This window comes from Vulpes lagopus, chromosome 19 (genome assembly GCF_018345385.1).
Source record: "Vulpes lagopus strain Blue_001 chromosome 19, ASM1834538v1, whole genome shotgun sequence".
NCBI lineage: Eukaryota > Metazoa > Chordata > Mammalia > Carnivora > Canidae > Vulpes > Vulpes lagopus.
The window spans coordinates 31639039-31783217 of NC_054842.1; the positions used below are offsets into that span (position 1 = coordinate 31639039).

At 39.8% G+C, this 144179-nt stretch overlaps 1 protein-coding gene across 2 annotated transcripts; it reads right to left on the minus strand.

The window, feature by feature from the left end:
* Positions 1-5804: 5804 nt before the first annotated feature.
* Positions 5805-92498, minus strand: RYK (receptor like tyrosine kinase). 2 transcript variants are annotated; one of them, XM_041734375.1, is made up of 15 exons: positions 92046-92498; positions 60911-61032; positions 48750-48849; positions 46489-46623; positions 44264-44317; positions 40695-40839; positions 36937-37037; positions 32969-33094; positions 31420-31506; positions 28228-28297; positions 22530-22662; positions 21155-21264; positions 20832-20991; positions 7192-7328; positions 5805-6243 (listed from the first exon to the last, which is right to left on the minus strand). In XM_041734375.1, the coding sequence occupies exons 1-15, from the start codon at positions 92281-92283 to the stop codon at positions 6132-6134; spliced, it is 1830 nt and encodes a 609-aa protein (XP_041590309.1). In that variant the 5' UTR covers positions 92284-92498; the 3' UTR covers positions 5805-6131. The 2 variants fall into 2 exon arrangements, with proteins under 2 accessions (XP_041590309.1, XP_041590308.1); XM_041734374.1 differs by having other exon boundaries at positions 32969-33103.
* Positions 92499-144179: the final 51681 nt, after the last annotated feature.

Here is a 144179-nt window from a genome sequence, read left to right on the forward strand (position 1 = left end):
TTGGAATGAAAAATGAAAAAAAAAAAGTGTGGATATAATAAAAATCATTAATATGTATCCTTTAAATGGGTGATATGTGAATTATACCTCAATAAAGCTGTTGAAAAAAAGCCCAATAAAATCTAATTTCCCACAATGCCTAACTGCTGCCCATGTGCTACAATTCTGGCCAGTAAGATGTTGGTGGAAATATACCATGGGAAAGTTAATAGTGTCATAAAAGAACTCAGCTAACTCATGCCTTTTTGCCTTTTATCCTTTTGCCCTCTTACTAGGTCTAGGCCTTGGGTTGGGGAGGGCGCTGAGAGCAAAAGCATGCTGAAGATGGCAGAGTGGCAAAAACGGAGAAGACCAGGTAATAGACGATATCCTAGAATCACTATACCAGCCTGGTTTACCTCTCTCTGGATTTGTTATGGGAAAGAAACAAATGTGTATTTGGTTAAGTGATTACAGTTAGATTTCTATCACTTCTAGCCAAATTCTATACCTCATGATGCATTCCTATCAGCCTGTGCTTATTCTTGAAACCAAGAAGACAAAAAGCAAAAAAGTAGACTCAGAAAGGTGCAAAAAAGTTGATTCCAAATGTAACATTCAGGCACCACGAAGTCAGCTTTAATCTCTCTCTCTCTTTTTTTTAAGGGTAAATGGTTATTTTATTTTCAAACTATACATGTTTTCCCCAATCTTGATATATCCCCATGGGAGTGCTTATCCCTCTCTAAAAATAAATCACTAAGGAGAAATGCTTTAGTTTTGAAATATGGGATAGACCAAGTATAAACAAATGGCATATTATTATTTGCTCAAAAAATAATTTCAAATATCATTCCCATTTCTTCTTCTTCTTTTTTTTTTTTTTTAGTAAGTATCTAACATCTATTCTTTGAAAGGTTAGGAGACATTTCTTATTAAGCCCTTAAAGAACAGTACTCAGAGAGCAAACAGAGGCCTGCAGATTCAGTTCATTTATATATAAAATATATATACATCCTTATGTAGGATGTTCGTGTGTTCTGAAGTTCAATGTTATCCTAAAATATTAAGCACAAAAATGGATGTAGGAACAAAAATTATTAGCTTAATAAGCAACTGTCTGTATTTTTCCTTTCTAGCTTCATATATTATATCACCTCCTTTTTATTATATGAAGTGATGAGCATGAAGGGCAGACCTGGAAAACATCCTACCACGAAAGTCAATGGATTGTTTCATTTGGGATAACTATTTTCATATAGAACTCCAAATAAAGTTGACCTTGTGGAAATGTGAAACAATATGCCATTGGGCTAATTATTCCTGTGACCAAAGAAAAAGCAGAAAAAATGAAGTGAAAGGTGGCCAAGGGATGGGGGGAATTCCTTTTAAGCCCCCAGTGGGGTGTGATATAGCCTTCCCTACCAGTCTCTTTATTTTATGCTATATTGGTTTGTATTACATAAAACTTAAACTCTTCAAAGTTGCATATAAATGCCAAAATACCACATTGATAACATAAGAGTAGTTTAAATAAGAGATAATGCTTTTAAATAATCAGCAGACTTTTTAAAAACTTAATTGCTTGCATGCAAAAAGATATTTTTACTCAATTCATTAAATATTCAGCCCTGCCACATGTCAAGCACTAATTAAGCAAATAAGAGATTTAGACATGAGTTACATACAAATCGCTATCCTCAAGGAATGCACAGCCAAGTGGTAAAAATAAGCTTACATCTTACCTTTGAGTACAAACCCAGGAACAAGGCTGAAAAGTAACTACAAAGCCTGGAGGAACAGGGTAAGGTGTCAGAGCAGTCTCCTGGGCGCCTGGGTGATCTGGAGTGGAGTGTGGCACTCTAAAAGCAGCACATGCAAAGTAAAGGACACATGAAATGGCACATTGCGTGCAGACAGGAAGCAGTGAGTTGGTGAAGAAGCAGGAGGTGAAATTGCAAAGAGTGGAGACTTCTAGACAGTTCAGAACTCTATCCCGAAGGCTTTGGGAAAATGCTAAAGAGGGTAAACAGGATAGTAGCTCTATGTTAGAAAAGCAGTACTCTGGCAGAGGCTGGGTGGGTGGGTGGGTTGGTTAAGGGCCAAAGCCTGTCCAGAAGTTATGGAGGCAATGGGGCAAAAGATTATGGTGGCAAGCAAGATGACCACCTTGGGTCTGAAGTCCTAAGGAAGTGAACTCAAAAGGGGCTGGTTTTCATATAATAGAAACATTTAAAATCTGTGTACTACCTCCCTGTCCCTTCACATTTTCCCCCCCAGTAAAAACATAGCCTTTACCATAACCAAAGGGACTGGGGCTAGAGTAGAGAGTCTTTTACACTTTGTAGACCAAATGACAAGAAAAAAGTGTCCTATACCCCCAAAGGGATTTCTTCCCTTTACCGGATCATTCCAATTAGCCTTGGAAATGTTTTGCGGTGCTATATCTTTGCCTGGAAAACAAACATGCTCTCCTTCCAGTCCCCCAACCCACAGCCCCAAATACTTCTTTGATCTGTAGTTAACTGCTCCATTTCCCTTCGTCACAGAACTATTCAATAGCACTGACTACAGCAGGGAAGGCCTCTTCTTTCCCACTTTGTATCATATTTCAGCTTGCTCCAATTCCTACTGCTTTTGTCAATAACCTCCATAATGCCAAATCCCATAGAGGCTTCTTTCTCAATTTTGAAATACTTACTTTCCTGGGCTTCCATGACACCTCTTTTCCCTGTTTTTGTTGTTGCTGTTTCCAACTACAGTGGCTTCTCAGTCCTTTTTTTGGTTATCTTTTCTTCCTTCACTAGAGAGTATAGGACTCAGTCCTAAAATGCCCTTCCATCTAAACTCTCTCCAGAGGTAAGTTTACCCAGTACCATGACTCTAAAGATAGTCTACATGTCACACTCCTACATTAATATGTTCAATGAGAACTCTTCCCTGAGGTGTAGACTCTCATCTCTCTACTTAGATAACCAACTGGCAACTCAAACATGGCCTATAACAGATTACTGATTCATTCCCTCTGCCAAAGCAAAATCCTGTTCCTTCTGAAGTTTTTTTCCATCTAAGTATATAGTTTGGCCATACATCCAGATGCTCAAGCCCCAAACCAACTAGTCATCCCTGATTATTCTCTTTCATTCTGGACCCAACCCTCCAACATCCATCTAGGTCCTGTCTGTCAAAATGTGCCTCCAATCTGCCCCTTCCAATCGCCCATACTGCCCAAATTAGGCCCAAACCACTGTCTTTCCAAAACTATCCAATAGTTTCTTAAAGAGTCTTATTATTTCCCCTTGCCTCCCTTCAATTGAATCTTTACAAAAGACCTGGCATAGTATTTCTTAAATGACAAGTCAGATCATGTCACCTCCTTACTTTAAAAAATCCCAAATGAAAAATTCCATTTTATTTAGAATAAAATATGCACCGTGGCTTACAAGGCCCTGCTGCTCTCTGTTCCTTTGTCTCTTAGACCTCATCTGGTACCCTCCCATCCCTAACTACATTCTAGCCACATCAGTCTCTGTCCTCTTCTTCCAGCAGCAGCAGCAGCAGCTGAAAAATGAGCAGGTACGGCCAAGTCTAGAGGGCAGCTCGTTCCACCTTTACAGTCTCTGCAATTATGTTCCTTCAACTTGGATTTTCTCATAGACAGCTTTTTGCCATTCATATCTCAGCTCAAATGCCACCTGCTCAGAGAAGCTGAGCTAAGTATTACACCTAAAGTTTTTCTCTATGATACTGCTTTTTGTTTTTCATAGCACTTATCAAAATCTTACTTATGTTCATTATATGTTTCTCCCAACCAGAATATAAAACTAGAAAGGGAGGAACCTCATTTGTCCTACTTCCTGCATATCTTGAAAGCCAGACATACAAGTGGGCACTCAATAAATATACATGTGTTGAATGAACAACCCAATCCTCCTTGTTTCTACAGATAAAATTTTCTTACAACGGGGTGTTATAAGGAAGGACAGACTGTAATAGAGCTCTAGGTCATTAGAGCCAGCTTATAATACCACATTAGTGCTTTGTTAATTTGCTTCTTTCCTATAAAAAGTATATTTTCTGCAAAATCTCTTCAGTAATATTCACACCCTACAGCAAAAACAATTGGAAGACCAGCCACAGAAATCTTAGAACTGCTCTTTTCATTGAAGTCAATGACTCCAAGTAGCTCAGCAAGAAAAATCTATTTAAAGATTTACGCTACCTACTAAAACAAATGCACATACATAAAACAAACAGCTTACAAACACAAAAAGATAAGGTTAAAGGCATCACACATCCCAGTAAACTGAGGGCACCTCTGAGAGCAACTGCTAATTAGGGGTTAGAAATCAGATGTCAGCACTTCTTCTTTTGAACTGATCTTGTACAAAGAACTGTGATTTCTAAACAAGGCAATAACCCAAACACAAAACAGAATGCACTGAATGTTGGAAGGGATGCTAGAACTAGAATTGAACCATTCTCTGTGTATAATACACATAAGAACTAGATAAATATTTGTTGACTGAATGCCTTCTTTAAGATTACAGGTCGTGAACAAAAACATTTGTAACTTACAAATTGTTCAAAGAGCTTTTAAAAAACTAGACATTCAAGGGGCTGAGATTTCATAAAACCAAAGAACCAGTGTTATTAATAAATGGTACTCAGAAAAAACATGCTTTTGGTCTGCTTTTGACAGAGCAAGTGCTGTGTGAGCAATTTTTCTAGATGTTCTGATTCATAAAACTTCTTTAAGAATGGCAAAAGCCTCCAACTGCTATGCATTCTTCCTAATATACCTATAAGGATGGGAGCAGAGGCAGGCACCTATGGGCCTAACTATTTAGAAGGCCCATTCAACTCTGCCTTAGGCCAACTACAACCAACCATAAATATATATATACCCCTCATTTAATGGCTCTGGAGAAAAGTTTCAATGTTTTAACACTTCCTTGTAACAACAATCCCAACTTCTTATTAGAACTTGGAGGTTGAGTAGAGTCAGCTATAACTGTGTTAGGGCTTAGGAGCCTGACTACATGGGTATTGACCTAGCAGGTACATGTTCAAAGACTTACCAAAACAACCAATCGTTTTTTATGAACAATATTTTCAAAACTATAAAAGAAATCCTTTAATTTTTCAAGTGTCTGAAGAAAGAACTTTATACTTAAGCCAACTTTAAGATAAGCACAAAATTTATCAGTTTACTTTTTTTTTTTTTTAACACTACCCAGAACAGCTCAAGTACCCACTCTGTGCATAGCACTATTCTAGGTGCAATAAAAGGGATTCTTAACCTTAGAAGCATGATTTCACTTTCTGAAATTGTATTATCTCCTTTCCCAGAGAGTAAAAATAAATTAGATCACCATTGTTTACAACTGACCTGCCACAAGCCTATTTCTGGCTTATGGAAATACTAATTCCTGTCAAGTTTAAGAGGTTTCAACGAACTCAGCTTCTACTTCCCCCAAAATAAGAAAGCAGAAATAACTTTCATTAAGAAAATAAAAAAGAAGCCGTTTCCTACCAAAGGACAGCCTCTGTTTCTAAGTTGTTTCCCCCCCCCAGCTTTTCTTTAAGTTTTCTTCCTCCAATACTGCCTTTTCCTACACGAGGCAAACCAGACATCTTTTTATGCTGTTTTCCTTTTCTTAAGAAAGAGAAATGTATCTTGAAGACAAACCAATCCCAAGACTAATGATAAAAAAAAAAAAAAAACACCACCACCAAAACTTTAAAGGTGAATCACCTACATTACCTTGATGAAGTAAAAAAATAAAAAAGCAGTTGGTACTAAGATAACTATTCCAAGTATCTGTGTTTAAAACAATTTTAAAAACTGTTTATTTATTTTGTAAGAATGTACCCCTAGTCCAAAGTAACTATGTTTTAAAAAATTTGGGGCCAAAAAATTTACAAAAACTTTTTCAGTTCAACCTAATAAAAATGATATCTAGAAAATATTCCACATTATTAAGTCTGTCTTTAAAAGCTCAGATTCTAAAGCATTCCTAAGGCACGGTCTTCTGGAAGACTTATGTGCTTCTGCTGGTGTTGCATGACGTACGAAGCATCCATGACTGGTTCCAAGTGAGCCCCGACAGGCACCGTACTCCTGATGCCATGGGACTGTGAGAGTAAAATCAGACATAGGCCCCCAGGGCTGCGTGGAACTCCGTGAGACACTGTACCAGCTGCTGGAACTTGGGCCTCTCCTCCGGATCTAAGGCCCAGCAACAAGCCATCACAGCAAATCTGCAGAGTGACAAAAATGGGAAATTGGGCTAATGATTATTCAGTACTCCTAATCTTCTGGTCAATTTGATGCCAGTTATGTCTCTCCCTAAAGGTAGGCGTGGGGACAATGACTTAAAAATCAATGAATATTACTATATGTTGGCAGTTCTGAAATGAAAGAAAAAAAAAACTAACGAGTTTTCTGGATTTTATGTGTGGATTTTAATTCTTCATGATGTCATATCAAAATACATCAGCAAATACAGAAATTTCACATAAATACCTAAAACACAGACAAAATAATAATCTATGTTTTTGGAGCAAAAGAACTTGGAGGAAGAGGATGACTAATCTAATCTGAGCTCTAAGCACCCTGGATCTACAGTAAAATTAGTGCAAAAGTTGCCACCACACCATGGTATAGAAACCTTCAGGGGATTTAGGAACCAAGACCACAGTCATCTGTGCACTCAATCACATGAATAGCCTCCTGCCCACCCTACTCCCTTTTTATGGGAAGATTAGCTATATGATAAAGACAGGAAACAGGAACTGTCTCAGCCTGCAACATTTCCTTAACCTATCAGTTGACACCAAATAGCAAGGAAAGATGACAATGAGAAAGGCTTTCTACAACTAAGGCTGTATAAATGAAAGTTGGATACTCACTCTACATAGAATAACTGACATAATATTCAATATTTTCTTACTATGTACATTACTGGTCTCTCAGATTAGACTAAGCACGACAAATATAAGAACTACAAGACGTTCTAATTTCAAATGTGTTAAAGAGTGAATGAGTCTGGCTGACTCTGTGGTTCTCCATGAGTCTAATTCAAGTCCAAAGAGTCATTACTCTCCAAAGGAAGTCTCTGTATGAATTTGGGCACTAGCTCTTCTTCTTTTATCCCTCTATCATAAAGGGGAATGAAACCCATGTCTTTTAAGCTCAGAGAAACTCACAGCTCATCAGGACAGTTGATTGGTTGGGCTATTCGGTAACCATCCTTCAGGTATGCAGCCATCTCAAAGGGATCAATGTCCACATAGGGCGTCTGGCCCAGAGTCATGAGCTCCCACAGTGTCACTCCGAAGGCCCACTGAGGAGAGAAGGAGAAACACAATGAAGGAACATTTAAAACAGTTGTCAGAGTGCTGCTTCCCATGACCAGGTATGAACCAAAAACAGCACTCAACCCTCAAGGAAAGCAAGTTATTATTTACAAAAAAAAAGTCTACCATAACTAGTTAGTTTCTCTTGCTGGAACAGAAAAGAACATCTTAATGAAGGCACTGTTTAAAATGAGTATCATTTTACATATTCTAAGGTAATTAGATCCCTTGGAAAGAACTGTTTTTACTATTGATTACAAGACCAACCATCCAAAACTGCTAATTATATCTAAGATTTTACTAATATGAAAAATCTGTTACATTAAATAACCATAGCTAGTTTGCAAAATTGAGAAGTGGAAAATGAATATAACTTTAGCCTAACTGGAGGGAAGAACATTCTGAGTAAGTTAAATATGTAAACTATGTAAAATATAAGATGTCATGGGTTTTTACTACATTCAAATAATTTATATTACCAGACGAAAATAAGCTGGAAAAATACCTTCCAACCTTGCTTGAGTAAAAGATCAGATTTATTTAAAATCAGCATGTGAACTATTGGTAAGAACAGAAATCATAAGTTGTGGCATGAATATTTATTCATGGTCCAACCAGGGCTCCCCATTTTGGCCCAGCTGTGCTTACACTCGCTCATAGGGATTGTGCAGAGGGCAGGCAACGTATCTACACAGAGTTACTGCCATGCAGCCAGAAAAGACTCCGAGCAGAGACTCCTGCTGATCTGCTGCCACTCATGAACCTGAAGTCAACACAGCTGAAGCTGGAAGAGGAGGAAGGTATCATGTTTACGAGTCCCTTCTGTTCTAGACATTTTGAATCCTTTATCTCCATTTAATTTTCACAACAATGGGAAGTAGGTATACATTGTAAAGTCTAGGATAGGTTTCTTAACTTCAGCACTATGTATATTGTGGGCTGCATAATTCTTTGTTGTGAAAGGCTATCCTGTACCTTGTGGGATGTTTAGCAATATCCCTGGCATCTACTAGATGCCCCAAGTGTGATAACTGAGAATATCTCCAGGTATTACCTAATGTCCCCTCATGGGGAGGACAAAACTGTCCCTTGAGAACCACTAAGCTAGACTAATCAAAGAAAATAAAGGACACAAATTACTGTTATCAGAAATTGAAAGAGGGAACATCATTACACCAAAAAATAGAGACTCAACTTTATGACAATAAATTCAGTAACTTAGATGAAAAGAACAAATTTCTCAAAAGACACAAATTACCAAAATAGACATAAGAATAAGTAGAAAACGTATGTAGCCCATATCTATTAAAGAAACTGAATTCAGGGTGCCTGGGTAGCTCAGTAAGCTGAGTGTCTGCCTTCGGCTCAGATCATGATCCCAGGGTCCTAGAATGGAGCCCTGCTCAGTGGGGAGCCTGCTTCTCCCTCTCCCCCTGCCCCTCCACTCATGATCTCTCTCAAATAATTTTTTTAAAAAAAGAAAGAATAGAAATTGAATTCGTAGTTAAAAATCTTTCCACGAAGAAAACTGCATCCTATTTCACTGAGTGAATTCCATCAAACTTGAAAGAAAAAAAAAACAGGACAAATTTTTATTAGTTTCCTAGGGCTTCCACAATGAAGCACCACAAACTAGGTGGCTTAAACAACAGTACGTATTATCCCACAATTCTGGAGTCTAGAAGTTTAAAATCAAGGTGTCACCAGGGCTTTGCGCCCTCTGAAACTCATGAGGAAGGATGCTTCCTCGCTTATCCCCCAGCTTTTGATGGTGGCCTTGGCTTGTAGAAGCAGCACTTCATTCTCTGCCTCTGTTTTCACGAACATTCTCCCCTCACATGTCTGTGTCTCTTCTTATAAGGATACTAGTCATACTGGATTAAGGTCCACCCTAATTGAGTATGATTTCATCCTAACATTATATCTGCAATAGCCTTATTTTCAAATAATGTCACATTCTAAGGTACTGGAAGTTAGGATTTCAACCTATTTTTTACAGAGGGCACAGTTCAACTTTCAACACAATCCTACACAAACTCTTTCAAAAAACAGGGCAAGAAAAATATCTCCCAACTCAATTTAAAGGCAGGATTCTCTTAAATACCAAAACCCAAAAGTTAAACCTTTGGAATTTAGTATCTTTTTCATTAACAGATCATTAGGGTGGAGCAATGCCCACCCCAGATGTCTCTGTTTTTGAAGGGGGTGGGGGGAGAAAAGGAAGAGAGGAACAGATGGGGACAGATGTATAGGTTTAAAATCTCCATAGAAGGGCACCCAGGCAGCAAAGTCAGTGAAGCATCTGAGTATTGCTTACAGCTCAGGTTGTGATCGCAGGGTCCTGGGATTGAGACCCACATCACGCTCTGCACTCAGTGCAGAGTCTGCTTGGGATTCTCTCCCTCTCCCTCTGCCCCTGAAAATGTGCTCACGTACTCTATGAGATAAATAATAAATCTTTTTTTTCAAATTTTTATTTATTTATGATAGTCACACACACAGAGAGAGAGAGAGGCAGAGACATAGGCAGAAGGAGAAGCAGGCTCCATGCACTGGGAGCCCGACGTGGGATTCGATCCCGGGTCTCCAGGATCATGCCCTGGGCCAAAGGCAGGCGCCAAACCACTGCACCACCCAGGGATCCCCGATAAATAATAAATCTTAAAAAAAAAAAAATCTCATGGAGACAGAGCCTACTAATTTTCCCTAAAACTACTGGTTTAAAAATGGAAAATGACTTCAAATTAATAAAAGTTAAAGGAAGGTACCTGCATACATCCAGGTATTTGTCTATCTTAAAAGCACACTCTAGGTAAACATTTAATAATGACAATGATTAGTAATGCTTAATTTAAAAAATCATGTCTAATTTCTTTATGGAAGACAGTTCACTACTCTGATGAAATAGAGTTGAAAGAAGTAATAAAACTGGCTGGGTGTTCCTACCCCTTCTTCATGAAATGAGATGGATCTGTTCTTATTCACTGATGGTGGCAGCAGCTATGGATAAGGAATAATCAGTCCAAACCAGATTTTGGAGGAAGAAACAAGGGGAATTAAAAAAAAGCGGGTACTGCCATATTGTACACAGTGACAAACCCCATTCACTGACAAGGGAGGTACACTCTGACAACTTCTGACTATAAGGGACTTTCACAGTAATGCTGCTGGTATCTGAGATATGGAAGGTACACAGGTATGAAAACAGTATAACGTATATAAGCTGACTTTAAAAAATTATTTTTTTCACACTGTTTTGTCCACATTATTAACACTAAGCATCCACCTAAGGTCTATTATATATTGCAACCCTAATAAACACACACACAAAAAAACAATAAACCCGAAGGGTACATTGCCGTTTCATTTCCTTAAAAGCCAACAAAAGTGATTAATTATATGTTGGCTCACTAACTCTTTAAAAAATATCAAGACCAAACAGCAAAAAGATGATTTGTGGAAAAACTGCTCTCCAAAGTCTTCCGATAACTAAGCCATTTAAAATTTAGACAGACTTATTCTATAATTTCCTTTTGTTTGACGTCGTTGGAAAAGGGGCAATAAGAAGGTCAAGCTGTTTTTTCCAGAGTTTTATGAAAGGCTACTGCTACATCCGTTTAAAGCACATTTAGAGAATAACAACATTCTTTTTTTTCATCTTAGTCCTCTTCTCTCAATTTGTGTTATTTTATAGCTTCTTAATATGTAGGATATGAAACTTTTTTTCACTAGCAACATATACTCATTGAGTTGTCAAAGTATATAAATAAAATTCTTTTTTTTACTCTTTAATGGAATATTAACTAATGCTGGGACTATTAGGAGATTTCCATTCTGCTACTTCAGGAACTTATAAGGCAAGGCTGACCTCGGTATACTATATACTCTGCTGAGAAAAGAATTTTGTCCTTTTCTAAAGGGTCTCATCTGACCACAATAAAAGCATCACAATGAAGTGTTTTATGACTGACTTTTCTGTTAATACTAGAAACCTAACATTTCCTTCTCACACATGGAAATGGATTCAGATGACCAAAGACCCATTAATTTAATCTGGGCCAAGTGCTTTCCCAGCTTGACTAATGAAAAGAATCATCTAAGGTGTGTTTTAAACAAATCTTTGTCTTAAGATCTAGCAAATTTAGAAATTAATCTTCTACGTGTTAGCAGCAGGTCAGATAACAAAGATAGCTTTTATTTTTTATTGCAATATAGCTGACATCCAATAAAATGCACATAATGTGCTTGATCTGGTAAGCTCATATATGTATATGTATACACTCCTGCAACCATCGCCAAATCAAGATAATGAACAAATTCATCACCTCTAGAATCCTTCCCTCCTGCCCCCCTCCTCATTGCCATCCCCAAGTAACCATTAATCTGCTTTCTGTCATGAGTTTGCATTTTCTAGAATTTTATATAAATGGAAACCATTCAAACAATATACGTTTTTGCCTAGCTTCTTTCACTTAGAATAATGATTCTGGCATTTATCTATGACATAGTATGTATTGACAGTTCATTCCGTTCATTGTTGAATAGTAGTCCATTATATGAATACAGTGGCTTGTTTATCCATTTACCTACTGATGAACATTTAGATTATTTCCAGGTTTAGTTACTGAAAACTGTTATAAACATCTGTGTACAAGTACTGGTAAGGATACATGCTTTCATTAAGTTAGAAGCAAAGTGATTGCATATGGTAGGTATATTCAGCTTCTGGGGGGTGAGAAGCAGAGGGGGAGGGAGGGAGAGAATCTTAAGCAGGCTCCATGCTGGGTCTCACAATCCTGAGATCATGACCCTGAGCCGAAATCAACAGTCAGAAGCTTACTGACTGGGCCACCTAGGTGCCTCAGATGTTTTACTTTTTAAGAAACTGCCAAACCATTTCCCAAAGTGAATGTACCATATGTTTAGATTCCCACCAGCAAGCAGCATAAGAAGGCTATGTTTCTCCATATCCTTGCTAACACTTCAGTCTTCAATTTTAGCCATACAAATGGGTGTGTAATGCTATCTCACTGTGGTTTTACTTTGCATTCTCATGACTAATGAATTTGACTTTCATATGCTTATTTGACATTTGTATATCTTCATTGGTGAAGCATATCTTCAAATATTTTGCCCATTTTTGTTACTAAGTTTTAAGAATTCTTTATATATTTTTCATGTATTTCCTTTATCAGATGTGTATGATTTGCAAATATTTTCTGAGTGTGACTTGTCTTTTCATTCTCTTGATACTGCATTTCAAAGAGCACAAGTTGAAATTTTTGATAGTTTGATTTATTCTTCCAGGGATTTTGATTTGGTCCCAAGGAATCTTTGCTTAACACAAAGTTCTAAAGGATTTTCACTACGTTCTCTTCTAAAATTGCTATAGTTTTAGATTTTACATTCAAATCTCTGATCTATTTTGAGTTAATTTTTGTATATATGGAGCTAGGTATGGATCAAAATTCATTTTTTTGTAGCTGCATATCCAACTGCTGTAGGACTGTTTAAAAGACAATCCTTTCTCCACCAAATTGCCTTTGCCCTTTTTTGCAAATTAACTGTCCATACATATGCGGATCAACTTTTAAGTATTCTGTTCTGTTTAACTTGTCTATCTTAATGCTAACATTACACTGTCTTGATTACTGTAACTTTAAATCAGACCTCCAGCTTTTTTTTTTCAAAGCTCTTTTGGCTATTCTAGGTCCTCTGCATTTCTTTATCTATTTTAGAATCAAACTGTCAATTTTTACCCTCAAAATTAAAAGCCTGCAAAAATTTTCTTTGGAAAAAAAAAATTTTCTTTGGGATCGTGTCAAATCTATAGATCAACTTGGAGATAACATCTTAATATTGAGATTTCTGATCAAGAAACAATGGGATAGCTCTCCATTTATACAGGTCCTTAATTTCTTTCAAATAATGTTTTATAGTTTTCATTGTGTAGATATTTCATATTTTTTTCAGATATTTCCCAAGAACTTCATATTTTTGGATCCTTTTATGTTTTTTATAAACTTAGGGGAAGAAAACAATATGGAGGTTCCTCAAAAAATTAAAAATAGATCTACATGAGATCTGGTAATTCCACTACCAGGTATACCCAAAAGAAATGAAAATAGGGGGAATCCCTGGGTGGCTCAGCAGTTTAGCGCCGCCTTTGGCCCAGGGTATGATCCTGGAGTCCTGGGATCGAGTCCCACATCCGGCTCCCTGCATGGAGCCTGCTTCTCTCTCTGCCTGTGTCTCTGCCTCTCTCTGTCTCTCATGAATAAATAAATAAAATATTTTTTTTTTTAAAGAAAGAAATGAAAATAGTATTTTGGAGAGATAAATGCGCCCCTATGTTGACTGCAGCATTTTTCACAACAGACAAGATATGGAAACAACCTAAATGCCCCTCTACTGATGAATGCATAACAAAGATGTGGCATATACACAACGGAGTTGTGTGGTTTGTGGGAAATGTTCAAGGGAGGGCAATAAGTAGATTGTCCTTTGAAGAACAGCTATGAAGTCATTATTTCCCCTTCATTTTTTAAAGATATTTTCACTGGATATAGAATTCTATGTTTACAGGAGTTTTTCTTACAGTTACTTTAAAAATGTTTAACTGTCCTCTCCCGTGCACTGCTTCCAATGAGAAATTTGTTGTCATCCTTTTTGTTTCCTTTGTATATTAACATTTTTTCTCAGCTGCTTCTAAGATTTTCTCTTTATCACTAGTTTTCAACAATTTGATTATAATGCACTGTGGTTTAGTTTCTTTTTGCTTCTTGGATTTGGGGTTTGTTCAGTTCTTAGATCTGTGGGTTTATAGTTTTCACCAAATGTGGAAACATCTGTCTTTCTTAGTTTTTCTATCCCTCCCCTTCATTCTGCAAACCCCAATCACACATATATTCAGCAATATGAAGTTGTTCCAATGAGAGATCCTTCTTCAAGAATTTCCTGTATCTTCTCTCTCCTTCAAGAGCTTTACTCCCATCTGGAAGAAAAGTATTCTTCCTCCCACGCCAAGACTACACCTTTATCTGGCCTCTTGAGCCCATTCACCTATCATCTCTTGGACATCATCTCCAAAAACCACACATCCAATCTCTTTCTCCCCATGTTTCCCTGGCCTAAAAAGCAAACCAAATGGATCCAATTAAAAAACAAAACAAAACCCCCCCAGAAAAGTAACAAAATTAAGCCTCACTTAATCCTGCCATCTCATCAAACTAAAATCATTTCACTCCTCTTCATAGCTGTTCTTCAAAGAACAATCTACTTATTGCCCTCCCTTTAACATTTCCCACAAAACCCACAATCACATCTATCCTTAATGATTTACTAAATCCACTAATTCAAATGCCCTGAATGATTTCCTCACCCTTTCTGACCACTGCAGGTATGTTTACAAATTAAAGTCTCTTTGAAACTATTTCTTTCCTTGGCTTCGATGACACAGCATTCAATTTGTTTTAATTCTTCGTTCATCATTCTTTTCTCACTAACTGAAACTACATATTCCCTACATTCTTCCCTGGGCTTTCTCCTCTGTATATATTCACTACCTCTGGGATCAAACCGTCCTGTTCATTCAATCCCCACTTTAATGAAGCTGATCTCCAATTTCTAACATCCTGCTTCTATGTTTTTCCAGAATTCCAGACCTGCATTCCATCCATTAATATCCTGAATTCAATATGCCTCATATCAAATCAATCCTATTTTCCCCAAACCAGATATTCTACCTATTGTCTTCAACTGTGTTATATCTTCACACTGACTTAAGATTTACTCCAACCAGAAGGACAAACATTATATGGTCTCATTCATTTGGGGAATATAAAATATAGTGAAAGGGAATAAAGGGGGAAGGAGAAAAAATGAGTGGGAAATATCAGAAAGGGAGACAGAACATGATAAGACTCCTAACTCTGGGAAAGGAACAAGGGGTGTAGAAAGGGAGGTGGGCGGGGGGTGGGGGTGACTGGGTGACGGGCACTGAGGGGAGCACTTGATGGGATGAGCACTGGGTGTTATTCTGTATGTTGGCAAATTGAACACCAAAAAAAAAAGAGAGAGAGAGATTTACTCCAACCCAGAACTAAAGAAACTACAGATCAAAGATTGCACTGAAGTTTTCAGAAACATGGGCACCAGGAAGAAAGGCAGAGTAGACATCTATGCAATATATCCAATAGGTAAGAGGGAAGCCTCAGTGCACAAAGGTCAATTAATAAATTTACTCATAAATAACAACTATAGTCAAAAAAGATGGAATCTCTGAAGTCAAGTCTGTGGGAATAAGACAAAGAGAAATAAATATGTGATTCAGCATGGAAATACAGAGGATAAGGGGTCAGTGTGAGCCATTCAGGATCCTTTTACACATTCAAGTACACAGCTCTGCAGGGATAAGATTAACATAGCTGGCTGTGAATGTTCTTAAAATAAATGACCCAAAAGGTATATATATGTACATCAATTTCAAGTCTGTAACTGTGGAACACCTGCTAAAGAAAAATAAGGAAAGCAGAGTTTCCATTGCCCATTCTAGGAAGAATAACTTATGCATAAAAATATAAGGCATCAGTGGTAGGTGCCATTAGTTAAGTACAAAATTCTCTGGGGTTCCAAAGAAGACCAAATCAAAGGGCAAAAAGTAACTTGTGTCTTTGGATCCAGGAGGAATTCCAGATTGGTTGAAATGCAAAATATAAAGGAAATGCACAATGGAAATTATAAAACTAAAACTAAGGAAGGTAAGGTAAGAAACAGAAGGCTCTGAAAACCAGAGGAAGGAGTATGGATCTTTCTTTATCAACTCCCTATAAATAAAAGTTCACTTTGAAAATTAACAACTCAGGAAACAACAGATGTTGGCAAGGATGTGGAGAAAAGAGAACCCTCTTTACACCACTGATAGGAATGCAAACTGGTGCAGTCACTCTGGAAAACAGTATGGAAGTTCCTCAAAAAATTAAAAATAGAGCTACCCTACAACCCAGCAATTGCACTATTAGGTATTTATCCAAAGGATACACACCTAGTGATTTGAAGGGGCACATGCACCCCAATGTTTACAGCAGCAATGTCCATAATAGCCAAAATATGGAAAGAGCCCAGATGTCCACTGACAGATGAATGGATTAAGATGTATACACACACACACACACACACACACACACACACACACACCCCAACCGAGGAATATTACTCAGCCATCAAAAAGAATGAAATCTTGCCATTTATAATATTGTGGATAGAACTAGAGGGTATTATGCTAAATGAAAGAAGTCAGTCAGAGAAAGACAGACCATATGATTTCACTCATATGTGGAATTTAAGAAACAAAACAGGTGAAAATAGGGGAAGTGAAGGAAGAATAAAATAAAATGAAAACAGAGAGTAAGACAATCATAAAAGACTCCTAACTATGGGAAACTGAGAGTCGCTGGAGGGGCTGGTGGGCAGGGAAATGGGGCAATTGGGTGATGAGCATTAAGGAGGGCACTTGATGTAATGAGTACTGGGCGTTGTAAGTAACTAATGGATCATTAAATTCTATCTCTGCAACTAATAACACAGTATATGTTAACTAAATTGAAGTAAAAAAAAAAGTTCAATTTGAAGATCAAAATATCATGGAGGAATATTCATAGCAGTGAAAGCTTAAGTTCACCTAACTAACATTGATTGATTTTCACAAGTTTTCAAAAGTGACATCACTGTGCACAAAGTACAGGCTTTACTGATATATATATATATATATTTTTTAACTATATATATATATCCCATCCTAAATATCCAATGTTCAAAGCTTTTATTACCCTATGAATTTTAAGTTTTCAGACATAGTTTCTAGGCTTTTTGAATAACCATAACTGAAATATACATCTTTAAGAAGGAGTGTATTACTTTAAGAAAGCTTTACTATTTAAAATTTAAGACCTCATTAATAAATGTATATTCATGACTTAAAGTCGACCTTTCAGCAGTTCTTCCAAGGTTAACTATTACCTAAAAATCTTAATACTCCTCAGATTTACCACTGTAGAAATATTTTTTATTCCAGCTAAACAAATGAACCCAGATATACAATGACTATACATAAAATGTACTGACTGCATCAGGTATAAAATTTAGTACATGTTGCTAACTCAACTTCAAAAGTCAACAATCTTTAGGCACAGAGTGTCATACATGATTGAAAACAGACCACTTCTAAAAAAAACAGAGACCACTTCTGCTATGTATCTGCCCTAGAATCTGTGATTAGAAAAGAGAAAAGAACAAATACTGGATACCTACCAGGCCATTACATGTATCTATCTATGACACTTTCCTCTATTACACTAGATGCTTCGACACTGCTCCATCAGAACACAGGCTATCTGAAGGTAATGTTAAATAGAATGATAAGTACAAGGAAGGAAAGGAAAAGGGATGTTCACGAGATCTCTTGAGGAAAACATCTATTCTTAGGGAGAGTAATACAGAAAATACATCAAGGGCAATACCTGATCACAAGACAGCAACTGGTCCAAATTTTTAAACAATTAAAATTTTTTTTTAATATTAGTAATATTAAACTTTAAATCTTTTTTTCCTAATGTCTGAATAATCCTTTCACCTCTCTGGCTTTTCTTTAATGTCTTTACAGTAATTCATCTAAATGCTAATTTTTATTTAGTTATTTTTTATTGAAGTATAGCTGACAATGGTACATTAGTTTCAGGTGTACAACACAGTGATTCATTATGCAAGTTTATACATTATGCTACGCTCCCAAGTGTTAGCTACAATCTGTCACCATACAATGCTATTTCTCTTAAAATGTGAATTTTATGTTTAATAATTAGTCTAAGATTTTGTTGATGTATAAAACATGCAACCATAGTGGAAACAAATAAATGCTGGAAACCTAAGCATTATTCTAAAATGAGTAATAAAGAAACAATATAAAATAGAAAGTTTTCCCACACTTTTACAACTAAGAAGCATTCTCTGAAAACTGGACCTTTCTCTTTGATACCACACAGTAGTTCAAACGACCACTCTTCATGGGCATATTATGAATGTGAGTTTCTCCTGCTCAAGTCTGCTCAGGGTGTGGCAATGACCTCCCATGGCACTGGGCAAACAAGCGTAGTAAGAAGCACTTTGCTGTAGATACAACAGCTGGATAATTTTATAGATTTCTTTCCTTCTTCTAGGTCATCTTTAATGTTCACAAAATAAATACTGTAAAGGCACAGGAACATATTTTAATTTACTTTACACCCTAAAAACTGTTCAAATATCTTAAAGAATCTCATTACCACAAGCCATACTGATAAGATTAGCATGGAAATCATTTCCTTGACTTGTTTTTCCCAAGAAAATGTTTTTAAACACAATGCAACACTGTAAAGACAAAAAAGCACTAAGAATGAAACTCTTAATTGTGCATTCCTGATTGCATTGAGTCTCTTAATAGGATACAGTCTCTTAACAGCAGAATTATGTTAGCTACTATAATTACCTAAATAATTGAAAGAAGATATAAATCAAGAAATCTATTTTCAAATAAAGGAAAAGAAAGTTACACAAAAAAAATCTATGGTGGTACCCTACATGTGATGAAAACAATAAAAACAATATCCAGAAATTCTTAAGAATGCCTAAGATGATGTCATATCTTAGAATAATAAAAGAGATTTATAACTAGTCAAAATCTAGTTGTGCATATTTCCGAAGTTCAACAGTTAAAAGCTGATATTAACATTATAAGAATTGACATACTGAAGTACTAAATCCTTCCAGTAAAAATTGTGAAAACACAAGCAAGAGATGCAATGTATTACTTTTAAGATGGAAAACATTAATGTATTTCCAAACAAATCACACAGAACTTTCAACCATAAAAAAAATACAAAAATGTTAACGATCTTTTAAAGAACAAAGAAAATACTCTCTCCAAGGCAATAATATCATTTGTTAGGTGCTATATTTACACCTGAAATTATTTTACATGTATAGAGACTGTGGTGAGAGTGGGATTACACTATTTATTTTGCATATGACTATGTATAAAGTTTCTCAGCCCCAAAATAGCATATTAACTGTAGCTTTTAAACCCCCAACTCCATCCATAAAGGAAAAGCAGGAACAGAGAATAATGATTATACATACATATTTTTAATACAAATATTAAAACACAATCTTAAACATTTATGTATTAATATAAGAACTCCAAAAAGCAGAGCTGCCTAGATGGCTCAGATGGTTAAGCATCTGCCTTCAGCTCAAGTCATGATCTCAGGGTCCTAGGATTGAGCCCCATGGCAGGCTCTCTTCTCAATGGGGAGTCAGCTTCTCCCTCTCACTCTCCTGTGCTCTCCCTCTTTCTCAAATAAATAAATAAAATCTTAGAGAAAAAAAACGATTTCAAAAAGTATTCAATCCCAGAAAACTGAAAAATGGATTTTTACATTAATATTTTTATAGTCATAGAAAATAGAACAGTGTTCCCATTCCTTTAATCTTAATTAGCCAAGGCAAAAGATATTTAAGGAAAAAATATATATATACACACATATATTTTAAAAGAAATGAATTACTAGGAATCTAAAGAAGAAAAATCTGAACATTTTATGAGTTAACCATGTTGAATGTAAATCAATGGGTACTCTCACCATCACATTCTAAGTACTGCCAGAAGAATTTGGGTCACAGACATTTTAAATGCTGGGGTTCCTGTGTGGCTCAGTTGATTAAGCATCTGCCTTTAGCTCAGACCATGATCTCAGGGTCCTGAGATCCAGGCCCACACTGGACTCCCTGTTCACTGGGGAACCTGCTTCTTCCTCTCCTCTCTGCTTGTCCTTTCTCTTGCTATCTCTGCCACGATCATCTCTCTTAGTAGATTTGAAAAACCATATAGTTCTACTTTAACTGATACTATGTTTTAAAGTTATGTGCTAAAACCAAAGTTAAACTCATTTGCACCCCATGAAAACAGCTTTGCTTAATGTAGGAGCTGGTAAAGAATCCCAGCTACAATTCAGAACTTCTAAATAAAGATCTGGCAACCCCTCAAAACTAGTACCATATCAATAATAGTACAACTGGTCCTTAATGATACTCAATATACAGCTGTGTGCTAACCTAAAATCAAACTCTGCTTTCTCTTTTTATATTACTTGAGAAAAATCAAAAACAAAAATGTAACCCTTCCCTCCCCTCAAAAAAGCTTATCCTGGATTATACAGGAGGGTCCTAAATGCAATCATATGTATCTTTACCAGTGACAAGCAGGAGTTTTAAGAGATAGACATAAACGAGGAGAAGGTGATGTGAACATGAAGCAGAGAGATGTAGCCAGGAGGGATGCAAACAGTCACCTTAAGCTGGCAAGGAAGTACACTTACTAGATTAAAACAAATAGAAAATTAGTTAAAACATAAAGCCTGTTCTCCATTCTACTGATACGCAGGAGTCCCAGCACTTACCACATCACTAGCGCTGGAGAACTCATTATTAACCAGACTTTCCAGAGCCATCCACCGAACTGGCCTGTTTTCGTTGTCCCCTAGACAATGATAGTCCATGGGGAACAAGTCTCTGGAGAGAGCATTATCTGTGATCTTAACTTGAAGTGTGTCATCAATGCTGAAAAGTAAAGACAGGAACATCAAATACAATCAGAGTATTTAAAACATTTGGATCACAGTTACTCTTAAATACAATACAATGCCCCCTGTAACTCCTGGAGACAACCCCAAATCCAGAGAAAACCAAACATGAATGACAATGACGAGCTCATAGCACCTACACACAGTTTCTAGCAGCCAGGTCTTTGTGGATAACTTCCCTTCTGGCCAGATAGCTCATTCCACAGGCAATCTGAATTGCCATGTGTACCAGGTCTTGTTGAGAAATTGCCTGTGGTTAAAAAAAAAAAAAAAAAAAAATGACATTGTTTGCAGTTAGCACAAAAATGATGATGGCAGCCAGCTGCTTATTTTATTCCACAATCCTACTCCATCCCAAAATACTTCTTTACACCTACACACAGAGTTTTAAAAAGCTACTTCTTCACCAAGAATACGTTCTCATAGCTCCCTATAATATTTGTATCTACTATAGTCTTACCATTCTGCAATGTAACTTACCATTTACTTTACCACCTCTCTCATCTCATATTGGGAATAGCTCCCCAACACCCAGGACATACAGCAGCTGCTCTGTAATTCAACTGTTCCATGAATGCCAAATTCTCAAGGTAATATTTAATTGCTTATTATTCGATAACCTGTTCTTTTCTTAAAAGCTAATAGTTTGGATTAGGAGATGATCTCTGGGGACCATTTTCAAGCTAATAGTCTACAGCTCTCACTACTGCTATACTCCTCTAGAGTCAGCATGCCAGTCTGTGGGCTGGGGAATGAAATTCTTCCTCAGGTGATGCTGATGGGCTACAGCCTCCAACAACTTGTTGGGAACCGTTACTTTAATCCTGTCAATTTACAAAGTGTCCTGATGTATTAAGTCAAATATTCAATACAGCTTTCAAAGCCACTTTCTCCTGGCAACTGTAGTTAGTACATTATTATAAACCCTAAAATAAACTAAATGTGGCTACAAGTTACAATAGGCAACAAAACATCAGCTGGGCTTTAAGACATCTACCATCATGTGCCTGGAATGTAACCAAATGCTCCACAGCTCTGTGCACAAGCAATAAAGAGAAGAAAACTCTTAGATGACTGACATCTTATAGCCAAGGACATTAAAAACAGATCCAATTATCCCCATAATTCAGACTTCTAGTCACCACCGGCTTTTGATACAATATGAACCAAATGACTCAGACAAGTGTGTTTCCACTCCTAGAAGGGAGATCTAGTATCAGTGCCTTCAAAGAGTTATCAGGAAAATGACTGAGATGGTGTTAGAGAGAGTCTGAGGTAAATAAACATATGATGGATAAAATGGAAAAATTTCAGCATCAGTAAAGTGCAACCTTCAAAACAGGTATCATAAATCATCTTCCTCTAAATCAACAGGTTATAAATACCTTCTGGCTCATTTTGAGTTCCTTTTTGCAGGGTTTTACACAGTTTATATATAAGAAGTTAACATCTACTTTCAAGGAAACTATCAGAAGTTCCTGGTAAATTATTGATAGTTGGGCAAATTTTTCTCACCTGAGGATTATTGGCCTCTACTAATTTGCACTGCCGTAAAAACAATTTAAGATTCCCCCAATTCATGTAAGGCAGTATCACCATGGGCTTTTCTCCTTCTTCTATACATACATGTGTAATAGGAAGAAGATTTCTAAAAAAAAAAAAAAGAAAGAAAGAAAGAAAGAAATCAGGAAGAAGATAAGTGAAATCTAAAATTTCAAGGGCTTATTTTATAACCTAAAACAAAACAATAAAATCTCAAACATACTTAAAAATGATTACCATTAAAAAAAAAAAATGATTACCATTAAAAATGTAATAAAATTATAAATGCCTTTTGAAACTAGACTTGAATATTTTTCACATATGCACTTTCCTGATAGAGAAGAGCTATAAACGCAAAGTTGTTTCCTATGGACTGGATTCTCTGAAGATACATTCTAGCCACACTAAATCTTTACTATTAAGAGTTAATCAGAGACATTTAAAAAATGACTTGACACATTCTGAGTGTATTATATCATCCCCTTTAGTCCATCAATACAAGGGGGGGAGGGTGGAAACCCATGCAGACTATGGACCAGAATATGATCATCAAGAAGGCCTCAAAGAGGCTACAACTGTCACAAAAGCAAGATGTCCTTAGCTGGTCATATGGGACTCAGAATCTGATTTCTAAATCCTAAATTTACCATTTATAGATAGTCTGTGCAACTCTCTCCTGGCCTTAGTCTCATACCTTTATGGCATCACACCAACCATAAAATTCGTTATGAATAAAGCCAAAGCATGTAGTAAACAGTTTTGTTTCTTTTGAAATTTCCACAGCACACATAAATACTTCCATCTTATCACTTAATGACACCTCTTTCTACTAGTATCTGGAAATAATTTAATTTTCTCCAAGGTTACGTACCTTTTTACATAATTATCTTATTTTTCCCCACTATGCTGAAAATTTCTAGAAGACAAAAACTAAGATGAATTCTTATTTTTACACCCAATGTTTTGCATTGTGTGCCAGAAAAAATAAGCATTTAATAAATATTTGATAACACAAGTAATATGGCCTTAAAAACATTCCTACTCTTTAATTTAGCAAATTCTGCCTCTAAGGATATTTAATAAGAAAATAATATTAAACATTAAGAAGTTACATGAACAAGGACAGTTAATACAATATTAATAGCAAAAAGTTGCAAACAACTTCAACGTGCAAATGTAAGCAAGGAGTACACTCAAATTACAGGATAGTATATAACAATTAAATGGTCACAAAGAGATGTTAAGAGAACAGGAGTAAATGTTTATCTTATAGGAAAGCAAGATACAAAATTTATGTATGTTTGCAGGATAATTCCAAACATGGAAAAAAATAGTAAAACTCCACAAAAATATGACAAGAATTATAAGTTGTTGTCTTTAAGTTGCAGGGCTTTAGACCATTTTTACCTTGCCTTTTCTGTATTTTCTAAATTGTCTCAACTAAGCATGTCTCTTTTAAAACCACACTCACACAATTCTGGCCCAACAATGCACAAGTGAAAGCTACGGGCTCCCTTCATGCTACACAGGAGTTACTAAAAGGGAAAGCACTGATCCTGAGAAGCTGGAAAATGAGGACTCAAGGTAACCCCCTCTAGTTAGCTTCTGTTTTCATTACAGTCTAACAGTGGCAGTGCTGATTAGTGCCACTTAGTGAGGAAACCCATGCAGAGAGAGGTTAGGTAATCTGCCAAGGACGAACAAAAAGTGCACAGAGAAAAAAATTCAAAGCTTCATCTGATTCCAGAAACCCTTGTGCTTTCCCCTGGACCACTGAATATGCTCTTCCAGGAGAGCAAAAAAGGAATACATGAAAAGTGACAAAGCCTCTTTGCATATCACGTCCCACGCACAATAAAATGATTAAAGCAGGTCTGCATTTTAGAGGCAACTGAGCACACCATGATTTTAGTAATGTGAAGTTACCCAATTTAACCCTCCCAAGATTACTCCTCTGCTCCTCTCCTCATGTCTGAAATCCACTGAGCAGAGTTAAAGGTATTTTGGTGCTGTTTGAGATCAAATCATTAAAAGCCATCTAGAAGAAGTAACAAGCTGCATGAACATATTTTAAAGTACAAGTGGCTGGTTTTCATTCTTCCCATTTCATAAAGAAAAAGTAGATAAAGAGGAAGATCTGAGACCTCGATGCAGAGTGGATGAGAGCAGAAACTGGTGCTGTGGACAAGAACAAGGCAGAGGAAGGGAGGTTTTGTGGCGATAAGGAACAAGAACTACATCCAGTTCCCTGTCTTGCCTAGTGTCCTTGCAGAGAGAGAGCTGGGAGGCACTCAGTGTTCAGAAAGTCACCATCAGGAAACTTGGGCCAGTGGAGAGCCAAACTACAAGGAGAAATAACTCAAGAGTCCTTTGTTACGAAGTACTTCTGATGTAATTTAAATAAAAATAAATTTTGTTTACACAGCTATTTTAATGTAGAGTAAAAATTATTCTCACAAATTCCAGTGGAAAAAGGATAAAAAGAATTTCAAAATAATTTAAAGTATTTCAACACTTTACAATTCTTACTCGTGGAATGTTAAAACATGAAGTAATAAACATGTTTCACATGTGGAATTACATACTACAACTAGTTCTAAAAAGTTAAATTCGGAAACGAGGTATTATTTCTAATTGACTGTATTACATTTGCTTGATCAGTTTTGTAACATGAACACTAAAGCTCATTAGTTCATTTTTATCCCTCAGGCCTAGCAGAGTTGCAAGTGCAAAACTGGCACTCGGGGTTTATTTTTTTTTTCGGGGTTTAGAATAAGAGAATGAACAAATAAATTTATAGACACAGCCATGACACCAGGGGTCAAAAAGTAAAGCATCATAGGCCCTAGTCCTCAGTCCTCTTAAAGATAAAACAAACTGTTACAATGAATGGAAAGAACAATAATGTACTTTTCTATAAATTGACAAGGTGTTCTGCTCATTAAAAACTAGGGGTCCTAGGGCACTTGGGTGGCTCAGTCGGTTAAGCATCCAACTCAAGATTTCAGCTCAGGTCTTAATCTCAAGGTTCCAAGTTCAAGCCCTGCACTGGGCTCCACACTGAGCATGCCACCTACTAAAAAAACCAACCAAACAAACAAAAAACAAACAAACAAACAAACAAACAAAACCAAAACCTAAGAGTCCTGGTATTACTGTATAGGCAGGAAGAATAATTAACTATGACCAAACTATATAATCTGCCTCTAGAAGACTTTCCCTGATCACTGAATGTTCAGTATCAACCCCATTCACCATGTGGAATTCCATCACCTAAGGGTGTTCTAGGGCTGCTAATTCATTCTGATATGATGCTGGAAAACCCTACAGCTGAAAGTCACATGAGAAATGCTACGAATACTTGCTCTGAACATTTTCCAGCCAAAGCATCTTTGGGCTACAGTACATAAAAAACTGCTTCTTGGGAAAATCCTGGCTTTGTCTACATTTGTCCCTCTCTCACTTCTGTGAAGTGGTGCAAACCTTTTACCAGGGTAAGAATACCAGGTAGGTACTGAAGTTCTAAGTTGACATCACATACTAATATTAAACACTTTTGGCTCTGCCCCATAGAGTCAGCATAAAAGAATTTCAAGCACTTCCAATATTGCCAAAGAGATTTCCAAATGACCATTACCTATTTCTTGTTTTGTTACTCAGAGGAAACAAAATGTGTCTTTATAGAAAATACCATCTTAGGGATGAGTTATCCACCCATTCTCCTCTGTAAGTTCTACATTTGGACTGAATCAGGCCAATGGAAGATAACATTTTTCAACCACTTGTCTTTAACCCTTCAACAGGACATCTTCAGTCTCTCAATACTATATGTTCAATTTTTTCAAAGGTCCTTGGGCTTTCTTATGCTCAGTGAAACCAGAAAATTTATCTGTTCATTATATTAATCAATGTCCCAGGTATAAGCTTAATGGCATCTGTCTCAGACTTTGACCCTAGAAAACCTTTTTTCCTCCCCCAAAGAACATTTACACTTCTTTCCTTCTAATACTGAGATTTAACTTCTAATTGTTATTTAAGCTTAATTGCCCAGAAGCTAAGAGATTTTTATGTTCAATCACAGCAAAAATATTTGTATCTTTGTTGCTGGCTTGTTTTCTCTTCCATCATCACAATGCCATAAACTCAGTCTGATTTTCATTAACATTTTATTGATCTTACTACTGCTGCTTTCTTTTTAGGTTCTCAAATTCTTTCAAATATGCACCAAAGTATACACAAAATTAAAAAATGAAACTCTGCACAGTCATCTTATATTTTGGCAGAACCCAAGTAACTGCTCAAAGTACACAGAAATTAAAATGCATGCAAAAGGCAGCATGCATCACTTTTCCATGTGCTTTTATCCCCAGAAGTTTATAAATATCTTCCAAAAAGGATGGGTCACTGTCCCATTTTTTTTTAAACATACACAACCAAATCTGTAATAAGCATATAAACAAAGCTGACTCTATATGCTGTTTAAAAAAAACAACAAAAGCCCTGCCAAAATACTGATACTGCTGTACACTGCAATACTATATTTAAGCCCTTTTTGTCTCAGAATGTAGAAGCTTTCATTATAGCTCTGTGAGGAGGACTGATAATCAAGCTTTTTTTAAAAAGCTCTTTATATGGAACTACAGTATTTTTTTAAAAACATAGCATGACTTAATGACAAGACAGTGGTTAAAGAAAATGCAGTACATCCATTCAATGAACTGCTATATAACTTTTTTATTTTTTATTTTTTTTTAAGATTTTATTTATTTATTCACGATAGACATAGAGAGAGAGAGAGAGAGACAGAGACACAGGCAGAGGGAGAAGCAGGCTCCATGCAGGGAGCCCGATGCGGGACTCGATCCGAGGACTCCAGGATCGCGCCCTGGGCCAAAGGCAGGCGCCAAACTGCTGAGCCACCCAGGGAACCCTATATATCTTTTTTAAATGAGAACATGAATTCATAGTGACTTATATGAAGAGTTAGCTACATTGTTTTGTTATACTGAAAAGCCCGTTAACCTTGTTAAAGATAATAATGCTGTTATGATTATTTATGCAAACATTCTCATTGTGGGGAGGGAGAATTGCATGCTGGAAATGAACTGAAAGTGCTGAGATGTCCAGTTTACTTTAAAATATTTCTACACTCATAAATAGCTATGTACCATCTGGATGGATAGTGGACATACATATATACACCAAACAGAAAGGGCAAAATGAAAAAAAAAAAAAAAAGAAAGGGCAAAATGTTAAAACTATCACTGAATTTAGGAAATGGGATTACTGGTGTTAATTATGCTTGTCTTTGGTACTCTATGTTAAAAAAAAAAAAATCTCATAGCAGATATTTTTTAGTATATACATATATGTATCTTACTATTCTATTTTTTAAAGGAAAATATGTACACAAAATATGTAAAAATTCTCTTGAAAGCTTAGCTATGTTTATCCAGATGTGGACTTACATACTCTGCTTTATTTTCTTCTTTATACTTCATTTTTAAATTTTGTGCACTGAGCATGCATTTCACTTTAATATTCTAAAAAAATAAGCTATTCCAAAAAGCTTTCAACTCAGAACATATCACACAACATTCTTATTATAAAAATGTAGCAAACAATGTTACCATGCTTAACACTTTAATGCTGGGTAGGTTTCTTCTCTCACCTGTGATGAAGACCTCGTAGCTTACAACTTTCTGTGAGCATCATTGTCACCTGAATTTCAGAAGCTTGATCTATACAAAGAAAAAGACTAATTTGTATGTCAACAGTAAAAACAGTAGAAATAATATTTTATAAAGGTTCTGATCAATGCTACAAGACGGAGAAAAAGATACGAGGATTGGCAGATCCAAGATCCGCATCCCAGGCCTACCTAGTAAAATACTGAACCAAGAGTAAAATCCAGGACACTGAAGTCAGGCACTATGAGTCTGTGTCACATTCACTCCTTAAAAGTAGAGCTGTTGAAGCTAAAAAATCACAAATTTCATTTAATTCTAAAACTAACTGGAATCACTCTCTTCCATGCTTGCTAGCAGGTCCACCTTTCTAGACAACTTCACTTAGTTTAAAACCTTTGAAGGAATGTAAAAAGAGTGGACAAAGAGCCAAGAACTTGAAACACTTTGTACTTTTTTGGAAAAGGTGCTTCACACCAATGTCTACTAGAATAAACTCTAGTTGTCTAAAAACTGCTCAAAAATTAGAATCATCTAGGAATGGCAGAATGTGTCCTTATTTCTCCTTCTGTAATCTAAATAAATTTAATTAATTATGGCCAAGGCGATTTGAGAACTGGAGGGTCTTTTACAGATTGCAAGCTAGTAATAGTTGGAAGTCCACACCTAGTTAGTAATTGTTTACTTTCTTGCCAACTGGTACCAAGACCAAAGTAAAAGTTAATTTTTTAGGGCATGTCATTTTATGTATAATTTTTTTCAAATTCTTAACTTTAAAGAGCATATTCTATTAAGCAGAGGACACTTGAACTGGATGATAATCTAAGAATACTATGGATTGGAGAAAAAAATAATTGTATCCATTTAGTAAGAAAAAAATCATTTTTCTGGATTGCTTTCCTAGTCTAGTCCAAGCCTTAATTTTAAATATTGAAAGTTTTAAGATGTATAAATTTGAAAAATATACTATAAAATGTTTACATTCCAAAAATTATAAGAAAAAAAGAAAAAATACTTATTTCTAAACTGCAATATATCAGCAGCTATAAAACAAGGCTTTAACACCAATAGTCTCAAATTAATTAATTTTATGGAATTCAATTTCACAATATTCAATGGGTGAAGTTCAGATTCCTAATTTCAATCTCTGTACATTTCTACTGGAATGTCCATTAAGTCTGCAAATTTATGAATTTTTTAAGAAGCCAAACTGCAATTTCTTGCTTATGTCTAAAAAGCAAAGGGCAATAATCTTCTAAACACGTACTTCTTGCATTTTAAGCTGCACTTCTGTGTGGCATGTAATTAAGTATATGGATTTGTGAAAGACCTTGGTCAGCTCTACATAGCTTCAAAAAAAAAAAAAATTCCAAAAGAATAAATCTCATAGATACTCAATTGTATGGAGTTGAGGCAAGGACTGCAGTTAGTGCACTTCCTCTTTATTTCTCATGCAAACCGTAACCATATCCTGGCTAAGGACTCACTGTGCTTTCTCTTGTTTCCGGCTAGCTCAGAAAGAACACTATAATTACAGTGGTAAGGCACAGAAACAACCAAGGGACTACAATTTCAAGTGTATCCGGAGGGGGAAATCTTATCTTGTGAAACAGTTCCAGTATCCGCATTGTGTTTTCTTATCACTATTATTTCCCCTTTTCCCCCCTTCCAACCTTAAATCAATCCAATTCTGTACAGAAAGCTCTTCTGCTAATTTAAGATTCATTCAGAACAAATTAGTAACAGCTGAGTTATAAACTGTCCATAGATTATGTATAAACCCCAGAAGAAATATTAAAATTACAGAGAAATATTTCCTTAAAAATGGGGGAAAATGTAACAAAAGTCAACAGTTATTAAACTAAGGGTTCAAATTTTACATTTTCAAAGACTAATATGTAAAATATCCTTCAAAACTAGTCAGAAAACCTAGTGGACCTAACTTAAATATTACTCTTTAAAAGTGCTTTCAGGCTAGAAGAGGTAGGTAAATAAAATACATACTGAACAGTATAGTAAGTTAAACCATTTGTTTAGAAAACATAAAAGTTGAGTGTGTATCTGTGTATGTATTTGCAGCATCCTTAAAGAACCAATTTGCTAAATTAAAAGAAATCAACTTCCACATTTTTTTGTTAGGTTAGTACAACTTTTTAGAAACCATAAACATAAATCCTTCATACTTTCCATGAATTCATTTAAGAAGATTTAGAAACCTAAGTTCTTATAAATTAACTTTAAAAAGTTCATAAAATTGTCACCTCCTACATGTTAAACTGAATTTAATTTTTCTCTCAATTTCTGCATCAAAATGCTAAATGTTTTTCCAAAATTAACATATCATCTCAGTCTATATCATACACTGTCAGACATTAAACACCCTATAAATTACCACATTTTTCTTTCTCTTAAAATGAATAAACAGATTTAACTAAGATTTAAGCTTTTATAAGTAAATATCAATTATAAAGTAAAAAATTAAACATCATATTTCTCCAAAAGAATATTATGTGAAAATAGGTATTCTGTTCATGATAACATAAACTAGTGCTACCCTTTAGCAAACAACTGAACAATATCTATCAAAATCTTAAACGTAAATACAATTGGGGCAGCAATGCCAACTTAGTCATACCTACAAAACTAAGCCAAGAAGTAGATATACACACATGGGTATTTTCTGCAGCATTATATATAATAGCAGAAAAAAGGCAGGGGGAGTGGGAGATAGGTAAGCAAGGCTATTCACCTTCTAACTTTCAGACTCATAGTACCTTATTTTTATTTTTTAAAATCCTTCATTAGACTGCAATATTGGGAGTGGGAAGGAGGGAAAGAGGGAAAGAGGAAAGGAGGAAAAACTAGTAACAATGTTTTTAAGAGGGAAAAAACAAAGAATTTTACCTAGGAAAAAATACAATATTAAATACAGCAACAATGAGGTCAAATGGATGTAATTAAACTACAAGCCTAGGCAATACCTAGCAAGTGTTTTAACATCTTAAATTATTAGACTTCTATTTTCTATACCTTACAAAAACAACTCAAATTTCCTCTTATTGAGTTAAATTAACATAGACTAACTTAAAGGTCTGGCAAAGACTGAGAATTTGAGACAGAATTTCACTGGCATGATTCACCTTAGGAAAGCATTCTAAAATGGAAAAAAATCCTACCTTTAACTGTTTTTACAAATGCTTGTTTTTCTTTATTTGGATCCTTTTCATCTACTAAAATCCCATGGAAAATACGTCCAAAAGTACCTAAAAGGAAAAATAATAATTAATGAGACCATTGTATGACAATCTTCCTAAAATTTTAAGTACAAAATTACCTGGCACAATGTAACTTAAACATAACAAGGGCATACGTGATGTCCTTACAACCTTACTCTAACCAATCTTTGTTTTTTAAATGACTATTATTAATACTTAGTAACTGTGGCACCTGGGTGGTTCAGTCAGTTAAACGTCGACCTTTAGCTCAGGTCATGATCCCAGGGTCCTGGGATTGAGCCATCCCTCACCCACCCAGCATCCCCTGCATTGGGCTCTCTGCTCAGCTCTCTGCCCCTCGCCCTCTGCCCCCACCCCATTTATGCTTCCCCTCTGCCAAATAAATAAAAACTTAAAAATAAAATAAATTTTTAAAAGAAAAATTATTTGTAACTAAGAAATACTTTAATGTGCTTTTAAAATGCCATATTTAAACTAAATATATGAAAATTCTTTCTGAATTATTCTAAATAAACTAATGATATAGCCAGGAACACTGGAACTCAGTAATGGGGTATCCATAGAAGCATTTATGAATTTCTAGGCTTAGCTTCAGAATAATAACAGAGAAAAATGGACTCCCCTCATATATTCAAAAACAGTCCAAAAAATGTGCTTCCTTTAATTACTATTTGTCACTGAGGGTGGTAGTTCAAGCCTCTCTCTTTGCTGTGATTGACCTATAAGCATCTCAACTAAGAGGTGAATTCAGAGTGACTCATATGCATTCAAAACATTCCAAACTGGCTTGTGGAAGGGGGAAAGAAAAAGGTAATTCTCTATTTAACAATTTGAGGGGCTCAATGAGGTACTTTATCATTAATCTCTATGCTCTTCTGTCAGCATCTCTTCAATTAATAACCTAAAACTCAAGAAAGAAAACAAGGACCAGCAACTGGGGAAGGGGAGGGTAATAACATCTATCAAACATCTGTGTGTTAGTTCACTTAATGTATATCATTTCATCTAATCTTCACAACCAGTTCAAGAACAGACATCATAGTCCAAATTTAGAGAAGAGGAAATTGGACATGGAAAACATTAAATGATTTCTCCAAGGTCACATAGATGATAAATTGTGAGACTAGGATTGGAAGTTGGGTGTAACAACAAAACCCATGTTTGCTCTGTCTGCTAGAGCCCCCATACTATCTGTCACAGCAAACGGTTTGCTAGGTAGTGATATCTTTAAACAAGAACAAAAATATATTTAAAGATAATAAAGGCTAATGCTTTAATATACTTGAAAATTAAGAATTATGCCAAAGCTATATTAAGGCAACTTAAAGATCAAAAGAAAGAGAAAATGAAAATCAGTTTTATAAAGGAAATAAATTGTGTACTTCTATCGATCCTTAGACACAAAGAGATAAAATTCTTAAAATTTGAAATAAAAAAAAATTTATAGTCTAAATTTTCCTTGAGAAACTGATTTGGAGATAATAAATACCTTCTTGGAGTACATCTTTTAAAGTTATCCTCTCCCTGGATATTGCTATATCCTTCACCTTAGCTTTGGCCTCCAAAAGAGTGACACTTCTCAGGTCGTTCTTCTCTATCCGCAAGGTAGGATAACCTGAGGAGCCAACAAAGCCAGACCAAGAAATATAAATACCTTTATTATGCCATCAGGGTCAACTAATTCAGTCAAAACCTCAGGACTCAAGTCACAGGAATAAATAAATGTAAGAATCATAAAAAGAAGGCATGCACATGAACTTAAAACGGCCACACTAAATTTTAAAGAAACACTTTCACCTACCCCAAAATCTTAAAATGAGTAATTAAAAGAAGAAACACTATGAAACAATGAATATTACCATGACCACCACTTCAGCTGCCTTTCAGCCAAATGAAATAAGCATTGATTGGGGATCCCTGGTTGGCTCAGCGGTTTAGCGCCTGCCTTTGGCCCAGGGTGCAATCCTGGAGTCCCGGGATTAAATCCCGCATCAGGTTCCCAGCATGGAGCCTGCTTCTCCATCTGCCTGTCTCTGTCTCTCTCTGTCTCTGTCTCTCTCTCTCTCTCTGTGTCTATCATGAATAAATAAATAAATCTTTAAAAAAAAAAAAAAGAAAAGAAATAAGCACTGACTCACAGGACTTAACTCAATCCCTTTTATGGACTGTTTTCTTCCAAAGAGTTTCTAGTATAGTCTACTAGGAAACACTTTTCAAATGAAAAGATGCTCTTAAAACTACCTTTTCTAACAAAACACCTGATCAACTTAATCAATCTCATATTTATACAGCCTAGTCGTATCACTGTGAGATACATTGGTTTTTCAGCTCCCATATTTCTCATTCTTGCCATGATGACAACAAAAACAAAAGAATCTAACCATAACTTAAACTTTTCATTCCAAGAAAAAAATGTTAGAATAAAAGGATTCAGTATCAGCAAGTAGAAATTGAATGGTACCTCTAAGATTTATGCACTTTGGTAAACATAAGGGAAGAAAACTCCCTAAAGAGTTAGCAGACCTAGATGATGGTCACCAACAGGCTGCTACAAAATCTAGATGATAGGCCTGGGAGCTTTGTGACCAACAGATTAGGCTGACAACACCTGATTCCACCGATCAGCAGTCTGAACAGGATACTTACAGGTGTGTGTCTGTATTTGTTTATGTTTAATCCTACCTGGAATTCTTGGAGTTTCTTGGATCTGTGGTCTGCTGTCTTTTGTTATTTTGGAAAATTCTTGGTCATTATGTCTTCAAACAGTTTTTTACTCCTTTCTTTGTCATTTTTTATTTGTACACAAATGGATTTCCATTTTATTTTTTTAAAATGTTTGTTTTTGCCATATAAAATAAATGAACGATCTATCTCAAGATAATGTCCATAAGAAATAAGCATATTTCTTATCGATAGTAACTAAAAATATTTTAATAAATAATTTCAACTGAGTCTTGAAAAGTATTTTGCTTTTAGCATAGAATAATCAAATCTACTTCTTCAAGGTTATAGTAACAATCAAAAATTGACTCTAATAAGCAAAGCTTGACATCTGCACACTAAAAGCAATGATGTGTTTCTTCTGAATAATCCAAACTATTTTCATAACTATCATCGTATCTTCTGAAGAACATATAATTCTTTCTTTCTTTGGCAGTGATGCTAACTACTATTATGATTTCTTTTAAATTTTTTAATCTTAAGCATTCCCTCTTCCTCCTTTTCTTTTTCTTGCCACTCTTATTTAAAAAACCAGCTCAGTTATCCTGGGGAATGTCTAACATCTGCTTCTTCCAGTATCATTTAACTTGTTCCTCTATCCTTGTATTTCGTGGGATGTCTGGATGGCTCAGTTGGTTAAGTGGCTGCCTTCAGCTGAAGTCATGATCTCAGGATCCTGGGCATGTGGCTCCCTGCTCAATGGGGAGTCTGCTTCTCCACCCCACCTCTGCTCATGCTCTCCCTCTCTCTCAAATAAATATCCCTGTAATTTCTTGCAAACTGCCAGTCAGTTCCACAGCCGTGATTAGGTCCAGGTTAACTCCTGGAGTGGGGAGGGGAGACAAAGTACTCCATGGGTGGTATATAACATGTCGGAGTACAAAATATCTAGTTGTCCTACTGTTAGTGATGCAAAGTTTCATTAGCGGAATCAGGCTGTGACAATCTGATCTCTCATGAGAAATGGGATCTCATGATCCCATTTCTCTTTGTTCACAGGATTTTAAACACTGATGATCTTTTCCTGAATCAAATATTTTAACGGAAGTTGCAAATATGATTTTCTTTAAAAAAAAAAAAAAAGATTTTATTTATTTGACAGAGAAAGAAAGCATAAGCAAGGGGAACAGGAGAGAGAGAAATAAGCTTTCCATTGAGCACAAGAGCCCAATGTGGGGCTCAATCTCAGGACCCTGGGATCATGATATGAGCCAAAGGCAGATGGCTTAACTGACTGAGCTCCCCAGGCGTCCCTGACTTTCTAATTCTATCCTTTCGCTCCTTTCACATTTACTAGGTAGGATTCTTCTGTAAGCAAGCATTTTCCCTCATCAACCAGCACTACACGGTTACACTGAAACTGCTGATATATGAAATACAGTTCATATAGTCAGTCATCAGAATGAGGTATTATTGGTGCCTTAGTTACCTCTCATAATGATCAACTTTTATCATTACAAACTTACAGATTTTTACATATTCAATGTTTCAATCCACTACAGTCATTCTTTTTGATGCTCAAATGATCCATCTCTACGTGGCCCAGGTTTATCTTGTCCATTCCTAACTTAGTCCTGAAATCGTCCATTTCCCTAAAGAATCCTAGTTCTTTTTAATGGGAAACAGTACTGAAAGACCACAAGAGGGCACTGGATGAAGGGCAGATAATCTTAGTTTACCTAAAAGTAAATGCCAGCCCAAGGAAGATAACTGCCTGTAAGAACCTAATTAATCAATAACACTACTGAATTGAGCCCTGATTTGTGGTCCACTGTTTATCCTGATGATTATGTTGTGTTTTATTTGTGTGAAGACTGATTCTTCATTATGTCTAACTTGTTTACTAAGAATGATTATTTTCCCCAACATCAACATGTTACAATATAAAAACTTTCACCAAAATCCTGTTCGAAAACAACAAAAAAAGGTTAAGCATCTCCCTTCAGCTCAGGTCATGATCCACGATCCTGGGATCAAGTTCTGCATCAGGTTCCCTGGTCAGCAGGGAGTCTGAGTCTGCTGCTCTCTCTCCCTTTGCCCCTGCCCCGACTCATTTCTCTGTGTCAAATAAATAAATAAAATCTTTAAAAGAAAATCAGATTCCATGTTCTCAATTCTAATGGCAGCTAGCTTCCTATCATAATCAAAAAACAACGTGCCTAGCTGGTTCAGTTAAGCATTGGACTTTTGATCTCAGGGTCTTGAGATCAGTCGGCTCTGCTATCAGCACAGAGCCTGCTTGTCCCTCTCCCATTCCTTCTGCCCCTCCCTTCCCCACCCCTCATGCTCTTTCTCTCAAATAAATAAAATCTTTAAACAACGACGTAAAGTCCATACCCCTTAAGATTATCAAACAATTTATTATTATTAAGATTATCAAACAATTTATTAAAATCTAAGTTTTCATACAGCTCAATGGCATATTCTAACTACTTGAAAATATTCCTTCTGAATTTCTCTAGAAGTGATTCAGTATCCCTTTTAATGTAATTAATCTATGGAAACCTCCCCCAAATTAATTCTAGCAATTAAACATAAATTGATTTTTACTACTCCAATTTTAGAATGTTCTAGAAATGCTCTAGAAAGCAGAAGTTGAAGATCAAGCCTAATCCTGTGCATGTACTACACAGGATGGTACACATGCCCCACAAATTACTAACAACACAGGTACCGCTGGCAAAGAGACCACAGACAACTTTATTATATCATCTTTAGAATTAAATTAACTCTTACTGGTGATAGGAGTTGCATTGTTGGGTGTGTCAGCTCTCAGATACTGAGTCGTCTGGGTAGATGGCTGAGACAGCCCTTGGGAACTACTGCTGGCACTGATGCTGCAAACAAGTTTTAAGAGAGAAATAACTGATAAGTCAGCTTCAGTGAGAAATTTCCTTTTTCTGTATCTTCAAAAATGCATGCAGCCATTATAACCAGCTTAAAATCTTGATGGCAGTCACAATAATGCATGGATGTCCATCACAAACATTCCATGTTGAAATTTTAATCCCATAACGTAGAGCTATTTTTCTCTTCTAGCTCCACAATATCAAGCAGGTTCATCTTATCAGTCATTCAGAAATGCAGGTATTAGTCCTCAGACACCACAGACAGCAGTCCTGAACCTCACACAAAGACATGTTAGGGATCTATGGGTCATCCCTTAGGAAAAGAACCCATCCCAATTAGATTGCTTTTTTAAAAAGGAGAATGACAGGCCTCTTTCACTAATGGTCCAAAATCAAATAGGCCAACATGCTCAAGAGCTATCGTATCTAGCTCTAGTTAATTGAATCACATACATTTTCCTTCTTCCTCAATCCTACCTTTTTAGAATTTATGGAACTTATCAGAATTCTCTAGTACTTGAAACATTCCATTACACCACATTCTTTAGATAATATGGGAGATCTGGAAGATGGTAGGCTCAAGTAATTGCTAACCCTTTACTCAAGATTACCACAAATTAATACCTCTTAAGTATGTAATTCTGTCTCTTCAGTGGGCAATAGCCTTATCCCAGGTTACACTTGGCCATATTTGAGTTTCACTACCTCAGCTCTTAAATTTTGTAGTAGTGGAGAAGTGAAGGATAGAAATTCAGCATGAAGAATGAAATCAGATGGCAGGAAGTCATACCAGACTGTCAGAATAGGCTTCTCATGCCTGTCTTAGCTATAGGATCACCAAAGTCCAACTCAAGGCTCCCAACTTTCTTAAAAAGGCAAAATCTTTGATCTGACCACAGCTCACAGAACTGTTCTAAACTTTCAAAACCCAGTGATTAAAAAATACATAGTGACAAAAGGCTGCTATTTGAGAATTGATCTATGTGAGGCTACACATGTAGTGGGTATGCAGCAGTCCAGTGAAGAGCTTAAACCTTGAAATCAAAACTGCCAACATCACCTTTTACTAGCTGTATGACCTTAGGCAAACTAATGCTTCTGTAGCCCTAAATTCCTCATGCTTAGAATGAGCCTAATTCTACCTCCTGACAAGGCTGCTAAAAGGTATATGTGAAAAATAATATAAGTAAAGCATTTAGAAGAATACACTGGCTTCAAACATACATTAATAAATTATCATTTACTTTTATTATTACTAATATTATGTATCCTCAATCCTTAAAATGATAAGGAACTAAAGAGCACCTGTTTTCAGAGTTCTAAGTACTACTCAATGATCAGACTAAAAATTAATGTTAAAAGTCCAGAGGAGGGAAGAGAAATATTACCTCCCCGCAAAAGGGGAAAATAAAGGACCTCAATTTACTTACCCATAAAATGGGACTAAGAAAATCTACCTCCCAGGATTTTTATGAGGCTCCAGTTATATAATAAATGTAAAACTACTCCTTAAAAATTACTTGCAACCAATAGACCCTGATAGTGAAATAAATGGCCAGACTCTAAACAGTTTACTGGTTGTTTCTCTCCAGTAACTGAACAGTAGATGGCACTCTTGTACCACCTCAGAATTCTTGAAGTGCCTACAAAGCTGCTGAGTACCTTTTCAAGAAGCCATAAAACTAATTAGAGAATTCAGAGACATTTTGGCTCTCTGATGGTCTTATCCACTAGGTTATACTCTGAAAACAAGCAATATTGTAAGTTGCTTTCATTCAGGCAATGTCTAGGAAACTTTGCCTGAAAATGGAAAGAACCAGAATCCCCAATGCATGAGTGGTAACTGATTATTTTAGCAGGCTGAGGTACATGTCCCATAGAATCTGACAGTTTTTGCACAACTCTGGCCTATGTGTCTTCACAGCCCTAGCACACATGTAAACATTCAAGGAAAATGTGTCTATCTAAACTTCTATATGCTATGCTCCTCAGTGACTCCTTTAACTGTACTGGTATCCTCTCAAAGTTCTATCTAAATGTTCCTGTTCCCTTACTTCCCACTCAGAAGCTTCTAAATGCCATTTCTTCCTCTATAAACCCCAATGCTAACTTCAACACCACCATATACACAAAACCTATTCTGAAACATGTCACCCATGTATTTCTCTTTTCATTCTTATATCCTTTCTCTTCCTTCTCTGCTCAGATAAAGCAAGTAAAACAGAGGGGCAGGTACTGAATCCAACCAAGTTCCCTGTCTCCTTGTATTTCTGTTTATGCCACAAATATGCCTATCCACTGTGCATATGACACTGTGTAGGCCTAGGGATTCAGCAATGAGTAAGACATTCGGCTTCCTAACTGGAAAAGGCTTACAGTCTAGTAGGAGACACAAGTACACAAAAAATTATTACAGGAGAATAAAGTACAATAACTGGTACCAAAGAGAGACAGAGAGGGAAAGAGGGAGAAGGAGAGGCAGAGGATAGGAGAGAGAGAGAGAAACAGAGAAGGAACAAATGGGCAGTTGGGAGGCTTAGAAAAGACTTCATGAAAGAAATGGCAATAGGGAGTTGAAAGCTGAAGAAGGAACATGTTTGGACTGGTGGAAAATACAGGGACCTCTGTGGGGAAAGCATGACTAAAGTCCTAAAGGACAAATTATGGGGCAAAAGTGTGGAACACATAATCATGTGACTGTAGCATAAGTAGGGGTACAGTAAGAAAGGTTCAACAAGTATGGGAGATACCTCTCCACATAATGGAGGGCTTTGAAAGCCAAATCATGAAGCTGGAATCTTTCAGTAACCAAGTGGGAATCACTGAGGAGGAAAATGAGAATTATGTACTCGGAAAGTAAACCTGTCATTCCATCTATACCTCTCACCCTATCTTGGCTATAAAGTCCTCCCTATCATCTCTGACCCATCTAGGCTGGGGCAAGCACCTTTTCTATTTTGACAGCATACTACACAAATCATAATTATCAAATTTATAAACTTTTATAATTATAGGTTAATGTCAATGATGAATACTTAAAGCTATAAAGTATATCATTAATTTTTTTATATTCCCAGCACTTAGTATATCTAACCCAGCATATTTCCAAGGCTACACATTAGAACCATCCACGAAACTTTAAGAAAAATGCTGATGCCCCAACACCACCCCAGACCAATTACATCAGAATCTCTGAAAGGTGGCACCCACGTTTTAAAAGCTTACCCATGATTATAATGTGCAACCAGGTTGAGAACCAATGGTTTAAATCACAGCAGGTTCTCAATAAATGTTTACTGGATGGACAGACAGATGAATGGATAATGATGGAGGAATGAATGAGGAGGAAGAAACAGGGCTATTTTAAAAAGGTACTAGGAGTCTGGAATAAAATCACTTTTTAAAGGGGATGGGAACAAAATGTGATCTACCAACTAAGAAACTGTAATTTCTGTTCAAAAAAAATTTTAAATAAAATCAGAAAAACACAATGACAGTAATCCCAAAGATAATCGTTTTTCTTTTGGCAAGACCTGATTATCCTTCCTTCTTCCCCTGTGCACCATATGCATGGGTGTGCATGGGCCCCCATGTAAATGCAAATAACCCTTTACTTTTTTCCCTTTCCCCAAATAGATATAATACCTGTCATCCAGTTCAATTCTTTTCATACTATGAAGGTGCAAAACAGCTAATATTATTGCTACAAGAAATATTACTGCACAGCAAACTCCCACGCTGATATAAAACACACGAGTAGAAGTGGTCGGAGCTGCATGTACAGGATCATCTGAAATAAAAATGAAAAGCACATTAAGCTTTTTAAACAAATACTATCAATTTCTGTATGACCCAATATAAACAATGGGTATCCTACTCTCTGTAAAAAAATACTTTCATCTCATGTACCCACTCTTTGATGAGTTACCAGTGGTATTGATATAAGTTCTCATAATTTTTAAAATATTGTTGGAGGGTTTCTTTTTGAAGATTTTATTCATTTATTTGAGAGAAAGCATGAGCAGGAGGAGGGGCAGAGGGAGAGGGAGAAGCAGACTCCCTGCTGAGCAAGGAGCCCAACATGGGGCTCAATCCCAGAACTCTAGGATCCTGATCTGAGTTGAAGGAAGACACTTAACTGAGCTAACCAGGCTCCCCTGAAGGAGCTTTTAAAAGGGGTTTTAAAGAAAACTTTTCATTAATGAGTACAAAAGTCACAAATCTTAGATGTATGTATAGCAGTGTTGTCCAACAAATCTCTGCAGTGACAGAAATGTTCTGTAGTATGTGGTCCAATAGAGTAGCCACTGGTCACTTGTGGTTATTAAGACCTTGAAATGTAGCTAATACTACTGAGGAACTGAAATTTTAATTTTATTTCATTTTAATTAATTTAAGTAGCCATAAGTGGCTAGTAGTTACCAAAATTGACAGCACAGATCTATATATCCTTCACATCTCTTCAACAGTGATGTCTAGAGGGGAAAGGTGAGACATCTTTTTGCCAATCACTGACTCACAGAAGGAATATACAACAGAGTGACCAACACATTTTTAAAAAGCAACAAACTTTTAGTCTTTTTCTCTTATGAGAGTAACAGATTATTTTGCTTATTTATTTTTAAAGGTAAGGGCAAGATAACAAAACCCCACTCATGAAATACTATTCAACTTTCTATTATTCAAAACAGAGAGGGAAAGAGAAAACAAACCTCGGCAATCAGGAAAGTGACTCAAAGGCAGGCAGGCAGGCAGACAGACACAGACACACACACACACACAAACTGAGGAAGATCTAGATGCACAGAGATAGAGATACATACGATCTGAGCAAGCACAGGCAAAGACAGAGAAATAGAAGCAGAACTGGTGTAACCAAGGCATCAAGTAAGTTTTAATGATGAGTACTCACATCATAATTCTACTGAATAAAACCTGAGGAATCTGGGTTTTATCCTACATAAGACAGGAAATCGTTATTAAGCAAAGGAATGATATACATGAGGAGACTTGAAAAACAAAACAAAACTGACTGCATGCTGTGTAAAGAATGCTTTGAGGATTGAGCAAGAACAGGAGCAGGGAACAAGTTAGAAAGTTACTATAGTAGTCCAAAAAAGAGACAGCAGGGATGTGGGCAAGAGTATAGCGGACTGGAGGCACAGTCAACAGACCTTGCTAATGAATGATATTCGGGTAAGAGGAAAAGAGGAATCAAAACTTTGTCTTAAAGAATTAGGTGGCGAATGGTACCTTTACAAAAACTGGGGGGAAAAGGCAGGTTGGGAAAAGAAAGAGAATCAACAGTTGTGTTGTATCTAAGAGTACCCAGTATACATCTACATGGAGGTATCAAGTTGACAGAAATACAAATGTGGACTTCTGAGGATAGGTTAAGGACAAAAGATAAAAGCTATTAGCTTTTAAAAACTTGAAAGATGGCTTTCTAAAATTTAAACTGATCAACAAACAGTGAATCAGAACAGATTAAATCAAAGAGACCAAACAGATTCCAGGGCAGCTAGACTTTACTACAGACTGAATGAAGGCCGGACTTTCCTCAAAGATGCCACAGGCTGTTCAATCCTGGAAGGGGCAGAAAAGGGAGGTCCCTCAGTTCATCTATGAACTATTCCTGCCAAGAGTTGGCCCTAAATCTAATCAAGTACAGAATCTAGGAGAAAGAAAAATACATTAATACCACAAAGATGCAGATATGAGAAATCTGATGGGATAAATGACTCGATTTCATCAACAAAAAAGTGATATAAAAGGGCGTGTGATCTCTGATTAATATAAAATATTTGTCAAAAAAATAGAGTGTGTGGGCTTTATCTGGATCCTAATACAGACGAGAAACTATAAAAAGATATTTTTGAGATAATCAGGTTAATATGAACAAGAACTAGCTATTAGTATTAAGGAATTACTGTTAATTTTCTTAAATGTAATATATCAAATACAAGTGAATAGGTCCTGGGTGACTGTGGGTTATTTCTTTAATTACCTTTAAAAAAAAAAAAGATTTTATTTATCCATTTTGACAGAGAATGAGCACAAGAAGAAGGGGGAGGAGCAAAAGGAAAGGGAAAGTAGGCTCCCTGCAGAGCTGGGAGCCCAGTGTGGGCCAAGATCCTAACCTGAGCCCAAGGCAGACAGTTAACAGACTGAACCACCCAGGCGCCCCTTAATTATCTTTTTAAAAAGAAATTCATACTGGAATATTTATGGATGAAAGGATGCCTGGATTGTGCTTAAAATACTCTACCCCTCCCCACCCACCTATCCATCCAAAAAAGGAGGAAGAAATCAATGGAACAACACTGGCAAAACGTTCATTATTACTGAAGTAGGGTAATGGTCATATGCAGTGTCATCAGTGCACTCTGTCATCTTTTGCATATTTGAAATTCTCCAGTCACAAATTTTAAGTTTACTTCTATGAAGAGAATCTAATATCCTTTTAAGATAGTGCTATTAAAAGTATCTCAAGAAGTATAAGACTTGGGATGCCTGGGTGGCTCAGCGGTTGAGCGTCTGCCTTTGGCTCAGGTCCTGATCCCGGGATCTGGGATTGAGTCCCACATCGGGCTTCCTGTATGGAGCCTGCTTCTCCCTCTGCCTATGTCTCTGCCTCTCTCTGTGTCTCTTATGAATAAAATAAAATATTTTTTTAAAAAAAGAAGTATAAGACTCAATGATGCATCCATATCAGAAAAGGAAAAAAGAAGTCTAAGTTACACCATTTAAACATAACCATTACCAAAAAATAAAAATTTACTTTTGAGTTTCTGCTCTGTAGGTTTAAATAAGTATCTTAAGTATCCTTACTTTTCAGCTGAATGAAATTAACCAGTCCAAGCAAAAAATCAGACTTTCTAAACTTCTGCTATAGAGATAAGGATCTTATACATGTTTTCATTTTCATACTTTAATTATAACCATTCAAAATGATGTGATATAAATTCTTGCTTATAGATCATGTTATAAAATATGTATGAGTTTTGCTTCACAAAAATTTCAATATTCTAATCATTTCACCTGACTCTATATATACCAATCTACAATACATCAGTGAAATAAATAGCAAGACCTCAGTTATCTTTTAACAAACTGGACACTACAAGACCTTCAAGTCTCATACAATAATGTACATTTGCAATCAGCCATTTTTCTTCCCTGGAGACTGAAAAAGGTAACACAGTAACACTTACAAATAGTTCTGCTAGTGTTTTTGTCCAAGGCTGAAGTTTTAACTTCTTCAAGTTCTGAATTAAAAAAAAAAAAAAAAAAAAAAAGACATTTTAGAAATTCTTCCTTTTCCATGTAAATCCTGAAATACCTTAATCACATTTTTCTGAGTTTTTCTCTAACATAGTTTTGTTTTTTATTAGAACACTGCCTGAACTAAGCAACAGGGTATTTGTTGCAAGATAATAAATACTATGTTGCTACTCTGATAATGATCACTATAATCACCAATCCCTAGTCTATGGGTGTTGCTTATAGATGTTCAATGAAAAAGGGTTTCTGTGGTCTAGAAGTTTGGAGAAAAGAAATATTTTAACCTCTGTGGAGACACATAATTCACATTAGCAGAGTATAAAGGCTCTAAGGAGTTCTTAAGTAACGAAAAATATCTAATCAAGCAGTCCCCACTCACACATAAAGGAATATTTTCTTGCCAGTAATACTGATTAATATTCGATATAGGACAGATGTTTTCTGTTGCAATTTTTTAAATGTAGTAGAGTAAAAAACACATTTTTTAGACAGACGCATTAGGATGACATATTAAAGTAAGAGTCATGAAAAAAAAAATAAAATAAAATAAAGTAAGAGTCATGAACTGGATGATTGGGGTGGCCAGAAGTATGACGACCAAATGGAAAGGGTGGCACTATATTAGGTCTAAAACAGAATCAAAATTACACCAGCTGTATTTTAGTGTTAATTTTCATGCACACATTATAGAAAACAGAGAAAGTATGGGATCATTCCGAATGTCAGCTGATCATTAAACTCAGCAGCTAACTAACAGGGGTGGGTTCCATCGATCACATCACATTTGGCCATCATCCTGCCTTTAGACATTAGACCATGGTACCACCATAGCCTCTTTTTAGGGATCAGGAACCAGGCTTTCGACACTCTTCACTGACTGGCTGTGCCAGCTTAGGTGGTCTCTCTGGGCCCACTCTCCTCATATCAATTCTATAATGACTAGGTTGAACTAGAGAGACTCTAAAGTCCACTCTGGCTCTAAAATTACATGAAAGTTAGGTACATAACTGAATATACTAGAACTGAAAAATATATCAAAACACTAGAGCTAAAAAGTGCTTGCTAACTTTCCATTTAAAAAATGTCCATTCTAATCCATTCTAATGCAATACAGTTTTTTTATTGGCATGTATCTGGACATCAGCCATTATAACTCACTTGCTGACCTCAGGTACTTTTATAATATTCAGCACTAACTTCAATTAGGAAATGTGTTAAGAGAGAGTTTAACAATGGAGCTAAGAGCACCAGTTTGCATCCAGCTGCACCACTTGGCTGTCTGACCTTGGCAAGTTGGTCAGATGCACTCAGCCTCAGCTTCCCTCTGAGAAAATGGAAGTAATGAGGGAACTGCTGCCTAGAGTCATTGTAAAGGTTACCTAAATTCAATGGGAGTAAAGTACCTGTCACATGGTATGCACTCAATAAGTTTAGAAGGTTATATTTTCCCTACCTTAGATAGTAACCAAAGTGACGGTGCAAATTCAGATCATTTTACCTTTGTGCAACTTAAAGTGAGTAAGTTGAACTAGATAACCTTTAAGGAGAACTCTAAAATTCTTTCATCTACAGCCTATGTGCTAGGAATTCTCATAGCCACTGTAATTTCTTGAGTAACTGATTATTCAAAACCAAAGCTAGTAACATCTATTAAGTACTCACACATGGTATTCTGAGATTTAGGTCTGATTCAATTAATCTAAAAGAAAATTTAAAAGAGTTTAAAAGAGTTTATTATGCCCTGTTTACAAATGAAAAAGCTGAGACTTAGGTTAAATGACTTGTCTCCATATCAGGCCCAGTCTATCTGGCCCCGGGCAATGCTTCTGTGCAACACCACCTCCATAAGGAAAACACAGTCAACACTAGGGGCCCTTATCAGAATCATGTGACCAGCCACTTGAGTACTATTTCACATCCCTAATGGAAAACACCCTAGCAATTCTGATAAAAGATTTTGAGACTGCAGAGCCTGAGGGAGATTCCTGACAACAGGCTACCTGGTGATTATCTTAGAATTTCATCTGTTAGTGCTTTCTTTTCTCACTTGCAACTATTATCAAGATTTGGTCACAAATCTGTAGAAAAATGACAAAACTTATTTTTGACCTTATCACATCTATATAAAACAAACTTTGGTAAATAAATTCCTTACTTTTGTAGCACATTTTCCTTCGCTTAAAGTTTAAGACTGTAAAGTTTTTTGAAGAATTTACTGTCAAGTTGAGCTGCATTAGTATCATAACCTCAGAATCTACTTTGCCAGTACAGGAAAGCTCGACCCGAAACACTGTTTAAAAAACAAAAAAGAAAAGATATTTTAATTTTCTAAAAATCAACATTCTAGTATTCTAGAATTCTTTGTTGCCTAAAACTAAAAATAATATTTACATAACACTAAACAAAAATTTTCAAAGAACTTACCTTCAAACTACACAGCTTTAGACATTAATATTTTTTCATCCATTATAGATATAAAAGTTAGCATTAAAGAACAAACCAAGACATAAAGGAAAAGATTATTGTCAACTTTTTAAAAAAGATTTTATTTATTTATTCATGAGAGACACAGAAAGAGAGAGGCAGAGATATAGGCAGAGGGAAAAGCAGGCTCCATGCAGGGAGCCCGATGTGGGACGCAATCCAGGATCACACCAAGCCAAAGGCAGACGCTCAACTGCTGAGCCACCCAGGGGTCCCTACTTTCAACTTTTGCTCATGATTTTTTTTTTTTTGCTCATGATTTTTAATAGATCACTTTGTCTCATAAGTCCTCTTATTATTATATACTAAAGCTACAGAAAAGGCAAACCCTGCTACCTTACCGGTCACATCAGCATAAGAACGATTACTTGATAAAAAGGAAAAACAATTCACTATACCAAAATGTAATTATGTATTGCTCTTAATTAAGAGATTAAATATAAAGCTGTAAAGTGATAAACCTGATAGATTAAGTAACTATGAATCTAAAAATATAAAAACCTTTCTAAACAGAAACTAGCTTTAAACAATTACTATAGCAACAAGAGAACAGACATGGGTGCACATCATTTTTTTTTTTCAATCTTTCAGTTTAAGATTCTTTTTTTTTTTTTACAAATTTAGAGTATCATTCTATCATCTGTATGAGCATATGAAAAATATGGGCATTTCTGAATTTCTTTATTGACTCATAAAAAAGAGGAAGCCCCCTATGCTTTCCTAAAGCTTAATGTATGTCACTAATAACAACGGTTAAGACTGCCAGAAAGAGTTCTACAATACTGCTATATTGTGAAAAGTACACAGCTTATGCTTTCAAGTTTTAAGAAGTTTGTTTTGCCTTTCTTAAAATCTCATATCTTCAGGAGCCTTTCCTAAAAGGCTGACTCAACAGGCGTTAAATTTGGGTAAAAATAACCCTTTAATCATTTAGTCAGACATGTATTACATGACTATCCTGTGCAGATAGATGCTGTGCTAGGCAACAAGGGCAGATAGCTAAAAAAGACAGCTCCAGCGCTGAGGGTAGCCACAGGCCAGCAAGGAGAGACAAGCACAAAGAATTACAAGATAACATAATTAGTTCAAAAACAGTCAAATTACAAGATCCTACAGGATAGGAAGCAGAAGAAAGAGTTAACAACTGGACAGACAGAAGGAAGCAAGAAAAGGACAGTGCAGATATTGAATCTCGAAGAATCTTTAGTACGAATTAGAGTTTATAAGCAGAAAAGAGGAAAAGGCAGTTCCATATACACAGACCAACACATGCAAAGGCAAGGATGTCAAAACTTCATGTAGTATGGTGCCACTGGAATGCTGGGGCAAATGCAGCAACAAGGCCAGACAGGCAGGCAGGGGCAGAGGATAAACATACAGCACACGGCTGGAGAGTCTACAATGTATGCAGTTGATGGGGGGTAGGAGGCCTAATGGGCCTGGTGTCATTTGGTCAGATATGAGTGTTCAGTGATGATCCAGGCCACGGTGTAGGAATTAGTCAGAGGAATGAGACCAGGCACAGAGACACACGTGGAGGCCAAGGCCAGCAATGCAGAAAAGGAGACAAGAAGTGAGTGCAGACTGTTCTGGAAGGGATGGAAGAGGGAATGGTTTAAAACAGTGTAAATAATCAGATTTTTAAAAGTACTTACACATCTTATGCCTATCAACTAAGATACACTACACATCAATTATTAAACTATTCTTTTTTGTGAACAAGGGGTAGTGGAAGGCGAGGTAGGCAGGGGGTTTGGGTGACTGGGTGATGGGCACTAAGGGGGGCGCCTGGTGGGATGAGCACTGGGTATTATGCTATATGTTGACAAATTGAACTCCAATAAAAAAATTTTTTTAAAAATAAAATAAACTATTCTTTTTTGGACATGGGGAACACAACTGAAAATAGAATGTTAATTCTTTCAGACTCACCTGATAAAGTGCGTGGAACTTCCCCCTGAGCAGAAATGTTGACCTGGGGCATGTCCATAGCCACAAAATTGTCTACTTGGAATCCCAGCTTATATTCAACCTGTAAAATATAGACATAAACAAACTGAATCTGTGATAACAGAAAGGACACAGTCTGACTTCACTGATTAGCTCATTAACTAGTAAATGCATGAGCCTTTCATATGTACAAATAATCTACCTATAACAAAATCCAAATTGCTAGAAACGGTCCTAGGAATTTCAACTGGATAAAAATTCAACTCAGTAAACCACTCTCTATTTCATGTCCGGAACAGTACCACCACTCTCCTGTAAAACCTGTATTCTAAGATTCAGAAATCTTGCTGAGAACTACACAGCCACTGACAGGCCCTGGAGAGATAGATATGAAGAGCCAAGTTGTTGACATGTGTAATTTACAGACCACTGACTAGTCACCAATGTCTTCTCTGATTGATAAATGCCAGGTATGAGGGCTTCCATGTGGCTAGTGGATGAAAATCTGATCTACAGATCCACTCACTCCATAAGCAGATTACAAAGCACAAATTTCTCATAGAATGACTCTAGCCCAGCTTTCATCATAAAGTTTATGTTTGGAAACCCATCTAATTTCTGAATCTACTTCTCAAGTAATTAAGAATCCAGAAAGAAAAAGAGGTGATTACAAAGATATCACTAGAACACCAATATTAACTATCAACAGCAATATTAACTATCAATACCTGGCCTACATAGGTGGCTTAACATAACCAACCAGCATCAATAAATACAGCCCTATCGTTAGACTGATGGTCATGGAAGAAATAGCTCAAACTGTAAAACAAAAGCTGATATTTGGAATAGTTGCCACCTTCAAGACCTTTAATGAAGCTTTATATTTCATATCACTCTTTGTATAGCCTGCTGGGGTCTTGATAAAAATGGTACTTCTCTCCCATCTAGTGGTCACAAGGGTGGTTTTGGTGAAGAGCCAGAATCGGAGGAAGCCAAGGGGGCAGTGGGATGGGAAAAGAGGGGTAGAAAAGAGGTTTAGGAAACCATTCTTTAAGAAACTTAACTAGGAAAAATGGAGCCAGGTTGGAGGGAGGATGAGACAGATTCTGAGGCTTTTCTTTCTTTCTTCAATGGGAGGTATTATAATGTGTTTGTATGCTAATGAAAAAAGCCAATGAAATGGGACGTAATAAAGATTAAAGTAAACAGGAAGAGAGTATCATCCTAGCTTATGAGAAAAGGGACTGTCTGGGGCAAAGGGTGTCTGTCTACCCATGGTAAGTATTCATGCCAATGAATTTAACTCCCCCTATGGATCTCTCTTCACACTTTCATACTCGAATGTCCCTGAACACTGTTAGGGGTATACAAATGTCATAGTATTACTTCACAGTTAGATACATATACAAACAACTGTTAAAGTCTGTATCTGGTAAGTGCTATGTTCATGACAAAGAAAATGTTTTTGCTGCTGCATATCACTGACTTAGTGGTACTTTTGGGCTTGTCAGTGATCACTTACCTTAGCATGCTGCAATACTGTCAATGCCACCAGGGGGTGCTAGAGCAGCCTGGCTAAGTGTGGGCCAAGGAGCAAGCAGCCATACTCATTGACTAAGAGAATACATTAGCTAGATTCCTATATCCATACTATCTTTGAACAGGACAATACACGAAGGGCAAGTGCACAAAAGAAATTAAGCAAGGGGACGTCTGAGTGGCTCAGCAGTTGGGCATCTGCCTCTGGCTCAGGGCGTGATCCTGGAATCCCGGGATCGAGTTCCGCATCAGGCTCCTGCAGGGTGCCTGCTTCTCCCGCTGCCTATGTCTCTGCCTCTCTCTCTGTGTCTCTCATGAATAAAGGAAAGGAAAGGAAAGGAAAGGAAAGGAAAGGAAAGGAAAGGAAAGGAAAGGAAAGGAAAGGAAAGGAAGGAAAGGAAAGGAAAGGAAAGGAAAGGAAAGGAAAGGAAAGGAAAGGAAAGGGAGAAAAGAGAGAAAAAAAGGAAAGGAAAGGGAGAAAAGAGAGAAAAGAGAAAAGAAAGAAAAGAAAGAAGGAAGGAAGGAAAGAAAAAGAAAGAGAGAGAGAAAGAGAGAAAGAGAGAAAGAGAAAGAAAGAAAGAAAGAAAGAAAGAAAGAAAGAAAGAAAGAAAGAAAGAAAGAACTGGAACCATGAGACTGTGATCCTTAGGTAAATTATTAACTTTTCTGAGTTTCAGTTTTTGAAAAATGAGGCTAACACAACACATTATAAGGATCAAATAGGATACTTAATACAACACATCTGTCAGTCTGGCACAGGGCCCCTGGTAAACACAGACCCCGGTGGCATCATTCCAGAATAACTACCCTACTGCCCCACTGCATTTCCCCATAAGCACCAGCTAACTACTGACCCTAGAGATTCTGACACAAGCTTCCTGTGCTGTGCTAAGGACATTGCTGCAGCCCTCTGTTCTGTTCCCCATCTTGGGACCCCCACTATTCTAAACAGCCTACTGCATACTTAGGCTTTTCACAACTGTCTTCCCCACCTTCTCCTGCAACCTGGCTTTCCTCAGAAGTCATCTCTTCCCCTGCCTATCAGTCAGTTCTTACAATACCTAACCCCCAGGGCCTAGGCAGCAGGGTCAGCATGCTTTTAGGATCATTAGGTCCTCCCTAGACATTCCTCCCTTGTGCAAAATCCCCTATACCCGAAGCTCACGATGGCTGTTTCTCATACCATCAACATCAACAACAGACAAAAACTTTGCAGAGGCCTTGGCCCTTGGCTCACTTTGTCTCATGCCATCTTCCTGGTAGCTTCAATATTAAGTATTCAGTATTGCTACATGATAAAGAATTAGGCCAAAACCAAAACAAATGCACAAATCCTACCCTATCAAAGATCCCATCACTAACTCTGATTCCTACAAAACCAGTTCTGTGACTTGGTTTCACTTTCCCAGAGCCTGTGCCCCAGAGATGACTATGTTACTGACAGTCATATTGGTACCCTCAATTGGTTCACTCCCCTCCATACCCTCAAGGGGCCATAACAGCACCCTAACCTCTCATTCTACTGCTGCTCAGCACTGCTGGAGGAAATCACATCCCTGGAGAGAAGGGTGCTTCTACACAAAGATGACCTCCAGGCTCAGGGTAGATAGGCCCTTAATGATGTCAGCAAGCCTTTCCTCACAGATTCCTCTCCCTCCCTAGTCTACTCATTCCAAATGTCACAGGACATCACCATCTGCTGCCCTCCCCACTTCCTCGCTCTTCAGACAATGTCCTCATCTTCTTCTGCTAGCACACAGGAACCCCATTTTGAAGTCATTGTTTTCAGATGTTAGAGCACTTAACCTCTGTACTACGGTCCCAAGGAAAGATATCCTCTTCTCCTAGTATACAAGGTTCTAGCCCATTTTCACCACCAATGGGATCTCTTATCATTCACTGGTCTCACTCTCCTATGCCTTCAATCTCTCCCATATGCCAAATTACCTACTAAACATATGTATATTATAAATCTTACAGCTCTCAAAACTTAACAGATTCAAAGACAAATGTATGTTTCCCCACACCTGTTGGCTCTTTTATTCTAGGTCTCAGTTATTGTAAGCAGACGCATAGCTAACCAGAGACCAGAATTTCTAGGAAAGCAGAGAATGGCAAATGGGGTCAAAAGCCTTAACTGCAATGCAGAAGGCAGGGGACAAGACGAGCACCCAAGTATCTCAGAGAGGCAAAGGGGGGGGGGGGGGAAATGAGCTTATAAATGGAGCTGGAGAGAGGCGGTGAAGGGGCTGGGTAGGAGGTTTGAGAAGGCTGACCCTTTGACTAGAAAATCAGCCTAGAGGAATAAGGAGTATGAAAGTACAGAAAGAAGCCTGCCCTTTGCTGGCTCCCTTTCTGAGGGACTATCTAAACATGCGAGATGTTCACAAGACATTCTCTTCTCTCTCTGAAATTCTTAGAATATTAATTTTTAAATTGTAGTTTTGGGGGTCAGAGAACAAACTGCCAATTGTCACAGTACAATTTTCTTTACTCTGCCATGTATCGATCTATGTGGAGTCTCACTTGCCCATGATCCTTTGAAAAAACAGATCTGTTCTAAAGCTAACATTCACAACCTAATGGAACAAAGGAAATCTGAACAGCAGTTGTTTATCAGAAAAGAGTAAGCCAAAATATTTCAGAAAAGAAGCTAGAGAAAATATAAATATTTGAATAAGCTAAAAAATAAACATTTTTGGTAATCTTCCCTTACTTGGAAACAAATGGCAATTCCAAATAGGCAGCTGATGAGTAAAGCCATTTCCTTCTGGAACACAGTACAGATTTAAAGTGAATACATTTTCCTACAGCCGTACAGTCTTTTAATTTCTCTGAATTTACCAAAAGTGCTGCCTTCTTCACGGAAATCCCACTCTGCAGGAGATACTGTAGGAACTCTGGACAAGTTCCCTGGAGACCCTCCTGACATGATGAAGAATTCCTGAAACCAGAGAACAGCTACAGAGTGGATGGGAGTTGGGGGAGTATTCTGCTACACTCTGGTATATTTTTGCCTTCCAGCTATCTAAAATATCTACTGACATTTAACAGATGCAGTGGCATGCTTTTCCCCCAGATATCAGAGAATGTTCTGGAATATAGAAGAAACTAATTCTTTGTTAAAACCACCCAGCAGTTTTTGCTTTTCTGACCATGTGGTCTTGTGAAAGAAAAGAAATACCAGAGTTCTCATCCCACCTGGAAATGCAATTAACCAATGGTATTTAACTACTACTCAACAGATGTCAAGAATAAGATACAGCTTCACTTCTGAGAAGATCACAGTCTATTTGGCAAGACAAAACAACCAAGTAAACACTGACAAACAGCACTATTAGCAAAAAGCTTTGATACGTGAAAACCAATGTTAAAATATGTACAGTGTGAATGGGCATATCAAGGAGAGCCTGGAGATCTCTGGAAGCAAACATTTTATTTACCTCCTGGCATACCTTAAAAAAGTAAGAACTGAGAATTTCTGATAAATAGTTAGAGCTTAGGAGCTGTGGCCTTCCTCCAGAAAGTTCATGACTGCATCCTAGAGCCAAAATGATCAGGTGAAGAATCCTGTGTCTTCTCAGGTAAAGAAGCCAGGTCTCTCTTGCCCCCTTGTGTGACTTTCCCATTTCAAGTCACCTCTACCACCTATGTCTTCTGCTTCTACTATTACCTTGAGCAAGTCCCTTCCCAAATCTGGATCTTATTTTTTTTTCCCCTCATAATAACTGATCAGTAAACCAAACTGCAACCATATAATGTATTTTTCAGTGATTTGAAAGAGAAAGCATTCAACTCTATAAACCCTTTACCAATATATATTCAGTGCTCTGCAAACTGCACAAAGTATGCAGTATATTACTTGTTAAAATACACACACACACACACACACACACATACACACACACAGAGAGAGATGCTTATCCATGTACAGACTAGCTTTAGAATGGGAGACAGGAATCAAGTAACAGTGGTTGCCATTGGAAGGGCAACTCAGTGTCTAGATTGATTGGGGATGGTACTAGGAAAGTATAGGGGACTTATTTTTCACTGTATATCCCTTATGCCTTTTGAGTGTTGTACCGTATGCATATGTTGAATGCTCAAAAGATTAATTTTTAAAATAAGCAAAATTCAATTACTCAACTGTGCTACAATTACCAAAGAGATTATAACCTAATACTGGAATTAGGGGTTGCAATGGTAGCCAAAGCCTGAAACTGGATTAACACAAACATATTCCTTAGTTTTTTATTGTAAAACCTTTTAAGATAGAAGATGATTACTTTCCCCTAATTCTAAATCCTATTACAGATGAACTTGTGAAATTAGTTTAGCTATGAATCCCATTCATTTCTGCCAATTTATAAGTTTATTCACGGTGAAATACCTGACAAATCCCACGTGGACAACTAGTGTCAAGTGTACCCAACTTGTGTTTCACACTTCTAGAAACAGGAAGTTCACCACATTCCAAATTTAAAGAGCTCTAACCACTCAGAAGATCCCTGTATGTTGAGCTGTGCCCTGTGGCTTCCACCTGTGCATCTCTTCTGTAGTCAGTAAAAGAGCACCTATAACTAAGTACCAGGTATCTGGTATAGTACACTGTGCTATATACCAGGCACAGGGAACACAAAGACGAAAAGGAGTTCCTTCCTTTGAAAGGCTTTGCATCTAAGAGGGAGATAGAAAGGAAGATCAACCATATGATATTCTTAAGAGTATGACAATGGTGATGAGGGAGAAAAGAGAAGGGTGCCACAGATACAGAAAGGAACACCTGGCACAGCCAAAAGAGAGGTGATACCAGGTTTGAGATTTATAAGATGAACAGGAGTCAATGGGGAAAGGGCATTTCTAGCACTGCAAATAGCAGCAATGTAACAGAGTCCAGGGCATTCAAAAAATTGTCAAACAAAACAAGACTAAACAACTAGCTGAAGAGAAAGTAGAAAAGAAAGGCAGAGACAAGATCATAAAGACTTCCTAAGAAATCAGAAATTTATTCTGGTAGCAACTGAGAGCCCTAGAGCAGTTTTTGGGAGCAGAGATTAAGCGGTGAGGTGGGGCAGCAGTGCAGCAAGGAGTTAGTCCCGAGGCAAGGAGACCAGTTATAAAACTATTTCCATATCTAGTTAAGAAAAAACTAAGGCTTAAACTACAGATGGCATATTATGTCCAGAGAGAGGTAGAAGATGAACTCAAAATATAATTATGAGAGACAATCAACTAGACTTGGCAAATGTAGGAGAAGTACAGGGGCCCTTCTAGGATTCTGGCCTAGATGTGTAATAGTGGTGATGCCCTCCAACAAGTCAGAGAACTTCTTTCTACCTCACCAGGAATATCATACTAGCAATGGTAGCTCAAATGTGCAATAATGATGGTATTTAAAACCTGCCACTGAAGTAATTCAGAAATTATTCATGAAGAATATGGAAGGACCTAGAGCAATAGCAGGGCTCCTCTTGACCCAACATGTGCCCAGGCCAGTGCTGCTTCCCATTCAAATGTATATATTTATCTGAACCCTTTACTCTCTACTCTCCTCCACTCCAATTTCCTCCTGTGACAGGCTCCTAAAATTCCTCAGATATCCATTATCAGCAATATCAGATCCCTGAAACTCACTCCAAATAAAAACATCCGATGTATGTATATTTTAAAAGGGAATGTATTTTTTTAATAAATTAATTTTTATTGGTGTTCAATTTACCAACATACAGAATAACACCCAGTGCTCATCCCGTCAAGTGTCCCCCTCAGTGCCCGTCACCCATTCCCCCCCACCCCCCGCCCTCCTCCCCTTCCACCACCCCTAGTTCATTTCCCAGAGTTAGGAGTCTTTATGTTCTGTCTCCCTTCCTGATATTTCCCACACATTTCTTCTCCCTTCCTTTATATTCCCTTTCACTATTATTTATATTCCCCAAATGAATGAGAACATACACTGTCCTCCGATTGACTTACTGCACTCAGCATAATACCCTCCAGTTCCATCTGCGTCGAAGCAAATGGTGGGTATTTGTCATTTCTAATGGCTGAGTAATATTCCATTGTATACATAAACCACATCTTCTTTATCCATTCATCTTTCGATGGACACCAAGGCTCCTTCCAGTTTGGCAATTGTGGACATTGCTGCTAGAAACATCAGGGTGCAGGTGTCCCGGCGTTTCATTGCATCTGAATCTTTGGGGTAAATCCCCAGCAGTGCAATTGCTGGGTCGTAGGGCAGGTCTATTTTTAACTCTTTGAGGAACCTCCACACAGTTTTCCAGAGTGGCTGCACCAGTTCACATTCCCACCAACAGTGTAAGAGGGTAAAGGGAATGTATTTTAAGAGAAGGTTTAATTCTGTTCAGTTCTAACTGCCACATGCCACACTGCCTTTTTATTCACAGATCCTACCCATATACATGCCCAAGAACCATTTTCATGATATATCATTATTTTTTCTGAGCCCAGACATAATCATACCTTATTCAAGGTCAGTAGAGTACTACAGAAGATTCTCTACTATTTCATTAGATTTTTCACTACCTCAAAATACATGTATTGTTTTTATATTTGTCAACATTAAAAGTAGGAAAAGTTACAAAAGATTATCAATTTTTTGGAGAACATAAGAAGCTTCTCTGCCTGAAAGATGTTCACAGAAACACTCAGAGTTGCAAGGGAACTTAAAATGAAAGACCAATTACTCCACAAATGCTTAAATTCCCATTCCCTCTACAACATGCCCACCAAATATTTAGCCAATGTAGATATGACCTCTTCCAATGAGAGGGAACATACGATTGATTCTCTTTGACAGCACTGGCTAAAAAGTGAGAACTAATTCTAAACATAGAGGCAAAAACTAGTAGTTGAAAGCATGATAAAGAATGGTATTTTGAAAATATAATTCACAAAATCTCCCCACAATTTCTTATTCATTAGAAAGAAGAATGCTTTACAGTGGAGAAACTTAGTGAACTGAGTGATCATAATGGGACAAGTTAACAGCATGTGCACTCTGAAGGACAGTATTTTTGGGTGTTACTAGGAAGGAGACGTTCCTGAGCTAATCATGAGGAAACCTCAGACAACTCAAATTGAGGAACATTCTACAAAAAAACTGACATTTTAAAAATGTCAAGGTCAAGACACACAAAGAAAGGCCAAAGAAATGTTCCAGATTAACAGAGGACTAAAGTTTCATCAACCAACTGCATGCATGATTCTAAATCAGATGAAAAAAAGAACTATAAAGATCATTATCAGGATAACTGATGAAATGTGAGTCCTGTACATTAGATAATAGTATTGTATAAATGTTAAGTTTCTTCATTTTGATGATTGTACTCTGATTATGTAAAGAATGCCCCCTTATTCTTAGAAAATATATATTGATGTATTTAAGGCTAAAGGGACAGGATGCTTGCAATTCACTTTCATATAGTTCAAGAAAAAAGTGTGCATGCATGAGGGTGGGGAGAAAGAATGAATGATAGAGCAAGCACAGGAAGAAAACTAATAACAACCAGTGAATCTGGACGAAGGATGTAGGAGAATTCTCTGTACTACTATAATTTTTCTTTACATTTGAAATTATATCAAAATTAAAAGTTACTCTGATCCCTAAGTAGTAAGGTCATATAATATTATGTAAGAATACTGAAAAATGTGTTAGCATAGTTTCCTTGAAGAGTTCAGGTCCTACTCACTGATACTGATGAACCTCAGATGAAAATGTCTCATATGAACCTTTTCTGAATTATTTCTACCATTTACTTTGGGAATAATGTTGCCATTATTCCTTACCAACCAAGTGAAGGTTGGTAAATGTTCTTTTACCTGTGGCCAATGTTCTTAAATGTTCTTAATTATTTCACATGAATTTTCTTTCTTGACCTCTGTTTTGCAGTTTTTACCCTAAAGAGATAATCCACCACTAAAAAAGCAGCCCCATATCTGGATACCCCAAGGTAACAATGTTGGATAGTCAAAGTGCTCCAGATGACAAGGCATATATGTTTTACCCAGAATCCAAGCTAAGTCAACTTTAATTGCACTACTGTAGCTCTATTTTAATGCCTGTTTGTATATGTGTATATAATGTTTCTCTAAATGTATGCTTCAGTATATATATATATATATATATATATATATACTGAAGCTATATATATATAGCTATAGTATATATACATTCTATATATATACATTCTACAGTATATATACATTCATATATATACATATATATGAAGCTATATATATATAGCTATAGTATATATACACTCTAAATGTATGTTTCAGTGTATATATATATATATATATATATATATATATATAGCTGATCCTTGAACAACATGGTTTTTGAACTGAACAAGACCACTTACATGAATTTTTTTATAGCGTAATACTGTACATACTGTATATACTATAATGGATTTTCTTTCTCTTCCTTATGATTTTTCTTTTCTCTAGCTTACTTTAGTGTAAGAATTACAGCATATAATATATATAACCCATAAAATATGCATTAATTGACCATTAGTGGGATACCTGGGTGGCTCAGGGGTTGGGCCTCTGCCTTCGGCTCAGGGGCATGATCCTGGAATCTGGATCGAGTCCCACATCGGGTTCCCTGCAGGGAGCCTGCTTCTACCTCTGCCTGTGTCTCTGCCTCTCTCTCTCTCTCTCTCTCTCTGTGTGTCTCATGAATAAATAAATCTTTAATAAAAAAAATTGACAATCAGTAATTATACTTTGAGGGAGTCAAAAGTTATAAATGGATTTTCAACTGCAGGGGGACATGCATGCCCCATAACCCTCACATTACTCAAGGGTCAACCGTAATAATATGAAAATATGTACAGTTACATAATCATTTTTACTCATCTGGTTAGCAAACAACTATACTTAAAATATTTTGTGTTAAGTAGTGAATTGAAGAAATAAGCACTCCTATTCACTTGGTTGGTAAGGAATGTTAGTTCATTGGCACCATCTTGGAAGAGGAAGGGAGAAATAATTTGGCAATGTCCAACCAAAATTTTAAACATTCACACTCTGACTCTGCCATTTCACAACTTGGCGATAACTTATGATTCAAAAATAATGCCACAAGTGCACAAAAACTTCTCAATGTACACACACCCAAGTACACATATGCACACATATATTTCTACATTTCTATATTCATCAATAACAAAGTTAAAAACAGCAACAAATATGAACTACCAATTGTTTTTGCTATTCCTGTACCATGGATCTTGCCTACCAGATGAAGTGAAGAAAACTATCTCTAACAATAAAAGGATGCATTGTTTGAAATAGTGAAATGCTATCAAAAATTCATGTGTCAATGAGGCACTTAAGAAATAATCATACATCCATACAGTATCATACTATATTGCCATTAAAGAGAATAAGTTAGATATATAAGTAGAGACATGGAAAGATGCCAGGAAACAGTAATAGGTAAGGGGAATAAATTCCCCTTTTTTGTTTAAAACATAAAAAAAAAAAAACTGAGTTTGAAGTATACCAAACTATAAACAATGATTATTTTGGGGTGTAGACCTAAACAAAGTCTCAACAGTTTTTAAAGTAAATCTATGAATACTTGAAGTTTCCTAATACTCATTACTGTTTTCTAAGTAGATAAAATGATCTAGGGGCAGCCCGGGTGGCTCAGCGGTTTTGTGCCGCCTTCACTCTGATCCTGGAGACCCGGGATCGAGTCCCACGTCGGGCTCCCTGCATGGAGCCTGCTTCTCCCTCTGCCCGTGTCTCTGCCTCTCTCTCTCTGTGTCTCTCATGAATAAATAAAGTTAAAAAAAAATCTATATTAAAGCCATCAAATTTAAATGACTTGCAACAAATATCAGGACAGACAACAATTTACAATACTTAAAAAAAACTCTAGAAGAGATTTTAGTATTAAAACTATTTTTATTTCCCAAATAAAATCCTCTTCAGTTTATATATAATGATAATAAAAGAAATTAAAGTTGACTGGAGGAGGTGGGCTCTACCCTCAGGCTCCCACTCTTTGTGAGAAAACTTACCATGTTCATGGAGTTCAGTCAGTCAGAGAAAGTGTGAAGAATTCATCAGTAAGTAGCCAGACAGAAGGCTCCTTACCGTTAAAGGAGCTTAGCCACAGCACACATGGGTGTTGTGTGTCTGATGTATCTCACTTTTACCATTTCTCCAGAAATGGCAAAACTATATCCATTACATCAAACATGCCCCAAACACCTATCTCACCAATTTTCCCATCCACCACTCCTATCAGTTCAGAGTAACAGCAGTCATTAGCAGATCCAACTGTTCCCTCTTCAAACCAGATCTGCAACCTTGCCTGAAAAGCCTTAAAGGATGTAAGTGTTCTGTCATTAGCTAGTCACATAAATAAATGATGGCTACCTTCATTTTAAAGGACTTGAGAAAGTCTAACAGAATAGGCTAAAGACTTAAAATATAAATCTGAAAAGACCCAGTACTGCTACAACCCGCCAGCCACAGACCCTTTTGTACAGAGGGCAGACCGTCCCTCAGGTAGAGGGCCTGAGTGGTTCTGTCTTGGCATCTTTGGTTAACCACTCTCTTACCTTAGACTTTGCATGCCAAGTGAAGTGCAGGAAATTTGTCTCACTGGGTACTAACAGGTTAAAGGATAGAGCGTAGTGACTAATAAGGTCATTTCTCACATAATAAAGTTCTGCATCAAGACCTAGGGGGAAAAAAAGAGAAAAAAAGAATTAAATATCTAAAATGCACTCAAAATCATTAACCACCAATATTTCAAATACAAATGGAGAGTGAAAATAGGATGTACGAAAGTACATCACAAATGTCTCTCACATATGCTATCTAATGAATCAGGTAGGACAGTGGGTTTCACCATCATCAATAAAGATGAAGAACTTGGGATTCTAAACAATTTAGTTATCCAGCTAAACACAGGTATGCTAGATCTAGAACTCTGGGAGCCACTCTGTCTTCTGAGGAGCAATGTGACTTCTCCTTTCAGATACAGTCCTTCTCAGAGTAATACCTATAAACAAGAGCCCCTTCTTCCCCCAAAACTGACATAGATTTAGAAAGAGAGGTTCAAAATAAAAGGGAGAAAGACATGTAGTTTCGTGAAAATATTAGTCTGACCCAAGGCCAGAGATGATCTCTCCTTTGCCTCATAGGCAAGTACATCCTGGCCACTCCGACAGCATTTACTATCATACACTCACACTAGTTGCCACATCAACACATGTTCTTTCCCCATATTCTCAGGACAATTCTCTGCTGATGCTCAGTAAACATATGTTAAACAAGTCAGTTCTGCAGATAAAGCAGAAATAACCAGACACCTAAGAAGTGCTAGAGAAGCAATTTCCAAATTTCATTCACTCCCATACCTTTTCTATTAAGGCCACATCCAACCTCCAAAACATACCATGTTCTTTAATTCTGTCATTCCCTTTCGTCCTACCTGTATTTGATATAAGAATCAAATGGAGGCTTTCTCCAGGATAATCCAAAAGAACTGAATGAATAAAAGTAGAATTACTTTCTTTCTTTCAACTGATTTGCTGGTATTTAAAGGTGTATCTAGGTGTCCCTCTAGTAATGCGTAACATATATATTCCACACATTGAAAGGAAAGGGTACAGGGATCCCTGGGTGGCGCAGCGGTTTGGCGCCTGCCTTTGGCCCAGGGCGCGATCCTGGAGACCCGGGATCGAATCCCACATCGGGCTCCCGGTGCATGGAGCCTGCTTCTCCCTCTGCCTGTGTCTCTGCCTCTCTCTCTCTCTCTTTGACTATCATAAATAAATAAAAATTAAAAAAAAAAAAAAGGAAAGGGTACAGGCTGAACCAATCAAAATACCAATCTCCTATTTACTGAGTCTATACCATGAGCCTGAAAACCTGCGGTATGCAGAGGTCAAGATGGAGATCTTACACCTCCTAAGATATAGAAACAAATAACTCTGTTACAGGCATTTCTCCCGTAAAATTAATTTTCTCATTTCTCAACTGAATCTAAAATCATTAATTCAGAAATGAGATTTGAGGCTTACCTAGGGGAAAGCTGCACTTTTTGGGTGGCACTGCTTTAGTATAGAGGTACCAAATGCAATGGGACAAACTCAGGGGTTTTCTACAAAAGACCCTCCCTGCTGGCAGGACAGGTAGCGCTGCAGACATGGGGAGGGAGGACTGGTGGTATTGGAGACAGGGGAAAAGGAAAACAAAATTAAGAAGGTGAGAGAAAGGGTGGGGTGGGGAATGCAACAAGAAAGCTGGGAACAAAGAAAACATCAGCAATCACAATAATTGTAAACTGCTTAAACGTGCTTATATAAAAAAAAAGTCACGTCTTACTCTAGTCGAGACTGATGCTGTTTACAAGAAGTACACCTGGAACAAAATTTTTAAAAAGGAAGAAAAACAAAGTAGATGAGCAATGTTGACATGAGATAAACTAGAACAAGGTAAAAAGATTTTATATTAAAGGCATTAGTAAAAAAAAAAAAAAACACAGAATGCTACAGTTGTGTAACTAACAAAAGAATCTCAAATATAGAAAGCAAAAAACAACAGGAAAAATCAATAATAAAGAGACAAATCCATAATCATAGTTGGAGACTAATATCATTTCAGAAAACATAAAAATCTAGAGTGGCTATTCTGTCCCCAGCTGGACTCCCAAAGCCTAACCTCTACTGCCCACCTTTTCCCACATTTTTAAGCTCTTCATTCCAGCTTCTAACTCAGGCAAAGAATGCCATGGGCACAGCATCCCATGATGGAAACCAAAACTACCCCTCAAGCAAAAATGACTGCCCAAAGGAAGCTCTGGCAGGCCCAAACCACCCAGACCAGGTTGAGCTTAACCCCAATTCACACCAGCAGAGATCGGTAGAGGTGGCCATGAAGGGACAGTTACTTTTACCTCATTATAATGCTAAAAATTCACCCCAGGATGGGCACGAGCCTCATTAACAAGACAGGCAACGTGTGTATACGCAGGTTTCCTTAAGGTGCAGGCACAATTTTAAGCTCACCTCCACAAGGTGATGACAAAGCTGCCCTTTCTGAATATTCATCCTAACCCAAAATAAAAGGAACCATTCACCCTTGCTTGGGGAGTCACTGCTTTAGAAGTTATTCCCCGTGATCTCCTTATTTGCTGCAAAAATAGTTTCCTTTCTTGACAACTCCACCTGGTGTAGTCTCTACCTCACCTGAGGTGCGAACTAATGTTACTTTTGTTATGATATTCTTTAAAAAATATAATTATGGGACAGGAAACAAGGGGGTTATCGAGGCTCTTTTAAGCAGCAGGTTTGAGCAATGGAAACTTAAGCAAGGAAAAGGGCCCACAGAGACCACTTAGCTCCAAGTACACAGGCTTATTAAGCGACCTACCTCAAAATAGACATAGGCCCTAACTGACCAATTACAAACAGGAACAGTACAGTTCCTCAGATTATCAAAAAGGGAAATTCTTTATGTCCCTACATTTCTTCCCTCTGCCCTCATCACAGTGGCCCTTCACCACTGCCTCCTGGCAGACAGTTTCAGTTCTGCTGTCATGACCCTCACTGTCCCCTTGCATGTATTCAATAAACTTCTATCTCTTCTGTCCTGCCTTGAATGAATTATCTCATCGCTCCTGCTGCCAACCACCACCCAATTGGGACGCCCCACAACTGGTAGCCCCTCCATATGATTAACACCCATATCCATCAGGGTATTAATCACGATGTTAATCATGAGTCAGACCATACACATTTTTTAAAAATGGATTCTAACTAGACATAATAAAGGCTACCTTCTCCATCAAATGTTATAATAAAGAAATTAACTATAAGTTAAGGATAAAGCCAAAAGATGATTATTTGAAAAGATAAATGAATATTAAATCCTTTGCAAGACTGATTAAGAAAAAGAGAAAATTACCAATATTAAGAATGAAGAGGAACTTTGCTACAAATCCTACAGATGTTAAAAACAACTTAGTATGAACAACTTTATGACAATAAATTCAATAACTTAGAAAAATCCTTGAAAAAACACAACTTACCAAAACTGACAAGAAGTTAAAAATCCAAATAATAAAAATCTCCCCCTAAAGCTCAGGTCCAAATGAATTCTATCAAACATTTAAGGAAGATATAATATCAACCTTGCATAAACTTTCAGAAAATAATCAAAGAAAACACTTCCTAACTCAGTTTATAAAGCCAGCATCACACTGATATTAAAACCAGACAGAAACATAAGAAAATTACAGACTGACATCCTTCATGAACATATACATAAAATTTTCTGTAAAATATTAGCAAACTGAAGCCAGCAATATACACAAAGGATAATTACATCATGATTAAGTGTATATGAGAAGTTAATTTTGAAAAATCACCAATTCAAAAAAATCATTAATTCATCACCTTAAAGGAATAAAAGATAAAAACCTGGATCATCTCAGTAGATGTGGAAAAAGCACTTGGTAAAATTAATGACAAAAACTGTCCACAAACTAGAAATGGACATAAACTTTCTCAGTCTGGTAAAGAGCATCTATAAAAAACCCCTCAGATGGGCACTAAGGAGGACATTTGATGGGATGAGCACTGGGTGTTATACTACATGTTGGCAAACTGAATTTAAATAAAACATTTTTTAAAAAAACCCTGCAGTTAGCATCATACTCAATGGTGAATTATCAAATTCTTATTTCTAAGATCAGAAACAGGGATCCCTGGGTGGCGCAGCGGTTTGGCGCCTGCCTTTGGCCCAGGGCGCAATCCTGGAGACCCGGGATCGAATCCCACGTCGGGCTCCCGGTGCATGGAGCCTGCTTCTCCCTCTGCCTATGTCTCTGTCTCTGTCTCTGTCTCTCTCTCTCTCTCTCTCTCTGTGACTATCATAAATAAATTAAAAAAAAAAAAAAAAGATCAGAAACAAGGCAAGGATGTCTACTTCCACCACTTCTATTCAACCTTGAATTAGAGGTCCTAACCAACGTATAAGGACAAGACAAAAAAGCATAAAAATTGGAGTGGATGAACTCAAACTCACAGCTGATAGGATTATTTGTGTAAAAAACACTATAAAATCTACTAAAATACTACTAAAACCAATTCATGACTTTAGCAAAGTCTCAGAATACAAGGCCAATATAAAAGAAAATGCACTGTATTTCTATATATTAGCAACTGGAAAATAAAATTTAAAAATCAAAACTGTAGCATCGAAACATATCAGTACCTAGAAATAAATCTAAAGATATAAGACCTCTACACAAAACTACCAAACATGGCTAAGAAAAAATTAAAGGTGACCTAAATGAGTGGAGAGAGATCATTCTTTTAAATAAGCCTCAACACTCTTAGGATGTCAAGTTTCTCAAACTGATCTACAGATTTAAAGTAATCCTAGGCAAAATCCCAAAAGAGTTTTCTGAAGAAACAAATTAATTCTAAAATGAAATTTAAATGCCAAAACTATCTTGAAAAAGAAAAAATAATGTTGGAAGACTCACATTACCTGATTTCACAACATAATTGAGAACTACAGTAATCAAGACAGTGTGGTACTGATAAAAAGACAGATGTATCAAGAGAGCAGAATCCAAAAACAAACCTGCAAAAATAGGGTCAATGGAATTTCAACAAAGGCACCAAGGCAATTCAATTAAAGTTATGCTAAGGCAACTGGATAAAAGTAAAGGGGAAAAGAATCTTCACCCTTATCTTACATATCACACAAAAACTGATTTGCAATAAATTATAAACCTACATGTAAAAGGCAACATTATAAAACTTCTAAAAGAATATGTAATGAATATCTTCACAATCTAGGATAAATAAAGATTTCTTAGACTGGTCACACAAAACATAAACCAAAAGACAAAAAAAAAAAAATAGATGAACTGGTCATCATCAAAATTAAAAACTGTTCCTAAAAGACACTGTTAAGTAAATGAAATTCAAGTCAAAAACCAGGAGAAAATATTCACAGCACATCTTTCTTTAAAAAAAGGACTTGTTTCTAGGATAAAGATCGCCTACAAACTAAAAATAAAGAGATAATCCAATTAAATAAGTTGGGCAAAAGATGTGAACACACATCTTATAAGAAAATACATGAAAATGGAAAATAAGCATATGAAAAGGGACTAAACATCCTTAGTCATCAGAGAAATAGAAATTAAAACAACAACAAGGTATCATTTCTACCTACAAGAACTATTAGAGGTTGGCAAACATGTTGGAGCACTTGCATCTCTTACACATTGCTGGGAGTGTAAAAATGTTACATTACTTTACAAAACTGGCAATTTTGTATATAAAGTTAACATATACATAGCCTATGACCCCATAGTTATACTCCTAGGTCATTACCCAAAAGAAATGAAAACATATGTCCACAAAAAAATCTGTATGTGAATGTTGATAATACTTTTATTCAGAAGAGCTGAAACTGGAAATAATACAAATGTCTATCATCAGATGAACGAACAACTAATTGTGGTATATTCATACAACAAAATACTCAGCAATAAAAAGAAACTGTTGAGACTTTGTAACAAAAGGGATGAATCTCACAGACTACACGAGCAAAAGAAGTTATGTATGAAAGATTACATACTATATAATTTCATTTACATAAAATCCTTGAGCAGGAAGACTATATGGTGATAGAATCAAACCATATAGTCTGGGAAAGAGGGTGGGAGAGATCGGTGAATTGACTGCAAAGAGGCACAGGAACTTTTTATTATTCCGATAATAAAAATGTTCTATATCTAACTGAGACAGTGTATACATAGGTATATGTGTTTTTCAAAATCCAATCAACTATACATTTAAAATTTGCAATATCAAAACAAAACAAAAAACAAAAAAAAGAAATAAATAAAATAAAAAATAAAAAAAATTTGCAATATCATTGTATATAAAGGTAACCTGAATTTTTTAAAAGAGGAAGAAAAAAGTCAATAGGTTTTACCTTTCTTTTCTAATCTCAAAAAGCTTGCAGACCATAGTATATAATCAGCACTAACATAGAAAGTTGTAGAAAAAAATAATCTTAAGTAATCAACATCTTCCGAATTTAAACTTAAAACATCTTTCAGGGAAATAAAGAACTCTGTTCCTAATAAATAACAGTTATGATGCTATTACTAGTAGTAATAATAATGTGTAAATATTTAAGTTTTCCAGACACAGTTCAAAATATCAAAAACGTCTAGGGGTTCTGTAAATTCAACTCCTTATAAAGCCAGATGAAAACGAGCTATAAACACAGAAAAGAAAAAACAAAAAAGCAAGTACATCCTCAAGCCATGCATGCAGTCCTTAATAATTTGTGATTTTAGTCCTACTAAAAATTCTCTGAGTTCTTACTTCTCAAAAGATGAGACTGAGGGATATGGCCAATTCCCTTTCCAACATCCTAGGGGCATCTGTACTTCCCAAATTGCTCAAGGTCTCTCCAGTTCTACCAATTCAAACTCTAGACAGAAACCAAGGTTCCTGACTAGAAAACATTCTCTTTGAAGACACGAGAGCAAATTCTCTACAATATTCCAACAGAAGGTTGAGCAAAGACTGGACTGCTAACTTTCTCAAGCTTCTAAAGCCTATTTGGACCTCAACTTGGCTGGCATGCTTATTACCCTGTTCATCCATCCATAACCCCCCTTCTCTTCAATGACTCTTTTCTATACTATCATCCCCCAATACCACTGTAACTTTCACCAACTTCCACCCGTTGAGGCATAGCTGGCCTTGTAGAGCCTTGAAAGACCCATTCTACCCCCCTCAGTGGGTATTGCCCTGAATCTCTATAACCACTTCTGATGATTACTTAAGTATTCTTATTAAAAGTCCTATTTCAGGGCACCTGAGGGTGGCTCAGTGGTTGAGTGTCTGCCTTGGCTCAGGTCGTGATCCCAGGATCTGGGATGGATTCCACCCCCATCAGGCTACCTCCAGGGACCCTGCTTCTCCCTCTGCCTATGTCTCTGCCTCTCTCTCTGTGTCTCTCATAAACAAATAAATAAAATCTTTTTTTAAAAAAAGTCCTGTTTCCTTTCAGATATACACTATCAAACTATGCCACTCTCTAGTCTTCTCAGTATCTTAGCTACCTCATTCATTGAGGACTCTAGAACTAGTTTATAAAACTTCTGTACATACTTATTCTGTGACTTACTATGGCAGGTTTCCAATGTCCTTGAGACCAATGCACTCTCAACCTGTCCTTCAATGTGCCTTTCGATCCTCAACTCCCAACAACCTCCACCTATACCAAAGCAACCCATTTCTACGGACAGCAGCAATATGTAAATAGCTCTACCTCCAAAATCTTGAAATGTAATGTCTCAATACCTAGTAGCTCTTCAGCTCCTTCCCTTTATTATTATAACAGCTGTTTTCTGGGCTCATAAGACCTCCCATATGCAAAATCTTCTTGTTTCTCCCATTTTATTATACCAATCGTTTCCTCATTTTCTTCCTACTGGCCTCAACCCCAATTACTTTAATCACTTTCTTACTAGTACCCTCAACTTTCTCCCACCACTTTCTGCCTATGGTAGACATGTACACTCAACCCTAGAAACCAGGCAGTCTTGAACTGACTTGACTCCCCTACCCTCTGTCTTCTCTGGTGCTTTGAGTGAACACTGCATAATCCTGGATGAAGCCATTCCCACATATGAAAGTCACTACAAAACCATGTCTTCTACTCTCAACAAATAATATTCATAAGCTGCTGAGAGTTTGGAGTCCTATGATCCATATCTATAAATACTTAATGGCCATCAAAATAAATTGGAAATTTGAAATTTACTACCCTAAGGTGTTTAAATTCTAATGTGACAGTTACATAGAGTTGATATTTTCTGACTAAAGATTTTGAAAACATTTGTTTTGACCAAGGTTAATAATTCCTAGTTTGAAAGGCTTTTAACTTTTTTGAAGAAACCATTAAAATGAGATTCAAATTTTTGCCTATAAAATTAGCAAAAACACTCTGTTTTGTCATAAGACAGGTTCCTATAACACCAATTAGTTTATAAGTGATTAGTTAATAAAATGACAATGCCACTATAACACAAAAATTATGATGGTTCACATTTGAATTTTCCCAGGCAAGGGGAACTGGAATAGGAGGTAAAGAATTATAACTTTCTGTGGAAAAGAAAAAGACCCTCACTCAAGTCTCAATTCCTGCCAGGAAGGAGCCCTCTCTGCCCTACTCTCTACTCTCTGCTCTCCCTGGGGGGAGCCTGATGGGGGACTCGATCCCAGGACCCCATCCATGACCACTACCTAAGCCAAAGGCAGACGATGCTCAACCACTGAACCACCCAGGCGCCCCCTCTCTGCCCTATTTTAAGAAAACTAAAAATGAGCACCTGCACCCAGGGCTTCCTGCTCAGAGGAGCACCACCAGCCTACACAGTTCCTAGAAAACAGCAAGCTGAACTTCCTCTTGTGTGTCTACCTCTATGGCAGCTCCACACTGGCTTAGAAATCTACTTACATCTGCATTATCTCAAGACTATGCAGGCCAGTGATTTCCATCCTATTATATTTTAATATCTTTAACTCTCCTCTAAAGCAGCCTCAGCTGTGCTAAGTGGTTTGATTGCACAGTCCAAGTTATCTCATAAGGTACCAATTATGCTTTTGTTAGTACTTGGTTTGAAAACTGCAGAGGTCTTGAGTGGTTTGCCTTTAACCTTATTTTTCCCATAAGTCCTATTATTTTTAGTGAACAGGCAATCCTGAAGGGTTTTTGTTTAGGAATGCATTTGATGTTGTAACAGAAACGTTTATATTCTTTAACTGTAATACTGAATGTTAGGGTATAGCAAGCAAACAGTTTATGAATATATATCAAAGTTTTACAAAATTTATACTCTTTGATCCAGTCATTCCACTTCTAAAAATCCACCCTAAGGAAACCAAATGTAGATAAAAATTTTTACATATAAAGTGATTAATCAAAGTAATATTTTAAATTCAAGAAGCAAAATAAATGACCAGCAATAAAGCAGCAGTTAATAAACTATAATACTGTACATCCATAACAGAGAATAGTTTTCAAAAGTTTCTTTCTTTGGAGAAGGTGAGAGGTGGTAAGTCATTATACTCCTTTAATCAAATCTCTCCCAATTCATCTATGTGATATACTGAGGTCCCCTTTTGAGAACAGGTTTTAGTAACTAAAAAAAACACTGGAAAAGACTACAAAGTCATGAATAGAGTTGTTACAAATAAATTTTAATAAACTGGGTTTTGCTTAGACTGTAACATAAAATAAAAACAGGCAAGATACAAACTATATACAGCAAATTTTTATAACAGTGTCTGGCACCTAGAATACATCCTCAATGTAAGAAGTATTTGATAAATGTTCAGCGAACTAAAGTTAAATATTTAAGTATACACATGATGTGTGTGCTCCATTTCTCAGAAAAAAAAGGAAATATCAACAAATATTAATAGTGGTTGATCATAAATAATGGATTATGGATTATTTTTATGCATGCTTTTATTCTTTTTATTAAATTTCCTATGAAAGTTAAACCAGAAAAAAAAAACTGGTTTTCAAAAACATGTTTAAAGAAATACATATATATCTGCAGCAATTTACTAAACAAAAATTTAGTAACTGCCTAAAGTAATCCATGAAGGTTAGTAAGAGCGAGAAAGCCCTCAAGCAATGAAATTCAACAAAAACCACATTGGCAAGGATAAATCTCTGATACACCAGTATTAACACTAGTAATGATAAATTATCACTGACTAAAACACCTTCCTCTTTCCCTTACAATATCCAGGTACACCAAAAGTAAAACTTGGAAAAGCACTAAGAACTGGAAAGAGAAGATCAAAGAATTTTCACATACAACCCCCATAACAATGGGGCTGAAATGAGAAGACAATTCTTGGAATACTCACAGGCTCACTATCTGAATGACAATAATACGGGAAATTCTGAAGACGACAGGGAATGCAATACAGCAATATTTTTCAAGGGAATAGCAAGAAGGCCAGGAAATTCTAATCCCAAATTCTAATCATATGTAAAGACATGAGATTCTCAGAAGGCTTCAGAAAATATACCAATTATGTATTCTTCCCTGCAAAAGTTACTCCAAAATATTCTGAGACATTAATAATAGTTTTATTTTTAACAGGCGATAAAGAAGCTTTGTATACTGGGAAGATATATACCTCATGATGAAAGTATTATAATCTTGAATCTTTACAGCTCTAAATCAAAATGTCAAGAATCCAAAAACCCTCAAATATGAGAAATACAAAGAGAATCCAATGGAAGCACAATCATCCCCAAATATTAGAAATATGGAGAGAACCCAATGTTAAGTATAATCATGGTATGGAACTATTAGTCTATGACTGATATTAGCATGTAGAGTACATAATTTACATATATGTAGCTATGATTAATATGATAGACATACTGACACATCAAGACAGCACTTTATAGGAAATTCAATTCTTTCAAAGCATTTGTAAGAGAGTTACAAAAAGTGATCAGCCATAACGAAAGCACAATCAGTTTCTTAAAGTAGAAAATGTATAGGCTACCTTCTGACCACAGGGTGGCCAATGGAAGGAAGCAGGGAGGGAGGGAAAACTTAACACTACAAATCTTCAAGTATTATCTACCTCAAAAAGTTATCTATATTCCTATTTTGTAAGACTTCAATTACATTAAAAAATATGAGAACATGTAAAAAATACTGTAAAGTTATTTACCAAAAATTACCAATACTTGGTTAAATACTGTATACTTTTCTTCTTTATGGTCTTATATCCTTTCCAAATAACCTAAATAAAATTTTGCCCACATAATCAGAAAATAAAATTAATAAGATAAAAAAGTTTCAACAAGCTGATTTTTTGGAAAAGATAAAATCTGTGGTAAATATCATGCTTTTTTTTTTTTAAGATTTTACTTATTGGGGATCCCTGGGTGGCTCAGCGGTTTAGCACCTGCCTTTGGCCCAGGGTGTGGTCCTGGGGTCTCAAGATCAAGTCCCACATCAGGCTCCCTGCATGGAGCCTGCTTCTCCCTCTGCCTGTGTCTCTGTCTCTGTCTCTCTCTCTCTGTGTCTCATGAATAAATAAATAAATAAAATATTTTTTAAAATAAGATTTTATTTATTTATTCCAGAGACAGAGAAAGAGGGAGCACAAGCAAGGGAAGGGGTAAAGGGAGAGGGAGAAGCAGACTCCCCACTGAGCAGGGAGCCCAACACAGGGCTCCAAGATCATGACCTGAGCCAAAGGCAGAAGCTTAACCAACTGAGCCACCCAGATGTCCCAAGAATATCATGCATTATTTTTGAATATACTCTTTCTCTTTCCTTGCCCATCATACGCTCACCAAAAAAAAAAAAAAAAAAAAAAAAAAAAAAAAAAATTAAAGAAAAAGACAAATGAAGATGCAATCTAGATATACACTCTTTTCTAATTGCTATTATTAGTGTGTCAATATGACAAAGCAATTAAATGCAGTCTCAAAGCAGGGGTAGCAGATAACAAGAGTTATCATTGTCTGCAAGTAATGTGGTAGGTTCCATGGAGGTAAGGTGGGCAATGAGGAATGGTTAGATAGGCAATGAGGGAAGCAATCTATTTAGTAATACTTTATTGAGCCAGTCTACAACAAGCCAGAAACTATATAACTCTTTAGGAGACCAAGAAACAGCCTGGTTTCAGTACAAGGAAGTGACTGAGAAAGAAGGTTGGTATGCCCTGGTGAGAAAAGTTCCAAGAGCTAAGAGGACCAAGTCTAAAGTGGCCATTTCTATGAGCGCCTTATTTGGAAAAGAGAGCTGGGAACTAGAATACCAGCTCATCCAAAGGAGTAATAGTTGAGAAGAAAGTCACAGCAGATTTTAATATCCAGGGATAAAAAGAGGGAAATAAAAACAAGTCAAGGTTTGAAGTTATGAAGGATCATCTTATAGAAGGCAGGGGATTCCAACAACCCTAATGTAAGTAAATATCACTGACATCAAAAGGAAGATGTGGCGTCACGGTCTTGGGGCAAAACAATCAAAAATAGGAAAAGAAGGATGTAATGCATGATAAAAACTGGTGCCTTAATAACAATCCAAAAAGGAAATTAAGAAAACAATTCCATTCACAATAGCATCCAAAAGAATGAAATACCTTACAATAAATTTAAACAAAGGTTTAACAATGAAAACTATAAAACATTGCTGAGACAAATTAGATCTGAATAAATGGTAAGTCATCCCATTTTCATGGATTGGAAGACTCACTATTGTTAAGGTGGTAATACTACCCAAATGGATCTACCAGCACAAACTCTATTAAAATTCTTTTTTTCAAAAATAGAAAAGCAGATTCTCAAATTAATACAGAATCACACATATAGCTCCTGACAGTCAAAACTATCTTGATGAAGAACATAGTTGAAGAATTCACAATTCCTGATTTTAAAACTCACCACATACCCACAGAAACCAAAACAGTATGGTATCACAGACATGTAGACCCATGGAATAGAACTGAAAATCCAGAAATAAACCTATTTTTCTAGCCAACTAATTTTTAACAAAGATGCCAAGACCATTTAACGAGGAAAGCGTAGCCTTTTCAACAAATTATTCTGAGACAACTAGATAACCATACACAAAAGAATGAAATTAGACCCCTACCTCATACCATATTTAAAAGAAATTCAAAATAGATCAGCAATCTAAATATAAGACCTAAAACTATAACACTCTTAGACTAAAACATGGGGAAAATCTTTATGATCTTGAATTTGTCAATGGATTCTTAGATATGTCACTAAAAGCATGAGCAACAGAAGCAAACTAGACTTCATAAAAATTTAGAACTTCTGTGCATCAAAAGATATTATCAAGAAGATGAAGATAACCTACAGAATGGAGGAAAATATTGCAAATTATGTGTCTGATAAAGGTCTAGTATCCATAACATATAAAGGACTTACAACTCAACAACAAAAAGAGAATACAAAAATAGCAAAGGACTTGAGTAGATATTTCTTTAAAGATATAAAAATTGGCCAACAAACATATAAAAAGATGTTCAACATCATTAGTTATTAGGGAAATGCAAACCGAAACCCCAATGAGGTATCATTTCACACCTACTAGGACAGCTTTAAATATAAAAAAGAAAAAAAGCGTTAGCAAAGATGTAGAGAATTGGAACTTACATACATTGCTGATAGAAATGCAAAATGATTCAGCCACTGTGAAAAATAATTTGGTGGTTCCTCAAAAAGTTAAACATGGAGGCACCTGGCTGACTCAGTTGGTAGAATATGGAACTCTTGATCTTGGAGTTGTGAGTTCAAGACCCCTGTTGGGCATAGAGCTTACTTAAAAGAAAAAAAGGTTAAACATAGAACCTACCATATAACTCACAATACCGCTTCTAGGTATACATCCAAAATTGAAGACACTCAATCAAGTACACTCACACACATTCATAGAGCACTATTCATAATAGTATAAATGTGAAAACAGCCCAAATGTCCATCAACAGATAAATAAATTTTGATACATATATAGAATGGAATATTACTCAGCCACACAAAGGAATGAAGTACATTATGCTAAATAAAACAAGCCAGACACAAAAGTTTCACATTGTAGGATTCCATTTATATGAAATATTCAGAATAAATAAATCTAGAGAGATAGAATACAAATTGGTTGTTGATGGGGGCAGGGGGGTGGGGAGAAGAGTGCTTAATGGGTAAGGAGTCTTTACTCTGGAGTAATGGAAATGTTTTGGAATGAAAACTGGTGGTTGCACAATATTGCACATGTACTAAATGTCACTGAATTGTTCACTTTAAAGTGGTTAGTTTTATGTTACATGAATTTCACCTCAACAAATTATTATTTCTTAAAAAGGAAAGAAAAAGAGCTAGCCTCTGCCCCATAAATGGGGAGGGTGTATAATAAAATTGGCTTTCAGTGACTGGAAAGAATTATGAGGAAACTATCACTTACAAAAGAAAACCAGGTCTTAGTTAAGCTGAAAAGATAAAGAGACTATGAAAAGAGTCAGAAGAGACCTCAAAACTGAACTGGAGCTCCACAAGATAAAGTGAAAGGGCCAGCAGAAAAGAGGACAGACCAGACAAAGTAGAGTGGGTAGAGGGGTAAAGGGGCCCTGCTAGAAGGCGAATAGGAGCAAGAGTAAACAGCCATCAACCAAAGAGGCGGTATTTTGTTATCTGAATAAGTAGAACTTTTCTATTCTAACAAAAAACGAACAATATTTCAGTTTTTCGATACAATAACCAGACTTAATTTTTCACTATCAATTCCGGCAAAGTAGGAATGTTGCTTTTATTAGAAATTATGGCATTTGTCCAAAACTTTATTTTTAAACAAACTAAATTCCAAGCCAAGAAACCAAAGTTTCGTCCCTCAAAACTCTCAACTCCCATCAAGAAAATTTAATTTTTCCCTATATAATCTTAAATTCAAACTTTAATCAAGGCCTGTGTCCTACATGATCTGCCCTGTCTAGCTCATGTTCAAATAATTCACTAGTTCAAAAAATTTTCCAAATAATTTTAAAGGTTAACAATTGGTTTCTCAAGGCCACAACAACAGTTGAATAGTGCCAATGAGCAAACCATCTCCCTTTATAAAAAGAGCTACCTTTAAAAAAAAAAAATTCATGGGAGACACACAGAGAGAGGCAGAGACATAGGCAGAGGGAGAAGCAGGCTTCCTGGAGGGAGCCTGATGTGGGACTCGATCCCAGGACCCTGGGATCACGCCCTGGGCTGAAGGCAGATGCTCAACCACTGAGCTAACCCAGGTTTCCCTTGAGCTACCTTTATAGCACTTAACAAAATACATTCCGGGGCAGCTCTGGTGGCTCAGCGGTTTAGCGCCTCCTTCAGCCCAGGGCGTGATCCTGGAGACCCCGGATCGAGTCCCACGTTGGGTTCCCTGAATGGAGCCTGCTTCTTCCTCTGCCTGTGTCTCTGCCTCTCTGTGTGTGTCTCTGATGAATAAATAAATAAAATCTTAAAAAAAAATTACATTCCAGAGAACTGTTCATGCATTTGTACTCCCCCAGTACTGTGTACACCTCACAAGCAGGACTGGGGTCTTCGAATATTTGTAGCTACTCAAATATTAGATGCATGAATGGCAGCCTGTTGATAAAAATCAACTACATCAAAGATGAATTTTAAGGGAAATGATATTTTTTTAATTTATTCATAAGAGACACAGAGAGAGGCAGAGACAGAGGCAGAGGGAGAAGCAGGCTCCCTGCAGAGAGTCAGATGCAGGGACTGGATCCCAGGACCCCGGTATCACAACCTGAGTCCAAGGCAGATACTCAACCACTGAGCCACCCAGGTGTCCTGGGAAATGATATTTTAAAGAAAACATCAGGAATCAGTTAAGGGAGGAAAACAAAAGTAATGTTGTGGAAACAGAATTAAAGCAGAGTTTTTGCTAATAAGTAACTGAGTGAACTTTGGGAATCAATTATTTAACCACTTTCTCTAGGCATCAATTTTCTCAACTATAAAGCAAGAGAGCTAAACCAGATGATGTTAATGTCCCTCCCCAGCCACAAAATTCTATTATTCTATGATATCATCTATGATTTCCAAATGTCAGCCAAACCTCTATTATATTCTATGATATCATCCATTTCTAAATGCTAGTCAAAACTTAAGTAAAAAATTTAGTCAAGATAATTTAAGTTCTGAGTACAGTCCAGTACATGAGCCAGAGGAAAAGAGCCAACATCACTTACTAGGTATAAAACCACTAAATACATTTTAATCAATTCTAAAGGAAAATAAGTAAGATCGTATTCCAAATATTCCTAGTTTATAGAAACTAGTCAGTGGAAATAGATACAATAAAATAATTTGTCCATCAAGATCTAATAAATCTAACTATAGTCGAATTTTAACTAGAAAATTGGCTGAGACCTAATATTTAACTACATTATAAGACAAGGAATTTACAAATATTAGACTATAGGAAAGGAGAATCCTTTCCTCATAATTACAAAAGAAAAAGCATATAAATCCTCAATCTCTATAATAGTTAAAACCATAATCTTATAGATTAAATAAGATTTTTCATGTAATGCTCTACCAATTCATCATTTTTCTCCAATCTTTCTCCTGCAACCTTAAGCATCTCCATAGAACACAGCTGAGAGCATATATAGGCACACACAGAGAGTATAAAAAGAATAAAAGTGAGCTTTGAAGAGAAAACAATATGCCTATTGGACAACAGAAGACAGTGTAAATATGCCCCCTCCCTCCATTCCCTTCCTCCAGGCTGCTCCCACATCTCCTACCTAAAACTGGCCTGCTTGAAGGAAAGGAAAGCAGACCCATCCTCCCGGTCCCTGAGAGGTAGCTAAGTGGTCAACTTCAAGGAAGGGAATCTCCTGGTCCTCCCAAGGAAAAGCCAGGCATCTGCAATCACAGAGCACCTTTGCTTATTTTGCCACTTCAGGAAGAAAACATGACAATGTGGTCAAAATCAACAGTTTACCTAAAAACAATCCCCTGAAGTGGCTATTTGTTGCCACTGATTTATAACACATCATGAAGCTACAGGGTGCAAAGAACCATTTACTAAGCATCTCTCCTCCCCTATCCTCTAGAGATTACTTTCAGAAAGTAGCTTTCACTGTAATTCTGTGATTCCTGAAAATGGAAGCCCAAAGCTATCCATCATAAATAGTGTGCTCAGGTTTATCTCTCTACTACCTCTGATGATATCACCTGTGTAGAATCAAAGGTAGAGTAAGGTCACTTTTGATTTCAAGTGGGTGACTCAAATGATGGACTATCACCTTCCCCATCTGAAAATACTACAGTAGATGGATAAGAAATTATAAAGAGAGCTAGACACTGAAATAGAGGAACAAGATTTCAGGTCTAATTAACATATTTGTCATCTAAAACAAAATCCATAAAAGAATTCTCCCAAAGATGTGATCTGTGCAACAACTGCAGAGATCGTAAAAATGCTTCCCAAATCCTATCCAAGGAAAATAAGTGACAACCCATAATCTCTAGCACTATAGCATAACATATGAAACATGAGGTGCCATAGTACTACAATGCTCCAGTACCTGGTAAAAAGATACTCTGGAAAATAATGTCATTAGTTCCTGTCCTATTTAAATAAGATAATCTGACCAGCTCAAACATGCATTGCAGGTACAGCTCTGTCATAGAGATGGAATAAATTACCATTTGACATGATCACCATTCAACTTCATAGCCAACTCTTAATAGGAACATGATCTCTGATCTCAGCCAGCCATGGATGCCACTAGTAACTTAGCATGACTGTTATGTCCAGGAAAGCATAATGAAGAACTCACAAACATCACTTCTTCCTGCCAGCAACCAGCACTGCAAAGTCCTAATCTGAAGTCCAGTTCCAAAACTATATAAATTCTCTTCTCAGGCAAGCCATTTAGCTCTTTGCTAGAACTCAGATCCATGAGGGGAGAGATATTTGCCCATTTTATTAAAATATTATCTACTTTATTAAAATATATTAAGCCCCTAAAATAAGGCCTAGTAAACATTCAATAAAGAATCGTTTGAAGTATGAGTTAAGTGTTGCTAATAAAGATGATCAATCAACCAGGTTAATATCTAAGTGACCTGTCTTTCAAACTTTCTATGATTTTAGTTTTCATCCAAAAATATGCAACTCTCCCACCAATAACTAAGTTGTTTTGAAGATTATGTAACATCATATCGACCATGGTAACAGATATCCTGTTGTAGTTGAAAAGCATCTTGTCTTACATATGAAGAAACCAATACATTAATAAACACATATATCATAAAATGGAATTAAAACTCAAAAATGCAGAATTCAGTACTGTCCTATACCATGTTATCTACTATATTTCCACATTTGTGTACATGTGCATGCACACATATACAAACTAAAACTTTTTTCTTTAGGGACGCCTGGGTGGCTCAGTGGTTGAGCATCTGTGTTCAACTCAGGTCGTAATCCCATAATCCCGGGGTCCTTGGATCCAGTCCCACATCGGCTCCCCACAGGGAGCCTGCTTCTCCCTCTGCCTATGTCTCTGCCTCTCTCTCTGTCTCTCTCATGAATAAATAAAATCTTAAAAAATAAAACTTTTTTCTTTAAATTGAACTAAATTCTCCTTTGACAAATGATTTAAATTAGAATAGATACAATCATAAAGATGCAAATAATCATAAAGATAATCCCTATTTCCACTTCTAGACAAGATAGACCAGGCTAACTCTCATGTCTGAGATCACCAAGAACCATACAAAATATGAGAGTTCAGACAAAGACAGCTAGAGTAAGTGGGATGAAGTACCAGAGAGGAGAAAGCACAGAAAACCTCCAAGATCTGCATGTAACAGTTGCCCTCCAGTCTTTCACAGTATGGATAAAGGAGCTGCACAAGGACAGAGAAAGGATAAAATATACAATTCTACTTGTGTAGGATCTGGAATATCACCACTATTCCCACTAGCCAGACATGAAAACCTCATGATTCACACAGGTCACCAGAGAAAAGTACACAAAAGGTTCTTAACTCAGTAGTGGAAGAATAATTAGACCTACACTGAGCATTGCTCCTGTCCTATCTAACAAATCCGAAAAGCAAGATCAGAAGGGTCAAACTGTTGCCAGGTAACTCAACTGAGTCTCAGAACAAAACCCAAGAATACAAAAATATTCAGTACCACCAGTGTAAAATTCACAGTGCCTGCCATCCACTCAAACACTATCAGGCATGCTAAAATGGAAGGAAGGAAGGAAGGAAGGAAGGAAGGAAGGAAGGAAGGAAGGAAGGAAGGAAGGAAGATAAATAGATGATAAATTAATTGAAATCAATCCAGAACCAGCACAGATGTTAGAATTAGCAGATGAGAATGTTTAAACAACTATTAGAACTATACTTCACATGGTCAAAAGTTAAATAGAGACATGGAAGATATAAAGAGACCCAAATCAAATTTCCAGAGGTGAAAACTACATTGTGTATAGTGAAAAAATGCACTGGATAGAACTAACAGTAGCTCAAGCATTTCAGAAGAAAGGATGAGAAACTGCACTTCCCATCTTTTAATAACTGGAAAAGGCTTTTGCCAGAATCTCTCTTGAATACTTTGCAGCTTTCAACTGTCCTGCAGACCAACAGTCTGCTGGGAGCCTGCTATGTGTCAACCCATGGGATGACCTTAATGCAGTATATGGGAAAGACAGAATGTTATGAGTATAGTGATACTGATTTGTTTGTCAGAGTGTAAGACCTATGGAAGCCAACATGGGGGACACCCTACCAGAAAGAGGGCTACAAGGAACAGACTTGGGAAAACTAAGCAACCTCAAAGAAAATAAGGTATCAAAAACTGATTTATTTAATCTCCCATTCAGGGCAGCCCGGGTAGCTCGGTAGCTTGGTGGTTTAGCACTGCCTTCAGCCTAGGGCGTGATCCTGGAGACCTGGGATCAAGTCCCACATTGGGCTCCCTGCATAGAGCCTGCTTCTCCCTCTGCCTGTAGCCTGTGGCCTGTGTCTCTGCCTCTCTCTCTCTCTCTCTCTCTCTCATGAATAAATAAAATCTTAAAAAAAAAAATCCCATTCATAAATATAAGTAAGTCCAGCCGAACTCCCTTCTTGGATACTAACTCAGCAGGTAATGGGAAATGATAAAGAGAATGATGACCTCCCTAAGGCATAAGATAGTGAATCTCCCCTAAAAAGAGTATGATTTATTCATTTATTCATTCATTGAACTTTTACTGAACATCTACTACATGCTAGATATTGTTTTAGGTACTGGAGATCTAGAGTGGAATAATATAAAAGGTCTCTACTCAAACAGAACAAACTTTTATATAGAGGGAGACAGAAACAACAAAAGCTAAAATAAAACAGGGTGATAAGAACAAAGTGGCACTGGGGGGTCAACCCTAGAAAGGCAAGGCTCTCTGAGGTGTGACATTTTAAGTTGAGACTTGGAAGGCTCCAGTCATGTAAAGATCTGGGCAAAGTATGTGAGGCAAAGCAACCATCAAATGCAGACCCTAAGGTGAGAAAGAGCTTGGCAATCAGAGGAACTAAACACATGGAAGGGTGGAGGGGATTAAGAGAGGATAGAGGTGGCAGGCAAGAGTCTCCATATACAGATCTATAAATCAAAAAGATCTGAACAGTACAGATATTTGATATATATATGAACTGTTAATTTCTTAGGTGTAAAAATGGTTACTGTACATTTTTAAAGAGTCCCTATCTTTCAGAGGTACATACTAAATTTTTTTCTACAAAATTATGTGTTTGAGTTTGCTTCAAATAATCCAAATAGGGAATCAGGGCAGTAAGGGCAAAGGAGTAGAATGGAGTGTAGAGAGGTATAGACCAAAAAAAAAAAAAAAAAAAAAAAAAATTGGCCATTAGATGATCATTGTTGAAACTGGATGATGGGTACACATAGGCTCATTATACTATTCTACTTTTGAATATTTGAATTTCTCCATAATAAATACATTTTTAAAAGCAAATTTATTTAAAATAAATCAGGGTCTCTCTCTATCTCTCTGTGACTATCATAAATAAATAAAAATTTAAAAAAAAAAATTAAAAAAAAAAAAAAAAGGGATCCTTGGGTGGCGCAGCGGTTTGGCGCCTGCCTTTGGCCCAGGGCGCGATCCTGGAGACCCGGGATCGAATCCCACGTCGGGCTCCCGGTGCATGGAGCCTGCTTCTCTCTCTGCCTGTGTCTCTGCCTCTCTCTCTATCTCTCTGTGACTATCATAAATAAATAAAAATTTAAAAAAAAAAATTAAAAAAAAAAAATTAAAATAAAATAAAATAAAATAAATCAGGGGATTTTGGGGGGATGGCAAAACTACTTTATATGATATTATGGTGGATACTTAACACTGTACATCCGTCAAGATTCATATAACACAATAAAGTGAATCTTAATATATGCAAATCTTTAAAAATTCATGTAAGGAGGTCGGGGAATACCAGGATGAAATACAGAATGTAATATGTCCCCTTCCAGAGCCAGCTTTTGTGGGACACAAGATGCACCATCATAAGCTTTCATCAGAGGTCCCTACAAAGCTCCCAAAGTCAAAGTCAGCACAGTATGCAAAACTTTAATAGACTGAGTATCCATGTCTTTGTCTAGGGAAAGGCCAGAAGTCTTTCACCAATAAGGTTGATATTTCAACCTTAACCGCTGATTCTTTCTTTTGCCAGCAACTTCCTAGCTGAAAACTATTACTATTGTCTGTAAACTTAATGGTAATAATTCACTGCCATCATTACTACACAGCCATTACCACAAGCAAATAATAAATACCATTAGTGAATTTTACATCTCTGAAAGAGAGCTGACAGGTACCCCCCCCTCAAAAAAAGGAAAGGTGGCAATCCTTTTACCACACTGTATTTCATTTAGTCTAAACTGTAACATTATTTTTTGTGCCACTAAGAAAGAAAAAAGAACTGTCAATTAACTGATGACTCACCATTGATTATAAAATGGTTCCAATTTTATAGAGATGTGCAAACATGGGAAAACTATATCTTATAATCAGTGAAACATGGCATTCAGAAAGTTCATGAGTTGGATCCCATTTCTGATCTCGTAAATAAATTGCTCAGGATAAGTCTAGGAGAAATCCATATTTTGTTTAAGCCTCTCAGATGATTCTGGTTAGATAAAGACTAAGTAACCTGCTAATCTTCAGAAGCAGCAAAGAAAAAGCATGCACTTTGGAGTCACAAAGCCCCAGACATCTCTGTGACCTCCAGTGAATTGTGTAATTTCCCAAAGCCTCAGCTTTATCTATTAAAAAAAAAAATGTCAATGCCACCTACTTTGTATAGTTGATAAAATAAAAAGAACACATGTGAAGTACTTGGCATATAGCAAGAAGTATACTAAAACACACATTTAAATAACAACATATTTATTCATAAACAAGACATAATAACATATTTACCTTATGAACAAGCATGAGATGTATGACATTACATTACGTTTCAGAAATACTCTACCACTCAGCAGTAACACTTGCTGGGCATAGTAAAAACAATCATTCACTAAGTATTTATTATGTAACTCAGCAATACACACACATTTGTTTTGGCACATCACATCTTAAGAGGTCCCACATAAATGAAAGTTGTTTAATAAACATTTCGATCAGAAAATATCGTACTTGATTTGCATCAACAAGGATAACACAAAAAAAAGTACTTTTAAGTGTAATATAAGTTCAGAGTAGCTAAAGGCTCTGTTTCATGCCCCAGTCTTTTTGTTTTGCTTTAGTATGTATAGCTGGCAACTTTTTTCACAACACTGGCATAAATGCATTAAAACAAAAGTAATGCTATGGAACTTCGCAATTCAGGACGCTCAAAAAAATACCCTCATGTTTCATTTGTTTCTAAAGTGACCCTTAAAATCCAAATAGTATTTATTTTAGGCAGCACCTTCAGAACTGACTAGTCAACTCAGGATGTGACTCATAGGGGACAGGTTTAGCCATAATTGGATAGAGTTCTCCCACATGTGTAGCATGAAGAAGGGGGAAAAAAAAACTCAAAACCCACAATTGCACAATGTCTCAGCCTTGCTCTCCCAATGAAGAACACATGGACTCAAATTAATCCTCCATCAATGCCACCAACACCCAAAATGCCCAGGATTAAGAGTTTGCTGCAGGATGCTAACCCAACTCCACCAGCAAGCACCCTACACCTCACAGGTTATGCCAGACACAGAAGTAGAGAGAACAGTCACTGCCCTCCTCACCGCCTTCCAACCCCCTCCCCCACCCCTGCCCCCAGCACTTGGCCTAAAGTTTAACAGGAGGGATCCCTGGGTGGTTCAGTGGTTGAGCGTCTGCCTTCAGCTCAGGGCCTGATCCCAGGATCCGGGATCGAGTCCCGCATCGGGCTCCCTTCAAGGAGCCTGCTTCTCCCTCTGCCTGTGTCTCTGCCTCTCTGTGTGTGTGTCATGAGTAAATAAAAAAGTCTTTAAAAAAACAAAAAACAAATTAAAAAAAAAAAGTTTAACAGGAAAGAGAGGAACACATGGCTCATCTTATTTTTCTTTTCCTCAACTACCTCCCAAATGGAAAGAGTCCCTTGGTTCAGCAGCCCAAACGACTTCTCTTTTCTTTAACCGTCAGGTCTCCTCCACTAAGTCTTTTCCAAACTCCTTGTACATTTCGCCCAAATCCATACCACTCCTGCAACTACCCTAGTTGATCCCAAAGCCAGCTTGTCTTTCTCCAAGCCCTTCATTGGGGCCAAAGTCATCTTTTCTATAACCCAGTCCTGTTTGTGCAGTCTCCTCTCCTAAATTCTTCAACAGCTCATTATCTACAAGATGAAGTTCAAATTCCAACTCCAATTTCAACCTACCTCCCAGCTTTATATCCTACCATTCCCTGACTTTGCCAATTTTTCTCATTTTTAGCCACATTAGGTTTTTCCTACTTGATTTCACACTCCACTTCCATACACCTATAGCTTTTCATGCTGTATTCTCACCTGGCAAGAACTGCTCCTCTTTTCTGTTTATCAAACTCATCCTCCAGATGAGGCTCAAATGTCTCCGTTCCTGGAACACTTTCCCTAAACTCTCTAAGGTTCTTTCTCCTTTCTAAAGTCAAAAGTAATCACTCCTACAATAACTTACTTATGTCAATCAGCAGTATGACTCTTATCTCAATGGTACAGTCCTCGATACAATGGTTAGTCTCCCCTATGAAATTCTGAGATCCTCCAGAAAAGCAATTTAATAACTTTGAGTCACCATTTTCTACCACAATATATGGTACTTGGTTGGGCTTCAAAATGTTTTACTGGACTGATTTGAGGAGCATCAATCTCAACTTGTATTCAACTGATTCCAAATAAAATGTGAACAATGCTTAAATCTTCCAGAGATATTTATTTTAACAGAAAAAGCAAGCTACCCAAAGTGAATGTCTAATTGGTAGAAGGCAGTCTATTCTTAGAAAACCCCAGACCCTTACAGAGTCCCTATCACTATCACCACTGCTGCCATAACCAGTTTATACCACAGCCCTTACCTTCAGGATTTTGCTAGGAACAAACTAGCACTGCCCAGCCATATAACAGTTCACAAACCCTGGATTTTCAGGGAACTCAATACTATTAGATCAATTAGAGAGAGAACATAGGAAGATGCAGATAATAGTCAAAAGCACAAACACATGGCAGCAGGCTTTCAAATTCTACTTCTTGAGTATTTTTGGTTAATCACAACTCCTCCAGAGCTAACAAAGAGGCAAGATGGATTCTGGATTCAGGCAGAACTGAGTCAAGACCTGACCCTCTACTCACTGCCCAAAGGACCCCAAATCAAAGTCCTTACCAGTGAAAATGCAGAAGTGGATGTCTACATTGCAGCCCATTATGAAGAGTAAATAGTAAATGAGAGCATTTACTGGACTGGGGGTTACAGGGATGCCACATGGAGAGTAAAGCTTCCTGAGGCTTTTGGAGTCTCTGTACAGATAAGACTTCCACAGGACTGTATGCCCTACAATCAAAGAACTGAGTGAGTTACATACTTCCTCCAAGTCTGTTTCCTCAACTATAAAATGGAAACAATATATACTTAAAACAGGAATTACTTTTGTGCCTGCCAGAAGCAAAGGACTGCTCCATGCCAGCAGCATTTTAAAAAGTATCAACTACTATTCTTCTAAATACTATTACCAAAAAAAAAAAAAAAAAAAAAAAAAAAATCCTGTTACACATCCACAGCTCTTTAATAGTCAAAGCCCAAACTTAAATGTAATTTACATGTGTGGAATGATCCCTAGCCTTTATTCCCATTTCCTCCCCAAACTTGTGGGAATGATACTAATGAAATCACAAAAACAGGGATCCCTGGGTGGCGCAGCGGTTTGGTGCCTGCCTTTGGCCCAGGGCGCGATCCTGGAGACCCGGGATCGAATCCCACATCAGTCTCCCGGTGCATGGAGCCTGCTTCTCCCTCTGCCTGTGTCTCTGCCTCTCTCTCTCTCTCTGTGTGTGTGACTATCATAAATAAATAAATAAATAAATAAATAAATAAATAAATAAATAAAGATTTGAAATCACAAAGACATTAAACCACAAAGACAAACAGAAAGGGAAAGAAGACAACAACACAATACACATTTCAACAAACTTTTCCAAAAGAGGAGATAGATGGAAATGGTCATTTCTCATCAGGACCCTGAGGCAATCAAAGGGCTGCCTGAGGCTTAGGAGTGACAAAGGGGGAGCCTCTAAAGAGATGGACTTTCAGATCCAGCAAAAGACCCTAAGTTTTTTCTGAAGAAACTGAACCACAGAGGCAAGAGAATTGTGGTTCTCAATTCTCAAAAGGAGAATTTGGTTCTCAAAAGGAGAAGTCAAAGTCTGCAGCTTGAATGGTAGCACCCTTCATCTCCCTCCTCAACCTGATATCCCAAACCTAGGTAGCCAGTGTATTACTGAACATACCAGAGGCAGGCTACTGGAGGTATCTTCTCTGCAGACACTGACTGCTCTCAAGGGATATGTGAAGGTGCTGACATGTGGGGTAGACACCCAATGAAAAGACTACCTGTACTCAAAAGAAGTCACTAGATCACCAGCACAAATACTCTCCTGATCAACTTTTCAGCATCTCACTCTTAATTGCAGACAGCCAAGTATCACCAAATGTTTATGATCTAAACTATAAAAAGGAATTCTGAAATTAACAAGCACACTTGAAAAAGCAAAGAAACATTAAAAACATATTAAACATACAAAAAAATGAAAAATACATAAACACACACCTCAAAGATAATACATCTATAAAGAATAAAATGGGAACAGAAAATGCAATTAAATGGAAACATAGGATGCCTGGGTGGCTCAGCAGTTAAGCATCTGCCTTTGGCCCAGGGCGTGATCCTGGAGTCCAGGGATCAAGTCCACATCAGGCTGCCTGCATGGAGCCTGCTTCTTCCTCTGCCTGTGTCTCTGCCTGTGTCTCTCTGTGTCTCTCATGAATAAATAAATAAAATCTTTAAAAAGTAAAAATTTAAAAAAAATGGAAATGAAGACAGAACAAAAAGAGCTTCTGTAACTTAAAAACATCATTAAAATTTTAAAAATAAAAGCTTAGAAAACAAAATTAAGAAGATCCCCACCCACACACTTTCCATCTCCAAACACAAAGATATAAACAAGAAGAAACATAGGTTAAGAGTATCTGAAGATCAATTCCAGGAGATATAGTAATCAAACCAGATGTCTCAGAAAGAAAAAACAAAAAACAAAGGGTAGGAAATTATCAAAGTAACAGATATTTTTTAAAACTAAAGAATATGAGTCTCTAGATCCAAAGGGCCTACTAAAACAAGATAAACAACAGGCAAACAGAAGAAAGGACCTACACAATATAAAATTACAGAATGCCAGGGGTGGCTAGGTGGCTCAGTTAGTTAAGCATCTGCCTTTGACTCAGGTTCAGGATCATGGGATCGAGTCCTGCTGGGTTCTCTGCTGAGTGGGGAGTTTGCTTCTCCCTCTTCCTCTGTGCTCTCTCTCTCAAATAAATAAATAAATAAATTTTAAAAATCTTTTTAAAAATTCAGAATGCCAGAGAAAAAGACTCTGAGCTTCAATAAAAACAAAAATAAAAACAAAAGTCAGATGAGTTTGGATTTTTTATTTGAAACTCTTAAATCCAGGATGCCTGGGTGGCTTAGCAGTAGATTATCTGCCTTCAGCTCAGAGCGTGATCCCACAGTCCCAGGATCAAGTCCCACATCAGGCTCCCTGCATGGAGCCTACTTCTCCCTCTGCCTCTGCACATCCCCCCTCCCCACCCCACCCCTGTATGTCTTTCATGAATAAATAAATAAATAAAATCAAGAAAGAAAAGAAAAGAAAAGAAAAGAAAAGAAAAGAAAAGAAAAGAAAGGAAAGAAAGAAACCCTTAAATCCAGAAACTGTGAAAATGCCATCAAAATTATGGGAAAAAATATTTTTTCAGCCTACTATTCTAAATGTTGGCAAATCATCTATAAGCATTTATAAATCATCCATAAAGTATCTAGGGTAGGGGTAGACACCTTCAGACTACAAGGCCTCAAATAATTTACCTCCAATGGACCCCTTTTTAGGAAGCTACTGAGGATACCCTTTAGCAAAATGAAGCAAACCAAGAAAAAGAAAGCAAGTGATCCAGGAAAACAGGCTCCAAGGGAAGAGAGAAGGGAACAGAAATCACAGGAAAAACAATCCTACTGTCCAGACTGGAGCAAGAGGATGGAAGGCTCCCAAGTAGGGAGTCTCTAAGAGGAACTGAGAGATGATCTGTGCTACCTAGAAAAAAAATATCAAAAGGCACTGAATAGATTTCTTGGGAGTATTTAAGGAATGTAGCCATAGATACATGAAAACTAATCAAAAGGTTGAAGGCAATTATTTGCTCCAGTGAAAACAAAAAAGTAAAAAAGGAAAAATCCCATAATCTGGCATCACTATTTAACTCAGAAGTGAGCAACACATATATACGCAATAATGTAAATACTGATTGTTGGTTTTACCAAAAATTGTTATGTAGCTATATTGAGGGACTGGGCCAGAGAACAGGGCAAGTGCTGAATTATGATACTAGGAAATCAAATGCTTATTCTACATTAATTTCAAAATATGAAAGTAAAAAATGGGAAAATAAATAAATAGAACTAGTATGAGATGGTAGCTTCCACCGGAAAGCAGAACCTAGAGGATAAAAAGGCCAAGGGTAGGACACTGCTGTTTTATGTTAAGCCTTTTAGCGCCATTTGATTTTTAAGCTGTGTGCATATATTAATTGGATTAAAACAACAACTTATTCTCATATCAAGTGTAATTAGTTCAATTTATAAAGCCGTCACTATCAAGTTCATTTATAACTTTCTTACTAGGAATTCCAAACTCATGGTCTTAGAAATATTTTTAAAATGATGATTAGTTTCTCAAGTCAGCTTTCTGAGGCATTTAACCCACAATGATACAGAAATATAGTACAAACTATTATTTCAAGTAGTCTTAAGCACCGTAAGAGTTTCTGTGAGAAACTGCAGTCTGAGAACTCAAGATGCCTGGTAGACATCTGAGTCCTACCCACTTGTTCTTCCCCCAAACAGGAGCAGCCAAGAAATACTTTAAAGGTAGAGTGGATGAGGAAGATGCACCTGAATCTGGCAAGAAGGGGAGTCAAAAAGACATACTATAACAGGTCAACTCCCTCTGCATTAGAAAAAATACCACTGGAGGTCTCTCTTGCCCCAGAGGTTGATCAGTGAGGCACTCCTCCTTCCCCTCCTCCCAACAGCCCATTCCTGGCATAAACTGGATGCTCTTCAGTCAGGTGACAGATACATACACATTATTTCAAGTATTAATTATTTTTTTTTAAATGAGTGGTCTTTTTTTTTTCTTAATTTTTTATTTACTTATGATAGAGAGAGGCAAGGACACAGAGGGAGAAGCAGGCTCCATGCACCAGGAGCCCGATGTGGGATTCGATCCTGGGTCTCCAGGATCGTGCCCTGGGCCAAAGGCAGGCGCCAAACCGCTGCGCCACCCAGGGATCCCTCAAGTATTAATTAGTAATGACTTCTTTTCCACCACGCTGTAATAAAACTTCTATGTAAACAATATCTTCATTACAATTAATAAAACTTTGTGGCCTATGTCAACACTATGTTTAATTTTTTTTTTAATGATTATGAATTGTGTGACCTTGAGAAAGTCACATAAAGCCTCACTTTCTTCCAACTCTAAAATGGGAATAATGGAGTGGCTCAGCCAGTTAGGCATCTGCCTTGGGCTCAGGTCAGGATCCTGCCTTCCTGGGGAGAAGGCCCACGGCCTCATTGGACTCCCTGCTCAGAGGGGAGCCTACTTCTTCCTCTCCTTCTGCTGCTCCCCTTGCTAGTGCTTTCTCTCTGTGTGTCAAATAAATAAAATCTTTAAAAGAAAAAAAAAAGTTTTTAATAAAATGGGAATAATGGTATCTACTTAACTGGGTCACAAGAAAATAAGAGGAAATGATGCGTATAAAACATGCAGGGGCTGGTAAATAGCAGGCACTCAATCAATGTCAGCCTGGTTGTTCCCAGCCCCCTACCCCCACCTGGCAGGTTTCTAACATGTACTCTTACATATGAACAAAGTCACAAATCATATACAAGCTTTTAACCAAAAAACCTTTAAAATCATGAAGAATGCATTAATATTTTTTAAATAATTGTGAGATACAAGTCTATCTGTGAGCATTCATTATCGTTCCTAAACCTTAGTTTTATGTTCCAAGTACTAACCTAATTTCCAGTTTTAATTCATCTCAACAAAATTTAGCTAATTCAGCTATGCGGAAAAGGGGACTAAGAGGGGCAAGACATTACAAAAACACAGCATCCTTCTTTGATTATAGACTAGAAACCCATATATGTAACAACGTCTCAACAGACTGCTAAAAGCAACACCATTCAACACTGAATCAACTTCAAGAAAGTCTTCTAAACTTAAAAAATAAAAATAAAAATAGATAATGGGTGATCAAAAAATAATAATAATAATAATAATTTCCCCTCCCATCACTCAGAGGAGGAGGAATAATATTTAGTGCCACAACATACAAAAAGTCTAACAGGCCAAGAATGTCTAGATACCCCTAACTACCAAAGACTTCCCATTTGGGGCCATTTTTATCGGACCTCCCTCTGAGGGCTCATTTCCAGAATCCAGTCTCAGTACAAGGACACCATTATTTCTCAAATTAATCCCCCAAACGACAAAGCTAATTAGGTGGAATGGAACAACCAACTGACCCAAAACTAAGTTCCCCTTTCCCTACAAGGAATTCAGAATACAAGGGTGGCCCACGGCCCAACATACCCAAGACAAGAAACCAAAAAGATAACTGGACGACGCTAACAGGTCTGCTACCCGGGGATTCACCCACGATCTAAAAAATATGCTTATCTGTCACAAGGTTTGGAGACTGCCACGAACACGTAGGGTGCCCTTCCAACCTCTCGCTCCTCCCCATCTCGTTTTTAAAAAGTATGATAAGGGGATCCCCGGGGGGCTCAGCGGCTGAGCGCCTGCCTTGGCCCGGGCCTGATCCTGGGGTCCTGGGATCGAATCCCGCGTCGGGCTCTCTGCGTGCAGCCTGCTTCTCCCTCTGCCTGTGTCTCTGCCTCTCTCTCTGTGTCTACCATTAATACATAAATAAATAAATAAATAAATAAATAAATAAATAAATAAATAAATAAATAAATAAATAAACAAATACTTAAAAAAAATAAAAGGTAAGATAACCAGAAAGTAAGAGCAACAGCATCGCTGGCCTGCACTGGGGTCTGCAGGTTTGGTCCACGTAAAACCTGGAGGTGCCCAGGACCCAGGGCCCTGGATGACAAGCCTGGGGGGGGGCTGGCAGCGGAGAGGCTGTGCGCGGGGAAGGCGGAACGGCGTGGCCCCGGCTCCGCGGCGGGTCCCCAGGGCGGCGGCGGCGGCGCCGGCTCCCGCACTGGGCCGCGGGCGGCCGGAAGCCCCGCGGTCGGGCCCCACTCACCGATGAGCCGGCGCACCTCGTCCTCGCTCAGGTAGACGCTCACGCTGGGCCCCGCGGCCGCGGGCGACAGCGCGGGAGGCCGCGGGGCCGGGGCGGCGGCGGCGCCGGGCGCGGGGAGCAGCGGCAGCAGCGCCAGCAGGAGCAGCAGCGGCAGCGGCGGCGGCGGCGGGGCCCTGAGGCCGCGGGTCCCCGGGAGGCGGCCCCGGCCCCGCCGCCCCTGCCGCGCCGCCCCGCGCATGGCCGCCGCCGCCGCCGCCGCCGCCGCCGCCGCCGAGGAGCGCTGGCCGCCCGCCGCGCCGCCGCCACCCACCCCCGGCCCCGAGCCCCTCACAGCTCCGAGCCGGGGGCGGCCGCCCAGCTCATCGCGCCGCCGGCCCGTGGCAGCCGCACGCCGCTTCAGACCGCCGCAGCGCGCCGCCGCCGCCGCCTCCTCCTCGGCGGCATCCTCCGCTGCACGGGGGAGGGGAGGGGAGGGGAGGGGAGGGGAGGGAGGGGGCGGGCCGGGGGCGCGCGGGGGCGCGCGCACGCCGCCCCCCGAGAGCGCGCACGCACGCACCGTCCGCTCGGGGCGGGGCGGGGCGGGGCCGGGCCGGGCCCGCAGGGGAGCGCTTTGATTTTCCGAGCGCTGCGGCGCGCGCTAGGGGCTCTCCGGGCACCCTCCGAAAGGAGCCGGTCCCCGCCCCACGTTGTCACCAGCCTGATGTTTGCATGTGTATTGTCTGCAGCCCCCCGCTCCCCGCGACACACAGTCCAGACTGGCAGGCCCGGGCCGCGGCTGCAGCCGAGCCGGCTCCGCGGGGGCCGAGGTACTGCCTGCATGCAGCCGCTCCGGGAGCAAAAGGGAAACTATTTTTTCCTCTTTCTCTCTTTTTTTTTATTTTTTTTTTTAAGATTTTATTTATTTATTCATGAGAGGCAGAGACACAGGCAGAGGGAGAAGCAGGCTCCATGCAAGGAGCCCGGTATGGGATCAGATCCCGGGCCTCCAGGGTCACGCCCCGAGCCAAAGGCCGGCGCTCCACCGCTGAGCCACCCAGGTGGATCCCCTCTTTCTTTCTTTTCTAATATTTTATTTAAATTCAGTTTGCCAGGGCAGCCTGGGTGGCTCAGCGGTTTAGCGCCGCCTTCCGCCCAGGGCGTGACCCTGGAGACCCGGGATCGAGTCCCCCATGGGGCTCTCTGCGTGGAGCCCGCTTCTCCCTCTGCCTGTGTCTCTGCCTCTCATGAATAGATAAATAAAACCTTTAAAAAAATTTTTCAGTTTGCCAAACCTGTTTCTTCTTACTGAGAAAATGGTGAATAATAGAAAGCACCTTTGATCCCACCATCGGGAGGTCAACATTAACCTTCCTGTGTCACTATCCCATGGATAGAATACTACGTGCACTTATTCTCCAAAAAGATCCTGCTCAGCAAAGCTTAGTAACCTTATCCTTACTCGTTACAAATTTTTATTTATTTTTTTTTAAATTATTATTATTTTTTTTTAATTTTTATTTATTTATGATAGTCACAGAGAGAGAGAGAGGCAGAGACACAGGCGGAGGGAGAAGCAGGCTCCATGCACCGGGAGCCTGATGTGGGATTCGATCCCGGGTCTCCAGGATCGTGCCCTGGGCCAAAGGCAGGCGCCAAACCGCTGCGCCACCCAGGGATCCCACGAATTTTTATTTCTTAAAACCGTTCTTCGTCCCCATCGTCAATCCTCATCCGGGGATGCGAACCTGTGGTGTGCAGAAGTGTGCGTCTGTTTTCGCGGTGCGCCTGGCCCGCACAGAGAAGTGCTGTCTATGTACGTTTCAATGTTCTAGCGAGTCCCAGCCCCTCAAAGGGGTTAAAAATCGGGGATACACCTTGGCTTTTCGGAAGGCTGCCCAACGAGCCGTGCGCGGAGCCCCAGGTCTCGGGGTGCATTTCTGCGAGCACCCACCGTCGTGCTCAGACTTGCTCGAGGTGCCCCCTGTCTCGGTTGAGACTCCAAGCGTCCCTGCCCGGCCCGGGTCACCTCGCCCCTGCGGGCAGGCCCGCGCCCTGACCCCGGGTCGCCCGCCGGGCCCGCGCCTCACTGCGCAGCTGCTCGCGGGACAGGCCTGGTTTCCGTGTGCAGTTGCTGCTCCTGCAGGGGGCCCCGGGACGGCGGCTATTTTTATCCTCTGGGGAGGGTGGGGGAAGAGAGACAGAGGGACTGATGCAGCGGGAGGTCCTGGAACTTTTTCTCCTTCTCTACTAAAAGCGATCTGTTCCATTTAGAGAAAGGCTAGCGTGGATTTGTCAAGCTTCAGCCCGGGAGTTGTGTCCATCATCCTACAGGAGGAGGCTGAGAAGAGGGTGAGAGTGGAGAGTCTCTCGTGCTCCACAAGAGAAGGATAAAAACACAAAGGTCATCAAAAATCCTTATCTTGGGGCAGGCGCTGCTACCTCTTAGGGGACCGGGGCTCCGTCGAGAAGAGCTTGGGGCTGGAAATGTGCTATGTGAACAGGGCCCTCAATTCGACAGGAGGCATTTTCTCAAAGGATGGCGTGTTTCCCACACTCTTCAAAATGGCTCAGTCTCCAAACGAGGAAGCTCCTGTCTTCAAGGCAATCTCAAGTGACTTCTTGAGGTAGTCTGTGATGTAAACACAGCACAGCTGTCAGTCAGGCCTGGCCGGGCTGTGGTACTTGCTAATGGTGTGACCTTGAGTAAACTCCAGACCCTTGGATTCCTCATTTATAGAATAGGGGTGATAATGCCAGACTCACTGGGCTTTCACAGGATTTACTGGGAGAAGATGTGATAAACCGCCCCCGGGGCAGACACTGGACTGGGTGAGTGTTACACCCATTGCTATTGTTATTATTATGATCCCTTCCCTATAATGACCATTTCCTCAAAAGTTTAATCACCAGTTAGCTCAAACCATTCAAACCAGAGATGCTCAAGAACTTTCAGTACAGCACCACGCCTGGCCCAGATCTGGGCCAATGCATTCATGCCAGGCATCATGCTTGGCACTGGGACGCTGGGATAAGCAAGGTGCTTCCTTGAGGACATCTGATTAACACATGTTTATTGCACAGTTTTATCAGTGCGCTGAAGAAAAAGTTGGTGGTTCTCAAAGTATGATTCTCCCAGACCAGCAGTACTATCACCGGGTAACTTGTAGAAATGCAAATTCCTTGGCCCCACCCCAGACTAATCAACTGATAGTTATTACTGATACCCTAGTATCGACTTCATGAAATAGGAACACGGAAGTGGTATATATGTTTCATTATTTGTTCTAAAGAGTCCCTGTCTCCCAAAGAGCATTACAGGCCATCCAGGTGATGCTGGCCACTCTGTCAAGAAAATCTCAGCTTCCACCACCTCTCCTTTGAGCTGTTGTAGTTGCTGCCTCCCCGGCCTCTGTGCCTTCCCCTGACTCCTTTCTTTAGTCTGTTCTCATCATAGCAGCCAGAACTATCCTATTATACAGAACCAGATCATGTTGCTACTTGGCTCTTAAGCTGCTAATGGCTTCCTAATTCATCTAGAATAAAAGGCAAAGTCCTTACAAGCTATCAAGGCAGCTCTCACTCTCCATCTTCATCCCTTCCCTTCTGATCCTATCTCTTTCCCCACTTCAATGACTTCTTTGTTCTGCTTCCCATATACCAGACACAATCCTACCTCAGGGCCTTTGCCCTGCTGTTCTCTGTACCTGGAATACTCAGAGTTAGGAATGCTGCTGCTCTGTGTACTCTAGAGTAGTTTACTTTTTAAATGTTCTCCCTCCACAAGTAATATATTAACCTATTGTGTTGTGAAAGACTCAAGCGGCACAAAAGTATAAGGAATAAGAAATGAACATCCTCCTTGATACAAATCATCATCCCTCTCCTCACCTCCCACTTTGTTCTTTTTTTTTTTTTTTTCAAATTTTATTTATTTATTCATGAGAGACACAGAGACATAGGCAGAGGGAGAAGCAGGCTCCATGCAAGGAGCCTGATGTGGGACTCGATTCCCAGACTGCAGGATCATGCCCTGGGCCAAAGGCAGGCACCAAATGGCTGAGCCACCCAGGAATCCCCTCACCTCCCAGTTTGGTGTATGTTCTTATAGCCCTTTTCTCCGTATTTACACACACACGCATATGTGTATATGTATATGTGTTTAGACACACAACTGTGTGTTTATGCATGCTTTAAGTTTTATAGAAATGAAAGTGTAGGGCAGCCCTGGTGGCCCAGTGATTTAGCGCCACCTTCGGCTCAGGGCGTGATCCCTGGAGTCCCTGGATCTGCCTCTCTCTCTCTGTGTGTCTCTCATGAATAAATAAATAAATAAAATCTTTAAAAATAAAAGAAATGAAATTGTACAAAAGGTAATGGTCTGCATGTTTTGCTATTTTCACTGATCAAAGTAAGTTGAGGTCTTGAGGATGCTTGCATGACAGAGCATACAGAAGTATATCTGTGGTATTCTTTTGGTTGGGATAGACCATGATAGATTTCATGATTCTGGTGATAGACCACGTATCCTTGCACATGCATCTTTGTGCACATCACACATATTTAAAAGGGCAGATTCTCAGGAGTGGAATTGCTGAATCAAAGGGAGTTACTTTATAATGTTGATAGATTCTTGAATTGCCCTCCTAAAGACCCATAAACACTTCCTCAGCTGGACCTCATTCTTTACCTGGAGGGGATGACCCAAATCTTTTTTCCTAAAGGGTCTGGCCATTACTGATCCTACCTGGATTGAATTGTCCTAGTTTGCCATTAACCTTAATCACAGGGCATGATAAACTAGGAGACTCCCTAAAGGATCTCCTGTATTCCAGACATACTCTTCCTTACCTGTCTTTTGGTTTCCATTATTTCTGTTGGCAAGTCCGTTGTAATTCTAACTGCCACTTTGACACATTATCTGTCTATTCTCTGTGGCTGTTTTGAGGTGTTTTTTTTTTTTTTATGGTGTTCTGAAGTTTTATTGGCTATCTTTCCATTTACTTTGCTTGAAATTTATTGAGGTTCTTGGATCTGGTATCTTTTAAAAATTCCAGGAAATTCTCAGTTTCATTTCCTTTATCATTGATAGTTACATAGGTAGGTAGATGGATGGATAGCTAGCTAGCTAGCTAGATATACATTTTCTTCTGAACCACTCGAGAATGGGTTGGAGACATAATGCCCCCTTCCTCCAAAAGCTTCACTGTGCATTTTCTAAGAAAAAGGATTTTCTCTTTCATAACCATAGTGCAATTTTCAAAATATAGACATTTCACATTTATATATTACTATTTTCTAATCCATGGTCCATGTTCAAATTTCATCAATTATCTCAATAAAGTCTTCTTTAACTATTTTTTTCTGGTTCAGGATCCAATCCAGAATCAGACATTGTATTTATTTATAATGTCTTTTTAGTTTTTTTTTTTAACACCATCTTTTTTTAAAGTGCTTCAACCTTTCTTTTGCTTAAAGTTCTTGACCTTAACCAGTTATTTTGTAAAATGTCCCTCAACTGGTGTTGCCTGATGTTTCCTCATGATTAGATTCAGGTTATGTATTTTCAATAGGAATATCACCTAAATGTTATATTCTCAGTATATTATATCAGAAAGTGTATGATGTCAGGTGCCTGGGTGGCATAGTCAGTTAAACATCTGACTCTTGGGATGCCTGGGTGGCTCAGCTTGAACGGCTTCCTTTGGCTCAGGAGGTGATCCCAGAGTTCCGGGATCAGAGTGCCACATTGTGCTCTCAGCATGGAGCCTGCTTCTCCTCCCTCTTCCTATGTCTCTGCCTCTCTGTGTCTCTCATGATAAGTAAGTCAAATCTTTAAAAAAAAAAAAAAAAAAAAAAAAAAAAAAAGTTGACTCTTGGTTTCAGTTCAGGTCATGATCTCAGCAGCATGATGGCAGGTTGTGAGGTCGAGCCCCTTGTGTCAGCTTCCACACTCAGCGTGGAGTCTGCTTAAGACTCTCTCCCGCTCTTCCTCCTCCCCTCCTCCCCGAGCTCACTCATGTGATCTCTCTCTGTCTCAAATAAATAAATAAAATCTTAAAAAAAAAAAAAAGGTGCATGATGTCAGTGTGGCCCATTACTGATGATATTATCTTTGACCACTTGGTTAATATGGTGTCTGATACATTTCCTTGCTGTAAAATTACTATTTTTCCTTTTGTGATTTATTTTAAAGTCTTTTTTTTTTTTAAGATTGTATTTATTCATGAGAGACACACACAGAGAGAGAGGCAGAGACATAGACAGAAGGAGAAGCAGGCTCCCCACAGGGAGCCTGACGCCGGATGTGATCCGAGGACCCCAGGATCAGGTCCTGAGCTGAAGGCAGACACCCAATCACTGAGCCACCCAGGCGCCCCCCCCACTTGTGATTAATAAGAAATTTGGGGGGAAGGGCACCTTTGAGCTCCTTCAGCTCATCCCTATGTTCTTTTGATAGGTCTCTAGCATTCATTGAACATTTCCTTACTTTATGAAACAACAAAATATTCCTATCTTCTCTTGTACATTTTTGTCCCCGCCTGGAATCAGCCCTTTTTTCTTAGGACCCCCAGTTCCTTTTAGTGGAGAATAATATTTAGAAACCAAGATTTGGAAAATAGTGTGCTTAAAATTGCTAGTGTGATATAATTGATTTAGACCTTCTCAGGAGACAGAGTATGGAAATAAATATATTTATCTGTGTATATTCTGTGTATTTATATGCCTACATACACAGATCTATAAAATCCATAAGTATTAATACTCCTGATTCTAATCCTACACCATTCCTTCCTCATTACCTATTTGTAACTCTCTTCTCTGACAGTAAGAATCCTGAATCCATTATCCTCAGTGTATCTGCTTATTTGCTCAATCCTTCCATTGTTTTTGTTTGTTTGTTTGTTTGTTTGTTTTTATAATAGTCACAGAGAGAGAGAGGCAGAGACATAGGCAGAGGGAGAAGCAGGCTCCATACACTGGGAGCCCGACCGGGTCTCTAGGATCACGCCCTGGGCCAAAGGCAGGCGCTAAACCGCTGCGCCACCCAGGGATCCCAATCATTCCATTGTTAAGCAAACTCTTGGCCTTGCTTGCTTGAAAGCTCAACCCCAGACAAACCAATTTTCACCCCAACTCCCCATTCCCAGGTGGCCAGCCAAAACTTTGCCTCCAGGCAGAGTAAAGGGCAATGAGGTTGAGGGCAGAATGGGAGAGGTTCTAGAGCATCACAGAACAGTCCAGATCTTGAGAGGATATATTAGATACCTCTTAATCTTTTGACAGCCCTACTCTACCACAGCCTAGTGCACCCCAGCCACTCACTGAGATAGTGAGCTGGAATCTTTGCACCCTCAAGGCTTTCCTCAACTTTCTTATCCTTTGTAGATGCCCTCTAAACCCTTAGTTCCAGTTTATTTCCTCTGCAGAGGAGTTTAGCTACTTCTGTTTTCTCTTCTCAACTGTTCACCTTCTGCATCCACTCAGGTGTTTTACCAAACAGAGCCCTGAGCTCAGGAGGAAACATGCATTAGGGGAAGATGCAGCTGCAGGCAGTTATGATTTTAAATATTTCACTTTCCTCATCCTTTGCTACAATTTTAATTATTACTGAAATATGCTTAAGAGAGATGTGACAATCAGACAGGCATGTTAGATGTATCATTTTATTTTTTTATTTTTAAAGATTTCTTATTTTTATTTATTCATGAGAGACACAGAGAGAGAGAGAGAGAGAGAGAGAGAGAGAGAGAGAGGCAGACAAAGGCAGAGGGAGAAGCAGGCTCCATGCAGGGAGCCTGACATGGGACTCAATCCCGGGATTCCAGGATCATGCCCAGGGCCGAAGGCGGATTCTAAACCACTGAGCCACCCAGGTGTCCCTTAGGTGTATCATTTTTGGTGAAAATTTAGAGGATGGACTGGAGGGAAAATATAAGACCAGAGGCTGGAAAACCAAGCAGCATGATTTTTCAGTACCTAGGTGAGAGAAGACTGGGACTGAATGGGGTAGGCAGGGCAGTGAGGATGGGAACACGAAACCTGATATGACAGATATTTATGGGATAGGATCAGTAGGCTTGATGATAGATTAAATAAGGTTGGCAGGGGGCAGGGCCTGGAATGAATCCCAGGTGTTTGGACTGGGAACAGGTAATGGCAGTGCCTAACCCTCTTCACCATCTTCCTCCTTCTGCTACTGCTAATGATGGGGCCTTTTGTTGAGCATGGACAGTATGTCAGACACTCTGATTGATGAATGCTAGATATACATTATAAGACATAATAGACCAATTAATCATATATAGAATGTATTATCATCCAGTTTTCCAGATGAGAATGCAACTTTCCCAAGATTTCACAGATTACAAAAAGCACTTTGTACAAGTTTAGGTTCTGAAACAGTGATTTCAGTTTAGGGCATGCCGAGTTTGAAGTTCCAGTGGAATATCCTGGCAGAAATGTCCCTCTAGCAGATGGAAATGCAGGCCTGAGCTCAGCAGAAAAGCTAGGGAAGGAATTCAGCCATCCACACAGAAGTGGCAAGGGAGACCAAGTGGTTAGTATGGGATTATTGGGGAAGTTTAGGGAAAAGAAGGCTGAGATGGAACGCTGGGCACATCAACATCAAGGACAGGAAAGGAAGAGAAACTACAGGGATCCCTGGGTAGCTCAGCGGTTTAGCACCTGCCTTCCTCCCAGGGCATGATCCTGGAGTCCTGGGATGGAGTCCCGCATCAGGCTCCCTGCATGGAGCCTGCTTCTGTCTCTGCCTCTCTCTCAATCTCTCTGTCTCTCTCTCTGTCTCTCTCTGTGTGTGTCTCTCATCAATAAATAATAAAAATCTTTTTTAAAATAGAGAGAGAAACTATAAAAGGGAAGGAATAGCCAGAGAGTGAAGAGAATCAGAAGAGCAGTAGTGCAGTCCAGGAAAAATGGTACATAAGGGAGGCCCAGCATGCTAAATATTGCCAAGTAGGCCAAGAACTGTGGCATGTCCAACACATGTGTCCAGCAGAGGGGCGTTGGTGAGGGAGACGGGCAAGCGGAAGGCTGAGTACAAAGGTCAAAGCAGTAAGGAAAGGCAAGAAAGTGGAGATAATGAGCGCTGATGTTTTCAAGAAGCTGGGAGGCGGAGTCAAGAAAAAAAGTGCATGCAGTATCTAAATGGGGATTTACAGAGATTCTTCTAAGGTGGAAACATTTAAGTTGTTTCTAAGCTGAAAAGAATGTGCCAAAACAGGGAGAGGTCCAAGATGCAAAGAACAGGAAATAAGTCCCAAAGAGGCAGGAGGAGCTGGTTCTGAAAGCCACAGCATGGTCAACAGGGTAGGAGGAGCACCTTTGGCTGCCTTAGACACAGAGACTGTTACTAGGTGGGCTCCCAGTCTACTGAAGAGGGGGCTCTGGATGGGTTCAGACACAGATTCCTTCATCGGGGAGACAAATAGGAGAAAAACGTCGAGGAAATCACATTTGATTGCTTCCATTTTTTTCTGAAATATGAAGGAAAAATCTTTTCTGGATTAAAGCAGAAGAGTAGGGTAGAATTTGGAGGTTGCTAAAAGGGCTGAATATCTGCAATTCCTGGTGAGGTGGATAGAAGATAGTACTGACCAGGGTTTGTTTGTTTGTTTCTTTATTTATTTGTAAGATTTTGTTTATTTATTCATGAGAGACACACACAGAGAGGCAGAGACACAGGCAGAGCGAGAAGCAGGCTCCATGCAGGAAGCCCAATGTGGGACTTGATTCCAGATCTCCAGGATGGGGCCCTGGGCTGAAGGCGGCGGCGCTAAACTGCTGAGCCACCCCGGCTGCCTGACCGGGGTTCTTTAAGCTCTTCTGGGCTCTGTTGAAAGTGAGGTTGAAACTGAGAAGTGTGGTGTCTGAGGTAATGCAGATCTGTATGTTGAGCAGTCTGCTTGCAAGAAGAAAGAAGATGGCCTGTGGAATAATCCTCATTCATGCAGATCCAGAGCAGTGGAAGGGTTATAGAGGATGTTTAAAGTGCTACATCATAGCATCTAGCTTGCATGGTTCCTAAGTGAAACCAGAAAGGACTAAAATAGAATGAGATACTTTTACTTAAAGATGGCAGATTGATGGGACACCTGGGTGGCTTAGTGATTAAGCATCTGCCTTTGGCTCTGGGTGTGATCTTGGGGTCCAGGGATCCAGTCCCACATCAGGCTCCCTGCGAGGAGTCTGCTTATCCCTCTGTCTCTGCCTCTCTCATGAATAAATAAATAAAATCTAAAAAAAAAAAAAAGATGGCAGATTGAACAGAGTTTTTATCTCTTCACTCTCCCCAAGCCCTACTAAAATGGCAGGAAAGGGATTTTTTTTTTTCTTAAGGGTATAAACCCAAATAACAAAGGGAAATGGTGGTAGGGACAGCAGCAACTACATTTTGGAAGCCAAAAGCGGATGATCCATGACAACCGACTTTGCTAAAACCTAAGTCAGGAGTTGCAGCATCAGGTAGCTCGGAAAAGGAGAAGCACGGGCTGTGCTAAGAATAGGAGGATTGATTGAGAAGCATATAGATCCAGGGGTCTTCTCCACAGTTTGAGCACAAAACTAAAAGTTTATGATCTGGAAAGGATAAAACAAAGGTCTTTGGACTGGAAGACATCAGCCACTGATGAGAGCTGAGGTACCATACTAAAAATAGGAAGATAAAAAAAAATAATAATAATAAAAATAAAAAAATAAAAATAGGAAGATAAAGTAAAAATCTATATACTGACCACAGAATATGGCCCCCTCCCCACTCTGCTCTCTTCTCCAGCCCTCTTCCTACACTCAACTCCCAGGATTCTGGCTGGAGATTGGAGATCTTTCCTCAGGGAATCTGAGCAGTACAGAAGAAATATCAAAAGATACTGACACCTAGTGCTCCTTCCACCTTTATTACTCCTGGTCAAGATCACCAGCCAACAATCAGATTTTTAGCATTGTCTTCCCAATGAGGAAAGGAAAGGCAAGGACCACTAGACATTTGAGGGAGTTCTTCAACATGAAAGGCAAAAACCAAAATAAACAGAAAAAAAAAAAATAATCTGTATTAATAGAGACAATGCCAAGAATGAAGAAAATATTTTAAATATGATGATTAATAATATTCCCAGAGAAATTAAAGATAACGTAGCATCTGTGAAATGGGAATTAGTTGCTTTAAAAAAAAAGTCAAAAAGGAAAGAGCACTCAGAAAATAAACTATGATGTAAAAAAGTGTGTAACCCAATATAAAAGTTGAAATAGGGGCACCTGGGTGGCTCAGTTGATTAAGCATCTGCCTTCAGCTCAGGTTATGATCTCCAGATCCCAGGATGGAGCCCTGTGTCCACTCCTTGCTCAGCAGGGAGTCTACTTCTCCCTCTCCTTTTGCCCCTCCACTCATGTACTCTTGATTTCTCTTTCATGAATAAATAAAATCTTTTTTTAAAAGTTTAAATAAAAAGCCAAGGAAATATCCCAGAAAGTAGAATAAATATATAGAGGTAGCAAATAAGACAAAGAAGATGAGAGGATAAATAAGAGATGAGAGCTGTGCTATAGGACAAGAGGGCTGTGGTCCAGAGGATTAGGTGGGAGGACATGGGAGCAAAGTCCCCAAGGAGAGGACAGGAATTTAAATATAAAGACACAGAAAACTAAGCAAAAGAGAAAAAGGGCATTTATGAGCTCCAGGGAAAACAAAAAGTTGGAGAAAGGAAAGGAAATTAAACTGTACCATAGGGCCCACCAGTGACTAGTATTTATATCATTAAAACAAAGTAAACCCTAAGTATTGGTGGAGGGAGGGCAACTTAATATGTGTGTGTGGGGTCTTTACAAGAAGTGCTATATTCATCTCCCTATTTGGAAATCTGTAAATAATGCCTACAAATCGAGCAGTAGCAATGTGATTCCAATTTTAGCAATATAAGGGCAAATATCAAAAGAACCAGCTAAAGGACTAAAGTGAGAATGGGATGGTGGACGGGAGAGGAGACTTGGAAGACTGCTGTCCTTCTGATGTTCTAAAGGCTTATTTGACTTTTAAAATTATGTGTATAACTTTGGTAAAAGTTAAATGATGGGCTGCCTGGATGGCTCAGCAGTTTAGCACTGCCTTCGACCTGGGGCGTGATCCTAGAGACCCGGGATCAAGTCCCACATTGGGCTTCCCTGCATGGAGCCTGCTTCTCCCTCTGCCTGTGTCTCTGCCTCTCTCTCTTTCTCTGTGTCTCTCATGAATAAATAAATAAAATCCTAAAAAAAAAAAAGTTAAATGAAAAGATTGGAGTGGGAAATAGAAGGGTCAATGGGAATACCACAAAGGGGTCTCTGGCCACTCTGAATTGAGCCAGCTGGTACATTATTTTTTTCTTTGCAACTACATTATTAGAAACCTGTATAACTCATCAGACAGGATAAAACATGAAGTATTAATTTGTGGCAGACTGATAGCTGAGACATCAAATAGCATGTTCACTCCTCTTGGCCACTGCAAGAAGCCTGCGAACAGGAATGACAGACTCCTTAGCTTATCATTTCAAAGAACTTCTGTTCTCTGGAGGATGGGAGATAAAACAGTCTGTAAAGTATGCACAAACTCAGAGAACTGGTTTCTGCCAGGTGTGTGTGTGCATGCGTGCGTGTGTGCACACGTACATGTATAAGTCCCTTCCATCTGTATAAAAGGAGCTCTGTGCTGGGGAGGATATAGGTGGAGGGTTAGCGATATAAAGGAAGAACAAGAGTGATAAGTGGTGGGGCACTCCTCTCAGCATGAGTTCTCATGAGAGGAGAAAGAGAAAGGGAGGAAGGAGCATTGTCCTCAAGGGCTGGGGCATCTAGCGGAAGGGAAGACTTATGGGTTCAGTTTCCCAGCAGCAGTTGCTCAAATAGGTCTTGCACCTCTGATAATAGGAAGCAAGAGGGGTAATGGATATACGTGGGCCCCAGTTTTTCATAGAACCAAATATGCATGCACCAGGATCAGATTGTCCTATGGAGGCTAGGACAGAGCCACAGGGTCGGAAATTAAGGCCAAGTCAAGAAATTACTAAGATTCCAGGGGATCCCTGGGCGGCTCAGCGGTTGAGTGTCTGCCTTTGGCTCAGGGCGTGATCCTGGATTCCCGGGATCAGTCCTGCATTGGGCTCCCTGCATGGAGCCTGCTTCTCCCTCTGCCTGTGTCTCTGCTTCTCTCTCTCTCTCTCTCTCTCTCTCTGTATCTCTCATGAATAAATAAATAAAATCTTTTTAAAAAAAGAAATTACTAAGGTTCCAATTTGCACACTTGAGTTTTGTGCACAGCCATAACTGGCTATTATTTCGGTTACACCTGTTAATATCCTTTGATGTGAGAAGCCACAGAGGCCTGAAAACCTAGTTGTCATATAGTTGAAGAGGTATTGTTTATTGAGTGCAACACTAAGAGCCAAGTGCTTTATACCTGGAAGCTCATTAAATCCTCCTACATCCAGTGACGTAGCCTCATTATAATCCCCATATTACAGGTGAAGGAGCTGGGATTTAAACAGATGAAGTCACTTAAATCTACTACCAATGTAGCTAGTAAATGGCAGAGCCAGAATTCAGACTCAGTCTGTACTGATTCCAAAACTTGTGCTGGCGTTGAAGAATAACATGTTTAGACCGCACTCAGCCACAGAGCCTGTTTTCTAGAAAGGAGAGAGTGTCTGGACATCCATGAGGGAGCACACACAATTCACTTTCTGGGGAGCGGTTAGCACTCCAGGGAGGTGGTGTCGGAGCAGGAAGGTATGGCTGATTATGTGGAATGGCTGCCAGGTGAAAGCCCTGATGTGCAGTTAGGTGCTCAAACCTGGTACCAGTAGCAGAGGCTAGTACTGAGAAAAAACCCTGAAAGTCTTCAAGCTCGAGGCATGCTTCTTCCTAAAGTGATTTTGAAACAGTTGAGGAATTTCTTAAATTTGGAATGTGTTCAATAAATGTCTGTTAAGTGAGGTATTCAGTACAAGTTCTTTAAACCTGTGCCAAAGAGCTGTCAGCTTAGATCACAAAAGATCATAACATTAAAAGCTCTCTGTTCTGGCAAGCTTCATCAAGCCCCGTGCATTTGCCTATTAAATACTTCCACATCTGTCTCTCTTTCTCAGGTCCCCACACTGCCTTGCACCTTATTCATATCCAGCCTAGGCCACTGTGATAGCTTCATCCATCCAGCAGATATGGACTGAACACTCCTCTGGGTCAGGCAGCAGGCTCAGTGCTGGAGACTAGGGATGAATAAAATGTGGTTTCTGCCCTCAAGGAGCTCCTAGACTCAGAGGAAGATGAGCACTTGTGACACAGACTACTCCTGCCCACCCCAAATCCCTTTTTTCCCTAGTGATAGAATTACTGTTCTATATGGCTGCCCAGCTGGATCACACTTCCCCAGCCTCCCTTGGGCTTCAGTGAGGCCATGTACCAAGTTCTTGACCAAGGGTGTGTGAAGGAAGTGATATATGCCACTTCTGGTTTGGGAATGTCAGGCCTGCCTCCTCTACCTTTCTTCCCAGTTTCAGACTGGCTGGAGCCTAGCTGTGTTGGTGACCAAGTTTCTACCATGTGTGTTAGTGACATTGCCCAAGGGAATAGCAGAGCAATGACTTAGAAGGACCCATGTCCTTGAATGATCATGAGTGGCAGGTCTCCTCCGAAAACTGTTATACAAGAGAGAAAAATAAATATCCACATGATTTAAGCCACTGTATTTGGGGAACTCTTTGCTTTAGGCACTTACTGTTGGCCTAACCATAACTGGAGTGTTAAAAAAAAAAAAAAAAGCATAGCTCGAAGTATTCCTGGTGCTATGACAAAAGCAGAAAAATCACTTCAAGTAAGGCAGAAGGTGGGAAAATGGGAGAAAGTGAAGGAGGTTGCCTGGGAGAGAGAACCCCTGCCCTGAATCTTGAAAGATGAGTGTTTTTAGCATATCTACGTGCCTTTCTCATCTACCCTTCATTCTTTTGATGTGTCATTTTTGTCTAGATTACTTCTTTCAAGTATATATTCTCTCTTTTCCCCACTCTCCACCTGTTAAAGTCTACCCAGGATTTAAGACTCAGATTAAGTCTCATTTTCTCCAGGGGAGCCTTCCTTGATCAGCTCCCCACAAGTGATACCTTTCTCTTCCAAAATCCTATGACATTTAGTCTTTATTATTTATCAATCACACATTTTATATCTTCTCTATCGATATCTGGTGCTTTTCAGTAGTCTCAGCATCGCACTTGCCTAGACTTGTTCTAGGTTCCCCAAGAGTATAGGCCTACCATGAATGTCTATTGTTTTGTAACAAACCTACCTCAAAACTTAGTGGATTAAAATAACTATTTTTATTGCTCAAAGTTCTAAGAGCTGGCTGGTCTAAGTTGGATGGTTTATACTTAAGGCCTTGAATGCTGTTGCATTCAGATAACAACTGGAGCTGGAGTCAGCTGAAGGCCTGGCTGGGCTAGATGTTCAAGATAGCTCACTCCTGTGGCTTGCAGTTAATGCTGCTCTCAGCTGGGCACTCAACATGTTCTATTAACCAGAGAGCCTACATTTGCCTTCTCCATGTCACATGGGCTCACATAATTATAGCTGGATTCCAAGAGGATCAAAAACCTTGTGACTTAGCCACAAAGGACCCAGAATGTCACTCTCATCACATTCTATTGGTCAGGCAAGTCACCAAGGCCAGCCTAGGCAGGAGAATTAGACTCTACATCTTGATGTGAGAAGCAGCAAGTGCATTCAGGTAGATAAGGAATCAATGACAGCAGTCTTTGGAGACTATCTTAGTATACCCTCTAGACCTGGAATCTGGAGTGATGGTCACTCCCAGATCAAAATAAGTGGCCTGTTTCCTGTGTTTCCTCATCTACAAATCAGAACCCCAGGGAGACAGGGCTTCCCTTCCTCCCTGAGTCCATGAGAAGAATTTAATGTTAGTCTGGCGTTAACCTGGGATGGGCTAGACATTCAAATGCCAAGATGTCCACCAAAATCTGGATGGCTCAGTGCTTGTGAGCCCAGAGTTTTCCAGAGGAGGATGGAAGTGGTCATGAAGAGAAAATGTCTCTGGATTAGAGATAAAGTTTATCTGTGTTTCTTCTGAAAATCATTTACCACCACTCAGCCCTGCCCAACGACCCCTAACATGGGGATAAGGGACAAGGACTGCAGCAGAGCTAATATTGAGAAAGGGTACACGATGCTCAACTTAGAAGAAGACTTTAAGCCCTTAGCCACCTACTTGAGTTGAGTTTAGAGCCCAGCACCATGTCTGTCCTGTATAGCCTTTGGCTAGAGGAAGAGGAGACCATTCCCCTACAAGCACCCACCAGCTGTACTAACTTTTGAACTTTGTGGTGGACAAATAATGGCCCCCCAAAAGTGTCCATGTGGTTAATCCCCCCAAAACTGTGAATATTCTGTGTTATATGGCAAAGGAGAAATAAATTTGCAGATGGAATTAAGGTTGCTCATCAGCTGACTTTGAGATAGAGAGAATATCCTGGATTATAAGGGCAGGGCCAGGGTATTTTAAAAGGTCCTTAAATGTGGAAGAGGGAGACAGCAGAACAACCAGAGTCAGATAAGAAGACACAGTGATGAAAGCAGAGGTCAGAGTGATGTGCTTGCTGGCTCCAAAGGTTGGGGTGGGGGTGGGGAGCAAGAACCAAGGAATGTGGCAGCCTCTAGAAGCTAGAAAAGGCAAAACTCAGATTTTCCTTTAGAGCCTCTAGAAAGGGTTACAGCCTTGCTGACACCGTGAGACCCATTTGGGACTGCTGAATTACGGAACTGAAGATCTAAAAATTTGTGTTGTTTTAAGCCAGTAAATTTGTGGTAAGTTGTTACAGTTTAGGAAACCATTAGGAAAACCATTACAAATTCCAAGGGCCTCAGTGATTAAATGACAGTCCTGTCGTGGGGGACAGTGGGCCCATACACCTGTTTTGACTGATGATATTCGAGGGCAGGAAATCTCTGGTCAGGACCAGTTAGGACTGCTGGGGTGAGGGGTGGAAGGGAAGGTGAAAGAAGCTGACAGCCAGCCTTCCTGAGAAAGCAAGGAAGAAGAGAGGGCAGTGAGGGGCCAGCAGCTAGAGGAGGAAGTGAGGGCATTTTGTGTAAGAGATAGCTTCTCTTCCCAAGAGGAGGGATTGAGAGAGATTACAATGTTAGGTGGCATAACTTTCCATTCACTGCCCTTTTTGGGAGAACATTCAGTAAAAGCTGTCTTACTCTACAAGCTTTTAGAGGTGGATTTGTGTGTTTCTGGATGTATTGCTGGGCGAAGTTTGGCCACAGAGCAGCCAAATTTGCTGACTAAATGAATGTTGCATTTCCTTGTCTAAAGTACAGAAACTGGGACGCCTGGGTGGCTGGGTGGTTGAGCACCTGCCTTTGGCTCAGGGCCTGATCCCGGGATCCCGGGATTGGGCTCCCTGCATGAAGCCTGCTTCTCCCTCTGCCTGTGTCTCTGCCTCTCCTTTCTCTGTGCCTCTCATGAATAAATAAATAAAATCTTTAAAAAAAGTAATAAAGTACAGAAACTTATGCCTGTCTGAGCAGTCCTTGCCCAAAGTCTGAAGGAAATTTAAAAAGAGCCACAGATAGGGACACAACAAACAGGACTCACAGAGGTTGTCATATTTTATAGTTCAATTTGCTTGAAACAAGGCACAGAGTTGTCTCTATTCCTTTAATTATCATGGTCAGCATACTACCTGGTGTCTTGGGTTTAGAATTCAAAACTCACAATAAGTTTCGTTACCTCTCAAAGCAGGCAATTTCTCCCTTTAAGCATAGTTAAAAATACATGGATAAGAGAGATAAGGTCTTGGCTTTTTTTTTTTTTTTTTACTATGTGATTTTATTTATTTATTTATTTATTTATTTATTTATTATTTTTTATTTTTTTTTCAAATTTTTTTTTTAATTTTTTTATTTATTTATGATAGTCACACACAGAGAGAGAGAGAGAGGCAGAGACACAGGCAGAGGGAGAAGCAGGCTCCATGCAGGGAGCCCGACGCGGGATTCGATCCCGGGTCTCCAGGATCGCGCCCTGGGCCAAAGGCAGGCGCCAAACCGCTGCGCCACCCAGGGATCCCTATTTATTATTTTTTAATAAATTTATTTTTTATTGGTGTTCAATTTACCAACATACAGAATAACACCCAGTGCTCATCCCGTCAAGTGCCCCCCTCAGTGCCCATCACCCATTCACCCCCACCCCCCACCCTCCTCCCCTTCCACCACCCCTAGTTCGTTTCCCAGAGTTAGGAGTCTTTATGTTCTGTCTCCCTTTCTGATATTTCCCACACATTTCTTCTCCCTTCCCTTATATTCCCTTTCACTATTATTTATATTCCCCAAATGAATGAGAACATACACTGTCCTTCTCCGATTGACTTCCTTTACTCAGCATAATACCCTCCAGTTCCATCCACGTCGAAGCAAATGGTGGGTATTTGTCGTTTCTAATTGCTGAGTAATATTCCATTGTATACATAGACCACATCTTCTTTATCCATTCATCTTTCGATGGACACCGAGGCTCCTTCCACAGTTTGGCTATTGTGGACATTGCTGCTAGAAACATCGGGATGCAGGTGTCCCGGCGTTTCATTGCATCTGAATCTTTGGGGTAAATCCCCAACAGTGCAATTGCTGGGTCGTAGGGCAGGTCTATTTTTAACTCTTTGAGGAACCTCCACACAGTTTTCCAGAGTGGCTGCACCAGTTCACATTCCCACCAACAGTGTAAGAGGGTTCCCTTTTCTCCACATCCTCTCCAACATTTGTGGTTTCCTGCCTTGTTAATTTTCCCCATTCTCACTGGTGTGAGGTGGTATCTCATTGTGGTTTTGATTTGTATTTCCCTGATGGCAAGTGATGCAGAGCATTTTCTCATGTGCATGTTGGCCATGTCCATGTCTTCCTCTGTGAGATTTCTCTTCAGGTCTTTTGCCCATTTCATGATTGGATTGTTTGTTTCTTTGGTGTTGAGTTTAATAAGTTCTTTATAGATCTTGGAAACTAGCCCTTTATCTGATATGTCATTTGCAACTATCTTCTCCCATTCTGTAGGTTGTCTTTTAGTTTTGTTGACTGTATCCTTTGCTGTGCAAAAGCTTCTCATCTTGATGAAGTTCCAATAGTTCATTTTTGCTTTTGTTTCTTTTGCCTTCGTGGATGTATCTTGCAAGAAGTTACTGTGGCCGAGTACAAAAAGGGTGTTGCCTGTGTTCTCCTCTAGGATTTTGATGGAATCTTGTCTCACATTTAGATCTCTCATCCATTTTGAGTTTATCTTTGTGTGTGGTGAAAGAGAGTGGTCCAGTTTCATTCTTCTGCATGTGGATGTCCAATTTTCCCAGCACCATTTATTGAAGAGACTGTCTTTCTTCCAGTGGATAGTCTTTCCTGCTTTATCGCATATTAGTTGACCATAAAGTTCAGGGTCCACTTCTGGGTTCTCTATTCTGTTCCACTGATCTATGTGTCTGTTTTTGTGCCAGTACCACACTGTCTTGATGACCACAGCTTTGTAGTACAACCTGAAATCTGGCATCGTGATGCCTCCAGATATGGTTTTCTTTTTTAAAATTCCCCTGGCTATTCGGGGTCTTTTCTGATTCCACACAAAGCTTAAAATAATTTGTTCTAACTCTCTGAAGAAAGTCCATGGTATTTTGATAGGGATTGCATTAAACGTGTAAATTGCCCTGGGTAACATTGACATTTTCACAATATTAATTCTGCCAATCCATGAGCATGGAATATTTTTCCATCTCTTTGTGTCTTCCTCAATTTCTTTCAGAAGTTTTCTATAGTTTTTAGGGTATAGATCCTTTACCTTTTTGGTTAGGTTTATTCCTAGGTATCTTATGCTTTTGGGTGCAATTGTAAATGGGATTGACTCCTTAATTTCTCTTTCTTCAGTCTCATTGTTAGTGTATAGAAATACCACCGACTTCTGGGCATTGATTTTGTATCCTGCCACGCTACCAAATTGCTGTATGAGTTCTAGCAATCTTGGGGTGGAGGCTTTTGGGTTTTCTATGTAGAGTATCATGTCTTCGGTGAAGAGGGAGAGTTTGACTTCTTCTTAACCAATTTGAATGCCTTTAATGTCTTTTTGTTGTCTGATTGCTGAGGCGAGGACTTCCAGAACTATGTTGAATAGCAGTGGTGAGAGTGGACATCCCTGTCTTGTTCCTGATCTTAGGGGAAAGGCTCCCAGTGCTTCCCCAGTGAGAATGATATTTGCTGTGGGCTTTTCGTAGATGGCTTTTAAGATGTTGAGGAATGTTCCCCCTATCCCTACACTCTGAAGAGTTTTGATCAGGAATGGATGCTGGTCTTGGCTTTTTAAATGGATGTTTGCTGTTCTTCCTCTCTCCACCCGTCTTCACTAGAGAACAGGAGGTGGGGTGGAGAGAAGAGGCGCCACCTTTGCTGCTTCTATTGGTGAGGGAAGGACCTCCCCCACCCATGGGTGACTAGAGCTATCAGGGACAGTTCTGGCTTTACTCTTGTCGGAAAGCATAGGGACAATGGTGCACTGCTCACAAGTTCTGAAGTGGAAAGTATCACCGAGGCTGCTCCATCTCATGGCTGCTCTACGGGTTTGTCCACTCAATTAGGACACTCACTCTAAAAAAAAAAAAAAAAAAAAAAAGGACAGTCACTCTATGGGTGGTGGGTGGTAGGCAAACCTCTGTCTCATCTATCAGATGCTCTGCCCAGAAATAGGGCTCAATTTCCCTCACCCCTACCCCCTATCTTACCTTACTTGTACCCTAGATCCTTGCCTTAAGAAATGATTTTTTTTTTTTTTTAAGAGAGAGCTGTGCTGGAGTAGGGGAGGGGCAGAGGGAGATGGAGAGAGAGCATCTTAAGCAGATTCTATGCCCAGTGCAGCCTGACATGGGCTCAATCTCATGACTCTGAGATCATCACCTGAGCCAAAATCAAGAGTCAGACACTTAATTGACTGAGCCACCCAGGTACCCCAAGAAATGATTTTTACTTTTAAAAACTCAGCCCCTGATTTAGACCTAACATTTTTAGCTAATATCCTTCTCTGCCATTGTCATAGCTAGTTAAAAGCTAATATGTAAAAAAGTGTTCAAAATGTAAAACAGATTATTTCCTTTTTATAATCTTCTCACAAAGTACCCCATACTCATGAAATCAATCTCCACAGCTTCCCGAGCCAGAGCTGTACTCAATACAAAATACTGTAGGTGGACAGTAGAGATGAGAGTTGTGGATTATGCCCCAACTTGATTCCTCCAAGTCACCTCTCTATTCTCCATCCTTGAAGAATTGCTTAACTGCATTATAAGATTCACTGTCTTAATTTCCTTGCCTCTCTCAAATACATTTGCCAATTCATTCCAATCTGGCTTCCATCTCCCTACTCAATGGAAACTGCCCACCTCTTGGTTGCCTGTTACCACACCCAATAGTTGGTGGTTTTTTTTTGTTTTGTTTTGTTTTGTTTTCGGTTTACTTCATTTCTTAGCAGGATTTCACACAATTCTTCTTGAGGAAATATTTTCCTTGTTCTCTTCCTACCGCACTGATGGCTAATTCTCAGCCTCATTTCCAGGCTCCCCCTTCTTATCTGACCTTTAAGTGTTGGTGAACCCAGAGCTCAGATCTATGCCCACTCCATTTTTCTATTGACACTGTTTCCATAAGTGATCTTGCCCAAATTTGTATCTCTTGCTCATCTCTTTCCACCTGAGTTCCAGATTTGTCTTTATGAATGGCTTTTTTCAGCTCTGTTTGTGGCTTTTAGCAGCTCACACTTAGTATGGTTCAAAGTCAAACTTGGTTTCCCTTGAATGCTTTTCCTCCTCAGTATTGCTCACCTCAGTTAACCATTACTGAAGCTGAATCCAGTCTCCTACCTTTCACTCATCTCCTCTTTCTAAGCCATTAGCAAGTCACATCTTTTCCATCCTGCAAACATATTCTGAATTCCCTCTAATTCTCTCCAGTTTCAGCAACTCCTTGGAAAGCTCCCTGATTCCCCAGCCTGCCTCCCCCATTTCCCACCATCCACATGCTCACATACACACACACTTTCTCCCAATCTCTCTCTCCTCACTCCCTAGCAATTCTCTACCACACTTACCTTTATAGTGTTCATTCCATTCTGTGATTGCTTTACTTACTTCTTTTTTTTTTAAAGGATTTATATATTTATTTATTCATGAGACACACACACACACACACACACACACACACACACACAGAGGCAGAGACACAGGCAGAAGGAGAAGCAAGCTCCATGCAGGGAGCCCGATGTGGGACTCGATCCTGGGTCTCCAAGATCACGCCCTGGGCTGAAGGCAGGTGCTAAATCACTGAACCACCCAGGGATCCCCGCACTGCTTACTTCTTGACTACTGTGCTTACGTTTAGTCTCCTCAGGGCCAAGACTAGTGTGAGTTGAGTGAGGCACTTGTTTTGGGCCTAAAACAAAGAAAACTCCATAATCAAAGTAAGTAATATTTTAATATAATATTTTAGAAAGTCAAAATGCAAAAACTTCATGATGAGCAAATTCCAGCATCATGTAGTTTAATTTTATACACAAATTCTTTCAATATATATCCTTATTTTTTTTAAAGATTTCATTTATTTATTCATGAGAGACACACAGAAAGAGAGGCAGAGACATAGGCATAGGGAGAAGCAGGCTCCCTGTGGGGAGCCTGATGGGGAACTCGATCCCAGGACCCTGGGATCATGCCCTGAGCCAAAGGCAGATGCTCAACCACTGAGCCACCCAGGTGCCCCTGCTATATGTATCCTTATAGATAAGAACAACAAATGAAAAAGCAGCACAGTTCCATTATCACACCTAATGAAATCAATAACAATTCCTTACTATCCTTTTATATCTAGTTCACATTCCCTTTTCCTTGATTGTCTCACAATGTCTTTTACAGATGGCTTCTTTGAATTGATTTCCTAATAGGATTCATGTGATGCTTAATGTTGTGTAGCAACTTTGCTGGGTTGGGGGATACTCAAATGGCTGGTAAACATTATTTTTGGGTGTGTCTGTGAGGTTGTCTCCAGAAGAGATTAGCATTTAAATCTGTAGACTGAATAAGAAGGTTACCCTCACCAGTTCAGTGTGGGTATCATCCAATCCATTAAGGGCTTGCAAAGAACAAAAAGATAGAGGAAGGGCAAATTGTTCTCTCTGCTTGGGCTGAGACATCCAACTTCTCCTGCCCTCAGACATTGTCACTCATGGCACTGGGGCTTTCATACTCAGACTGGGACTTATGCTATTGGTATCCCCAATTCTTAGGCCTTTAGATTCAGACTGAATTACATCACCAGTTCTCTTGAATCTACAGATGTCAAACACAGATCGTGGGACATATGAATTTCCATAACCATGTAAGTCAATGCCTATAATAAAACCCTTCTTATATGTCATCTATTGAGTCTGTTTCTCTGAAGGACCTTGGTTGGGATCCCTGGGTGGCGCAGCGGTTTAGCTCCTGCCTTTGGGCCAGGGCGCGATCCTGGAGACCCGGGATCGAATCCCATGTCAGGCTCCCTGCGTGGAGCCTGCTTCTCCCTCTGCCTGTGTCTCTGCCTCTCTCTCTCTCTCTCTCTCTCTCTCTCTCTCTCTATCATGAATAAATAAATAAAATCTTTAAAAAAAAAAAATGAAGGACCTTGGCTAATATAGTCCACACATCACTGGGGTTGATATATCTCCTAATTTTGTTTCTCCACTCTTTTAAGCCATTTGTGTTTTGAAGAAATCAAGTCACCTATATGTATTGTTTCCTACATATCCTCTGTATTTCCTGTAAACTTGTAGTTGGGACTTGATTTCAAGTTCAAGACTTTTTTTTTTTTGGCAATAATACTTCATAGATAATATTGGAGACTTCTAATTGCATCACATCAGAAGATATATAATGTCTATATATAATGTCTATTTGTCCCCTTTTTTTGTGACATGGATGAAATGATGTGGTGTCTGGGATTTATTTCAAAGTACTCAGTATAGGGAGCTCCTGGCCGGGGGTGGGGGGTAGGGTGGGGGGTGGGGCTTTATTGGGGGTGTGGGTGTGTGTGTGAGGGTCAGTTGGTTAAGCTTCTGCCTTTATATCAGGTCATGATTCCAGGGTCCTGGGATTGAGTCCTGCATCAGGCTCCCTGCTCAGTCGGGAGCCTGCTTCTCCATCTCCCTCTTCCCCTCCCCTCCCTTGTTCTCTCCTACTATCTCTGCTCTCTTTCTTGCAAATAAATAAAGAAATTATCTTTAAAAAAAAAAAGGGGGACCCAGTATGGTGATGGAGTGAAGGGAGTTGGTTGGTGCTATGGATGATACAGGATTGGCCGTGAGCTGATAATTGTTAATGCTTGAGTAATGGGCATATAGATTCCAGCCTATTATTGTCTGTACTTTTTATATGTTTAAAATTGTACATAATAAAGCATTTTCAAACAAAGAGTTAATAAAAATGAAGTTGTTTTTAAAAATTTGATTACTCACACTGTACCATTTTGTGTAGATATTTTATTAAAACAGTTTCTTTGTTGGGATCTAGAGTTCCAGTGATAGTCACACAAGCACTATAATTTTGGGTGACTGACACCAGACTCCTAGATTCAGTTACATTTTCCTGACTGACAACACTTTGCAGGAGTTGTCACAATTTGTTGCTGGAGAAATTGTGTCCTGGGTGACTCCACTGGGAGAGACTCTTGAAGTGAAGTCTACACTTGGTTCTCCCTGGACTTCACCGTTTGTTGGATTTGCTCTGTACTCCTCACCAGAATAAACTGTAACTGTGAGTATGAAAAAAAATTTGATTACTAAGTTCAGGTATCATCAGCTTACAGACCTATCGGTTATAAAGATCCTTCTTAGCTCTGCACCTCATGGTTTTAGCAGTCATTGATGAGCATTGCTCTCCTCTAATTATTAGTACAAATCTATGATATTCTAACCCCTTGTATTATTTAGCAGTGTCTGCATAACAAATTACTCCAACATTTAGTAGGTTAAAACAATGAGCATTTATTATCTCGTAGCTTTTGGGGTCAGGAATCTGAGAATGGCTTAACTAGTTCAGAGTCTCTCATGACATTGCAATCAGTCGGCTAACTGGGGCTCCAGTCATCTACCTCCAACTCCACCTACGTGGTTGTTGTCAGGCTTTAGTTCTACTGACTTTTAACTGGATAACTCAGTTCCTTACCTAGTGTGGTTCTCCATAGACTACTTGAATGTCTCACAATATGGCAGCTGCCCCAGAATGAGTAGTGAGAGAGAGAGATGGAAAGAAAAAGAGAGGAACAGAGAGAGAGAAGAGAATGAGAGAACAAGATGGAAGCCAAAGTCCTTTATAATCTAATCTCAGAGGTGACATACCATCATTTCTACATGCTACTGGTCAAACAGGTCAGCCCTGGTACAACTTGGGAGGGGACTACATAGGGTGTGAATACCAGGAGTCAGGATCATTGGAGGCTGGCTACCACATTCCTTTGCATGCATTAGCTGGAAATCTATAGTGGAAAATTCATCTTCATCAATTACTCAGCTGTTCTGAAATACAGTTTGTAAAAAGAGGCAAAATAAATTATTTATTCTTTTCTCTTCTTTACTACTTTTCAGAATGATGAGCTGATGCCCTCTCATCAACTTACCTAACCAATGAATTATTTTTAATAACATTACAGACTTATGGTAGTAATATGTTTATTGTGTTTTAATCAAGTACACACATATGTCATTATTTTCTCAGACCTTTTTTGTTTATTTTTAATATTCAAATTATTCCACCTTTGATTAGTGAAAAGTCCTTCCTCTTAGCTGTTGTGTCCTTTTGGCTTAAACCCAGTAGTCTTCGATAATTTCCTTGTTTTCTGGTACACAAGCTATTCCAGGCTTATCTTGTAATTTCCTGCCCTAGCCATTTCTTCAAAAGCCTCTGGTTCCTTTTTGGTTTCGGTTTATTATTCCATTTTTTCCTTTTAAAAAAATATAATATAATCAAATGTATACACATATACATATATATCCACATTTTTCCTGCCTTTTTCTTAAAATAAAGGTAACATACAATACACACTGTTCTACATTTTGCTTTTTTCACTTAATAATATATCCCAGAGATTGCTTTATAGCAGAATATATTGCTATTTCTGATTACTTTTTAGAGATGCATAGTATTCCTTTGTGTGGATGTATCCAGTCCCCTATTGATGGACAAGTAATATGTTTGAAAGCTTTGAAATGAAGACAAAAAAAGAAAGAAAGAAAGAAAGAAAGAAAGAAAGAAAGAAAGAAAGAAAGAAGAAGAAGAAAGAAGAAAGAAAGAGGGATCCCTGGGTGGCGCAGCGGTTTGGCGCCTGCCTTTGGCCCGGGGCGCGATCCTGGAGACCCGGAATCGAATCCCACGTCGGGCTCCCGGTGCATGGAGTCTGCTTCTCCCTCTGCCTGTGTCTCTGCCTCTCTCTCTCTCTCTGTGTGTGTGACTATCATAAATAAATACAATAAAATAAAATTTATAAAAAAGAAAGAAAGAAAGAAAGAAAGAAAGAAAGAAAGAAAGAAAGAGGAACCCACAAAGTCAGAGACTGACAACATTGAATAAAAAAAAAAATAGTTTAGGGCAGCCCCGGTGGCTCAGTGATTTAGTGCTGCCTTCAGCCCAGAACATGATCCTGGAGTCCCGGGATCGAGTCCCACATCAGGCTCCCTGCATGGAGCCTGCTTCTCTGCCTGTGTCTCTGCCTCTCTCTCTCTCTCTCTCTCTCTCTCTGTGTGTGTGTCTCTCATGAATAAATAAATAAAATCTTTAAAAAAAGTTTAAACTTCTGTACCACAAAAAGAAAGAAAGAAAGAAGAAGAAAGAAAGAAAGAAAGAAAGAAAGAAAGAAAGAAAAGAAAGAAAGAAAGAAAAGAATCAAAATAAAAAGGCAAATACACCAGAACAGGGGTGTAGGGTAGAATGGAGGCTCTAAGATGCAACCATGGCCAGAAGACTAACATCATTGTTATATAAAGAACTAATAAAAATGTTTTGAATAAATAAATAAACCAACATCTGTGCTAATAAGTCATACAAGTGAAAAAATTCCTAGAAACAAATATGGCAAAAGATTAAAGCTTGTGGTAATCACAGAAATGCAAATTAAAGCAAAGGAAAAGTATGATTTTTGTCTATCACAGTGATAAAATTTACAACAATGATTATTCCTAATCCTGGTGACACTCAAGAAACTGATATTATTGTAGATAGTGCTTATCCACCATGCAAATCTTGGAAAACAATTTGTCAACTTGAACTAAGAGCCATAAAAAATGTTTTAATACTTTGACCCAATTATCCCACATCTGGGAATTTCTCTAGGAAAACTATCTAAAAGAAGAAAAAACTTTTCTTGGTGATGTCCACCGAGTGTTACTAATGTCTGAGGGGGTTCTGGATGACCTGGTGGCCCTGAGTCTACCATGCTCCTGGTGGGTGCATTAGGGGATGCTCCTCTCTTTAAGTACGGGTTTGCATCAGTTGATGTACATGGCAGCTTCGGCATTTTGGATGAAGAATGAATAAGTGTTCTCTAGGAAGGGTAAAGATGAGGACCATGGAGAATAAGAGGATTTTTTGTTTGTTTGTTTTTATGATAGTCACAGAGAGAGAGAGAGAGAGGCAGAGACATAGGCAGAGGGAGAAACAGGCTCCATGCACCAGGAGCCCGATGTGGGATTCGATCCCGCGCCTCCAGGATCGCGCCCTGCTCCAAAGGCAGGCGCCAAACCGCTGCACCACCCAGGGATCCCGAATAAGAGGATTTGAATCTCTACCACCATAAGACTGACTGCCTCACTGGTTTTGAAGCTTTATGAGAGAGTAGAAGAATTGACAAAGGTCTGTGTGAGACTTCATTTCCAAGCCGTGTAGCCTTCAGGGCCTAACCAGTTGAGTGCCATGTGGAACAAGGACAAGTGTATTCTTCTACCCTCTCCCCTCTGCCATAGACCGGCCGACCGTCAGGAAACAGCTCCAGGCAGCAGAGGTAGTTAAGTCTCTGCATGTGTGTCAGGCATACTGCCTCACATACAGCAAGCACTCAGTGTATATTCTTGAATGAGTAGAATCTGAGGGCCCATCACCTACCTAAGGAGTCTAAGAAGGGGCTGAGGCTGGTCTGATTGGGTGCGGATGAGAGCTGAGGCAGTGGATGAGTTGGTGGAGGCCCAGATCTGACAATATGGCGGTATCGGTGCCAGTGTGGCTAAAACTATGAGCATAGTGAAACTGGGAACTTCTGCTAAAATTTATAACACTGAAATATTGGAAACAATCCAAATGTCTACCATAAATTATGGAATGTGCAACTAATGAAAAGTTATGCAAACATGAAGTTGCATACAGGATGGCTCAGCGCTAGTCTCAGTTTTCTTCTTCCTGGACACATGGAAGACTATATTTCCTGGGCCTCCCCACACTCCTCCTTGCTGTAAGATATGGCCTCATGACTAGGAAGGGATAAATGTTCTTCTGGGCTCAAGTACTTAAGGGCCCATGCATGATTCTCCATCACAGTCAAGGAGAAGACTGTATATTCACATGGAAGTGCCATAAGGTTCAAGGTGCCTTCATCTCTAAGTCACCACATGGAAGACAGCTGCATGAGAGTCACTAAGGTCCATAGGGGGAATTGGACAAATAAAGATTAAACCTTTATTATATTAAGTTTCTGAGATTTGAGGGTTGTTACTGAAGCATAACCTATCCTATACCTAAGAGGAAAGACAGAAAAATGTTTCAAAACACAGCATTTAGAGAAGGCAAATTGACTCATAAGTATGGACAAAGCAAGATGTTTCAGTTACCACACTGAGGTTATGAGTGTTTCCTTTGCATTTTTTCTTCCTGATTCCTGAACTTAAAAAAAATAATTGTTGCTCTACTGTCTTTTTTTTAATTAATTTATTTTATTATTTTTTTAAAATTTCTTTTTTTAAAATTTTTATTTGGGATCCCTGGGTGGCGCTAGTGGTTTAGCGCCTGCCTTTGGCCCAGGGCGCGATCCTGGACACCCAGGATCGAATCCCACGGCGGGCTCCCGGTGCATGGAGCCTGCTTCTCCCTATGTCTCTGCCTCTCTCTCTCTCTTTCCCTCTCTCTCTCTCTCTAACTATCATAAATAATAAAATAAAAAAAAAAAAAAAAAAAAATAAAATTTTTATTTATTTATGATAGTCACACAGAGAGAGAGAGAGAGAGAGAGGCAGAGACATAGGCAGAGGGAGAAGCAGGCTCCATGCACCGGGAGCCCGATGTGGGATTCGATCCCGGGTCTCCAGGATCGCACCCTGGGTCAAAGGCAGGCGCCAAACTGCTGCGCCACCCAGGGATCCCTCTACTGTCTTTTATAACTAAAAATAAAATAATGTGAGGGAAGGAGGAAGACAGGGAAGCCCCTGCTCCCATTTCTTGTGTTCTCATCTCTGAACTCCAGGTCCTACTGGCTTCCTCTTGTACCACTCAGCAGCCCTACACAGACAACTTTTATATGATGCCACCTATGTGTGAGCATCATAAAAGCTTATATACATTATGTCCACACATAAATCTATAAAGTAGGGCACCTAGGTGGCAGTCAGGTGTGCATCCAACTCTTGGTATGGGCTCAGGTCATGGTCTTGGGGGCATGAAATCGAGCCCCGTGTCAGGCTCTGTGCTCAGCACGAAGTCTGCCTGAGATTCTCTCACCTTCTCCTTCCATCCTCCCACTTGTGCTCTCTCTCTCTCTCTCTAAAAATAAATTAAATAAATAAATAAATAAATAAATAAATAAATAAATAAATCTTTAAGAAAAAGTCTATAAAGTGGCTGCTACAATGATCATTTTATCAGTGTGGAAATTGTGTAAGTGATTCAGTTAAGTAAATTCAGCAAAGTTATCACTTGCTCAAGGTTACCAGCACGCTCTGCTCCACGACTTAGCTGACTGGCCGACCTGGAAGAGTAGGAGTAGGACTTTCAGAAGCTCCCTTTATCTTTCCGTTTTGAAAATGCATTCACTTTGTTCCCTACCTCCCACATAATCGCATGCTTTCTGTTTCCTAAGCAGGGCTAACTTTTACCTAGTGTTTGTATCTTAACCTGTTTATGAACAACAAAGGCAGCAGTAATGGTTTCTTATGTACGCGGTGTGGCTGCAGAGATCCATGCGGAACGGGTTGTGCTCCTCCTCTCTCCAAGGCCCTGTCAAAGGAAGTGTGATGTGATAATGAGCTCTGCACCAGGTAGAGGCAAACAGAACTGCTGAAGTTCCAGTTCTGCCCCTTATGAGCCCTACGACTTTAGGCAATTCTCTTCACATTTCTGAACCTCTGGTTTCTCCTTTATAAAAATGTCACACTCTCTGCCTATTCCTTATGAAATCCACATAGGAGGAAAAACTCTTTAAAAAGTGTCATTGCAGGGGCAGCCTGGGTGGCTCAGTGGTTGAGCGACTGCCTTTGACCCAGGGCCTGATCCTAGAGACCTGGGATCGAGTCCCACGTCGGGCTCCCTGCTTGGAGCCTGCTTCTCCCTCTGCCTGTGTCTCTGCCTCTCTGTGTGTGTGTCTCATACATAAATAAATAAAATCTTAAAAAAAAAAAAAGTGTCATTGCCAGAGAAATGAAAGATAGTGTTTTCCATAGCAGATACGGGATCTGGACATGGAGAGGTAGGCACAATTGGTGCCTGCATTTTTTTTTAAGATTTTATTTATTTATTCATGAGAGACACACAGAGAGAGGCAGAAACACAGGCAGAGGGAGAAGCAGGCTCCATGTGGGGAGCCTGATGTGGGACTTGATCCTGGGACTCCAGGATCACACCCTGAGCCAAAGGCAGACACTTAACCGCTGAGCCACCCAGATGTCCCTGGTACCTGCATTAACTAGAAAATCATCTTATTTCCCCCACTGCTATCTGGTCTCGTTCAGGTGCTTAGTGCTGGCTCACGTTTGATCTCTTTCTCTTGTATAGCCAGGACTCATTTGAATTCCCTGAGCTCTGAGAGGTGAAGTGGATGAGGAGATGAATGTCTGTGTCTGAACAGACTGCTTACCCACTTGTGCATCTCCTCCCCTTCCCAAAGGTTGTGCCTAGGAAGAGATATCTAGTTCTTATCAAATAATTGTATGCTGTCCCACATTTCCTAGCCCTCTTGCCATTATGTGGGGCCATGTGACCAATTTCAGACAAAGGATTGTGGGTAGAAGTGATGCCCCCCACTTCTCAGCTGATGCATTTAAGAACCAGCATGTGTCCTTCATCTCTCTCTTTCCCTGCTTTGAAGAGGGTGGCCAGATGGCCCAGCTACAATTCAGAAGCCTCCATTGGTCTGGTTCTTTGAGACTCAGTATATAGACCCTGCCAGTTGATTTTGGACATGTATCATGAGCAAGAGGTAAACTATTTCATGTTGACTAAGATTTGGAGGCTGTTTTCCACCAAAGGAAAGCCTCTCCTCTCCTGGCTAATATAGACTAGAGAATGGGTGATTGATTCTCTGCAAAGAATCTGAGTGTGGGAAAGGACACAAGGAAGATGTTTCGTGGCATTTGCTCTTGGCCCTGAGAGTCTCCAAATCACTCCTGTTTGGCATACTAAGAACATAAAGTGTGTTTTTAGAAGTATTACTCATTCATTAAAATATTAAAAACACAAGTGGTGTAGAGAAATAAGGAGGGAGGAAGGAAAGAAAAGAGAGAGGGAGGCAAGGAGGGAAGCAGGGATAGAGAGAAAGAGAGAGGAAGGGAGAGTGAGATGAGCTGATCAGATCATCCCAGCCTTTTAATGGTGCCTCTGAAAAGTCCTGGTGAGATATGGGAAGGCAGCCAATGGGTGCCTTTGAGCAAGATGAGTAAGTGGGGAAAGATTAGAGCAAGCCTGCAGAGAAAGAAAAACAAAACAAAACCCCCTTGTTACTGGGATTTCTTGGCTGTGCTTCTTGCCCTTGGTTTCATCATTGGCTCTACAAACACTGATATGCCAAGAAGGATTCTGGGGCTGGATATCCAGCTTGAACAAAACACAATGCCTGCCCTCATGGACCATATGTTTTAGTGGGGAGCTGGAGAACAAACCAACAAATATTTAGAAATGTGGTATGTTAGCGATGACATGTGCTGGAGAAAAAGCAGGGAGAGGTGATAGAGGATAGGATGGCTCCAGTTTTTAGAGGGTGGTCAGAAGGGGATCCCTGGGTGCCTCACCGGTTTAGCACCTGGGATCAGCCCGGGACGTGATCCTGGAATCCGGGGATCGAGTCCCCCATTGGGCTCCCTGCATGGAGCCCGCTTCTCCCTCTGCCTGTGTCTCTGCCTCTCTGTGTGTGTCTCTCATGAATGAATAAATAAAATCTTAAAAAAAAAAAAAAAGTGGTCAGAGAGGGCTTCACTGAGAGAGTAATCCTATCTGAACAAAAACCTAAAGAAAGCAAAGTAGCTGGGACAACTGGGTGACTCAGTGGTTGAGCGTCTGCCTTCTGCCCAGGGCATGATCCCTGGTCCAGGGATGGAGTCCCACATCGGGCTCCCTGCGAGAAGCCTGCTTCTCCCTCTGCCCATATCTCTGCCTCTCTCCGTGTGTCTCTCATGAATAAATAAATCTTTAAAAAAAAAAAAAAGTGAAGGAGCTAGCCATGCGGCCATCTGAGAGAAGTATAAGGCACAAGGAAGCTAGTGTGGCTGGATTGAGCAGCAAAGGAAGAGAGTGGTAGGGGATGATATTGAAGAAGTACCGGAGAAGGCTGATCAAGGTAAGGACTTTGCTCAGAGATGGGGAGCTATTGACGGATTTTGAGCAAATGGATGTTATGAGCTAATTTATATTTTATTTATTTCATTCATTTTATTTTACTTTAATTCCAGTTAAGGGGATCCCTGGGTGGCGCAGCGGTTTAGCGCCTGTCTTTGGCCCAGGGCGCGATCCTGGAGACCCGGGATCGAATCCCACATCGGGCTCCTGGTGCATGGAGCCTGCTTCTCCCTCTGCCTGTGTCGCTGCCTCTCTCTCTCTCTGTGACTATCATAAATAAATAAAAAAAAAATTTAAAAAAAAATTCCAGTTAGTTAATATACAGTGTAATATTAGTTTCAGGTTGTACAAAATAGTGATTCAACACTTATATATAACACTCGGTGCTCAGTATGACAAGTGCCCTCCTTAATCCCCATCACTTATTTCATACATCCCTCCACCTCCCTCCTCTCTGGGTCTCTATAGTTAGGAGTCTCTTTCTTTTTTCCCCTTTGCTCATTTGTTTTCTTTTTTAAATTCCACATATAAGTGAAATAATATGATATTTGTTTTTCTCTTATTTTGCTTAACATTATACTCTCTAGATCCATCTTTGTTGTTGCAAATGGCAAGATTTTATTCTTTTTATGGCTGAATAATATTCCATTATAAATATAGGTATGGATATGTATACACACATACCACCACTTCTTTATCCATTCATTTATTGATGAACACTTGGGCTACTTCCATAATTTGGCTACTGGAAATAATGCTTCTATAAACATAGGGGTACATGTATCCCTTTGAATTAGTGTTTTGGGGGACACCTGGGTGGCTCAGCAGTTGAGCATCTGCCTTTGGCTCAGGGCCTGATCCCAGGGTCCCAGGATCGAGTCCCACATTGGGCTTCCTCCATGGAACCGGCTTCTCTCTCTGCCTATGTCTCTGCCTCTCTCTCTGTGTCTCTCATGAATAAATAAAATCTTTAAAAAAAAAGAATTTATTTTTTTTGTAATCTTTTAGTAAATATCCAGTGATGCAATTAATGGGTCATAGGGTAGTTCTATTATTAACTTTGTGAGGAACTTCTATACTGTTCTCCCACCAGTAGTGCATAACGATTCCTTTTTCTCCACATCCTCGCCCAAATCTGTTGTTTCTTGTGTTGTTGATTTTAGCCATTCTGACAGGTGTGAGGTGATATGTCATTGTAGTTTTGACTTGCATTTCCCTGATGATGAGTGATATTGAGCATGTGTCTGTTGGGCATCTGTGTCTTCTCTGCAGAAATGTCTGCTAATGCCTTCTGACCATTTTAAATTAGATTATTTGCTTTTTAGGTATTGAATTTTATCAGTTCTTTTTGTTTTAAAGATTTTATTTATTCATTCATGAGAGAGAGAAAGAGAGAGAGAGAGAGAGGAAAAGACACAGGCAGAGGGAGAAACAGGCTCCATGCAGGGAGCGAGGCATGGGACTCGATCCCGGGTCTCCAGGATCACACCCTGGGCAGAAGGCAGTGCTAAACTGCTGAGCCACCCGGGCTGCCCTTATCACTTCTTTATATGTTTTGGATACAGCCCTTTACTGGATATGTCATTTGCCAATATCTTCTATTCAGCTGCCTTTTAGTTTGTTAATTGTTTCCTTTGCTGTGCTAAAGCTTTGTATTTTGATAGACCCAATAGTTTATTTTTACTTTTATTTCCCTTTCCTGAGAAGACCTATCTAGAAAAATGTTGCTATGGCCAATGTCAGAAAAATTACAGTCTGTGCTCTCTTCCAAAATTGAGCTAATTTACATTTAAAATGGATGACTGTGGTTGCTACATGGGTAGGATTGCCAGATTTAGCAAATAAAACTTGATCATGAGACGCCTGGGTGGCTCAGAGTTTGAGCATCTGCCTTTGGCTCAGAGCATGATCCTGGTCCAGGGATCAAGTCCCACATCGGGCTCCCTGCCAGGAGCCTGCTTCTCTCTCTGCCTATGTCTCTGCTTCTCTCTGTGTCTCTCATGAAAAAATAAATACAATCTTAAAAAAAACAAAACAAAACACCTTGATCATGTCCAGTTAAATTTGCATTTGAAAGAAATGAATATTTTTTAGTAGAAATATATCCCATATATCTGTGACATCTTTATACTAAAAAATGATTTGTTTTTTCTCTGAAATGCAAATTTAACAAAGTGTCCTGTATTTTATCTGGCAATCCCATACATGGAGGATGACTAGGGCAAGAGGTGAAAGCTGGATCAGCTAGGGTATTGCAATAAACCGGTGAGATGAGGGTAGTGCAGACCAGGGAGATGATGGTGAGAAGTTGTTGGTTGGATTCTAGTATATAGGTTCCCCCATGTATTCTCTCTCTCTCTGTCTCTCTGTCTCTGTCTCTCTCTGTCTCTGTCTCTCTCTGTCTCTGTCTCTCTCTCTCTGTCTCTCTCTCTCAGGTCTTTTCTGTGAACTAGTTCAATTCATTTTGCAACCAAAACTTGGGAGGATGTGGGAGGGCCTTTTGGCATAGGGGAAGGATGTGGGTTTAACCACAAGTTTCATATAGTTTTAGAAAATCCATGAAAATAGAATTAGTCACTCAAAGGTAGAAAGGAGCCAAAGGCCAGTGACAGTCCTGAAAGAGCTCTTTCCCTCCCAGCTCAGGGACATGGTGATCAGCCCCTGGGGAGGTGGGAAAACACAGTGATGTGATACTTCCTTTTTGGTTTCTTCCCCTTAGCTTGGCTCCATAAAACACCTTTTGGCTGGAAGAATAGTAGGAGATTGCCTATGGAGGAATGGTGACAGTAAGTGGATCTTACTGTATTCAATATTTTTGTGCTGTACTCAGATCTTTTGTTCTGAGCTAATAGGCTGAGGATGTTCTTAGAAAACAGACCAACTTTTTCTGGATTGTTGGAGTTGGGGGTGGGGTGAGTCCCCACATCGTGTGCTAAGTGCTAGGTGTGCTACTCACAACAAGCCAAAGCCAGACATTATCACCTTCTTTTCATGGTGAGGAACTGGCACAGGAAAGTTCAGTAACCGGGTCCCCAGGGGCACTTTGCAGTATTCACTGATTTTCCATCATCATTACTTGTCGAATCCAACGAAAATTACTTCGGTGCTAATGAACTGAGAGCTTGAGAGGAGATGATATGGCAGCTGTACAGTTTCTTTTCCACGAAGAGTTTAAGACCAAGAGTTTGGTCAAAAGAGATCCACATAAACATAATCCTTACCAGCTGGCTTGTCTCCCTGTTTGCCTTCTGCTTCGTTCCTTCGATTGTTCACCAAAGGTGTATCGAGCATCTTCTAAATGCCAGTTCTATGCGAGGCCAAAGGATACATTGGTAAACAAAAATCAATCTGTGAAGTTGACATTTGAAGGAAGAGGGTAGTTCATTAGGTCAAGGGTGAGCAATGGGGAAATTGTTTCATGAGGAAAGCTAGAGCAAATGCTCTGTGGCAGGAAAGAGTGTGGTTAACACCAGGGGGCAGAAGAAGGCTAAGGGAGACAAGCTGATGAAGGATGCTGTGTGAGGGTGTCCAGCAGGTCATGATTAAGGACTTCAGTTTTTATCCCAAGAGCCAGGAGATGCCATGGAAATACTTTAAGCAGCACTGTGACATGATCAGCTTTGCATTTTGAAAAGATAAAACCCAAATGTTTATCACTAGAGAACTGGTTAGATCAGTTAGGATACATCCGTGTGGGGAATACTAGGGATCCATTCAAAATAACAAATATAATAGCACGATCTCTAAAAATATGAGGTACAGAACACTGTGTATTGTATACTGTCATTTGTGCAGGAAATACATATATATAAACAGCTGATTCTTGTTATTCATGGTAGTTATGTTCTATAAAGTTGCCACAAACACTGAATTTGCAGATACTAAATTGTTGCTCCCAGGGGAAATACAAGGTTAGGTTCCTGCCAGTCTTGGTCACAACATTTTCATCAACTCATCAATATATGCATAACCATATTTTATGTGTGTTTCTGTTTAAAAACATCTTATTTAATACATATTGTTGATTTATAAACATTGAACTCATGGCACCATGACTCATGCCTGAAAGAAGCTCATCTAACATATGTATTTTCTCCATGAGACACATCATAGCCTTCTTGCTTGTAGGAGCACTGGGGGGCACTTTAGCACTATGATTGGAGGCTATTTTAAACAGTGAAATCATCAACAAAAAGCATAAAAATGTGGAAAACGTGGCACTAAATAGACTGCAAAAAGGACAGTTATTTATAGCCTGAGAGCCGAAACCAAAAGCCAGAATGCCACTCGATTGACCTCAGCTAGGAACATGTGTGTTGGGAAACTCAAACCTTTCATATCTCTGTACAAATTTGCAGATGACTGTGGACATGCTTGAATATCGCTGTCAGGGTTAAAGTTTAGCAAGTAGATGTATTGGCAAATATGGAACCTGCAAATACAAACGTCAACTTTCTAGGGAAGATAATCTCAAACTTAGACATACATTACAAAAATAAAAATAAAACAAGCAATATTCATCAATACTCTACCTAGATTCACCTATTATTAACATTTTACCCCATTTGCCATTTGCTTTATCATTCATGCCCTCTGTCCCCTTCTCATATACAAACATACCCACCTATACACACATACACACATAAACACAGACACATGTTTTTCCCTGAATTATATGAGAGTAAGTTATATACATAATGGCCCTTTACCCCTAAATATGGCAGTATGTGTTTTCTAATAAGGAATTTTCTTACATATCCACAGTACACTTATACCAATTTTGATAACTTTAACATGAATATAATGCTTCTATGTAATCTATCAGCCTTCTTAATCCTGGAACACATTTACAGCCTTTCTTTGCGTTTTGTGATATTGATGCTTTGTAACCACCACTTCTTAAAAAACAATATTTTGGGTTTATCTGACTCTTCCTTAGAGTCGGGTTACTCATTCACCCCCAGAATGCTACATAAATGATGATGGATCATGTATTTGCTCTAATGCACATGGAGTATGTATGGAGGGAAGCTAATGAAACTGGTGACAGGGATCGTCTTCAGAGAAGACAACTGGGAGTCTGGAGGAAAGAATAGGGAAGGAGAGGGACTTTTCATTTTATGCGCTTATTTAGACTGTGTACTGCATGCATGTGTAGTACTTTTTCAAAAACTAAATTTAAAAAATCCTGGAAGATCAGTGGGTCTAGTATTGTAACCACTACTTTCCATATGGAGAAACAGGCTCAAAGAGGGTAAGTGAACAGCAAGCAGCCTCCACACTGGGCCTGTGGGCCGGTGCCTGCTGTCTCTCAAACTGCTCCTCTGAAACTAGGCATGTGGAGGTTGCAGTAAGTGCTGGAAGAGGAGAGAGTAAGGGCAAGTGTCTGAGAAGGCTTCCTGCAGGAGGAGACACCTGAGCTGAGGGCAGAGAGGTGAGAGGATAGCCTGTAAACAAGGGCCCCAGGACTAGAGGATGGAAAGAAAGCAGGGGAAGCAGGAAGGAGCCTATTTCAGACAGAAGTGCATGGGATCCAGAGGGTAGCAGGCTTGCAAGTGCACACACTCCATCAGACCTGCAAAGAAACTTGGGAACTCCCCAGCAGGCCCGCCCTATTGTATAGTGGGGAAGCCTGGGCTTGCCTTTCAACAATTGACTCTCTCTTCCCACTCAACAGTCTTTTTTCAATCTGAGCATTCAATCTACTTGGAGTTGAACTCCCTCATGTGGTTGGTTTCCATAGACTCTTGGAAAACTCACTCAGCTCTGTCCCTTTCCCTTCTTCTCCTCAAGATGTCATCTGGGTATCTGGGTAAATAAAGACCCTTAACCATATCCACTGAAGTGGGGACCCTCAGAACACTGGGATCCTCTGGACCTCTGCTGTTTTCTGTGAGGAGAGGGTCATCGGCTCCTGTTAGTTAATGTGAGAGATGAGACTGGTCCCGTAGGGCACCCTGGGACAATGTGCTGCCAGGGCCATCTACATAATTTGCAGAATTATGCAGAATAAAATAAAAGTGCAGGATCCCCTTGTTCAGAAAGCAGGAAAAAACAACTACCATGTTTAGTACTTTAGTAAAGTTTAGTGAAGTGCTAAGGTGCTTTAGTACTTTAAAAGTACTAAAACATTAAAGTTTTCCTTTTCCTCTTGAGGTCTCTCTCTTTACTTGTCATAGTGCTTTTTATTTGCTATTTACTGTTATTTTAAGTAAAGCAAAATTAAAATTTTATACTATGACTATGACCTTTACCACTCATCTTTATATTGTGCAATGCCAGTCTTAAATACAAAATTTAAAAGCATTAAACTCCTATGGAAGCAAAATCACAGGAATTATACAATTTATATTTTATAGATTGTACATGTATTTGTATTTTATTCATATCCAACAGTGGAAACATTCCATAAAACCAGCACATTATTGATGCCTGGGTGGCTCAGTAGTTGAGCATCTGCCTTCGGCTCAGGGTGTGATCCTGGAGTTCCATGATCAAGTCTCATATCAGGCTCCCTACATGGAGCCTGCTTCTCCCTCTGCCTGTGTCTCTGCCTCTCTCTCTCTCTGTGCCTCTCATGAATAAATAAATAAAATCTTAAAAAAAAAAAAAAACAACCACGGCACATTAATTTTACCTCTTGATGTGCTCACATTGTACCAACATGCTCTACTTTTAACTTACTGATTAGTAAAAGGAGCTGAATGTAGAAGGAATTATGGATTGCCCTATCTTTTATCTGTCATAATTTTCTTTTTTTTTTTTATGATAGTCATACAGAGAGAGAGAGAGAGAGAGAGAGGCAGAGACATAGGCAGAGAAGCAGGCTCCATGCACCGGGAGCCTGACGTGGGATTCGATCCCGGGTCTCCAGGATCGCGCCCTGGGCCAAAGGCAGGCGCCAAACCGCTGCGCCACCCAGGGATCCCCTGTCATAATTTTCAAAGTGAGTGATTGACTAATACAGGGAAGTAACACAAATAAGTAAAGATATAATAGGTCCTTGATCATTTGTGTTTCTTAGAATGCCACTGCTTTCTGGGGATCCCTGGGTGGCTCAGCGGTTTAGCCTTCTGCCCAGGGTGTGATCCTGGAGTCCTGGGTTCGAGTCCCACATCAGGCTCCCTGTGCAGAGCCTGCTTCTCCCTCTGCCTGTGTCTCTGCCTCTGTGTGTGTATGTGTATGTGTGTGTGTGTGTGTGTGTGTCTTTCATGAATAAATAAAGTCTTTAAAAAAAAAAAGAATGCCACTGCCTTCTTTCTGTAGTTCAGACAAGTTCTAGTTCCAATGAAAAGCATGTCCTCTTGGAGCTGTCAGCTCCTGCTTACTCAGACATAGACATAACATGCTTACCTTGTCCTTACTTGGAATCTTGCTAAAATCCCACACGTTGTGCGTCCACTGGAAATCTGAGCTCCCAATACATTGCAAACACTACATGCACGTGCAAATGAGTGGCAAGAAACTGGAGGCACGCATATTGCCCATCCTCCCTTGTCCTTCTGGACTTCACTTACAAAACATGAATTCAAAGATAAAATCAATTAAAAATTCAAAGCAGGAATAGCAAAGAATTAGATTAATGCTTGCATGAAGGTCCTTCTGATTATGTGGATCTGAGCACATAATAACCATTTTATGGAAGCTGCATAGCAGGCATGACCTATGTTGTACTAGAATGAGGTCTGCAAGGAGTGATGACACACAAATTGCATGCATCTCCACTGCTCACGTACATGCTCCATTGTTCCATTGGATTTCATTTACAAAACACAACTTCAAAGATAACATTATTCAGAATTTCAAGATGGTGTCAGTCCACTAAATTAAGTGTGAACTCTTCTGAGTGAGGTGCTAAAGCAATTGCACAGGTCATACGTCTGTGAAACTGGCTGTGGAGAGGGCTGCCCACTTCTGCTTCCTGCCTGCAGGGTGTGGTGGACAGAATGGTTGAGCTTCAGCAGCCACCTCAGATCATGTGGATGAGGGCCACATCTAGGAATAGCAAAGGGAAAAGATAGGACGGATCTGGGTCCCTCACACTTCAAGCTCTGGAGAGCCATCCTCCAGACTTTTACATGAGAGAAAAAATCTGCGTGATCTGCATGTGTGTGTGTGTGTGTGTGTGTTCTAAGCCATGATTAAACTGTGCATTTTTAAGCTATTATAAAGCCAAACTTAATATTATCTGTTACAGCACCTTTGTGTCTCTTTACCTGGGACATAGGAACTTCTGGTTCCTTTGCAAGCCACTTGGAGGCCATGAGGAGCCAGAAAAGGGACCTCGGCTCAAATATCCAACTATCCAGTTAACTCCAGTGGTGGCTCTGAGACATTTTCTGTGCCATAACTGAAATACCCTTCTGTGGGGATTTGTCTTAGATGACAGGTTGTCAAACTATACGGCCCACAGGCTAGCTACCTGTCTTATAAATAGAAATTTTAGGGGCATCTAGGTGGCTCAGTTAGTTATGCATCTGACTCTTGATTTCAGCTCAGGTAATGATCTCAGGGTTGTGAGATGGAGTTCTGCATGGGGCTCTGCACTGGGCAGGGAGTCTGCTTAAGTTTCTTTCTCTCCCTCTCTCTCTGCACCTCCTCTGCCCTCACTTGTGTTTGCTCTCACATGCTCTCTTTCTCAAAAAAAAAAAAAAGTTTTATTAGAACACAGCCACACTTACTCACATAGATATTGTCTATAGCTGCTTTGGGGCTATATTAACAGAGTTGAATAGTTTCAAGATAGTAGTTACCTTTGGCCTTGGAAGATTTCGCTGTCTAAGAATCCCACTGGTTCCTCCACAGCTCATGTAACCCTGAGAGTTTCAACTTCTTCCTTTTCTTTTTCCTCTTACTATCCTTCAGGCTAGAGGCTCACGCTTTCCAACTGGTGTGCCAGTAAGTGTTTAACAATGGGCTCTCTGGCAGGACAAAAGCCCTCGTGTATAGGTGTGACCATACCTGTGGTGTAAATATTCCCACTGTGGCTAATTTCAAGCTAACGACACGATGCCAATGAGGAGTTGGAAGGAGAGGAAGACAGTCAGCTCTAGGGAGCAGTTAGAGACAGCTCCAATACATCAGTGGAGTCACTTCCTTTACATCTGGCCTGGGCTCTTTTTAACTTAGTGGAACCCTAAACTCTAATCAGCCAGTCCTGGCTTTTGCTATACTAATTGCAGCTAAAGGAATTTAGAGAATTTAGTTTCCTGGCTTTCAACATGATTTTCCCCTTTACTTTGTCGAGGTTTATAATATTTACATTCTGTTCTGTTCATTTCCTTGCATGTTTTGTCTACAGATTGAATCTAAGATATTAAACCCCATATAAATCACATTATTGTAACGTATAATTACAAAGTTACAAATTTGTAAATATTGTTTGCTGCAGAATCAAGCAGTGTTGACTGGAACTCTTAAGAAAAAAACAAAACAGCCTTAGATTACTAAACGTTTGTAGGTCAAAGGAGAATGTTCCTGGCATCAGCTCGGGTGGCTCAGTGGTTTAGCACCTGCCTTCAGCCCAGGGCATGATCCTGGAGTCCCGGGATCGAGTCCCACATCAGGCTCCCGGCATGGAGCCTATTTCTCACTCTGCCTGTGTCTCTGCCTCTCTCTCTCTCTCTCTCTCTCTTTCATGAATGAATACATAAAATCTTAAAAAAAAAACCAAATTAATTTTCCTATAAAATCTGATGTTGGGCTGAATCTCATTTCTTCATATGTAAGTTGTTTTCTCTTTCTGGAAGTTTATATGATTTTTTTCTTTTTATGCTTCCAGTTCTGAAATTTTATCCAAGTGCATTTAAATGTGATATTTCTTTAGTATTCTCATTGGCCCTTTCTGGGTCCCTTAAAACAACACAAAACCAAAATAAAACATTTATTTGGTTTAATGCCAAAATGTATTATAAGGAAAACAAAAATGACAATAATACCAGCGCCCAGATAACTCCAGTTAACATTTTGTAAAGCATAAAATAATATAATATAATGCAAAGAGTGAAACAGTTCTGTTTCACTTAACGTAGGGAACAGTTTTCCCTCATTCCACTTGTGGCTGTGCCATTGTGGATCTAATCAACACCTTGTTTTTTTGTTTTGTTTTCTTTTTAAGATTTTATTTACTTATTCATGACAGAAACAGAGAGGCAGAGACACAGGCAGAGGGAGAAGCAGGCTCCCGGCGGGAAGCCCGACGTGCGACTCGATCCCGGGTCTCCAGGATCACACCCTGGGCTGAAGGTGGCGCTAAACCTCTGAGCCACCTGGGCTGCCCTAATCAATACCTTGTTGATTGACATTTAGATCATCTCAAGTTTTACATTGCCATAAACAATACTGCAGGAAACACCTTTGAACAATTATTGATGTCTTGACGTGCTTTAATGAGTATATGCGGGCAGCCGCGGTGGCCCAGTGGTTTGGCACCTTCAGCCTGGGGTGTGATCCTGGAGACCTGGGATCGAGTCCCACGTCGGGCTCCCTGCATGGAGCCTGCTTCTCCCTCTCCCTGTGTCTCTGCCTCTCTCTGTGTGTCTATGAATAAATTAATAAAATCTTTAAAAACATAATGAGTATATGCAAGGAAGAAATTCCTTTTCGTGACATTGCTGGAATAGTGAGCGAAGACATTTTATTTATTTATTTTTAAATATTTTATTTATTTACTTGAGAGCAAAAGAGAGAGAGCGGGGGCGGGGGAAGGGGCAGAGGGAGAGGGACAAGCAGACTTCCCACTGAGCATGGAGCCTTATCCAAGGACCCTGAGACTGTGACCTGAGCTGAAATCAACAGCCAGACACTTAACCTACTGAGCCACCCAGGTACCCCAAATAAGGACATTTAAGATTTTGATCATGTTTTGCCAGTTTGCTCCACAAAATGTTGGCATTCTCAATAGCATTGGAGTGTCTCCATTCACTTAGTAATACTAAATATTATTGAGCTAAGTATTGCCACTTGTGATGGGTGAAAACTTTGGTGTTTTGTTTTGTATTTCTTTAGCTGAATCTCTGGCTTAGTATTGTTTCCTGTGTTTATGGGCCATCTGAATTTCTTTTTCTTAACTCCCCATTCATGTTCCTGGCCTCTCTGGAACCTTGCTTGGATGATTTGCGTTTTACTTTGTGTCAGGAGAACGTCCTTTGGCTACTTCCTCCACTGTTTCCTTCAGCTCTCTTCTCTTTCCCCTGCATCCAGGCATCTAGATTTGTTCTTGTGTCGTTTTATTTCTATCTCATATGTTCCATCTGCTGGCTTTTTACTCTGTTTTAAAGGAAATGTTTTTCAACATTATCTTTCCACATTCAGCTTGTGTTTACAAATTTTTCCTTATTATACTTTTCAAAAATCGAAGTAGTGCATGTAGGTTATTTTATAAATAAAATAGGGGTTTATGGTTGATAGATAGCACTGTTCTGCAATTTCTTAGTCCTAATACCCTTTCTGAAACTTTTTAGCTATTTTTTTTTCTTGTATACACTTCTGTATTTCTCAACTCTGGACATTATCTTTTGACTTCGTATTACAGAAGGTGAATGATTAGCACTAACACCACCTCCTTCTCCCCACTGCCATTCTCTCCACCCTGCTGTGATTGCTATGACCAAACTTTTTGTTACATTATTAGTTACTGTTGGGGGATAACATATGAGTATAGTTTATGGCTGAGCCAAAGAGTTCACTATAGTAAACTATAGTTATATGTTTTTTTCCCCTGGGGTTAATAACTACCTTAAAAAAGATTTGGCTTAAAGACACCTGGGTGGGCTAGCGGTTGAGAGTATGCCTTTAACTCAGGTCGTGATCCCGGGGTCCTGGGATCGAGTCCCACATCAGGCTCTGCACAGGGAGCCAGCTTCTCCCTCTGCCTATGTCTCTGCCTCTCTTTTTGTCTCCCCTGAATAAATAAAATCTTAAAAAAAAAAAAAGGATTTGGCTTAGTTTTATATGTACCTTTACCTAAAGCCTTCTAAACCCTCTAAAAGGAATGACAAAAAACTTGAATTTGGAAGAGCCCTTTTCCATGGATTGACTCCTTTGTTTCTCTCCTTCTTGAGGTTTGAGGACAGAGCCAAGAAAGACAGGACCAAAGTGTCAGGGAGAGAAGAGAGCAGGAAAAGGCTGGGGGCCTGGGAAGGGAAAAACAGATCCATAGCAAACCCGGACTTGGACTTTTAGGACTCTGTTATCTGACCTCAGAATGTCTCTACAGAAACATTTTCAATGGTGCCTGGTTCCCATCCTGTCCCCCACTCCAGCCCATCTCCAAGCTGAACTGCTGTCCTGGACTTTTGCAGGAGAGATTTAATTCTGCGGCAGTGTTTTCAAACTAGCTAGAAAAGAAACGTTGAAGCACCAACAATTTTGCATTGTTCTTCAATGGTGATGCTGGGAGCAGAGAGAGTATATGATGGTCCATGCTTGGCGAAGGCAAAAGTGGGGCAAAGCCAGGCCCTCAATGCCACAGGCAGGGTAAATAGGGTAAGAGGGGTGGGAGAGAAGAAAAAGCCCAAGTCAAGAAAAGGGGGAGCTTCAGCCTGGTCAGGAGACTTCCCTGACCTCAGCACCCATCCTTCTCTACCCCTAATTTTGTTAATCCTGCCCAGCCATAGTAGATGTTTAAGAATCACTTTAAGGAGTGAATACTATAAACTCAGTGTGTCCCTCAAGACTGCAAAGATGAATATCCATAAATCAGAGGTAATTTAGGGGCAGGATGCAGAGCTCAGGAACAAATGGTCCATGCCTTTTGATCTTTCAGCTCATCTGGACAAACATGTAAATTCTTCCAGACTGTAGAATGGCTGAGAGTCCCACAGGGGCCCTACCAGGGGTTGGCAGATCCTGTGTACCTCTCTAGGCCACCAGCAGCTCTCTCCTTCTCCATTAGTGAATCTAGTTGTGGCCCACAGTCCCTTCTGAAGGTGGTGAGGAGAAAGCTGGAGAACAACTCAGAGGTTACTAGTTTTTCATAGAACTGAATTTCAGTTGGAAAGCGTTGTAGTGATGGAGCAGGGGTGGAGAGAGAGCACCTCATACATTTTTTCTGGCTTATTCTGGACTATACTGGCCCAAGCACATTCCAAAGAGCTGAATGGTGACATACCTCTGGCAGGCCACTTGAGCAAAAGAATCCTTTACTCTGCCAGGACCTGGCTTTGTGTACTTCCAAGTATTCTGTCCTGGTGACTGCAGGGAATACAATGATTAGTCCCCAGACCACCAGTCTAGACTGGCCCCCCACTGTCCCCACTGGGTAAGAACTAGCACTGGTCCCTATTTCTAAGTGTCATGTGATGGGTGTCTGTTCAACTTTTTTAACTGCCCAGCACATAGTAGATGATCAATAGGTAGTTGTTGTTTGAGTTAATAAACTCTTATCCTCTCTCAGAGTTTAATTCTGCAGTGTGATTGCAGGTATAAGTGACACTAGCTTCCCCTTTGTCATCACTGCTCCCATCTGAGATATGCACTCAGCATCTCCCAGCAGCTCTCTGCCTTTCCACCGTGAGCATGCTTGTGTACCCACCTACACACCTGCGCACACACACACCCAGGCTCACGCTTCCCACACCTATCTTGGACATGTTCACTGCTCATCTATATCTATCTATTAGCACAGAAACACACGAGTTTCTGCTTAGGATCTCCCACTCTCCCTCCACAGGTGTGCCTAGAGACATCTTCTGGGTGCTTTTAGACGTCTAGAGGCATCAGCATCCATCATCATGACCACTGTCATAGCATAATCCCTTCCTGCGCACTGGGCACTGTGGACTAGTTTTTATTCACCATCTCATTGACCCCTAGTGATAGCTCTAAGAAGTAGGTCTGCTTATCCCATTTTAATGCTGAGAACACTAAGACTCAGAGAAATTAATTTGCCTGGGATCACAGAGATAAGCCCAGCTAGAAACCCAGGTCTTTTCTACCCATGTCTGTGCAAATAAGCACGATGCTTGACCATCCCGGTGAGGGTTGGCAAGTCCTCAAGTAGGAGGGATGCTGCGGTTCTGAGGCATGGCGCGTCCTAGCCACCAGGGGCTGCTGTTCCCCCACGCTGGTGCCAGGAACCCAACTGCTGTCCCCCACAGACCTCAAGAAAGCAGTCGAAGCTTGGACCACAGAGCCTAAGGGAGTCCCCCCAAACTCTGTGGGCCCACCTCACCTTACCAAGGTCCTCAGCACAATCTTTAGCTGCCAAAACCTCAATCCAACAAAAAGGATCATGAGGAGGTTGTCAACTACAGATGCAAAGTAGAAGCCTAAATTGGAACATGTGATTGTTCTGTCCTGCCAGAATTTCTTCCAGTTGTAGGGGGGCTGCCTGCCTGGTTTTCAAGGGCTTGGCTAACTTCTGGGTCCTCTTCCTGAGAGAGGAAGGTTGGCTTTCAGGGTGGTCCCCGGGCGGGGTGGGGGGGGCGCGGACAGGATCCAGTTAGGTCAGTGATCTCCAGTTTGGGGGACGCAGGATGATGTTGGAGGCGCTGGAGGAAAATACCAGAACTTTAATGAATGTATTTATATTTTTAATCTGAAAATAAGAATACTGTTTCACTAATATTTAACATCCAGGGTGGTGCTGGCTCCTTCATGGAGTTGTATGTCCAGTAGCCCTGTATCAGAAAAGTATGTGTGATGCTCTGAATAAAGAGTGGGGCACTGTCCAGGACCCAGCCTGGTTTATGTGTTCCTGTCAGACTGGACTTATGGAGTATATTACTAACTAAAGTAATCCCTTTTGGCACAGACAAGTAGCTTTTATGGATTCCTCTGAAGAAACCAAGGTTCAAAGTGAATACTGACAGTACCTGGATGAGGGAGCCAGAGACAGATCAATGGTGGAGCTGTCACTTCCTCTCCTTGTGTGAGCTCTTAGCTGCACGGTGACATATAAACAATGACAATTGGAACAGATCTGACATGGCGAAGTCTCCGAACTTCAGACCTGTCAAAACTATTTGAAATTATATCTATTATCATTTAGGATGAGTCTTGCTGTAATATCAAAAAGAACTGCTTTATATCAATAGCAGCTAGTGATAGGAGGGCAACTATATGATATTTGGGGGGGCAAGCAAAAACGTGTTTGGAGGCTGTGGTGCAGATCAGAAGAGCTTGGCGATCGCTGGTGTGTATGGTCATCTACAGGTCAGCATTCCTGTCCTGGTAATTCTTAGATAAGGGCCTGAGCACTGGGTTTGGTGAACATTAGTGCTGACACTGCTCAGGTGCCAGACATTGGAACTATGACCCTTTGAGATTTGGTTCAGATTCCAGTGGAGGCATTTTAAATCGAGTGGTTTTTATTTGCTCTTGGTCTGCCTCACGTGTGTCCAAATCCTGTAACAGGAGAGGAAGAAGAGGAGGAGAGGGGGAGGTGGTAGCCCTTTGTTATGTGGCCTTCTTCCCTGCTCACTGGAGTATGTCTAGTTTGTGGGACTGCCAAGGATCCACCGTGGTTTACTGCACATGTCCCCATCCTGCACGATGGAAGGGTGTCCCTCTCAGTCCCACTCCCTGCATGCTTCCTTTCAGGGGCAGATTTTTAAAAAAAAATCTCATGGGATTTGTCCAAACCTTGACAGAGGGAGAGTTCATTCTAAGTGGACTTACTGAGAACAGATGTTAGGTCCTCTGTATCTGTTCTTGTCAAAGTGCAATCCAAAGACCAATGGCGTCAAGATTCCTTAGGACAGTTTTTAAACATGCAGATTCCTGGGCCCTACCTGAGACCTCCTGACTCAGAATGTGTAAATGAGCCAAAGAAAATACATTTTAAGCAAACCCTTCCCTCCCACCCCCAGCCCCCATTGACTCGTGATTTTGAAGCACACTCACATTTAAGAACTATTACTTTATATAATGATACTTTGGGAAACTATAGTTTTTCTTTCTTTTTTTTTTTTTTAAAGATTTTATTTATTTATTCATGAGAGACACACAGAGAGGGGCAGAGACATAGACAGAGGGAGAAGCAGGCTCCATGCAGGGAGCCTGATGTGGGACTCGATCCCAGGACCTCAGGATCATGTCCTGAGTGGAAGGCAGATGCTGAACCGCCAAGCCACCCAGGCATCCCTGGGAAACTATAGATTTTCAAAGAGTTTACTTCAACTCATTTTCCTTAATATGGGAACAGGTAGGGCCTGGTAGCCTTCTATTGATTTTAAGCACAAAAATGGTGTGGGACTCAGAGAGGGATCAGCCATTTAACTAAGTGTCCCAGAGCATTTACAGCAGATGGGAGCTGGCCCTCCCTACCCAGGTTTGCCACACATGCTGGACACATAGGTTGTGGGGAAGGAGATGACAGTCGACACATCAGTGAGGAGGGCCCTGGCTTGCAGTAGCTCCACGGCAAGGGGGTAAATTTCTGAAGCAAATTCATCGCTGAGACCAGTTCCCTGCTTGAGCCCAGTGGAGATTATAATTCCACTCATTGTTACCAAGTGATCTCAGAACTCAAGGTTTGAAGGCTAGCCAATCTAACCACATGCCTAGCACAATCCATGGAGACTTTTTAGTGAAAAATCAGCACAGTGGCATGTTGGCTTCAGAATACTAAAGATGACTCCCGAGTATAGGCAATAGAGTTCCTTCTTCCAGCAGAGCCTTCCTCCTGCCCCCCACATCCTCTGGCCAGTCCCAGCTCTTTCAGGACTTCACCACAGAACATTCCCTTCTAGAAGACCCATCGTGCCCACACTCTGCCCCAGCCTGGCTGGGCACCCCTTCTCAGTCCTCCCACAGCGCCCTGGGCCTGCCTCTATCTTTTTGCTTATCATGCTGCATTATGGAGGCCAGGTTGGGTGTCTGCCTCCGCTAATGGGCAATGTCTTGGGGATGGTAAGGCCTAGTTCAGCAAGTGTCTGTAAAATGAATATGCTCATCATAGGGGCTTCTCTTCAGCTAACTTGAGTCGTTATCACCTCCAGCACCCCCAGACCCCACTGAGACAGAGCCCTGGCACTGCCACTTGATGAACTGCTACAGTGGTGTGAAATGTCTAGAATGTCCATTGTCTGTGTCGTGGGGAAGAGGCATACCTACAGCCAGGGCTACAAGCTCAAACCGTCACTGCTTGCCGCCTTGTCACTGTGGGCCTGTCTCCAGCTGTTGCCAGTAGGAGGAATGCTAGCCCTGCCAGGTAGAAAGGGACCGCTGTGTTTTCCTCCTCTTAGAGTCTGAGAAACCAACCAAGCAAGGTTAGCCAGCTCTCAAGCCTGCCACCAGTCTAGCTCTCCTGACTTTCCACCCTTTCCCGCAGCTCAGACAAATGAGAGTTCAGTTTCTGCTTTCCCACCTTTCCTGGCAACGTTCACAACCCTCCCTGATGGTGAGCAATGCAAGTTCCAGGCATGCCTTGCTTCATTGCTGGCTTCCCAGGTGTCACTTTAACCACAGGGTGAAGTCCCTAACTGGTGGTGGTGGGATGATAAACATGCAAATTTTCTATAGGCAAACTGTGTCAGGCTGCAGCTTCTTTCCCACTAGGAAAGATCTACGTCAACAAACAGAAAACGGGGGAAAGCCCCTGTCTTCCCAGCACTGTCCAACATTCCTGCTTACTGCAGGTACCTGGGGACCTGCCTGTCCCCTCATGCAGAAGTAAGTAAACAGTATACCCTCCTCTCCTTCGAGTTCCTGGAAGGGGGAAGAGCCTTAAACAGAATAGCTTGGTCCTGGTCTGGGTAAAAACACTTCTTAGTTACTATATCAGTGATGTTTAGCGTTGGTGCAATTGTTTGAATGCTGTGATGCGAGTGGTTTTCTACACCATGGTGGAAACCATCACCCCAGCGGGGCTTTCAATTTTCTTGGGCTTCACCTGGCATCAGTAGCGGTGATGTCCCTCGCTAAGGGACAATGCTGCTGCTGCTGCTTTTCTCCAGTGGGTGCTGATATGCAGACCTCTAGATTTGCTTGGCCCATTTTTTCAGTGTCCACCTAGAGCCAGTGTCACGGGGTCTAAGAGATGGGTTGACCTTCCTTCCCCTAAGCCCTCCTCAGAGCTGCGGGAAAAGCCACTGTGTGGGCCCAGGGTAACAGGCCCAGGATGAGTCCTGCAGCTCCTTCATCTAGGTCCCTGGCCCCAAGCTGTCTGTGGGTAGGACATGACGTGCATAGGGTGGGGGTGGGGGTGGGGGTGGGGTGGGGTGGGGTGGGGGTGGGGTGGGGTGGGGTTCGGTTCCTACAGAGGTGCCAGAGCACTGGAGAAGGTCAAGGCCAGCAACTTGGGTATAGGATGGGAAGCCAGGAGAGGAAGCAGTCTCGGAGTTGGGATTTTGCGGTTAGGGCCCTGGGGAGCCGCTGTTTTTCACCTGATTTGACTGGCAACAAGTAACAAAACCCCCAAACAATAGCGGAGTAGCGGGGTTGCTGAAATGGAAGTAACAAATGGCGCGCTGGAGTCCTAATATAGTGCCCGGAAGGTGGGAGCTTCCCGGGGGAGAGGAAGGAGGGCATTGTCAGACCCACTAGGGCCGGCCGCGTGCCGCCCGCCCCAGAGCCGGGGAGGAAGCGCGGGGCGCGGGAGCAGCCGCCCGGAACTGCGGGGGGTCGGGGCGCCGGCTCGCCTCCCGCTGCCCCGCCGTCAGGGGGCGTCCGCACCCGCAGGGGCCCCGCGTGCCGGCGGGCGGGGCGGGGCCGGACTGGGTGGGCGGGGCCGGACCGGTGTGGGCGGGGCCTGGGGCGTGGCCTAGGTGGGGCGGGGCGGGGCCGGACCGGGGTGGGCGTGGCCTGGGGCGAGGCCGAGGTGGGGTCGGGGCGGGGCCGGACCGGGTGGGCGTGGTCTGGGGCGGGGCCGAGGTTGAGCCGGGGCGGGGTCTGTGCCGGGGGCGGGGCCTGGGCGGGCTGGGCGGGGCCTGGGCGGAGCCGGGTCGGGGCCCGGGCGGGGTCCTGGCCGCGCTCCCGTAGCGGCCGAGGAATGCGGCCTTTGGCTCGTCCCCTGTCCGCATTCCGGCGGGCGCTGGAATGTGAACAGCGTGTTCGCTACGCGCCCTGAACGCACAAGTCCGGTCCCCTCCCGTCGGAGAACGCCAGGCAGCGGCTCCCGGGGAGAAAGGCCCCCCCTCTGCCACCGCACAGAACCGGCAGCCCGTCCCGGCGGAGGCCCTGGGCAGGGGCGCTGGGGGGGCACGTGTGGTTTAGAAAAGGAGTCCCCGACCCTCTCTACCGCCAGCCTTAAGGGGCCCAGAATTGAGACTCAGGTGTGTTTAGGGCACACTGCGGATGGCAAGACCTGGGCAGAGGAAGGAAAAGCAGATGATCCAGTCTGGAAGTGACTGAATATGCA

Bases quoted from the DNA above. Each gene is read 5' to 3' on its own strand.
- RYK (XM_041734374.1), bottom strand. From the start codon at position 92,283: ATGCGCGGGGCGGCGCGGCAGGGGCGGCGGGGCCGGGGCCGCCTCCCG. The intron at 44,318-46,488 runs GTAAGGAATTTA...TTTTTAATTCAG, and splicing joins AAGGAAAATGTGCTACAAAA to AACTTGAAGAAGTTAAAACT. The intron at 40,840-44,263 runs GTAAGTGTTACT...TTTTTATTTCAG, and splicing joins AAACACTAGCAGAACTATTT to ATGATCCTGTACATGCAGCT.